Source organism: Eptesicus fuscus, chromosome 9 (genome assembly GCF_027574615.1).
Source record: "Eptesicus fuscus isolate TK198812 chromosome 9, DD_ASM_mEF_20220401, whole genome shotgun sequence".
Classification (NCBI taxonomy): Eukaryota; Metazoa; Chordata; class Mammalia; order Chiroptera; family Vespertilionidae; genus Eptesicus; species Eptesicus fuscus.
In genome coordinates, this window is record NC_072481.1 from 50,444,629 (window position 1) to 50,588,807 (window position 144,179).

At 39.6% G+C, this 144,179-nt stretch overlaps 2 protein-coding genes and 1 pseudogene across 4 annotated transcripts; all 3 read right to left on the reverse strand.

Annotated features, from left to right (window-relative positions):
* Nucleotides 1-3,377: 3,377 nt before the first annotated feature.
* On the reverse strand, nt 3,378-3,902 carry LOC103284252 (tumor necrosis factor alpha-induced protein 8-like protein 2; annotated as a pseudogene).
* A 26,311-nt stretch (nt 3,903-30,213) lies between these two features.
* On the reverse strand, nt 30,214-117,072 carry PTGER3 (prostaglandin E receptor 3). Its single transcript, XM_008139432.3, has 4 exons — nt 115,939-117,072; nt 84,383-84,562; nt 32,966-33,057; nt 30,214-30,255 (listed from the first exon to the last, which is right to left on the reverse strand). The coding sequence occupies exons 1-4, from the start codon at nt 116,830-116,832 to the stop codon at nt 30,249-30,251; spliced, it is 1,173 nt and encodes a 390-aa protein (XP_008137654.2). The 5' UTR covers nt 116,833-117,072; the 3' UTR covers nt 30,214-30,248.
* A 7,301-nt stretch (nt 117,073-124,373) lies between these two features.
* Nucleotides 124,374-141,708, reverse strand: ZRANB2 (zinc finger RANBP2-type containing 2). 3 transcript variants are annotated; one of them, XM_054720977.1, is made up of 11 exons: nt 141,429-141,706; nt 137,816-137,868; nt 137,616-137,724; nt 136,578-136,660; nt 134,153-134,229; nt 133,757-133,891; nt 132,415-132,584; nt 130,817-130,903; nt 128,526-128,681; nt 127,384-127,457; nt 124,798-126,857 (listed from the first exon to the last, which is right to left on the reverse strand). In XM_054720977.1, exons 1-10 carry the CDS (start codon nt 141,482-141,484, stop codon nt 127,424-127,426), a joined length of 960 nt encoding a protein of 319 aa, XP_054576952.1. In that variant the 5' UTR covers nt 141,485-141,706; the 3' UTR covers nt 124,798-126,857; nt 127,384-127,423. The 3 variants fall into 3 exon arrangements, with proteins under 3 accessions (XP_008137656.3, XP_054576952.1, XP_054576953.1); XM_008139434.3 differs by lacking the exon at nt 127,384-127,457 and having other exon boundaries at nt 124,374-126,857; nt 141,429-141,708; XM_054720978.1 differs by lacking the exon at nt 124,798-126,857 and having other exon boundaries at nt 127,388-127,453; nt 141,429-141,707.
* Nucleotides 141,709-144,179: the final 2,471 nt, after the last annotated feature.

The following is a 144,179-nucleotide window of genomic DNA, read 5'->3' on the forward strand; positions in this document are numbered from 1 at the left end:
TACACAGCTATTAGTTCTGAGATTTTGGCAGCCAAGGCAAAACAGAAACATGAATGATTACATAGCTCTCCATATTTGATAATAAAAAGCAAACCTATTTTTCAGAACAGAAGAATTTTCTGGCACTAACTTCTATGAAGAATATTTCCCAGGCCTCCTGGACATTGTTAACAATCCTCTCAAGAACTTTATTAGCCTCTCTTCCCTTCCACCCTTGCCCTTTCTTTCACACTAGTAAACAATTGACTGGGTTGCAAATTATCAACAGTGTTCTGAAAAGAATGCTCTTTCTTTCCCACAGGTTCATGGATACCACTAAGATCTTTCACTGATCAACTCGTGCTCCTGATCAAGTCTTCTTGGCCATCCCTCCTTGATAGATGAAGAGATGCTTCACATGGGAATGTGGTCTATGAAAAATGAGTTTGGGAAATGTTATTAGTCAGAGCATATATTTCACGTGTCTCTTTTGCTTATTACTCATCATGCACATCCTTTTTTTCTAATTAGGAAGTAACAGTCATATCAACAGTGAGCTCTCTGGAGACTTCCTGAAATGTATACCTTCAAGGATGTTGATTAGGAAGAGATTTATTAAACCAGTTAGAGGCCAGTCAGTTGGGAAATGACATTCTGCTATGAAACATAAGAAAAATGACTTGCATCTCAACCTAATAAAAGACTATCATGTCTTTACCCAAAAGTAGATGGCCAGAAATTTATAATCTCTAATGCTCTTTCATGTGCCTGTTAAAGTTCATTTACAAAAGTCATCTCTTGGACACCCACTCCAAGGCACTGAATATACTAGGCAAAATTTCTAAAGTGTTACCCCTCCAATGATGCTCTGCCTTAACCCCTGAGAATATAGAGATCCCATGATTATGTTGCCATACGGCACAGTAAATCATAAGACAGGGAGATTATCTAGGCGGGCCTTATCTAATAACACTATTTAAAGCAAAGAACTTTTAAAAAATGCTTTAAAATATATTTTTATTTCTCGGAGAGGAAGGGAGAGGGAGAGAGAGAAACATCAATGATGAGAGAGAATTCTTGATTGGCTGCCTCCTACACGCCCCCTACTGGGGATTGAGCCCGCAATCCAGGCATGTGCCTTTGACCAGAATCAAACCAGCGATCCTTCAGTCCACAGGCCAACGCTCCATCCACTGAGCCAAACTGGCTAGGGCCATGGTCGGCAAACTGCGGCTCGCGAGCCACATGCAGCTCTTTGGCCCCTTGAGTGTGGCTCTTCCACAAAATACCACGGCCTGGGTGAGTCTATTTTGAAGAAGTGGCGTTAGAAAAAGTTTAAGTTTAAAAAATTTGGCTCTCAAAAGAAATTTCAATCGTTGTACTGTTGATATTTGGCTCTGTGGACTAATGAGTTTGCCGACCACTGGGCTAGGATAAGCACTTTTTCTAACTGGTGGCAGAAGAAATCAGAAAGATGTGAAGTATGAAAAGGATTCAACATGCTATAGTAGGTTTGAAGATGGAGGGGGTCATGTGAGAAGGAATGCAGGTGGTCATAAGGTGCTGAAAGAGGCCCCAGCTGAGAGCCAGCAAAGAAACAGGACCTCAGTCCCACAGTAACAAGAAACTGAATTCTGCCAATAACAGAAACAAACATGGGAAAGGACCTTGAACACAAAATGAGAATGTTGTCAACCGATTCTTGATTTCTGCCTTGTAAGACCCTGAGCAAAAATTCTAGCCACGTTATCCTAGACTTTCAACCTACAGAAATGTGAGAAACCAAATGGTTGTTGCTTGAAGCTCCTGAATTTGTGATAATTTATTACACAGCAATAAAAACTAATGCATTGAGGCTTGTGCTTTTTTTTTTTTTCCCACTGAAGTCTAATCTCATGCCTATGCACTCTGCTATGGAGGGTACATTTATGGAACTGAACAGAGAATAAAATAGAGGGATAAAAGGCTGTGGTTATTAAGGGAAATATATGTGGTGCTTACAAATTTGGAGTTTATTCTGGGACAAGTGAGAAACTCCGAAAACTTCCAATCAACAATGTGCCGAGATTATGTGTGTGCTTTAGAAATAGCTCTCTGGCTGCACCGTGAGAATTGGTGTGGAGGAGAGGTTACTCTGGCTGCACAGGGAATAGATTCTGGTGGGGGAATCTGGGGGGCAACAAGGAAGCATTAGAATAAGCTGCTCAATAGGGCAGCTTGTACTAATTTAGTTGCAATGAGGAAAGAGACAAATAGATTCAAGGACATTAAAGAGGCAGAATTGGTATGTGGATATAATGACAGGAAGGTCTGTTTCAAACTGAGCCTTTCCCCTACCCTGTCCCCTTCATTCACCTCAACACTCCTCCCACCACTCTGTTCTACAGGAGCTATTTCCAGAGACGTGAGCCTACTCTAAAGGTGGAGGGGCCCAGGTTCTTATATAGCCGGGTTTAACCCAGTCGGTATGTCACACTTGGTTGGACTGGGGTGGTCACTAGATCCAAGTTTTACTAATAAGATTCTGTTTCATAAATTTTGAATTGAGAGTAAGAGAAGCTAATCTTGGTCTCTTTTGATTGGTTGAAACTGAGGAAATATAAACTCCAGAACTGTGGGATAGTCATGTGTGTTGAGAAATAGAGACATTGGACTGAAGAGCAAGGTATAGCCAACATACAGAAGATGTGCCGAGAAAAAAAAGGACTAACAGGTGGTGAGAGAGAGAGAGAGAGAGAGAGAGAGAGAGAGAGAGAGAAGAGGAAGAAGAAGAAGAAGAAGAAGAGGAAGAAGGAGGAGGAGGAGGAGAGAGAGGAAGAGAGGAGGAAGGAGGAGGAGGAGGAGGAGGGGGAGAAAGAAATACAGAGGTAACTGTAAGGCCAATTAATTTTCTTTCTTTTTTCCTTTCATGTCTTAGTAGTTTTATTTCCCCTGTGAGCCTCTCCCCTGCCCTAGCCCCTCTTCCTGTACTCTGGAACAGTCTCTGGTGTCTGTCCTGGCTCTGCCTAGAACTGCAGGTCTAGGATGTCTCAAAGCAACCCCTCTCTGCCTCTGTCTTTAGTGTCCCCAGAGGGGTTCCTAGGGGAGAGGGCTTCCCTGTTTCAAACATCCCTTATGGAGGAAATAAGAGATCCAAGTTTCACTTGTCTTTTCAGGCAGCTTTGTTTCCTGCTCTGGGGCTGGAGTGGGAGAGAGGCCTCATTGCTTTTTCTCCATCAGTCATTTGGGGGTGCGGGGGTGTCATAGACAAAAGCAGTCTTGGGGAAGACTGAAGCCTGAGGACTGAAAAGCCTTAGTGCAGATGAGCAGAATTAGAAAGCCCATTCATTCCTTGTCTGCTGCGTTCTGGGCCAGCCGTTTAGTCAAGATCAAGGTGGAATGTGCTGGGTTCAGGGCTCTCAGAGTTTACCCTCATCCAGCAACTTCCGGAGCCCATCACAGATCTTGCCAAGGTGCTGAGTGAAGTCAGGCCCGGAGAGGGCCGTGAGCAGGCCTGGGCCAGAGAAGTGATAGAACACACACAGCGGCTGTGGCTGTGTGACTTGGGCGTGAGGTGGTGCTGACCAGCACCAGCAGTATGTCCCGGCATCGGTGAGCAGGCCAGCCAGCACCGCGGCCTCGAAAGGGAGGTCCACCTCGGAAAGCTGAGCGCAGTCAGGGCGGGCAGCCAGGGCCAGCTCACTGGGGCCCAGGCACCCACTGCGGTGCAGCACGGCCACCTTGACGGCCACCTTGATGAGGTCCTTGATGACCCGCTGGGCCTGGGGCAGGCTTTGCGTGTACTCTTTGGACACACGGTAGAGCTCATCTAGCGCCTCACTGCTTGTCTCGTACATGAAGAGATGAGCCACAGACCGACCTGCCATCTTACTCGGTAGCTTCTCCGCTGGCAGTGCCAGACTCTTTGAGCTGAAGGACTCCATGGTTCCTACTCTCTGCTCAACATCTGGTTCTTCATACAGTCACTGAGAAAGTGTATGGCCCCAGAGCCTTCTAGAAGTATGACATAGGTCAAAAGGAAAAGATTCTTTGAGGTGATAAGGAGGGATTATATAGACCCTGTTCTCAAATTGTCTGTTTCTTTGCTTGCTGCCCAGTTCCTTGAAATCTTGTAAAGTACAAATGGCTGGGGTGTGGGATCAATGGAGAAAGTTCTGAAGATGGAATGAACTGAAAGCTGGAGATGCCAGAGGCAAGCCAGAGACCAACAGACCTGAGTGTGTCCCTGGAGTCTCCAAAGAAGGCTATACGATGGAGCAATGTTACCACGAGCATATGCTTCCACTGCCTAAGCCCCATTCATTTTCATTTCCTCATTTCAATTCCTGGTGAGGTCCTATTGCACTCCCTCCTCTTGGGTTGTATGAGATTCTTATAACAGATCCCACGTTGGTTTAGATTTCTGTTATTTGCAACAAAAGGAGGCCTTGCTAGAATCATTTTGATAGTATCATTGTCATCTTTAATTTTTGATCACTCAATTAATTCTCCCATGATTCTAGCAATAACACTCCAATCATTTTTCTTTTTTTTTGGAGTCACTTGCTTTTATCCTAACCCATAAGGTTCATTGGGGCCAACCCCAAGCCATAGTAATTAGGTCAAGAAGGGAAATATGATCCAAACTCCATCAGCAATATTTTCTAGAACTATTGAGAGGTTGTGAGAAGTTGAAACATCTCCCCCTGCCTCCCCGCTACACACACACACACACACACACACACACACACACACACCAAACACACACACTGAGATCGCTTAACTAGTAAGGATGACAGTCTGGAGCAGCTACTGGTCATCTTGCAACGAGAAAGAGAAAAACTTCCTGAGAATTAAACCAATACAGAAGGCAGAACAAAAGGCAGAAAAAGCAAACATACATTCTTCATACATTATTTGATCACCAAGATCCATGTTTCTAAAGCTCTTCAATTAATTAATTCATCAATAAAAGTCCTTTTTTTTAAAGGTAGTTTGAAGTGAGCTTTTTGTTATTTATAACCAGGATGTTCAGATAAGCATGGATATTATTTCTTTGTATACCTTTGAATTGGTGAAGTTTTATTATGTATACCTAGCACCAAATGCCTAGCACTCTATGCAATCTAGTAGATGCTCAAAGAATATCAGCTGATGCTGAATGAAGACAAATGCTGCCCAGCACGTCATTCTTGGACATGTCTTTTTACAGTCTTATACTTTTTCATTAGAATAGTCTGCCCCGTCAGTGTCCCATCATCAGTGGATTTCAGTAAGAGGGATTAGATGAAAAGGGTTATTATTTAAGTTCTTGATATTTCTTGCCTCCATAGCCAATCAGTTACAGCATTTGTCCTCCAAATGCCAAATCCTAAGTAGTGTTTCTTTCTCCATCTCCCTGGCACCATCTTAATGAGAATTCCCCATCTGAATCAGTGTAATAGCCTCCTGATGGATCTCCATGTTTCCAGAATCTTCTCCAACCCATTTAACACGATGTAATAAGCAACATCTATCTAGTCATGGTTTCTGGCTGTGATCGTTACCCAAATTATTGATTAAAATTAAAATCTCCACATCTGTGAAATCAGCACAGTAATATTATCAGGTACTTACATTTTCTTTAGTACTAGCTTTATACTTGGTGCTTTATCTAATTTAATCTTTTACTTTAAAAATTTGAGATACTTTAATGCTGAATGAAGACAAAGGCCTGGTGCACAAAATTCATGCATGAGACATGGGGGTGGGTCTCTCAGCCCGACCTGCACCCTCTCCAATCTGGGAGCCCTCAGGGGATGTCCTACTGATGGCTTAGGCCCACTCTTCATGATTCTCTGCTCTCTGCGGACCTGCCTGCTTGATGCAGAGGCCCTGCTGTCTGCTCTCTGTGGGGGCCTGCTTGCCCCTCACCGCCGTGGCCAGGGGCAATCAGGGTCTGCTGTCTGCTCTCTGCAGGGGCCTGCTTGCCCCTCACTGCAGCAAGGGCTAAAAGGACTGGGGGACTCCGGTGGGGCTAAGGGGACTGGGTGCCGCCAACTTGTGGCTATGGATGCCACCATCTTTGTGACAGAGTAATGGTAATTTTGCATAATACCTCTTCATTAGATAGGATATTTACTGATTTCAGAGAGAAATGGAGAGGTAGAGGGAGATAGAAACATCAATGATGTGAGAGAATCATTGATGGGCTGCCTCCTGCTCGTCCCATACTGGGAATGGAACCCACAACCTGGGCTTGTGCCCTGACAAGGGGAGGGAAGGGGCAGGGGAGGGAGAGGGGGAATCAAACTGTGACCTCCTGGTTCATAGGTCGACCCTCAACTACTGAACCATGCTGGATGGGCAATAATTTGAGGTACTTTTAAAAGGAAAGAACCTAAAGCTTAGAGAGCTTAAATAACTGAACTAATGTCACATAGTTAGCTGGTGGCTGAGATTATATTCAAACCCGGGTGCCTGCCTTCAAAGTCTTTGTTTAATTTCCTTGCCATTACCTATTGCATCTCTCTACTACATAATTCTTGTATTTTCTGAGCTAGAAAACATACTAAATATGACCCTTTTAACTTGGAGAAATTAATAATAGTGAGTCACAAAAGCTGATTAAAGAAAATGCCCCAACACCCTGCTGCAGATATTCCACATGCTGTTTTCCTCACAGGTTTGAAATTTTGTGAAAAGTAACACATGAGAAAGTTTGCTTTCAGAACTGTGGGATGTGGCCTTTACTACAAAATGCCTGCTTTCAAATTCAGACCGTGTCTCTGCCCACCAGGCATGTGTCTATGCATATGAAATCCAGAGAAGGTTACTCTAATGGACTAAATTGGGATGCTTTCCAAGGACTCAAAGTCATGGGACAACACATCTTAGCCTAATTTGATTTGATTTGGCATAGCTAAAATTTTTTTGTTTTGTTTTTTTACAAAAAGTTTACATTCTCATATATTGGTGAGACTAAGCAGATCTAGCTATGCATTGCCATTATTTGCCTCATGTCCAGTTAAGAAGAAAAAACTCACAAAGCAACAATTCCTTCTTCACAGAAAAAGCTATATTTATCTCTTAAAATACTTGATTTTTGGAAGTGCAGGGAGAAAACCTGTAATGGCCTTTGAAAATCTCATTTCGTGATGTGAGTGTAAGGCATGTTTCTTATCATGGATAAGGCATTGCTGGTGCAGACAAACTCAACAGGATTCTTTATATTATGCCTTAAAAACTCTGGCTAAAGTCTGCCATTATTGATTCCTCAGAAGGCAGAGAGTGCTAAGTACTAGCATTATTAAACTTGGATGGAGATGAATTCAGAAGTGGATACAAAGTCAAAGATTACAAGTTCCCAGCGGACACTGGAAAGGGTCTTGGGCGAAGGAGATTCTGAAATGAGTTTCAAATATGTCATGATTTCCATCAAGGTAGTAGCCAAGATGGGATGAGAGAAAAATAAAAAGGAATCCTGGGATCATGTAGATAGCTGCTTTCCCTGGTCCTCTTGCAGATGAAGTTTCTGAGGTCTCTCACATGCAGAATCAGACACCTCTGTCTGATGGTACCGATCCAAACACCCTCTAAGCTGGGCTGTGAGCGTGGGCTCCGGGCTCATGCCATCTGTACTTGAGTTTCAGCTTCGTTTATTCCTCTAATGAATTCATGCAAGTTGCTCAGTCTCCTGTATTTACCAAACACTTGCCTAGCAATTACCCTGACCCAGGCACTGTTTGAAACTCTTCATACTCTTCTAACAGTCCCCGATGATTGTTATCATTCCCAGTTTACAAATCAACTTGGTCATAGAGAAAGTAAATTTCCCGAGATATAGGGTAACAGGGCTAATGGGAGCCCGCAGTCGGCCCAGGCAGTTTGGTCTGGAGTCAAAGCTCTTTACCACCATGCTAAACTGTGGCACACAGCCGTTCTTCATGGCTGCGTGAGGCTTAATTGTGTTGATGTGCACAAAGCATCCTACAATAATAAGCACACAGCCACAGTCCGTGTGTGGGGTCTGGAATTAGTCTGTTGAGGTAAAGCTACATGTCTGCTAGGCCCAGGTGCTACCGAGCTTTTCCAAACAGCCCATCCAACTGGCCCTGTCCACACACGTGGACTTCTGCTTTGGTTTTCCCATTTGACATTTCTGTTTCCAACGGGACGGCGACCCAGACCTGACCTCCAGTGCATTTGGCTGGGCTTCAGACTGTTTTTGTCCCTGGAACCAGGTGTGCATAGTCACAGGTCTGATGTTCCAGGTTTAGCTACACTTCACTTTCACTTGTTGATTTACCCCTGCATGTCCTTGAGCAGGTTTATATTATTCCAGGTGTAACTACACAGGAAGGTTTTCGGTGACCTGAAGAAGCCCGGTAAATTAGAAAAGAAATAAAATCAAGAGTCCCAGACCTGGCTTTGAATCTCAGCCTCAGCAGTGTGTTTGTTCTTAGGAAAGCCAGTTACCTGCTTTGGGACTTGGTTTTCTCATTGGTAATAACAGGAATAAGAATTTCTATTCTCGGGGTCATTGTTAGGAATTAAACATGATATCGTATGTGGATGGTGGCTATATCTAGCACTGTGACCAACAGATTTCCTTTCTCTCACCTTCTAAAAGTAACGAGGAACTCAAGTCTGGAAAAATAACTCAAGTTAACCTTAGCATCGGACAATACACTCGGGTTCTCATATCGCTATGGACTGGGATTGCTGAGCAATGCTGGGACTCACCAAAGCTGCTGGGGTCATGCATGGCTTACATCACTTTTGAGTACTTGCAACTAAAATAAGCAGCATGATAATGTTTAGAAACCATTATACTCCATATGTTTGTTCATTTACCTATGTATATGTGTTCTCAATGTTTATACTTATAATGCTACTGTGTGTTTTTGTTTTTGTTTTGATAAGATGCCCAGTTGTTTGTGCTTGGGAATCCTAAGAAACAAATTGTTCAAAAGAAGTCCAAGTAAACAAAACATAACATAAATGCCACAGAACACAATCATGGATTTCATCAGGGCTGAGAACATGGTGAGAGTAATGGAATTGTAGGGTTTTCCTGTGATGCCTGAGAAAGAGCCGGGGTCACAATTCACTGCTGGCAGGGGGCAGGGGAGGGAGCATTCAGTAACTGTGGTCATGCAAAACCAACACTCCCTGTAAAACTGAGCAGGAACCTCTGAGCTTTACATGTTGCCATTAATCTGAAAATAGCTACTTACTAATTTACAGTCATTTATTTGTGATATTTAAAGAAAGTGGAGAGACAATCTAATCACTGAGACTGGAGACTGGCACAACTCCATGTGCAATTGGTTTAGTGAGTGTGTCTGATTATTCTTTATGTACTTCGTTCTTTGTACAAGATATTTCTTAATTATGCAGAAACAGATAAACATGCTTTATTGAAGCAGGCCTTGCATGAACTGAGAAGGAAAAATGATCAGTGGCATTTAATCTGAATTGCAAATACAGTAATTCCTCAAGTTGGTCTACATTCTTTTATAACTAAGATTGTGAGTTCTTGGTTCAAGTGCCAAAAAATTGAGGTGAATAGTCTGATCTTGGTCAAATTAGGATCTATTGAATGGAATTTATGAAATCTTTGTTATCGTTACTGCATTTTCAGGATGATTTTGCAACTATAGGTATTGATAAAAAAGTTTTCTGTCCATTTCCTTACCAATTTGAAACATGTGCATCAGGTTCAAATTTCAAGTCTTGAGTGAATGTATCAGGAGGGGTCCTTGTATTTTTATCATAAAGACATTTCCTGCAGAGACTTTTTCAGTCTCTGGACCCAAACAGGGAGACAGGAAGACCAGGGAAAGATAATGAAGCTCATTATGTGATATCCACTCAAATATATTAGTACTAACGTATTTTAGTACTAGGAATTATCTTCTATGAGGGTACCTCAACTCTATGGTATTATTTGCTATAATTCAGCTTTGTCTTTAAAGGCTCCTAAGCAAATTGGGGCCAGGTGTGAATTAAAGCAAGGACCAGAGCCCGGATGGAAGCTGGGCTGCTTCTGACAGTCCTGATCTTGTTGTGGGTGGTTCTCCTTCCCAACTGTTTCTTCTAGATGATCATAAAAAAAAAAAAAAGAAACAATGAATTAGAGGATGTCTCTCAAAGGCTCTGCTAGTATTAAAATACTTTATTAGAGTATTGGAATAGAATCTAATATAGTTTGTATCTTGTCCACAGAGCTCTTCCATTGTCTCTTCATGTTTGGGGTAAAGCCATTGAGACAAGTTCTTAGTGACGGGGAGGAAGTCACACACACACACACACACACACACACACACACACACACACACATACACACACGTGCATATGCATGCCTACCGATAAAGATACAAATGGTTCCTTACAAAACACTTGGACAGTTTAAGTCCCCTGGGTTAATGTCTCTTCCCTTAAGTTTGGTATTTCAACATTTTCTATGTACAAAATACAGTTTCACATTTTCCCTGTGCCCTACATTGCTTTCCAATATTGAATGATATGAAAAGTCAAGCAACAGTCAGTTAACCCACATCTCTAAATTGTCCAAAGGGATTGAGCACCTCCTCTCAAAGTGCCCCACAACACAGAGTATTCTCGAGATGCTGATTGGGAAGGGAAGAATATTGCAGACAAAAGGAATAGCAAGTTTTAAAATTGAGTCAAGAAAGTAAAGCAGTTCAAAAACGTATAGTTCAAGGTAAAGAGGAACGTTGACGTTAGTTAGACAAATGGTACACTAAAGGTCATGATGGATTTTGTAAGCCTTGCAAAAGAGTCTGGAAAGCAATGAAACGCATCATTAACTGAAAAAAATGTCAAGCACATTTGTACTGAGACTTAGTTTACTAGAGTTGTGTAGTCATTGATGCATTCCAATTTGGGCTGTTTTGATCAGGTGGTCATTTGTTGAGAGAGAGGCTGGTGACACAGATCATGAAGATCTGGACACTCCACAGCAGTGCTGTTTGCACACTTCTGTACTGTCAGTAACCATCCATCACATGGCTACTGGGGACTTGAAATTAAGCTCCTGTAAAGAATGGTAATTGCCTTAAGAGCAGTGGATAGTGAAGGAAAAACAGAGATAGCTGTGTTGGGGATTAAGTGCTAGGAAATATGGCAGAACTCCCAAATTCATTGTGCAAAACCAGAGCAATATTAAGAAGTCCAGTGGCCACATGACACACCAAATCTACAAAGTAAATATGTCAAAGTTCAGAGGCATATTCCAGCACAATCTGGCAAGAGTTAAGAAGCAGGGCAGGCTTGTAGAAGAGTCAGAAAAACTCTCTTGGAACTGATTCATTAAAGCAGAGTTGTTTTAGAATCACAAGTTGTACTCCCATAGCTTTATCTTTATTGCTCTTAAAGGAGAAACAGACTGAAGTAAACACCCTTTTACCTATAGAGGAATGAACTAACCAAGAGGAAAACAAACAAGAAGATACCTTGAGTGTCTTTCTTCTTGTGCATCTAGAACTGCTGGCTGTCCACTGGTAAATATTTCCCACCCCAAAATGAGCACCATTAATAAATGAACTAGTGGCCCAGTGCACAAAATTTGTGCATGGGGGTAGGGGGTGTCCCTCAGCCCTGCACCCTCTCCAATCTGGAACCCCTCGGGGGATATCCAACTGCTGGTTTAGGCCCAATCCCTGTGGCAGTCGGACATCCCTCTCACAATCCGGGACTGCTGGCTCCTAACTGCTCACCTGCCTTCCTGCTTGATTGTCCCTAACCACTCTGCCTGCCAGCCTACTCACCCCCAACTACCCCCCCCACAGGCTTTCTTGCCCCCAAATGACCACCCCCCCCTTGCTGGCCTTCTCGTCCTCAACTGCGACCCCTACCGGCCTGATCACCCCCAACTGCCCCCCCTGCTGGCCTGATCACCCCCAACTGTCCTCCTCTCCTGGCCTGATCACCCCTAACCGCCTCTGCCTCTGCCCCACCACCATGGCTTTGTCCGGAAGTACATCCGGAAGGTCTCCCAGAAGGTCTCCTGGTCTAATTAGCATATTACCCTCTTATTAGTATAGATATTAGTCCAGAACTATAAAGGGATTAAATATATATATTATTACAGTTTACATTCAATATTATTTTCAGCATAGTAGTTAAACGACTATATACTCTACAAAGTGTTTCCTTGATATTTCCAGTATCCACCCGACCACCTACATAGGTATTACACTATTATTGATTATATTTCCAATGCTGCACTTTACATCCCTATGACTATTTTGTAACTACTTCTCAACCCCTTCACCTTTTTCACCCAGTCTCCCAACTACCCTGCCCTCTGGCATCCATCAGTCTGTTTTCTGTATTATGAGTCTGTTTATGTTTTATTTGTTTATATATATTTTTAGATTCCACATTTAAGTGAAATAATATGGTATTTGTCTTTCTCGGACTGGCTTATTTCACTTAGCATGATACCCTCTAAATCCATCTGTGCAGTGGCAAGTGATAAAATTTTATTTTTTAAGACCTAGTAATATTTCATTATGTACATGTACCACAGCTTTTTAAATTGCCTTGTCTATTGATGTGCACTTGGGTTGCTTCCAGAGCTTGGCTGTTATAAATAACACTGCAATAAACATAGGAGTGCATATATTCTTTCAAATTAGTGTTCTGGATTTCTTCAGATATATACCCAGAGGTGGAATTGCTGGGTCATAAGGCAGTTCCCTTTTTAATTTTTTGAGGATCCTCCATACTGTTTTCCATAATGGCTGCACCAATCTGCATTCCCAACAACAGTGCACGAGGGTTCCCTTTTCTCCATATCCTTGCCAACATTTGTTGTTTGTGGATTTATTGATAAAAGCCATTCTGATGAGTGTGAGGTGATATCTTAAATTGTGGTTTTAATTTGCATTTCTATGAGGGGTTCCTTTTAAATAAATACTGGTGTTTTTGCCTGTAGACCTAGATTCGGAAATATTTCAGGCAACTGATCAGGAAGAATTGAGGCAGGCCTGTAGAACCAATTCTTTCTCCTCATTGAGTCATAAGTTCTTCATAAGCAAACTATGGGAGTGGGTTTGCTAATCTTTCAGGAGGAAAAAGGAGCACACTCTAGAGTCTAGACAAAATCAGATAAAAACACATCAGAAAGTTAAATCTGCTAGAGATATATTTTAGAGTGGGATTCTGTTTCACAGAGAGCTAAAACTGATATAAACTTCTTAATCATATCATTTTTAGACATAACACCTGATGATAAATTCCAGCATTTCATGCTGTTTTTAAATGTATTCTTTTCAATATAACCATAAAACTAAATGTTAACCATGCTTACTTTCACCTTTGCCCTAATTATAATGTTTCTTATCCTGACTTTTAATCATTGGTTTATGTATTTTATATTTTTATTTTTCACTCATTTATAAATAATAAAAGAAAGTGGTAAAAATATTCAAATAATTTTACAACACCACTGCTCAGAGTAAATTTAGAAATACTGCATGACCTATAAGAAGAGATAGTAGGAAACAAGTGTTTGCCAGTTGAATACAAATCCCTAAATTTGGTCTAGGAAAGGTCATGTTAGGGTGTCAGTGCATAGTTTACAAAACCACAGAGGTGTTAAAAAGCAATATATCAGACTCACCAGCAACCTCTTCTGTTCTCTGTACTTCAATATATTTTAGTTTAGATTTCTAAGATATTTGTACGTGGCAGGAATTAAGAGACAGAGGGTAGCTAAGCAATCAGGAATTGGGACCATGAGGGAGGGAAGAAATAAAACCAGGGAACACAACTAGGTGGAGTAGCTAAGGCTCCTCAACTGGGCGGGGAAGGAAGGGCACATATGAGGGACATGAACTTTAAAATGTATGGATATTGCTAAGACAGGCAGATAACCAATCACAAGGCAGTAAGGCTTATAAACCAATCCCAAGGATGTTGCTAAGGAAAGGTGACCAGACGTTCCGCTTTTGGTGGGACAGTCCTGATTTTTAACAATTTGTCCCGAGTCCCGCTGTGTTTTAAAAAAGTCCCGATTTTTGGAAAGAATGCACGACAAGCTAGGGAACAGCGGGAGAACGGGAAGGGAATATACGGTTTTCAGCGGCCATGTGGCTATTTAGCCAGGATATGAGTTTTATATTATTTTTGTTAATTTTATAATGTTAAACTTTAATAATAACAAATAATTGTTGAGAACTGATTATCGAGAACTGCTTATCAAAGTTCGCATTGTTGATCAGTTGTTAGAATTCGACCACCATTGTTTGGACTTGATGAACAATGGCATTTTTTGGGGATTGGCAACGACGAAAACATTTTGTAACTGTCTCTCAGACGACACACAGCGTACTGCATGCTAGTAAGCTAGTTAAACAAGTGATGTCATTACAAATCAGCTATTCAGATAATTTAGGTAAGTAATTTATGTATTTATTTCATAAATACATAAATTTTCTTGAATTTAGCAGACAGTACTCGTATTATTTATATTTTATAGTGGCGGCAAAAAGTCTAGCGCCAGCCTTGAAAGTGACACTTACGACTTACGTTATGGCAAATTCAGAGGAAAAATAATACAAGTTAGTATTGTTATTATTTAGAAAGAAATATAGGATTAAAATATTTTTTAAAATAGTTACTTTGTAACAATCAAATTAATTTAATTTATAAACTAACAATAAAATATGTTCATGTAATTATGTACCTACTTACTGTGTTTTTAAGCAATATGTATATAATAATTTATAATATAATTTTAAATTATTTTTTTTAGATTTTTAACATAATGAGTAAGAAAAGAGGATGCAAATTCAACGATGATCTAAGAAGTGAATTTCCTTTTATTAAAAAAACCAAAAGCGATTCCAATATAGACCAAATTTTTAATCAAGAACCCGCCCCCCCCCCCCCCCCCCCCCCGGGCCGAAACCGGTTTGGCTCAGTGGATAGAGCGTCGGCCTGCGGACTGAAAGGGTCCCAGGTTCGATTCCGGTCAAGGGCATGTACCTTGGTTGCGGGCACATCCCCAGTAGGGGGTGTGCAAGAGGCAGCTGATCGATGTTTCTCTCTCATCGATGTTTCTAACTCTCTATCCCTCTCTCTTCCTCTCTGTAAAAAATCAATAAAATATATTTAAAAAAAAAAAGAACAAAAAACAATGCGCGCGCCCCCCCCCCCCCCCCGGTCAATGGTGTCCCGCTTTACCAATGTTAAAATCTGGTCACCTTATGCTAAGGCAGAATTCTTTAAAAAGACCAACCAGGAGCTAGCATGACTGTATCCACCCCCTAAATTAAAAAGTGCACACTTCCTCTTCAGCTCTCTCTTCTCCCGGCATGCAATGGGTTCCTGAGGTTACTGTCTCAGGGGAGCACATCCCTGCGCCCACGTGGCTTATGGCCATGTGGGACTCTACACATGGACTAATAAACTTCAATTCGCATGGATGCTCTCAATAAACGTTGGTTCCACTAACCGTTTTTGTCTGTGACTTCATTCTTCGATTTTGAGAGACACCGAACTTGGACTCAACTCCCCACATTTTGGTTTCAGGGAGACAAGCCAGTGGACTTTCAGCAGGGGATGTATGGGTTAAAAGAGGTGGAGATTGATTGGGCAGCACTGGTAAAGGAACAGGGAAGAACAACAAGGATTACTGAACACCACCTGATACTCAAAGATGCACCTAATTACCTCACTTATTCCTCACAGCAGCCCCTTCACTCATCACAGAAATATTCCTTACGCACCTTCATTGTGCCCGGCGCTGTGCTTGGTAGAGACAAGGCTGGACAAGGCCAAACCAGTTTCCACCCTTGTGAAACTCATCTCTAGAATAGACAACAAACAAAGAAGTAAATAGACAAACAAAAACAAATTATAAATTAGGATAGGCACCCTGGAGGAAACAAGTGAGCTGAGGTAGCAAATAATAAGAGGAAACTACTTCCTATAGGAAGATCAAGAAAGACTATTTTTGAGAAAGTAACCAAAGGAAGACAACCAAAGAAATAAATAGAGCTGTCCATGTAGGAAACAGAAAAAGAGCAGAATGGCACGTGCAAAGGCATGAGAAAGACACTATGTCTAGTGAGTGATGAATGGGTTGGGGGCTAGAGTAAAAGTGGAAAAGTCTTTAGGAGGCTGTTGGTGTAGCTGAGAGATGAGATTTGCTAGAATTAGAATAGGAGTATTAGAGATAAAGAGAAGTGAACACTATTATTGAATATATTTTAGAGGTAGAGATATATTTCCTGGTGGTACTTGCCCATATACTTATTAATATCGCCCATATAACAGTTAAGAAACAGCCTAAAAGTTGGGAAATAAACTAAAACTCCTACAGTAAGTAACTTCCTGATGGGTTATGAATGCTGCCTTCCTCATTCCCTGTCCAGTTCATCACACACCCTGGCTTTATTAATTCAAAATCAATGTTGGTTTTATAGAGTTCTAAAAGTGAAAGCTTTTGGCAGTCTAATGATTTTGAATTATAATTTGCTTTATTAACCAGGACAGCTTATCGATTTTCATTTCGTAAATTCCTAACTTCATTCCATCTGAAAGAGGCACTCAATCCTGAAAGCTCTCCAGATACATTTCTTCTGTCCAAAATGTCAACCCGCTTTTGCATTTCTTCCAGAAAAGTGCTGTGTTATCACCAGCAATGAAAAAGTTTGCATTGGCTAAGGCAGGAATCTGTAGCAACTCTGAACCATATGCCGTTCTTACCATGAATCTCAACTGGGTTACTTGAGTGACCAACCTGCTTTGTCAGCTTTGCTAAAATTATACCTGTACCTGCCCATCTTTAAAGTGGCCCCAGTGGCTAGTAATCTTCCCCCTCGCCAAGTAAACCAACACGGAAAAGGCTCACAACAAGCAGGGTTGGAATCAAAAGCTGAGCTGGAAATTACCCTGCCCTTTTCAAACCCAGAATTCTGTAGTTCTTTTCTTCCTTTTCATTCTGTTTACTGTTGAGACTCTGGGGTGTATGCTAGTGATGCTCACCAGGGCTTCCATTTCTCCTTTTTCTCGGCTCATGGCAGGATTGTACTTCCTTGCACCCTGCGATTGGCACGGCACACCACATGTTCCAGAAGTATTTAGGAGCTTCTGGACACCACCCACCCCCAACTAATGAACAACCTGGTCTTCACTGGGACAGGTTTCTTCCCAGCCTTGATCTGAAGGAAAATACAAATTTCCAAATTAGAGGAGCATGACAGTCTGTCATCAGAGAGGGAGGAGGTGTGATTCAAGGGGGCCTGGTTTTAACCATTCTTCGCACCTTACTGGCTCTCTCAGTCTTCTTTTGTCCAGCTGTGAAAGAGACAATAGCAGAGTTTGATATAACAATGTAGTATGTCAAGTGCTGAGCAGAATGCCAAATGATAGATGATGTTCAATGAAAATAGGTGGTTTTGTGATGGATAATGATAAATATACTAAAAGTCTAGAAGGTTATACCATAAGGCAGAATGGAAACTGAAGAGACTACAGAAGTGGGGGGGAAAATGTCATTGATCCCTTCTCACGTCCCTTTTCTTCTCTCCCTGCACGCTTCTTCCTCGGGCAGAGCTGCCCGTCCCTCAGTGTGCCCTGACGCTGTCTCTCCTCTCCCCGCTCCTCTGTCACAGCCGCTCCCAGGAAAGCATGTCACACTCATGAAAGCACTCATTAAAATAGCTGCATTTTAACAGGACTTAAGTGAAAGGACTAAAGCACCAACATAATGCATGTTTAAATACTGTAAACATTCACTGTAAATTTTTAAAAATGTTACTTCTCTTTCCCTTTTGCACCATATACATTCACATTTTTATCTGATTCCTGCACCCAAGTAACACACAATCAAGAGAATTTCATTCACTGAATAAGTATAGGAGGAAAGAGAAACAGAGAAGAAAGGAGGGAGGGAGGCAAGGAGGGAGAGAAGGAAGAAAGGAAGGGAAAGAAAAATTCCTATTAAGAAAAACAATTCTAAAATCAGGTAGAGATACTTATCCTTCTCTGAATGACCTGATACTGTTCTAGCAGCAGGGATTGGAAGGACTTGGAGTTATTCTGTCCTTGTCCTTAAGTACAAGGTGGGGCAAAAGTAGGTTTACAGTTGTAAATTTGCAGAACAAGAGTTTAGTCTTGTATTGCTATTTATTTATTACTTTCCATACAAACAACTGCAAACCTACTTTTGCTCACCTTGTATAGAAGAGATGGAAAAACTTTTTATAACACTTCTTATAACATCACTAGAAATTGGTCATTTATTCCCAAAACAGAACCTCCTGCTTGAAAGACTTTTAGCCCTATTTGATTTTGTCATTTATTCATGGGTAGAATTATTACAGAAACATATTTTAGGACCACTAATATCAACACTAATGGAATTGTACATTTGTTCTTGGAACAACTAACCATATATCTAATCTAAACCAAAGGGACAAAAGAATTTCCTCATACTTAGTCTTGGATTGGTCTTAGCTGAACTTTTGCTGCTTATGCCATGTCAAGTAGCTATTTTCTTTTCTTTTTTAATTTCTTTATTGATTAAGGTATTACATATGTGTCTTTATCCCCCCATTACCCCCCCTATACCCCCCACTTATACCCTACTCCCCTGTTGTCTGTGTCCATTGGTTAGGCTTATATGCATGCATACAAGTCCTTTGGTTGATCTCTCCCCCTTACCCCCACCCCCCCCTACCTTCCTTCTGAGGTTTGATGGTCTGATCGATATTTCTCTGTCTCTGAATCTATTTTTGTTCATCAGGTTAAAATGTTCTTTATTATCCATAAATGAGTGAGATCATGTGGTATTTTTCTTTCACTGCCTGGCTTATTTCACTTAGCATAATGCTCTCCCGTTCCATCCATGCTATTGCAAATGGTAAGAACTCCTTTTTTACTGCAGCATAGTATTCCATTGTGTAGATGTACCACAGTTTTTTAATCCACTCATCTGCTGATGGGCACTTAGGCTGTTTCCAAATCTTAGCTATGGTGAATTGTGCTGCTATGAACACAGGGGTGCATATTTCCTTTCTGATTGGTGTTTCTAGTTTCTTGGGATATATTCTTAGAAGTGGGATCACTGGGTCAAATGGGAGTTCCATTTTTAGTTTTTTGAGGAAACCTCATACTGTTCTCCACTGTGGCTGCAACAGTCTGCATTCCCACCAGCAGTGCACGAGGGTTCCTTTTCCTCCGCATCCTCGCCAGCACTTGTCGTTTGTTGATTTGTTGATGATAGCCATTCTGACAGGTGTGAGATGGTACCGCATTGTCGTTTTGATGTGCATCTCTTGGATGATTAGTGACTTTGAGCATGTTTACATATGTCTCTTGGCCTTACTTCTGTCTTCTTTAGAAAAGTATCTATTTAGGTCTGTTGCCCATTTTTTTATTGGGTTGTTTATCTTCCTTTTGTTACGTGGTATGAGTTCCCTGTAAATGTTGGAGATTAAATCCTTATCAGTGATAACATTGGCAAATATGTTCTCCCATGCAGTGGGCTTCCTTGTTGTTTTGTTGATGGTTTCTTTTGCTGTGCAAAAGCTTTTTATTTAGATGTAGTCCTATTTGTTTATTTTCTCTTTAGTTTCCATTGCCCTAGGAGCAGTAACAGTGAAGAAATTGCTTCGGCATATGTCTGAAATTTTGCTGCATGTGGATTCCTCTAGTATTTTTATGTTTTCCCATCTTATGTTTAAGTCCTTTATCCATTTTGAGCTTATTTTTGTGTATGGTGTAAGCTGGTGGTCTAGTTTCATTTTTTTTTTTTTGCATGTATCTGTCCAGTTTTCCCAACACCACTTATTGAAGAGACTGTCTTGACTCCATTGTATGTTCATGCCTCCTTTGTCAAATATTAATTGGGCATAGTGGTTTGGGTCGATTTCTGGATTCTCTATTCTATTCCATTGATCTATATGTCTGTTCTTGTGCCAGTACCAGGCTGTTTTGAGAACAGTGGCTTTGTAATACAGTCAAGTAGCTATTTTCATCCTCACCTGAGACTAGTAGAACCTCTACTAGTTTGGGCAGCTATCTCCATCATGGGAGAGGGTTAGTTTTTTATACAGTTGCAGAGTCTGAAATGTAAAATGTAAAATTATTAAGTACATAGTGTTATCAAATGGATCATATCAATGCAGTCCCCCTAATTCCTACAATTATTAGTATATAGAGATATACCCTAAGTAATTTTAGGCACTTACAATTAGGTTTCATTGTGAAACAATTTCTAGAAATTGATTTGTTCAACTGTGTACCAGATGAGTAATAAATAACTGGATGCTGGTAAAACCTCCCACCGTGACTGTGAAAATGCAGCAAGAGTGTTGATACAAAAATAACTTTAGAAATATGTTGAAACATTCACTATTTTTCCAAAAACAATTGCATCACTTCCTAGAAACATAAGTACATGGCTTTTCAACTATTGTGTGTGTGTATTTTTTTTATAAAGTATGGGAGGAGTCTTTAAATACAGTGATGAAATGAAAAAGTAGTCAATGGAATTTTACTGGCACAACCTAGAAGTCAGGATCAGATCAACAATATATGCACTAGAAACAAACACTGAACAATGTTCTGTGTGAGCCCTTGGAAGCCACCAAAGCACAAACAGGAATTGGTGTTAACAGTTGGACTGGACATCAGAGGGACTATGGGAAGCAGTTGACCTGAAATCCAAGATGATACTTTTATTAGCAGATAAAGCAGATTTTTATGCCCTTTTATATATTTGGTTTCCAAACTTATTCTTATGCTCTTTTGTAAATTTGTCTTCATACAGGCACATCATCCTAATATATAAAAACCCAGGACCATCATGATCAAAACAACTGGTGTGGGGCCACCAGGCCAGCAGAGGGGTTAGTGAAGGACGACCAAATGACTGAACATCAGGCTGCATGGGGCAACCAGGCCAGCAGGGGGGTTAGTGAGGGATGACCAAACAATTGAACAGCAAGCTGTGTGGGGTGACCAGGTTGGCAGGGGAGTTAGTGAGGGATGACCAAACGACTGAACAGCAGGCTGAATGGGGGTCAATTGGGGGCAACCAGGGCTGGCAAGGGGGCAGTTGGGGGCTACCAGGCAAGCGGGAGGGGGGGCAGTTGGGGGTGACCAGGCTGGTGGGGGGATAGTTGGGGGCAACCAGGAAGGCAGGGGGTCAGTAAGGGGTGACCAAGCTAGCACAGAGGGCAGTTAGGGGCTACCAGGCTGGCAGAGGGGGACAGTTGGGGGTGACCAGGCTGGCGGGGGGGGGGGCAGTTGGGAGTGACCAGGCCGGCAGGGGCAGGCAGTAAGGGGCGACCAGGCCAGTGGGGGGGGGGACATTGGGGGTGATCAGGTCAGCAGAGGGGGCAGTTAGGAGCGATCAGGCAGGCAGCCAGGTAAGCAGTTAGGAGCCAGCAGTCCCGGATTGTGAGAGGGATGTCTGACAGTTGGACATCCCCTGAGGGGTCCCGGATTGGAGAGGGTGCAGGCTGGGCTGAGGGAACCGCCCTCCCGTGCACAAATTTCATGCACTGGGCCACTAGTTGTAAATAAAAGTCCCAAATAAGCAAGTCTGACTCAAGAAGGCAATAGCTGGACCACCACTACCATCTGTGTTCAAGAATAACATCACATACTTGTGTGTATACCCTCTTGTTCAAATAACTTTAAAATCCTTAATGACCCTTTTTCAAATGAGTAGCAACTGGGTCCCTTCAAATTTCAACCATTAGATGAGTTTATTGCTGGGATTTAAAAACTACCAGAAAAGAAATCTGAGTGTTCAAAGCAGTGAAATCAACCTGTGTTCATAATGGAAGTGTAAGAATTCCTAACACCTCTTGCCCAACATAAATAGAGCAATTTGATTTTAGTCAAATTTGGTTATCTTTCCCACCACTTGCTTTATGAAATGTGTACTGTTTGTTTATTTATTTGTAGGAAAAACTTCCAGCTATTTCAGCATTAGAAATCTGACCACTTTCAAGTTATCTTTCTTAATTGGAGCCAAGGGTTGTGTGCATCATTGTGATTTTTTATTCAGTCCATAAACCTGTTAAATTCCAGAAACTATATCATGTTAGATCTTATGATTTTGGAGTTTAGATTTGGCTTCCTCCCTAGATCAACCAACCTTTCTGTAATGGATTGAATTGTGTTCCTCAGCCCAAACCAAATTTATATGTTGAATTCCTAACCCCCAGGACCACACATTATAACTTTATTTGAAAACAGAGTCTTTGCAGGTGCAATGAATTAAGATGAGGTCATACTAGAGTCGAGTGGGCCCCTAAACCATCATGATTGGTGTTCTTATAAAAAAGGAACATTTGGACAGGAAAGAATACTATGTGGGATGATGTGACTTGCCTATAAGCCAATGAATGCCAAAGATTGTGAACCTCTAGAAACTAGGAGAGTCGCTGTCTCCCTCACAGCCCAGGAGAATCACTGGAAGGACCTTACACTGCCAACATCTTGACCTTGGACTTCCAGCCTCCAGAACTGGGAAAAATAAATTTCCATTATTTAAGCCACTCAGTCTGTGGTACTTTGTTATAGCAGCTCTAGCTCACTAACACCCCTTATTTACTGCTATGCCTGCAAATAGTCTCATTGGCTGATTAGTGATTCTCTTTTTATCTCTGCTCTTTTTCATTAAATGGGGATATTTGCATCTTAGCAGCTATCCCAAGAGTTAGCCTTCAACATGATGGTCATTAAAAAAAAAAAAAAAGGACAATATCTTTAAGCATTGATCCTGGCCTTTGAAAAGATGAGACTTGGTAAGCAGAATGAGACCATTTGTCATCTGCTTACACCTCCCTTTAAAAAGTACATTGTAGCAGCTCACTTGATACATGCCAATATTAAACAAAAATTAAAAAAAATATTTTGACATAAATGTGAGCCTCAATCTTAGCTAGAACCACCTGGACATCCCACTGATGTCCTTAAAGTGGGATCTAAGCAACAAGAGGATTTCAAGTAGGAAAATTAATAACAGTATCTTTGCTCTTAGGAAGGAAAAATGGGTATGATTCTGCTAAGTTGGGAAATAAAATGGGATCCACAAACTCAAGCTACTCCTTAGAAAACAGAAATGGAGGTAGTGATGTCAGGGGAAGAACAGCAGTCAGCTACTGGACTGAATGATGTCCTTCCTAGTCCTGGAAAAATAGGAACTAGATGAACTTCCTAAACTGCAGCTATACTCCCAACTTCCAGCTCTCTGGGCCGCATTTGACAAATGTAGTTCTCAAGCTTTAGTGTGTATTACCAGGAGAATATCTAAGACACAGATTTCTGGGCTCCAGTTCCAGTAAGGTCCAGAGTGGGACCAAAGAGTTCGCATTTCAGCCTATTGAAAATTATTCCTAAGTGGTGCTAATGTTGCCAGTGCAGGCATGATACTTTGAGAACCACCAGACTACATAAATGTTGTCAAGCCTCCCTGATGAAACAAATCACCTGGAAGGAACTTGTATTTCTTAAAAATACAAAATCCCAGGTCCCCTGCCAGATTTTTTCTGGCTCGTGACCTCCAGGGAAAAGAACAGGATTTTCTATTTTAACAAACTTTGTGTGATTAATATGATTAGGCAAATTTGGGAAATGCTACATCAAATCTCTATGAGTTTCATTTTAGCATCTGTCATTTTCCCACCTACCCATGGGTAGGTTTTACAATATGGTATAGTTATGTGATAAGTTAAGAGTAGCACAAACCCTGGGTTCTGTAACCCTAATATGCTGGCTCTATAGGCCGACAAAAAAAACCCCACTCTTCATTTCATGAACAGGTTCCCTGGGAGATGGTCTTAATACCAACTGGTCCCATTAGTCCAACTCAGTCCAGAGACCATCCTGAAACAGGCTCAGATGACATAGCCTTTACTGGCAACTCTCCTACTTCTTTTCAGCTCCTTCTTATCTCATAGCCCATTCGTGCTTTGAATATTAATGGGGCTCTAGCCTCAGGCTTTTTCCTCTAACTTTGCAAGCTCTTGCATGTAGGTTATGCTCTAGGAATCTTTATTTCAAAATCACCTTCTCATATTTTGGCAGAAATAGTCTTGCTGCACCTGCAGAGGAAATCCCATTGGTTCAGCAGCTGGCTGATAGTAATGCAAGTTAACCCTTTAAAGGATAGTTGGAGATTTGCAAAGAACTTGTAGTAAAACTGCTTAGGGCTCTATTATACCCAAGTGCTGCTTTGGCATACGCATAATTCCTTTCTCTTAGATCCAAATTCCAACCACTTACTCAAAATTGAGGCGTTCTGTAAATGACTTTTTTGGCATCATATTTTACCTCAGGGAATTTATAGTGGTTTTAAAATAATAGCATCATACATATCATCTTTATCCTTTGCAGCAAATCTACAAGGTAGGCATCACTCTTTTTTTTAAATAAGGACACTGAGGCTAAGTGAGATTAAATATAGAAATTTTCAAGGTTACTCTCAGTAGCCTGTGACACTCTTTCTCAGTTTTGTCTGCTACCTATACCTGTGGGTGTAAGGTTGAAATTCAGCTCCCATGCCAAGATAAGAAATGACATCGCTGACTAAAAGACACATTATTTTATACACAGGCATATATTTATCTCTTTTATTGTTTTTTCTAAGAGCAATCATCCCATAATCAACAAATATTTACAGTTGTTTTCTTCAAGAAATCTAAGAAGACTCTCTTATATACTCAAATTTAAAGGCTGACCAAAATGGCACAACATCAAAGAGGAGAAATAAACAGAAAATCAACTCTTGACCCTTACCTATAGTGTATCCGCCTAGTCGTCTTACACATCACCCACAAAGACTGCAGTTAGGTCACTTACACTTTCCATCAAGTTTTTATTGAGCACATTCTATGTGCTTAGCACTGTGCTGGACTCTACAGGTACAAGGTATATACAAAGCATGGGTCCTGCCCACAAGGAGCTTACAATATGGTTAAGTATTAAAAAAACCATGATGACAAAGTTCTTAAAATACATATTGTACAAATCATTTTTATATAAAAAAGCATTTCAGATAATAAAAACAAAAGAAAGCCTTAGGACAAAAATGAAATGGAAAACACTTTTATCCATCGGATGAGCCTAGAGATATTTTGAATTAACAAAACAATTCAGTAAAAAGCCTGGATTAATGGAAAATATGAGCACAAATGTTTTAAACAGAGCAATTAAACATTTTAGTATTCATAGTACCTGAAAGTATATCAACCAAGCTGTATTTTTTACAAATCTTTAAGGTACCTCGATAATTGCAATCATCTTAATAACAGATTCCTTTGGAATGTGCTTCCAACTACTGAGGATGCTGATAAATTTTGTTCCCTTAAGTAGTACGTATGGTTCCTTATAACCTGGATTTCATCACTTATTTAATTTTTGAAAGTCACTCTTATAGTCAGTAAAACTGTGGATACATTCAACTTCATCTAAATTTTTATATATTTCACGCACCAAAGTCCACTTATAACTATAAGACACACATACGTATTCTATATAATAAAGAGCTAACATGCTAATTAGAACAGATGGTGGAACAACTTTCTGGAACGAACTTCCAGAACGACCAGTGGATGAGGAACAGGGCTATGGGCCTTGAGGCAGCCAGGGCCATGAGGCAGCCAGGGCTGCCACCAACCTCTGCAGGGCGATTGATAGGGGGTTGGGAGGGTGGGAGGAATCCGAGGTTGATTGCCCCACAGAAGGTGGGGGCAGCCGGGGCTGCGAGGGCTGAGCCCCTTGCACGAATTTCATGCTTTGGGCCTCTAGTTTACATATAAAAGATAATGACTGATTTTCTCTTCCTTCTTTGAGAGAATATAGCTTCTGATGGAAGCTCAGTCTTCTAATGCTAACTTTTCCTGTTTTTGTTTGTTTGATTGTTTGTTTGTTTGTTTGTTTGATCTCTCTCTGGCTCTAAGATCTTGGCATAACTTGGCATGCCTCTTCACATTACTCTGGCAAAACCTCTCTTGGGAGCAGCACAGCTGGGATTTGTTTATTTTGTTTCACACTGGGTTGCCGTGGTGCTGAATAAAAGCACTGATTCTGCAATAAGGTGGAGGTGGGAGTAGGCAGGAGTTCATTTCTTCCGATGTAGAAGTCATAGGTCAAAATTACACCTCTATATTTTATGCAGTCAAGAGCCAGGTCTGTACAGTCCACTGATAAAGCATCTTAATACCATATTTTTGTTTTACATATGGATCCCATAGAGCTTTACAATAATTACTAGAACTACAATAAAACTTAGATCAAGCACCATTTCTCACATGTAATTTTTTAAGAGTTCCTAAGAAATGTATTTCATTTTGAGGTTTAATTCTATCCTCACTATAACATCATTACATAGTTATGAGAATCTGTGTTTACTGAAGACAATAAAGAAAACAAAGATGAAAGCATTTGTTAAAAATAAGTAAGTGTGTTACTGAATCATGATTCAGAATATTTGATGTTATAGAGCTTATTATTTTGGGTGAATTAGTATGAAATGAATATTTTTCTGTGGATTAAGAAGTATTGAAACTATTTTATATTGACATATGTTGTCTCTATATCAGGTTTCAAAATTATTGGACAAAGATCATACCTAATTCAGAAATATCTTTACCAAATGTCACTCTTTTTCAAATCTTTCCAATCATTTTGTTTTTTATTACTTTCACATATAGAGCCTCAATAAACATTATTATATCAAACTTCCTGTGATTATCTGCCTGAATGTAGCATTCTTAAATCAGTAAAGTTTCATATGGAAATTCCCAAGTTGGAAACATGGAAACAAAGGGCTTTATATCACATTTTATGAAATTTTCAACGGTGGATCTTGTACATACATTGTTCCTTTTTTTTTGAGAATGTACCAAATAAATAGCATCTTTCTTGGTGTCAAGTACTGCACTAGTGCTAAGAGAGCTATAAAGAAAATCTGAGAAAGGGTCCTGACCATCACTAAATACAATTTTGCCACAGGAAAAAGACATACATAGTGAAAATATTTAGGGAATAAAACAATACTCTTCAAAATAAGCACTATATGACTTCAGAGTTGTGGATAGAGGTAAGAGGAGAACAAAGATAGTCAAATTATTCAAGGCTGAAGGACAAGGTGAGATTTGAACATGTGAGAGATGAGTAGGTTTTGCATGGGCAAAAATAATCATGAGGTATTATAAACAAGAATAAGAGCCAGGGATCTGAAGTTTATTCTGTTCATGACATTTAAACCCACACAGTCAAGAAGCCAGTTTATAGTTGAAACTGAGAACTCATATCAGATAGTTAGAGATAAAGAATTAATCACAGTTAGCAGTTACAGAGTACCTTTTGTGTTACACTCACTTTACATACATTATCACAGTAACCTCATAGGTAGGCATTATTAGCTTTGGTTTATAGATTAAGTCACTGAGACTGCATGAGGTTAATTAACTTTCTCAAGGTCACAGAGCTAGTGAGTGGAACAGCTAGATTTAAATCCAAGTTTGATTCCAAAAACCCATGCTTATATTACTCCATCACATTGTCTTATAAATGGAATGTCATTGTAGCAAGTTTCACATCCTGCTGGGCTATTGGGACAACCTGGAATCAAAATACTTGAACTTGGATTTGGTTTCCTATATTAGTCATGAAATATTGGACAAGCCTTCTGTAAACTTTACTTTCTTTTGTAAAAATAAAATAATAAATAGATGACAGCTAGATAGCCACAAAGATGAGTAATGGACAGATAGATGTAACAGAAGCATGGACATTATCCTATCTAATAAAAGAGTAATATGCAAATTAACCATCACTCCAAGACACAAGATGGCCGCCCCCATGTGGCCAAAGATGGCTGGCAGGGGAGGATAGTTGTGGGCAGTTGGGGGTAACCAGGTTGACAGAGGAGGGCAGTTGGGGGAGACCAGGCCAGCAAGGGAGGGCACTTGGGGGGACCAGGCCTGCAGGTGAGGGCAGTTGGGGGAGACCAGTCCTGCAGGAGAGGACAGTTGGGGGGACCAGGCCTGCAGGTGAGGGCAGTTGGGGGAGACCAGTCCTGCAGGGAAGGGCAGTTAGGGGTGACCAGGCCAGCAGAAGAGGGCAGTTGGGGAAGACCAGGCCTGCAGTGGAGGGCAATTGGGGGGGACCCAGGCCTGCAGGGGAGGGAAATTGGGGGGACCAGGCCTGCAGGGGAGGGCAATTGTGGACAATCAGGCCAGCAAGGGAGGGCAGTTAGGGGAGACCAGGCCTGCAGTGGAGGACAATTGGGGGAGACCAGGTCTGCAGAGGAGGGCAGTTGTGGGAGACCAGGCCAGCAGGGAGGGCAGTTAGGGGTGACCAGGCCTGCAGAAGAGGGAAGTTGGGGGAGACCAGGCCTGCAGTGGAGGGCAGTTGTGGGGGGCCAGGCCTACAGGGGAGGACTGTTGGGGGTGGACCCAGGCCTGCAGGGGAGGGCATTTAGGGGGACCAGGCCTGCAAGAGGAGGGCAGTTAGGGGTGACCAGGCCAGCAGGGGAGGGCATTTAGGGGTGACCGGGCCAGCAGGGGAGTGCAGTTAGGGGCAACCAGACTGGCAGGGGAGGGTAGTTAGGGGCAATCGGGCCGGCCGGGGATCAGTTAGGTGTCATTCAGGCTGGCAGGGGAGTGGTTAGGGGGTGATCAGGCTGGCAGGCAGAAGCGGTTAGGGGAAATCAGGCAGAGGCAGGTGAGCGGTTGGGAGCCAGCAGTTCTGGATTGTGAGAGGGATGTCTGACTGCCCATTTAGGCCCAATCTTAGTGGGATTGTGCCTAAATGGGCGGGCGGACATCCCTCAAGGGGTCCCAGGTTGGAGAGGGTGCAGGCTGGGCTGAGGGACACCCCCCACCCCATGCATGAATTTTGTGCACCAGGCCTCTAGTCATTGGATAATTCCACTTGATCAATAAAATGTGTTGAGTTTAAATCTGAATCAAGGGATTGTGTTCAGCATCTGATTTGTGATAGTTATATAAAGCCATTTCAAATATAGATTTGAATGAAAATAATTGCAGTTTATAACTAATTCACAACTGGTTCTACTATTTAAGAGATATGACTCAACTATTTTGGCTTAATTTAGTTGGCAGAAATGACAATGAAGTCATAATATAGCCTCCCATGACTCCTGATACTATATTATCATCTCTTCCCCAAATGTTCTTGTATGTGAAAGCATGGCCCTTACTTAGCACAGTTCCTAAAGAAGAGCCACAATAAATATGTGTTAAATTAAATAAAAGAGAAGAGGAAAGGAAAGGAGGAAGTGAGGGGAGGGAAGACAAAAGAAAAAAAAGACTGGTTGAATTTATAGGAAGGTAAGATCATATTATATGATACAAAGTATTTTTAAAAATTCTACAATTCAGACAAAATGGGTTTCTTCCCTTCATAAAAAAGTCACAAATTTTGATATGTGATAACTATGTTACTTATTAATATTGCCTTTTTATGCTACCAGAGAATAAATTTTAAGAAATTCTGAATTAATAATGGTGAACCAGAAGGCTGTGCTTGGATCTTTATTGCTTTTATTCAATGGTTCATCACCTAGCCTCATTATTGTTTTCTAGACACTTCAAGAGAGCCCTTCATCACGCCTTTCAGTCTTCAAAGACAGAGAAATGAAAATTAAATTGATTCCAGAGTTACTAAGTGGCAGATAACCAGAATATTGACGTAGGGACTTTGAGTTCCAAGCTTAACCCAGAAGGACACAACTCCAAAACATTAATCACACATTTTGCATAAATAACTTTTGTCATAATATAGTTCTGCCTTCAATTAACATACTTTTCTATCTGATTAAATTTGTCTTACTAATTGAATTCTGCCCTCAATATGTTGATTTTACATTGTCAAAAGTGCACACTGATTTTTCAAACTCATATTGTAAAATTAAAACAACCACAAAATGTAAAGGTGTTTACATGGGTTGAAATTCAGGTAAAGGTTTGAAATTGGGATCAAAATCCTGGAAGATGGGTTTTTCCTTTTTTCACTTTTTCACCATTAATCATCTATGTAATCCTGCCCAATTTCTTAAATACATAGTCAAAATCCAGCTCAAGAAGTAAATTTAATCCTGGAGGCAGGAATAAACCTGTTCTCAGTGGGTATTATTGACAAGAAAAAAAATTAAAGTAAAAAAAAAAGATGAAAACTAAGAAACAATCCAAATCAAAATATAAAATTCTCCTTCTCAGGTGGGAAGAAAAGCACAAATTCAGGGAAGCAGGAATTGTAAGAAAAAGTCCATCTTTGTTCTTTCATGATCTGTTAGAATAGAGAGAGAAAGATGTAATAAGCATAAACAGTTTTGGATTTTTTTACGGTGTGAGGCAGGGGTGGGGAATCTTTTTTCTGTGAGGGCCATTTAGATATTTATAACATCATACAAAATTATCAACTTAAAAATTAGCCTGCTCTATTTGGTCAAACATTTAATTAACTCACCCCTAATGCCTTGGCAGGGCCAGACCAAATGATTTCACAGGCCTTATATGGCCCATAGGCCAGATGTTCCTCACCCCTGGGAAGAGTAAGATATAAGTAAGCAATATAAATGTCTTAGACATCAAAACATTCTGGTTTGCAATGGACACAGACAACAGGGGGGTGAGGGCATGCGTGGGGGGGGGGATGAGGAGGATAATGGCAGAATAAGGACACATATGTAACACCTTAATCAATATAGAAATTTAAAAAAAACATTCTGGTTTGAAGTAATTACATGTGTGTTTTTGAAATAAAAGCTACTTAAATAACTCTGGATTTTGAATCACTTAAGCCTCTGGATCATTTAATTATGCTAAGTATATGCTTTTTCTGAGTAATTTTTCTGGTTTCCAAGTAATCCAGAAAAATAATTAAATCATGAAGCTATATCAATTGTAGACACATGGAATGGTCAAATAATCTTGCTATACAAACAACCCTAACCAAGATATAACTATACTCTTAAAAGGCATAAGGAGGAATGCCAATTGAAATAGACATCATCTGCAATTTTTGTCCTGTCAAACCAACAAAGTAGTGTGTGTGTGTGTGTGTGTGTGTGTGTGTGTGTGTGTGTGTGTTAAGATATTCAGAGCTGTTTAAGGTGGAGCAAAGCATAAACTCATTCATTGCTGAAGAAATTTTAAATCTCTAAAATTCTTTTAGAAAGAAGTCAGACTGTATGCATCTTTAAAGAATATTACAATTTTGCATATCATTTATTCTTTAAAGTAAACTTATGGTAAAAAATCAACAACAACCAAATATATTTTTAAAAACCTCTGCATTTAAATTGTGGGTTATGATAGTCTATTCAACATGGTGCCAATTTGAACACAGATTATGGGTAAGTAAGCTATAGTGTATCCTTTTAATAGACTATTACATGAATATTAAAATTACTTTAAAATAATTTGTAAATAATCTAGGGAATGCTTATTTTATGTTAAATGAAATACAATAGGATGCAATAATGCATATGTAATATTATCAAATGTATGTAAAACAAAATCAAGAAAAGTGCAGAGGAAAAATAAGAGAAAAATATACTAAAATGATGGTGGAGTTTTCTTGAGTAGTGGAAGTAAAGCTTAATAACCTGCTTTTTCTTTATTTTCCAAAGTTTCTATAAATAGCCTAGCTTATTTTTTATGATGAGGGGAAAGTATATTAAGATTTACTCTAAAAAAATAAAAAATGAAGTTAGAGTACATCTATCAATAAAGAGATGGGAGCTGGATATCTCCATTATTTTTTAAAATATATATATTTTTATTCATTTGGCATCATTAGTTGATTGCCTCCTGCATGCCCCATGCTGGGAATCAGGGCTTCAATTGAGGCATATGCCCTGACAGGGAATCAAACCGTGACCTCATAGGTCAATGCTCAATCACTGAGCCATACAAGCCAGGCTAGATATCTCCCTTCTTTTCCCTTCATTTGTTTTCCAGGGGAATCTGTGTTTAGAGCAAAAGGGTGCCTAGGTTATGTGTATTATATGTACACATTTAGGGAAAGGATGTAGGACCATAAAGATGAGTTGAGAAAAAATGTTATTGGCCTTGTGACTTATAAGCTATGTTTCAGGATCAATCATCTTATTCTTATCCTTCAGGCATTGTTATACACTACATCTCTATTGAAAACCACATTTAGATCTTCCCCTGAAGAACAAAAGTGATTGTCTTTCAACTACCTCAACTGTGGGAGAACTAATGGCCAAAGAAACTGAGCTACTTGAATGTCCACATCCACAACAACTTATACTGAGTAGAGGAGTTATGGTACCCAGCCTTAGAAAGGAAATGAATAAAATGAACATGCTAACTTTTCATTAAAATGAAAATTCAATTTATGCAAAAAGTCAAGTATGAAACTTTTCACATTATCTCATTAAAACAAAAACAATCCCACAATGCCAGAAGGCTATTCATGCAATTAACCCTACAGTTAACAACAGAAATATTGAAAAGAGGTGTTTGAGGGAGAAAAGTCAAATGCTCAGGATTTAAAATGAGCAACTGTGTATCATATTAGGCATTATGTTCTGTTGTCTAGACGGTTTATTGAATTACATGCTTTATACAAAACAAATCTAATCAGAAGGGCAAGCAAGAAGAGTGTGCGAACCATGTGGAGAACACACCGATCCTGCTCTAATTAAAACAGGGGTAGCTTAGACTTAAAATACTCTCCAAAACTATTTTTACCATGAAACATCAATGACATGCAGGCTCTTTCAGGGCATGAAAATTAATCAGTCACATGATCAGACTGGACCCAGTTTCAGAAAGTTCTCAGTTGGAGGAAATCTAAGTGAAGTTACAAAAACAACAGCTCTTCTAAGGAATCTAGTCCTCCTTAATCAGATAAGTGTGCTTAACTTCCACTTTATTCTTAGAGATATTCTGCCTTGTAACACAAACTCAGGTCAGAACAAGGAGATGGGGGAAGTCTGTAAATCCAGGCGGTTTCTGAATCTCACCTTTCTAAATTGTCACTCCACATTGATGTTGAGGAGCACTGGTGAGGTAAGGAGGTGGAGCTGGATGCATACTTGTTTTTGTGGTTCCTGATCTGTAAACAGACAGAGATGTCAGTGGACAGATTTCTTGATTATGTCTTCTTTTGTCAGATGACATTCCCTTGAACATTGTCATAGGAAAGCAAAACCAAATTTTGTATACCAGCTCACATTGGTTATGATTCAGTAAATAAAGATGCTTTAGCTATTATCTTCCCAATACTATCTCATCTAAATATATATATATATATATATATATATATATATATATATATAAATTTCCTTTTAAAAATATTTTTATTGATTTTAGAGAGGAAGGGAGAGGGAGAGAGAGATAGAAACATGGCTGCCTCCTGCACGCCCCCTACTGGGGATCCAGCCCACAACCCAGGCACATGCCCTGACCAGGAATCGAACCGTGACCTCCTGGTTCATGGGTTGATGCTCAACCACTGAGCAGAACCGGTTGGGCAAGACTATCTCATTTCTCCCTCCATGCTTTAACCCACACTCTGTTTCTTACCAAACTTCCACACCAGATATTACTTGAGAGCAGAGACCATGTCTAATATGAGTTTTAACTCTCTGAAGCAGTTACAGAGCACTTTTTAAATGCTGAATAAAAACTCACTAACTTCAGATGATGGGTGAAGGTAAATCTAAGTCTACCACTCTCCAGTTTTCAGTGCTTCCCGTTGCTCCTTGGCTCCACACCAGCCAAGACTCCATTCTTAACATGACCTCACAGGTCCTGTTTCATCTGGCCTCTAGCTACAACTCCAGCTTTGTTTTGAACCTTTTGTCCTTTGCTCTTGTGTGTTTAGGCCACACTAGACTTCCATGAACTTCATGATCAGTGTCATCCTCCTTCCTACCTCAGGGCTTTGCACTTGAAGTTCCTCTGCCTAGAGTGCTCCTCCATTCCCTCATCACCTGGCTGACTTTCACTCGTTCTTCAGAGCTCAACTTGAAAATTCACTTTCTCGGAGAATATCCTGTTGACTAGGATTTATACCCCACTATGTAATATCCACTATTTTCTCTTCAGAAACTCATGGCAGTTTGGAATTCATAGTTATTTGTGTGATTATTTGTTTCATATTTGTCATTATCTTCAAGCTACAAGTTTCATGAGAGGAGGAACCATGCCTGGTTTTGTTTACCACTGTGTCTCCATTGGCTACTACAGTGTCTGGCACATGGGTCATGGTCAATAAGTATTTGTGGCATAAATGACCCTGAAGCCAATCCCTCAACAGTATTCTCCAAATATTGGCTTAAATTCATTGGATGCAATAAAATATTAAGAAAAATACATGAAAAATATTTCCTTTTATACATTTCTCAGTAATTCTCTTACAACAAATAGCAGATTGAAATTAAATTTTTACCAAAAAAATTGATACAAGAAAAAGCAGAAATAAATAAAATTCAATGTTTCCTTTGTCAATCTCTTTTATTGGATTCCTAGAGTCATCCTCCCCACCCCCCAAAAGTTGAGTTAACATGATTTTAAACAGCAGCCCCATCCTAAGTGGTATGACATTACATAAGATGTCCAGATAGACATATACAGTAGTTCTCCCATTCTTGACTGTGTTAAGCAAATAAATAATTTCTGTTTTAGAAAGGCAGAGTTATTAAAAGGAAAATAAAATGATATTTCTTCTTTGCAATAAAAATTACACTTCAGCCAATATCCATTTCAGAGCAAACAGAAATATTTCAGTGACACTTTTATAGAAATAATGTGGCTCTGGACATTATTTGAGGACAGGGTAGAAAAAAACAAAGAGGTTTTCCTATTTATTCTCGGAGACTTTCAGTATCCCCTGCAGGCCCTTATATGTGAAGATCAACACTTCTCATGTTAAAGAACAATCTAGCTAGATCCAGTTCCTACAGTAGCTTCTATTCCTGATATTATGCTGCCTTGGTTCTTATTTAGAGGCCTGCTTTAACTAAGTAAATGCACTTGGGATTGCATTGTTGACTCAATTTTAGGAGCAGATACAACTATAGGAATTTGAATATCATGTGTCTGTACATTGTCAAGTAGCAGAAAAAGAAAAAACTGAAAAAATGAGGAACCACAGGTTATATGTGAAGAGCCAGGAGTTCTGAAGTGTGGCACATTCCCATTCCTTCTCTGGTGAGCCCTGTTTTCTTTTTGGATACTCTCCATGAGTGACTACAACATTCTCATGAAAAATCTTTGTTTCACTGTCACACCTAATTTCCTCAACTTACTCTGCCCCTGCATCCCATGGACCATTCATTTTATACCAATTTTCTTCCCTATGTGTCTCTTTAAAAAAGAATTTTTTTTTTTTTTTTAGAGAGAGGAAGGGAGAGGGAGAGAAATATCAATGGGCTGTCTCCTGCACGCCCCCTACTGGGAATTGAGCCTGAAACCCAGGCATGTGCCCTGACCCAGAATCAAACTGGCAACCTGTTGTTGCCTGCAACAACGCCCAACCAACTGAGCCACACCAGCCAAGACTCTATGTGTCTCTTTTATTTTACCCTTTGTCTCCAGTCTTTGTGCCTCATTCTTCTTGGCTAGTGTATTAGTTGAACTGCATTAAATTGTCATTTTTGTTTGATCAAAATGGTTGGATATTGGAAAGAATATATGATTTAACCTAATAACAGCCTTCTAACTAATAAGTGTTTCTGACCTAAGTCTTTCTTCTCTCGAACACATCCTTCATACTGTTTCTTAGGCAAACCTTGACAAATCCTAAATATCTTTGAAGCTTCCCCATTAACTAGAGGATAAAGTTCAAAAGTATCTTAAGTCCCACCATTGAGTGGCTCTAACCCAGACCTCTAGGTTGATCTCCTGCCTCTCCTCTTCATGTAAACTCTGCTGTGATTCACTAACCTACTCACTCTCCTAGAGACCTGCCAACACTCTTTAACACCTAATTCCTGTCGAGCAAGCATGTCAAGCTTGAGACCCTCAGGTTGCATGCGGCCCACAACGAATATTTTTGCGACCCAACCAATGTAATCATATGTAAGAAAAGTTTTAATAAAATTTTATAACTTAATTTTTACAATATCCTGTTATACACAATTATCAATAATGAACTACAATGTTCACTAATGACTGATTACTATAATCGTGTTGCATTCATTTCCCTTACACACCTTATGCGCAGGTGCACCATTTCTCTCCACTAATACTAGCAGCAAATATTTTAGCAGCCGATTGCCACGTCATTAGTCTTGTACTGACTGGTTTGGTGTGCGCAACATGAAATATTTCGCTTTTGGAGAACAAGAAATCTAGGTTTATTTGCGTTATGCTTATTAATTTGTGCAGTTATTCAGGGCCTGGTAAGTTAATGTTCAAGAACAAATATTAATTTTTATTAAATGTTCTATTATTTTATGTTAATGATTACTCATCTATTTCAGCCCTTTGTATTCAGCATGTCTCTATCGAAATAAACCTACGTTTCTATGAAAATTGAAGCTTTTGGTTTTTTGAACTTGACTCTTGGACTGAATTATTTTCCTGTGGCAATTGTGGGGAAAGGATTGAAATATGAGCGGTCACACTGCCGCATCTGAACACAGCCCAGTTGTTTGGTCTACTGCCATGGCTTGGTGGCTGCTGGGCTGTCTGTGGTTTGGCTGAGCATGTCTGATGCCTGTGTTCCTAAAGCCACTGTCCCCTGTCTGGTGGTCACTGTGTTAGTTTAGCTGTGAGGTTTCTTCCAGGATGACCCAGGTGCACCACAGATTGTAGCTACTCATTAGCAGAGTTCCTTCTGCTCACCCCACATCAGCTCACTAATTTCTCCCCATCTACTGAACAGCTGAGGGGTATAGTGGTCTATTCTGAATTTCAATGCCAAATTTGTAACATATTATAAACGCTTGCTGGACTCCTGAGGAATACAGAGAAAACTATTCAATAATTACCTCCTTACACCTCGAATTACCGGTACCCTTATTACAGATCATCCTGCCCCCACAGCTATCCCCTCCCTCTCCTGCCTTTCTGTTAGCTGGCTCCATTCCATTCACCTTCAAATAGTCACACCCCTCCTTATCTTGGGAAATGAAATACACAGAAACACCTGTGCTTGACTGCTTGCTTCTTCCCCTTCCCGCAAGTGTGGCCCAATTCCTCGCCTTCCTTTTCTACCAGCTTCTATACGTGTTGTATCTGCTCTTCCTGTTTCCTCTCCCTCAACTCCCTCCTAAATAATAATCCAAAGTATAAAGCACTTTCTTTTTTCTAGGCACTGTTCTAAGCATTTAACAAATAGTTATTTATTTTATTCTTTCAAGTTGGTACTATGATCATCTCCTCTGGGCAGATGGGAAAACTGAGGCACAGAGAGGTTAAGTAACTTGCCCAGGTCGATCCACTGGTAAGTAGCAGAGCATGGATTCAAATGCAGGCAGTCTGGTTGAGAATGTGTGCCAACAACACTTGACACTTCTTCACTGTCTCCAACTCGCTGCAATTGGATTTTGTCCCCATGACAGTAAAACTAGGCTCTTGGAAACGTTAGGTATTTACTGTCGGCTCTGGTACTGACACTGAGGCTAGATACACCTGCACTGCATGTGAAGGTCTAATGTTTGCAAGATTGTCCCTCTCTTGTTATACAAGATAACAAAACTTCATGAATCTGGAAGGAGCAAATCATTCTGATGAGGGCTGAACTAAATTTTATATTTTTATGATCTACTAGGAGCCCGTTGCACGAAGTTTCGTGCAATAGACTTTTCCTTCACCTGGCTGCCGGCACCAGTTATCCGCCAGCAGCAGTTTTCCTCTGGCCACCCACCGATCAGAGCGCCTCCCGCCAGCACGATCGGCCACCCCGAGAGGAACTCCGATCAGGAGGCGCTCCGATCGGGCGGGTGGCCAGAGGAAAACTGCTGCTGGCGGAAAACTGGTGCCAGCAGCCACGCAATCGGCCACCCCGAGTTCCACCACCAGCGTCTTCTGCAGCGCCGGCCTAAGCAGCACCGGCCGTTTATGATCTGCACCCCCCCCCCCCCCCGCTCCTACCGCCAGCCAATCGGCCACCCTGAGTCCTGCCCCCCACGCCTCCAGCCGGCCCAATCGTGGGCGTAGCGGAGTGATGTAATTTGCATATTACCATTTTATTAGGTATGATGATCTATGAAAAGGGGCTACTTGGTCAAGATAATAAGTAAACCATATGAATCAGCAGAGGCATAATTTGACTTACCCCAGGGGGGACAGGAATAATTTTAGAATGTTTAAATGCAAATTTAGCTTTCTGATGCCAAATGAGTTTTGCCTGCTCCAGACAATAACATATGTTCTGCACTTCTTGATTTCTACCTTGAAGCAATGTGTAATCTAGTAGGAAAATTATTGAGATAACAAGAAAATGGCATAAAATGGCATGTAATCGTGCTCTGGAGTATAAATGGTGACTTTTGCCATCATCTAATATGTTGGAATTTTCAAAGCATGTCCCGAGAGCTGGAGAGTTCTCAGGCACCGTGCCAGCTGTCACCAAGAGGGTGGTGAGCCCTGCAAGAGTAAAACAAAACCTGCACATTGTCAAGCTGAAAGGCGTCTTGGAGATCATGCAATCCACTCTCTCATTTATGGATGAGGCCACGAGGGCAAGGTTATTTTTTATAGTCACAAAGCTAGTTTGCAGCAAATTCTTGTCTGGAATTCAACTTCCTCATATTTTCCTTGTTTGTGTTCCATCACGAGCCCCAATAATTAATCTGTAGACTTGATCCACTTGTAATCACCCCTAGAGTAATGCAGTTATTCAGCAAACATTTATTGAGAGAAAGAGAGAGAGAGAAAGAGAGAGATGGATAAATGAGCAGAGTGAAAAACGAAAATATGTGAATGTGACCTGGCAATTAAACCAGTCCATAAACTCCACGGGGACAGAGATTTTGATCTGTTTTTATTCACAATGCATTGTATCCTTATTGACCAGACCAGGCCTGCCACAATGCAGCTTAATTACTACTTCATATTTTAACGAACAGTTTCCTTGTGTTTTTACCTAGAGTGTCTGTAAGTGGGTTGATGTTATTCCCATTTCATAGGTGAAAAACATTAAGACTTGGCGAAGTTAAGTGATTTGCTCACCTAGACCTAGGACCAGGACTAGAAATTAGGCCTTTGCCTCCTAATTCATTACCTAACTGTAAAAATATTGCTTTCTAATTAAAACAATCAATTGGCTTATTATTCTGTATAAGGGGTAAAGGTAGACATGCAACCTTCAGCAAACTCTAAAGAAATGCATATGGCTGGTGTCATATCTGCCCCGGGTCCTGCTATCTCACACTAGCCACAAGCACTTCTTATGCTTCAGAACATGTCTTCCCTTCTTTGCTTTCTTCTCAGAGAAAGAAGAGTGGTAGTTGAGTGCCTCTTCTAATGAGGGTCTTGATGCCTCTCCATGAGACTCTGAGCCGTTACAACAACAATAAAGGCTCTAATGTCTTACAACCTTCTCCTCAGTAGAACATCATCTTTTACAGCATGACTGTCCAAAGTGATTCCACTGTAACCAGACTGTGGCCTGCCATACTTCTATTTGAATCCTTGTCTTTTTAAGGCAAACTGCCTTTTCCCCCTTCTAAAACATTAAAGTATATTCCAAAGAGAATAAACCTTAAATACAGTTAACACTGATTTCCTCACAATAGAACCGATTGTAGAAAACCTAAGAATTTAGAGCCACAGGAAGGAAAGTGATTAGGGGAGGTGGGGGGATGAGGTTTCATAAAGAGGTACAGGTATGAGAGAACTGGTAGGGAGGAGGCTGAAGCTTGAGCAAAGTCAAAGGGCTGAATGAGCAAGAGTCAGAGAGAGAAACAGAGAGCAAAGATGGAGACCTGAACTGAGACTGGGTAGAGCTGGCCATCAACTGGGGCGGCAGAACTATGACCACACTCAGAGGAGTCTAAGACATTGATGCAATTTGGGGGGATTACAAACTAATGATTAGTAGCCAAAACCCTGATGCAGGAGGAAGGGTTCAATATTAAAAATGCCTTCTGGGAAAGGCATCCTAGACCCCACAGACAGCAGTAGCTGCTCCAGGCTCAGGCTCCCATGGAACACTGTCCACACCTCCACTGCAGCTCTCACCGTTCCTGGCACCTCTGTTCTCATGTGTGGCTCCCAGGAGATTCTCAGAAGCTTGAATATCAACATTAAGATGTACTAAGTCATCCCACGAATTGTCTTCATTTCATCCTATAAACTAAGGGGTGGGGGGATGTTTTCCCTTCAAAATTCTGACCTACATTATATAAATGAAAAAATAGTTTCTCAATACTCTAAAAGTCTCGCTAGTCTTTTGTGGGGAATATACAGAGGCAGGGGTATTTTGTCTTAAAATGTTTCTCTGTAAGAAAGTCTGTAACCGTTTCTTCCTGGCATTTGATAACATGTTTAGATACAATAGCCAAGTAGTCATTTTTGCACTGCTAAGAAATGTTTAATTTCTTCTCCAAATAGTTACCTTTTACTGGGAGGGCACTTACAATATTTTTCACTTGAATCTTTATTTTAAAATCCCTATTTCAACTTATCACCAAATACAGGTGTTTTTTGTTTTCGTATGTATCCGATGAATCCCTTCTTCTCTAACCATCTGCACCTTTCTTAGTTCCTCCTTTAGCATCCACTCCTGGAATCACTGCAACTGCCTTTAGGCCCCTAAGTGACTCTCTGCCTCCAGTTTCTGCTATAACCCATTCCCCATAAAACTCCCCTTTGAGCCACATGACCTAGTAAACAGTGGGATCTACAACATACCCCCTGGAAGAATTCTGGTTCCGCTAGTTATTAGCTCTGTGGCCTTGAGCAAATTACTTGAACTTTCTAGGCTTCAGTTTCCTCCTCAGTTAAGAAGAAAATGGGGTCGCGGAACCAAGATGGCGGCATAGTTAAACAACTAATCTGCTGCCTCACACAACAATTTCAAAAACACAACTAAAAGACAAAAACGTCTACCACCCAGAACCACGGGAAAGCTGGCTGAGTGGAAGATTTACAGCTGAGAAGAGAAAGGAGCACAATCGCTGAAGAGCTGAGGTACGGAGGCACGCGAATCGGGCCGGCGGGCGGCTGGGTGCGCGGCTTTTCTTCAACCCGCAGGGAGACAAGCTCCCGATCACTCTGAAATCCAGTTTCTGGGGACACTCGGGGACTCAGACGCCTATGGGGAGAAGCTGGACTCTCGGCCATCGGGTTGGAAAGTGAGAGTGACTTTTTTGCAGAGGTGCGCCCAGCAATCATTGTTTACTGCGCTGGAGCTCGGGGCGCAGGGACTTGGAAACAGGAAAGGCAGAGACGGCTGACGGCAGCCATTGCCGTTGGCCACGCCCCAGCCTAGTGACGCCCTGAGACCCCGCCTTGAGGCCCCGCCCTGCACATTCTACAAACCCGCCCAGGCTCCACACAGCGGCTTTTGCATATAAATGGCCTTTTCTGTGGCAGCTTAACCAACTACAGCTCCAGACTGCTCCAAAACCGCCCAAGCAAAGGAGGAGAAAACTAGCCCTTGCTGTAGCTCCTGCTGGGGAACACACAGTACACAAGGGTACACCAAGAGTGTCCACCTCAAGTAACTGGGAGGCTGACCCGTTGAACCAATAGGACACCTAGTACACAAAACTACCCTACCAACTCAGGGAAGCAGAGAATATGAGAAGGCAAGGAAACAGAGCACAAACCAAAGAAATGGAGGAGAATAAGCGACTGGACATAGAGTTCAAAACCACGGTTATAAGGTTTTTCAAGAATTTCATGGAAAAGGCCGATAAATTCAATGAGACCCTTGAGGATATGAAAAAGGACCAACTAGAAATTAAACATACACTGACTGAGATAAAAAATATTATACAGAGACCCAAAAGCAGACTAGAGGATTACAAGAATCAACTCAAAGATTTGGAATACAAAGAGGCCAAGGACACTCCTCCAGAGAAGCATGAAGTGAAGAGAATTCAGAAAGTTGAAGATAGTGTAAGAAGTCTCTGGGACAACTTCAAGCGAACCAACATCAGAATTATGGGGGTACCAGAAGAAGAGAGAGAGCAAGATGCTGAAAACCTATTTGAAGAAATAATGAACGAAAACTTCCCCCATCTGATGAAAGAAATAGACTTACGAGTCCAGGAAGCACACAGAACCCCAAACAAAAGGGATCCAAAGAGGACCACACCAAGACACATCATAATTAAAATGCCAAGAGCAAAAGACAAAGAGAGAATCTTACAAGCAGCAAGAGAAAAACAGTTAGTTACCTACAAGGGAGCTCCCATACGATTATCAGCTAATTTCTCAACAGAAACCATGCAGGCCAGACGGGAGTGGCAAGAAATATTCAAAGTGATGAATAGCAGGAACCTACAACCAAGACTACTCTACCCAGCAAAGTTATCATTCAGAATTGAAGGGCAGATAAAGAGCTTCACAGATAAGAAAAAGCTAAAGGAGTTCATCACCACCAAACCAGCATTATATGAAATGCTGAAAGGTATTCTTTAAAAAGAGGAAAAAGAAGAAGAAAGATAAAAATTATGAATAACAAATACATATATATCAAGTGAATCTAAAAGTCAAGTGAATTAAAAATCTGAGGAACAGAATAAACTGGTGAACTTAATAGAATCAGAGGCATAGAATGGGAGTGGATTGATAATTCTCAGGGGGAAAGGGGTGTCTGTGTGGGGAGTATGGGAAGAGACTGGACAAAAATTATACACCTATGGATAAGGACAGCGGGGGGGGAGGTAAGGAAAGAGGCGGGGTAGGAACTGGGTGGTGGGGAGATATGTGGGGAAAAAGGAGAAACAATTGTAATCTGAACAATAAAGATTCATTAAATTAAAAAAAAAAAAAAAGAAAGGTCCCAGGTTCGATTCCGGTCAAGGGCATGTACCTTGGTTGCGGGCACATCCCCAGTAGGAGGTGTGCAGGAGGCAGCTGATCGATGTTTCTCTCTCATTGATGTTTCTAACTTTCTATCCCTCTCCTTTCCTCTCTGTAAAAAAAATCAATAAAATTATTTAAAAAAAAGAAAAAAAAAAAAGAAGAAGAAAATGGGGACAATGGCAATAACTATCCAATAAAGTTGTTGATAGGATTAAAAGGATTAAAATATAGAAAGTCCTTAGACTAGAGCCTGACACAGTGACACAAAGTAAGCTCTTGGGAAGTATTAGTTATTACTATTTAAGCTACATTAGACATTGCCATTCATTATGCCAGGCTCACCTATTCCCCTACGCTCAACCCCTGCTAAAGGGGCATCCATAGGCCACCATATTTTGTACAGGATTCTGTACATCCCAGGTATACCCAATTGGACAAGTTATGTAAACTTAAGCCATAGGCTAGCCACTGATATATGACCTGCCTTGCAAAGGAATGATGAACTGACAAGTCAGAGATTTCCTCTCTTGAAAATCTAAATTTGAAAATGTTGAGAAAATGAGGAACTTAAACAGGTCCAGGGTCATGAAGAAGCAGATACTGTAAGCAAATAAACATTATGATACTAAGAAATGTATTGACAGTAGAGATAAAGAATTAGCAGTTGGTAAATGAAACACAATTAAACAGGTGGAAAATAGCTAGAGCCAATGATGGCGGAGAACTAGCATGATTTTCCATTTATTCCAAATGTTGATTCTCTGAATCCTGATCTACATTCTAACTCCAGCTGAACACACTCCAGGCCATAATAATCCATTAGAGTAAACCTCCCCTCTCTTGCACTAACCTGAGTGATGCTATATACCTTACATGCCAAAGAACCTAAATAACTAAACAATGGCCCTGCAGACAACTTTGATGAGCTGGGAAATACTATGATCTCAACTGTAGAGACTCCCGGTGTCTATCAGTCAATCAACTCTGCCCTCTAATGCACTCTATACCCTGTCCCCAAGCTTTCCTCATCCAGAACAGGCTCCCGTTCCTTTTGGCATATGCACAGCCTAATTTTCTTTCAAGGGCCAGTTCAGATCCTACTTTCTCCATGAATACCTGGGTACCATACCACCTCTTCTTGGATTCTTTTATTTGATAGTAAAGGAAAATAACTCCATATGACTACACTTGGAAATATTTAGATACGGAATCACTTATTGAATATCAATCCCCCTGATTATAAGCTCCATAGAAGCAGGGCTCATATCTATCTTGTTTCTGTTCTATGCCCACATGTCACAGTGCCTGGCACAATGGATGAACTCAATAAATATTTGATGAATGAATGAATGAATGAATGATCTTTTCAACAAGACACTAGCTCTTTAAAATCAGGGACTGTGTTGTCAATGTCCTCTAAGAGCCCAGCATGTCTGGCACAGAGTGGCACTCGTTAGTATTTGCTGGCTGGTTTGCGATGCACTGTATATGTGGAAGGGAGATTTTTTTTTCTTTAGGCTTGGTGATAACGATGCACACCTGGTCAAATTCACATCCTGCCTTATCTTTCATGTGCTCCCTCAAGGTAAACCATGCAAGAGGAAGAACAATTCATTGGTATCAGCAAGACAGTGCACTAGAGACTAACACTTTCCGGCGCCATCCTTGCCGGTAGGTCTCTGACTCATTAAGTTTGATTGGCTTGGCCCTAACCGGTTTGGCTCAGTGGATGGAACGTCGGCCTGCGGACTGAAGGGTCCCAGGTTTGATTCCAGTCAAGGGCATGTACCTTGGTTGCGGGCACATCCCCAGTAGGGGGTGTGCAAGAGGCGGCTGATCGATGTTTCTAACTCTCGATCCCTCTCCCTTCCTTTCTGTAAAAAATCAATAAAATACATTTTTTAAAAATTTGGTTGGCTTGTTCCACATCTGCAGTTTCCTGGCTCTGAGAACCAGGAAGATGAAACCCTAGCCCTGGAAGTAGACTTTAACCAGAGCCTGGTTCCTAAAAGATCCTGGGCTGCACGACTTACTGTGATGGGGAACAAGAGCTGGTCAGGGGCCTATTTATGCCCATAAATTTTAAGCTGAGCTCTGAAAGCTTGTTGTTACTAGACATACAGGACTGTATGGCTTAGCGATTGCAGCTTTCTGTTTTATTGGTAATTGAATTAAAATAACATTATTTAAACTGATTAAAACAACAAAATCATTTTAACTGTTCAAAATTACCCTACTAAAAAAAGAATAAGGGTAGCCTGGAAACTCATATCCTACTTATGAGAAAGAATGAAGTTGTGTTTTTCAGAAAAAATAGGGAATGTATTTTAACGACACAGTAACATTATTCTTTAAATCTTTAAATAACCTCTTAAGTATTTTCTTGGATTGGTAACAGTATTGTGTCCACTCCCCTCCCCTCATCCATGGCAGCCTTTCCATCATTATAACCCCAGGGAACTGGGGGAGCAAAAGCCAACCGGAGGGGGAGAAAACAGCAAGGAGGAGCCTTGAAAACAAAGCTCTTCTGGTGCTAGGAGGGGGCAGCATAGGAAGAGAAGCAGGAGAGGATCCTTACTTCTCCACAGCTGCCTCAGCATGAAACCTCACAAATGAGAGGGTGGAGAACAATTATTAACCCTGAATAGAAAGAATGGCTACCAGCCACTGAGGAGACAGCGCCACAGGGGGTTCTGGCACACATGCATGGGCACTTCTGGAAAAGAGGAATGGCAGAGAGAGGGCCACGATCATCCCCCAAGTGCCTCCCAGCTTCCCCATGTGGAGAAGCACCCTCCCCAACACCAGGGTCTTCCTGAGGTTCACGGAAGAGGGAGACAAGCTGAACACCAGAGACACTGACACATAGAGCTGCTGTGTTTAGGGCCCGGTGACACGCTGGTGGAGACAGCGGTTCCCATGGAGTGGGGAGCTAAAGGCGGGGCACTAAAGGAAGGAAGTGGCAGAGCCTTGAGGGTCTGCTGTGCCAGGGAGAAAACAGTGGGTCAAGTCGGCAAAGTGAAACCACAGGGCTCAAAACGTGCTGAAAAAACAGTTCACAGGTTTCCCCAGCCCTGAGCCAATGTTGGATGCCAGAAGCTGCCCAACACACAGGAAGACCTAAGTGAACTCAAGGGAGGGTGGGGAGGGCCCAACAGGCAGGACCAGGACCTGCATGTGGACGAGCTGCCTCTCCTTATCCCCCCCCCCCCATTATCATCTTGGCTAAGAGGAGGTGCAGCTGAGAAAACCTATGAAGAAAGAACATTTACCTCAAAAAGATTGTTCATGCAACTGCAAAAAAACAGATGGACAAAATACCTTCAACTCTAAGTCTAAAGACCTATCTTCTACTGTCCCACCTCCAAGCCCCTGACCCAGTCAGGAGAGAACTGGGATTTGTGAGGAAGTTTTGTTCTGTATAGAAAAACTTTAAAAGACATTTTTAAAATTCCAAAGTGTTGACTGTACAATTTTCACCCTACCCATTAGCAAAATTATGGCTCTAGGAGCCAAAGAGAGGCCAATGGTGCTAAATAAATATGGCAATCCTCCCTCCCCTTTATAAATCTGTGAATATGAACTGCTTCTCCCTCCACCCCCACCCCCCTCAGCTAAATGCATTATGAAGGTGACCAGAAAGAAAACTGAAAGAGTGCCCAGGATGACCAATAAAATAAGGCCATCCTAATGCCAAAGTTAGGAGTATATTTCTAAAGATAAATTAAATCTGATGATAGGTGAAAGTTTCGTTCTGTTGTCTAACTTGTAATCAGAGGCAGTCGCTAAGGGTATTATGCATTACAATTGTGTCATTACAAGACATGTAGCTCAGATACAAAGAAAATGATCAAGTGTGCTCTTATAGTATACCAAGCCGATATTTGAGAAGGATTAAGTAAGATTAAAGACTGTCATAAATGTGGTAATTGCAATCAGTAATGAATTTTGTGATAGTCCTTATTCTCCAGGTGGGAGCTGATTTGATTGACCTCAGTGCACTTCATTATTCTGAAGGCTTTCCTAGTCCCGGAGGCTGCAGGTGTGGTCACTGTCAGAGGCAACATTTACATACCTAGGAAGTAACCTGATTCCCTGTGGCCTCTTCTATGCATTGCAATAACCCACAACCATCCAATATAATCAAATTAAATCAGAGTCAGTGTAACACTGTCAGGAGACTAATGATTGGGTATTAGCAGAATCTATCTTTTATCTATAAGGCAAATAAATTAAACAGAGTAGTGAAGGTCAATTCAATTTAGCACAAATGAAAACTTCAAAAAACAGATTATAGATTACATATCTATTATGCGGAAGACACTGTGTTAGGCATTGAAAGAAAATCTTGATTCATCACCAATGAAATGTTATAAACTGTGTATCATTAAGTAGTAGTCATTATGTAGTATAAATTGTACATATTTAATGCTTATGATAATTCTAAATCCTGAATGCATTCCCATTTCTCTAAGTGATGAGAGCAAAGAAAAATGACTAAAAGCCCATTAGTCATAATTTGGCCATTTAAAATCTGAATCTTATATAAAAGTAACTTGAAAAGCCAGTTACTTAATGTAAATGCAAAATATTATAGCAAATTATTTATTATTCAGCTTTTCTTGTTCTTAGTAATATAGTAACTATGATCCTTAGGCAGAAACTTAATAGATTCTATGACATAAAAAGTTTTTCCACAGCAAAGACATTTTAGAAGCCATACAATACAGGTGCAATTAAAACACTACATTTCCAATATTCCCAAGTTAGGTATGGCCACGTGAATAAATGCTGGCCACCATATGCAAGAGTTCCTTTCTCTTTGCTGCTCACAAGAGGCAGATTAACGGCTGGAGCTCAATCACTCATATTGGACCATGAGGCAATACTCCTAAGAATGACATAGTATCAATGTCTGATGATCAGCCCTGCACTGCTGTGGAGAAGACACTGTTCCATAGTGTGACCACTGCTTGTCCCACAAGCTGGACCTGGGCCAGAATGGAGGTTGCTTTCTACAACCCTCCCCCACACCCTTAGAGACTATATGATCATAATTGATGTTCATATTGACATAAATCAGCACCCCTCCCTAGGCTTCTGTTATGTGCTGGTTTCTGGAACAGGCTGTTGTCCTGACCTGGTCAAACTGTAAAGTAATTTTCCATACCTGGTAGTTTCATGTACTAGTCCCTGTCCCCCTTTTTACCCAATATAATTCCTTGGCACCTGCCAGGCAGCATGGGGATTTTGTTTTGCAGCTGCCCAAGATATGCCTCATATGTTAAGTACCCTTTAATAAACTCTATTTAATTATCAGACTGAGTGGTCAGCCTCTTCCTTTGGTTGTTACCTGCCCTGCACTTGCAAAGGTAGATTTTCTGTCTTGGAGCTTTATCCACTAATACTTGGTGAACCAGCCAATATACTGAAGAAAGAGACATCCATGGGGGAAATCCCTGGTTGGCCATCAACCTTCCTGGGGGAAGGGTGGCCTGTATGCTAGATGTATGTGGACTATTGCATGAGTATGGGAATCTCCCGAATATGCCAACTGGTTTTATGTATTTGTTTGAGGAACTATGTATTACACATTGTGGCAAGGAAGGAAAAGTTATGGCCACAGCTGTGGACTGGCTGCTCTTATGGGAGGTTTTGCTGGCCACTGACACCCAGCGAGAGGCAGAAGCCAGGGTTAGAAAATCAGAGGAATAACTAACACTAGAAAACTGTATTAGAATGTCTACAACTCTGTTAGCATCAGGACTGGATGATAAAGGTTGGTGGGGATAGGGGAGAAAAGGTCCTTCAAACAGATCCCACTGCTTTTATGGATGACATGAGGTCTCTGTTTGCATCTGTATATACATGTGTCTCTATATATGTACTAGCGTTCCCGTTGCAGGAAAAATCCTGCAATAGGATTTCCTGCTGCACTCTACCCCACCTCCCCTCCGCCCTTGTCACCCGCCCCGCCTTCTCCAGCCTGCCTGCTTTCCCCTTCGCCCCGGCCCTGCCTTCGCTCCTCCCTTCTCCTCTCCCACCCCCTCCCGGCTTGCTTGCTTCTTTGAAGCTTTACTCCCTTCTGCAGCTCTTGGCTTCTTTCGACGCTGTCTTTATATGCAAATTAGCCGCCATCTTTGTTGGGGTAATTTGCATAGTCGTCCTGATTGGCTGGTGGGCGTGGCTTAGGTGTAGCGCAGGTGCGGTCAATTTGCATATTTGTCTATTATTAGATTAGATTGTATTTATGTGGTATTTCTACCACCAATTGGTATTGTTAAGTTGTAAATGAGCTATGTTTACAGGAATTGAGTGCTTTTATAAATTAAAGATAGGGTACTCTAAAATTCTCTCACCTATGGAAACCAACCCAAATGCTTTTCAGGATCAAGTGATCTTGGAAATATTTGATATTAAAGCTAGTTTAAGTTTGTTGGTTTAATTAAAATAGACATGTCTTTAGAGTTATCAGAATTAAAGATAATACCTTCATTTTACCTAGGCTTAAAAATTTATTAGCAAAAATAATAATTTAGAAGGATGGCTGATTTTGTCTAAAGTGTCATAAATTTTGGGGGGTAATATAAACATAATTAAGAACTAATAAATTAAATAGATTTAAGTAGAATAAGAGGTTTTAGGTAAAAGCTTTAGCAATAATTGTAGAGGTATATGAAAAAGGAATCTTTGGGGAAAATTTTAATGTGTGGTCAAACTGCCTATGTACAATTAGAATGGATTTATTAAGTGGATTTAAATATGAAAAGTAAGCTGATGTAAAATTAGAGTTTGATTCTCTTTTTCTCTGTTCAAATGACAAAGTTATCTTGGACTATAGTTCTTTTCCTGATAAAATATTGTGATAAGTTTTCTTCTTAGAAAGCAAAGATTCTATGTTTTATCAAATAATTTTCTGTATGTTAAGTTGTCTCCATCAGGTCTTTACTTAAAAAACTGAATCTTCTCAATAATAAAAGCTAAAGTTATGTATTTGAAATGCCTTAGCTGACTTTTATAAAAAGTCACCAACAACAAAATCTATAGACTGTGGTACATATGAATAAAATCCATTCTGCTTCTGCAAAAATGACCCCTCATTGCCAGACTGTTGCCGTCCAGATGTCCTTATAACATGGCAACAGTTTGCTCCTGAATCAGGGAAATTAAGATGGGAAAACAATGGTTTAAATGAAACAAATAATCAGGGCTATGGGAAACCCAAGATGGCCGTTAGGTTGTTCCAGACTCCTGGGCAAACCCCATTTTTCAGTTTTTGCATTCTTTCATGCATCATAGTGCATTAAAGCTGGGCTTCATTACACTGCCACTTAGTATGAGCTGTTGTTGTGTGTATGTTTTCTAAGTGGGTTGAAGTCTTCCCCTGCTGCAAGGCTGACACTCTCACAGAGACAAAGAAACTCTTAGAAAACGTGTTTTCCACTTGGGGAATAGTTTCCAAATGCTCCCTCAAGGCTATTTCCATGGCCCCACCATGCTCCATGGTACGGTGGCTCAGCATCTGTCACTGTTTTCCTTCCCAGCCTCTGTGAAACTCAATGTATTGATGACATACATTGTGAAGATTAGCCTCTGCTGCAGAAAACCTTGCAGGCCTTGCTGAACCATCTACAACAGAGAAGATGGGCAGTGAATCCACACAAAATTCAAGGACCAGGCACCACAGTAAAACTGTTGGGAGTTGTGGTCGGGTAAGACAAAGACAAAGACAAGCCTACCCCATAACAAACAAAAAAAATGTGAAAAGGATACAGGCCTTTGTGGAAATTTGAGGGTACTGGTGAACATTTATACTCATTTAGCAAATTATCATGCCATAGTTAAAAAGGGCCATATTATGGGACTGGGGAGTTGAACAACAGGGTGCCTTTGAGAAAGCAAAAATATGGAACAAACAGATGAAAGCCCTTGGACTTTCCAAGGTGGGGCTGCCATTGGAATTAGATGGTTTCAGTAACCCCTGAACTGGGCATTATAGTGAAAAACAGGAAAAGGAGAGAGTGCCCTTGGGAGTTTGGTCCCAATTGTAGAAAAGGGCAGAGATCAGATACACCCCAATAGAACAGCAATGATTGGCAGGGTATACACTGCTCCTGCAGGTGGAGCCTCCTACCAAAGAGCATCCATTCACAGTAAGAACTTCCCCATGCATCAAGGGGTGGATAGATAACATGTTCCACCATGTCTATCTGCCTCTGCCAAAACTCAGACTCCTACACGGACGAAATGGCATGCCTACCTAAGCAGAAGAGCACACTGTCAAGTAGGCTATTGTTTTTAGAGATGCAGTCATTATTGGGCTCTGTTGAATATGTAGACCCTCCAAGCGCTCCTGCTCCTATCTCTGTGTCAGCCCCTGCAACTTGAAAAGACAGAACGGGGGAAGTTCTGGCTAGAGCTTGGTATCCTGAACAGTCCTAGCCCAGGAAATCCATCTACCTGGATGGCAGTGCCATCCAACCATCCACTGACACTATGCGGATGGAAACAAGAACAAAACACAGTAGTCAGTGGGCTGAATGAAGAGCTGGCTGGTTGTTAGTCACACAGGATCCTTGGTCACTAATCTTGTATACTAGTAGTTGGGCCCTTTTAAAGAAATTGACATTATGACTTGGACAATGGAAAAGGAGGGGTGGATGATTATGAGCAAAACTTTATAGGGACAAGAGATATGGAAAAATATTTGGGCTCACTTACAAGAGCCTAAGGCAGATCTTATTGTCTTCCATGTCCCTGCTCATAAGGCGTCTACATCTCTAGATAACCAGGAAGCAGGTGCCTGGGTAAAAATGCACACTTTAGCAACTGACTCATCAGTAGACACTGTTGATTAAGTACACAGGAGAGTGGTGCATAGCTAAGGAGGCAGACTGGTCAATGTAGTTATTGGGAGGTTCCATCTCCCATATAACACACAGGGTTGTCTGTGAAATGAAAAAAAAATGGTATCCTTAAACAACAGATAAAGTTGGTTATTTATATGACCAACCCGTGAGGCCTATTGGTCCATATGCCAGGCTGGGAACCTAGGCTGAGGAATCCCATATGGTAAAGGTGTGGAAAACAAATCACACAATAATAATCCTGATGTTGGCCAACAAGCTATGATAATGACAGCACCATGCCTTATTAGAACAGGGACAACTTACTGAAATGTACAATGGGACGTTGCATTGGGGATGGGTCAGTTACTTCATGCCCCTGTGTGGAGAGGAACTGCTCAGTATCTGGCAGGATCATGTCATCAAATGGAATCAGGATCTGTGGAGATACACTTTACGTGGACCTGTATGTGTACCATTGAAAGAGGGAGGATGGTAGGCATCCTTGTCTGACATATTCCTCATCCTACTCACTTCTTTACACCAGAAAACACCATTTACTCCCAGCCAACATGCTAGGTACTAGTATATGATTTATACAAGTCTGTTCAGGTTAATGTGGCCACATTATCATCTAAAGATTAGGCTACAAGTTTAATTCTCATAGACTGAGATCTCTCATCTCAAGTTCCTGCTCAATATTTGTCTTTCTAATCTTATTCTTCTGCTGTTGCTGTGGCATCCAGTTACGGTGGGGAGGGGGGTATGGGCGGGCACCTATGCCATTATCCAAACTAAATGTGTTTTTATATCAGATTAATCTGCTAATATTTCTTCTTTGTTAACACATATGAGAACTCAAGTAAATGCTTTCAACATCCAGCCCCAAGCCTAGGTGACCTTCTAGATCACTGGTTGGTTTTGGGGTTGGGGGATCGCATGAAAAAAGTTATCACTAATACTTAGACTGCTGCTTTTAATTTGTTTCTGTGTGTGTGTGTGTGTGTGTGTGTGTGTGTACTGTTGCTATAGACTGTGTCTCCAATGTGGTCAATTGGCAACTAAGTGAGCTTCTGCCTTGCTACTGAAGCTCCTCACTGACCACTTAAGAAACCTCACAGAAGAGGGGGGCACGTTAGATTGTAAGAGATGCCCATAAAGGGTGGAGTATGGAAGAGAGACTGTTGCATGATGTGACCACTCTCTGTCCCACAAGCTGGACCTGGGCCAGAATGGAGGTTGCTTTCTGCCGACTCCCCATAATTGATGTTCATTCTGACATAAATCAGCACCCCTCCCTTGTCTCCTGTTGATGCTGGTCTGAAATAGGTTGTTGTCCTGATCTGGTCAGCCATGTAATATCCTGTACCTAGGACCCATTACTATTCCCACCCTGTTACCCTATATAATTCTCTGGTGCCAGCCAAATGGTGCATGGATCCATTTTGTCTTGGAACTGCCTAAGTCATTCTTCTATGTAAGCTTCCCTTAATAAATTCTATTAATTACCAAACCTAGTGACCAGCCTTTTTCTTCTATTATGCCCTGCCCTCTGTTTATAAAGGTAGATTTATAGTCTCAGGGCTTTTCCCTGGGTCTGTATGAACTAACAATGGCCTACCTACAGAATTTATATAAGTGGAACAGAAATATGCTTCCATATTCATTTAGCCTTTGTTATTTTGGGTTTTATTACAATCAACTAAAACTTAACGCACTAATAAAGCTATCCCATTTGTCAAAGAAAATTCTGGGCAGTTGTCAAGAGAAAACCTAAAGTAATGCAGAGAGAAGCCATACAAATAAAAGGAAACTAATAATGCTTCCATCATATCTAGCTCAAAATTATTTGATTACCGAAAATGTACAGTCCTCAAAACTTCAGAAGTTGACATAGGAGACTGTTTTTTGAGCTCCCAGATGTTCAATAATGACTTCAAATTGTTAGCATGTAGTTTTCACAATATGTGTACAATATTTCTGCATTTTCAAAGAAGAGAAGTAGCATATAATTATACCACTGTGCAATACAAACCTGCTCCCTCACCATACTGGGTTTAAAACCCAGATGGTGGCATTGAAATGAGCTCAGAAATTGACATCATAAAAGCTTGGCTTAATTCTTAACTCACTCTAAACCTGGACAAGCTTGCTCAAATTTTATAAATCTCCATTTCTCCATCTATGATATAAAGACATTAATAACATAGGCCCCATTTCCCTCATAGGGAATTTGAGACAATCAAATGAAATAAATGTATGTCAAAGTGTGATCATTGTTACTTAAAATCATTTTGTTGTTCATTCAGATTTCACTGGGAGAGGCACTCTAATTTCAACTTTCTGGGACAATTAACTTAAAAAAATTAACTCTTTTTACCTACATTAACCTCCTTTCTCTAATCCACTGTTATGATTCTGTAGAAGAATTTTTTTATTTTTTTAAGATTTTTGATTGATTTTTAGAGAGACAGGAGGGAGAGGGAGAGGGAGAGGGAGAGGGAGAGGGAGAGGGAGAGGGAGGGAGAGAGAGAGAGGGAGAGAGGAGAGAGAGAGAGGAGAGAGAGAGAGAGAGAGAGAGAGAGAAACATCAATATGATACCAGGGACAAGCCCACAACCCAGGCATGTGCCCTGATCAGAAATCAAACTGGCAATTTTTGGTGCATGGGATGATGCCCAACCAACTGAGCCACAAAGACCAGGGCAAGAATTTTGTTTATATGATGTCTGAGTTTTTATGAGCTTCATGTACATAAGTATTTAGATTAAAGAATATTATTGGGAATGAGTATTTGGCTAATTTACAACTGTTTGTTTTGAAACCAGCAAGTAAGAAGCACTTAGAGAGACACTAAAAATAAAAATAAGTTTATTAACTAAATTACAGAATATTTTACAGTTAAACTATTCATTGAAATCTAAACTATGTACAGCAAATTCCCTTTAACCTGGGGGCGGGGGCATTAAATATCCAGAAATTACACATAGTTGAAATTATTTTCACAGTATTGAACAATTATCAAGGATCTTAAAAAGACTTTGGACCTAAAAAATTTGAAGTACATTCTGAACTATCAAGGAAAGATTACCAGTCAATGAAAATAAAGTATTTAATTAACTGAAGTGTACCATGCCACAATCTTATTAACAGGGAGGTTAATAGCAATAAAAACACTAGATTATTGAGAATTTCCAGCCAAGATAGTGCTTGCCTCCTCCCACAACTACATCAAAATTACAACTAAGCTATAGAACAACCATCATTCAGAACCACCTGAAATAGAGCTGAATGAAGTCTTACAACTATGAAATTAAAGAAGCCACATCGAGACAGGTCAGAGAGGTAGAGACTCTGAACTGGCTGGTCCCACAGCCATGTGTGGCAGATAAAAATCAGGAGGGATACCTTGGCTGTGGAGGTCCCTCTGAGGAGCAAGGTGTTTCAGGCCCACACCAGGAACCCTATCTCAGGGTTCTAATCCCAGGAATGGAAGTCCCCTTAAGTTCTGGCTCTAAAAATCAGCAGGGATTGTGGCTGAATGACATGGAGGCTGCTGGAGTCCCAGGCAGTTCCTCTTAAAAGTCCCAAGCATGGACTTACTTGGGCTCACTCTCTCTGAGCTCAGTGCTGGGGCAGCAGCTGAAAAGGCACCAGAGACATCAGGGATGAACTGAATCAGGGTAAGATCTGAAGGGGCAGCTTTCTCCCAGACAGAAGTGCTGGAAGAGGCCATTGTTTCTTTGATGAACCCTCCCCCACAGAGCTGGCAGGTGGTGCCATACTTGAGTCTTCATCAACTTGGCTCACACTGTTTGCCCTACCCTGGTGATTCCCTGAAACCCTGCCCTACCCAACTTTCAGGCCCACTCAAACTGTTTCCAGTGACTTTACTATAGAAATGACCCATGCTTCAGATTTTTCTAAAATCTCTCAAACGAGCAGCATCTGGCCTCAACAAGCCCTGTACCTTTAGCTAAGTGACCTCAGCCATAGCACCACCAGAATATAGCCTTGGTTCAAAGCTTGGCCTTGCCTGGGACCTCCACACCCAGCACAAGAAGCAGCCATCTGCAGACTGTTTTGTAGTTTATGCCTGGTGGCCCTAGGCAGAACACAGACAGTGGCTGACCTTGGCCTGCATCTCTTGGGAGGCCCCAGAGCCAATGTACCCAGTGGAAAGCTTCAGACCATGTATAAGGACCAGCCAGCTACATAAATGACACAGTCAAGGGCAGACTCAGCAGTTACCAGAGCCCTGCTGAAGTAAGTACTGCTCTGTACAGTGGGCCCTGCACAGCCAATCCTCTAAGGTGGTTGGTGGCCAGTGGTCACAGCCAGTCCTTGCTGCTGATTGGCCTGGGTAAACTCCCATTGATGTGCCAACAGCAATCAAGACTCTATACCAGGAGGGTATTAAGCCCACACAGAGGGCACACTTTGAATGTCCAGCTGGGGTGATTGGGGAGGCTGTGCCACTGGACCCTACAGGACACCTACTACATTAGGCCATGCTACCAAACTTGGAGAGGTAGCAGCTCTACCTAATACATAGAAACAAACACAGGGAGGCAGCCAAAATGAGGAGATAAAGAAACATGGCCCAAATGAAAGAACAGAACAAAACTCCAGAAAAATAACTAAACAAAATGGAGATAAGCAATCTACTAGATGCAGAGTTAAAAACACTAGTTATAAGGATGCTCAAGGAATGTAGTGAGGACCTCAACAGCATGAAAAAGAACCAGTCAGAAATGAAGGATACACTAACTGAACTAAAAGGTAATTTACAGGGAATCAGCAGTAGAGTAGATGAAGCTGAGAATCAAATCAGTGATTTGGAATAAAGAAAGCAAAAGACACCCAATCAGAAGAGCAAAAAAGAAAAAAGAATCCAAAGGAGCCTTTGGAACAACTTTGAAGGTACCAACATTCACAGTCATGGGGGTGCTGGAAAGAGAAGAGTGAGCAAGAAATTGAAAACTCATATTAAAATACTAAAGGTTAAAGACAGAGAATCTTAAAAGCAGGAAGAGAAAAGCAGTTCATTATCTACAAGGGACATCCCATAAGACTGTCAGCTGATTTCTCAAGCCAGAAGTGAGTGGCAACAAATATTCAAAGTGATGAAAAGCAAATACCTACAATCAAGATTACTCTACCCAGAAAAGGTATCATTTAAAATCAAAGGACAGATAAAGAACTTCCCAGGTAAGAAAAAGCTAAAGGAGTTCATCACCACCAAACCAGTATTATATGCTATAATATAACAAAATGTTAAAGGGTCTTATTTAAGAAGAAGAAGTAAAGAAAAATTATGAACAATAAAATGGCAATCCTATATAATAAAAAGGTAATACGCAAATTGACTATCACACCATCACAAGATGGCAGTGCCCACAGCAGGAGCAGGGCTGGCTGCTCCAGATGCCTGCTGCCAGAGTCCCCTCAGCCCCGCCGGGGGCCTCATGTCCTCCTGCACCCCCCACTGACTGACAGCTTGCCCAGACTCCTCCAATGAGCTGCCCATCCCTCTCTTCCTCCCTCCCTCGAAGCTGAAGCCTGACTGTGGTGTCCAACAAATTGGAAGTTATAATTCATGTCATTGAGAGTATCCTCCATTCCTCAGCCGGGGCTGGCCACTCTGCATGCCTGTCGCCAGAGTCCCCTCAGCCCCGCCAGGGGCCTCGGGTCCTCCTGCACCCCCCCACTGACTGAGGCTCAGGCAAGCAGGGCCAGCCAAGGCACAGGCAAGCCTCGAATGGCAGCTGCCCAGCCACCCAGGGCCGGCCCGAGGCACAGGCAAGCCTCAGATGGCGGCTGCCCAACTGTCCAGGGCCGACCCAAGGCTCAGGGCCGGCTGAAGCTTGCGCTGCCGGCAGTGGCAGCAGCAGAGGTGTGATGAGAGCGTCGTCTTCCCCTGATCATCTGGGTCACTTCCCACCCCTGAGGGCTCCTGGACTGTGAGAGGGGGCAGGCCAGGCTGAGGGACCCCCACCCCCCACTCCAGTGCATGAATTTTCACGCACCAGGCCTCTAGTAAATACATATCTATCAATAATTGAATCTACAAACAAAATGAACAAGCAGAACAGAAACAGACTCATAGATACAGAGAATTTTTTGTTGTCTGCCAGATGGGAGGGGGTTTGAGGATGAAAAAGAGAGAAGGTATGCAGGAGTGAGCACATGGAGACCCTGGCACCAGTCTTTCTGAGAGCTGTGTGGAGATTCATTCTGTGCCTCAGTCTCCTATGTGGGCACAGAAGAGAACTGTGAAAGGGGCCACATTGTTTCAGACATCTGATTTCTCTTACTGGCACCTTGTCTCCAGACTTGCCCCTCTCCCAGCCTTCGTGCCTTTCCTTCATTTTCCTAAAAAAAAAAATCCTACCCCATTTCATCATTAAAACTTATGGGGTCTATGACTCATTCTTGTAAGGTCCTACTAAGTGGTTAGACCTAATGGAAATAATTGTTTCTGAGACATTAGAGAGTGACAGTGCTTTACTGTGCTATTTTTATACAAATAAAGCATTTACTTTCTTAAAGGGGTTTCCCATGTCATTTCCTTAAAGAAAGGACGATCCCAGAATTTTAGGTTCTATAAGAAAATGTCCAAAAACCCACAACATACACTATATAGCTGCTACATAAATTCTACTCTAGGCAGAATTCTTTGAGATTAATTCTATCAGATACTTGAGAATAGATTCCATTCACCTTACTTATTTCTCCTCTTCAATATAAGTACATATGAAGCCCTTCAATATTAAATCCCTCTCCCTTCTAACACTGAATGTAGATATTAGAGCTGGATGTATTTGCTTCCTTCCCACCCCCAGATAGTCTCCTAAGAACCTCATCCTTTCTTTTCTGCACAGTGCAACACACTCATCGTTTATTCATTGGTTTTTCAGTATGTTATATATTTGTTATGTGTCCTCCCCCAGCGTGGGAGGAATAACAGATGATGCCCCTGTTAAAAGGTAAGATCCTAGAGAGACCATGAAAGATCCCTCTGTCGTTGGCATGCTTTGTATAAAGTGCCTGCCTGCAGGTGGGACCCTGGTGAGCTCACCTCTGTGAAGGGACCTGTGATAGAGGCAGAAGCTTCCACGTGCTATTTTCTTAGATATTGACTCATTTTCTTAGATATTCACTACATATTGAAAAGTGGACTGGTCTTAGGCAGAAATCCACATGTTGTGCAGTTAGGTGAAAACAGCCAGCACATGTTAGATTTTCTTTCCGCTGCAGCGTATTAATAAACCTGGGGTGTGGTTTAGGAGGATTGGGGGAAGCAAGGTCTGAAGACTCTGTCTGAAAAGCCCAGAGGAGTCTTTCAGGAATGACAGAGGGAGGCCGCTCAGGTGTGATTTGGGGTGTTTGAGTCTGAGGTGGGTTGTACCCTCCTAAAGGGCAACTTGTCCCCCTGTGAGGCCCAGCACAGTAACAGGCAGACAGGAGGAGCTGAATACAACTGGCTGAGTGAGTGAATGAAAGACCGAGTGAGCTGCGTAAGTGATAACTAGAATTGATGGGGAAACTGCAGTCTAGTGATAGGAGCCCCTGACAGGAAGCAGAAAACTTGTTTCCAAGTGTTAACCTACCAGAGCCTTGGGGCCATGCTGACATGTCTCAGTTCAGCTTCCTTCATGTCAAAAGGAGGTGGTCTGAATTTGTTTATCTTGAAAGGCTCTCAGTTCTTGGAAAGGAAGTGTCTTTCTCACTGTTTATCAGCCTCTCACTCCCTGGCTATGTGGCTGAAAGGGCTAGGAGCAAGCACACGGGATCAGAGCTCAGACTACACTCCTCATACGATCCTGCTAACCGCAGTGCCCTTCTCTCTGCTAGCCTGGACCTCAGCTCCCAGCCTGCCCATTCCCTAGTGAAGGCCGTTCCATAGACAGAAATCAGCACAGACAAGGTTTTCCCTTCATATTACATGATAAACTTAACATGCGTCTAAGAAGTGCTGCATTCACTGTGGGACTAATAGTTCATCTGATTTCTCATTCTGCCAGTGATGACACCAAGAGATGGCACGTGGGAAGGGATAAGAAGCATTCTGAATAACACCTATGCCAAAAGTTTGGACACCATCATCTCTAATTTCTGTCCCTTATTTGAAGTTAACCACTACCTACTGAAACATGCACTATATATCTAGCATTGTGGTAAATTCTTCAAGCCTTAATTATTTTCAAGTTAAACCTCTTCTTGGACATCCTTGCATGTGTAATTCATACTATTCATATTGTGGTCATTAAAATACTTTCAAAGGTATTTCTATGTAAACTGTGTGTCTACACTTCAGAGACTGCCCTGGCTTTGGAGGCTGAGGGTCTGGGGAAGAGAGGAAATGAGAGGGTCTGTGGCACTAAGATTAAAAACATGTGGTCTCTCATTCAAAGGTCTAACAGTATAGCAGAGGAGCTAGAAGCATGCACAGCTGATTATAACACAAGTCAGCAGTGAGAAAGCAACCAGAGGTGTAAACAAGGTATTTGGATGCCCTAGAGAAGAGCTGTTAATTCCAAATCAGGCATCATGGGAGAATTCGTAAGCAGGTGCCATTTGAGTGGGGCCTTGTTGAATGCGTGGAATTTTCTCAAGAAGAAGATTCAAGCAAAGAAAACAATGGGAACAGAGTCATGAAAGTACATCATGTGTTTGGGGAAAGGACTCCCAAAAGGCTGGCATCAGTTGTCAGATAAGCCTGGAAAGGCGTGATGGGACCAGCTTACTGAGAGCTTTGAATAAGTGAATGCATGTAGGCTTTGTATGGTGGGCACGGGGGAAACGCGAAAGGGTTTTCAGGGTACTGCTATTATCTCCACTCTCCAAATGAGAAAACCAAAGCCCAGAAGGGGTCAGGAACTCACTCCAAGGCAAGTGTGTATGTGATAGCTGAGCTGAAGTTTACCTCTGAAGCCCAAATACCACACCTAGTCTTTTTCTTTTTCTGAGCTATAATTGACATAAAAATATTGCTTCAGGTGTTCAACATAGTAATTTAACATTTGTACTTATCAGGAAATGATCACCACAATAAGCCTAGTAACCATCTGCTAAACACACACACACACACACACACACACACACACACACACACACACACACACACGCCCCAAATGGAGTCGCTTGCTGTAAACCCCACCTCAGCAAACAAAGACCAGTGCAGTTTCAGTTTCTCTCAGGAATGTAACTTTAACCAGTCAATCTGCAGTTATCTGGTTAACCCCAGCGGGGCGGTCTGCCTGATAGAACTTTTGCCTTCCCAGCCTAAAGGAGGGTGACCTTGCCAGAAACCGTTCACTCTTTGGTCGTAACTTCCCATTTATAAAATTCTTCCATTGCAAGCCCCTTGGAACTCCTTTCTATCTGCTAGATAGGATGCTGCCTGATTCATGAATTATCAAATAAATAAAGCCAATAAAACCTTTAAAATTTACTCAGTTGATTTTTGTTTTTAACACATCCATCAACATACATACTTACAATTTTTTCTTGTGATAAGAACTTTTAAGATCTACTCTCTTAGCAAGTTTCAAATATACACTACAGTATTGTTAAGTACAGTCACCATGCTGTACATTGCATCTCCATGACTTATTTATTTTACAACTGGAGGTTTGTACCCACCTGCTCTTAGTCTTAATTTTTTATCTATAAAGTGGAAATAATAACTACTCCTTACCTACCTAAAAGGCTTGATCAAATGAAATAGATGCTAAAATGCCTTAGAAATCTTAAAAGAACTCTATAAGTGTTAATTATCAGTATTATTTTATAGTTATCACAATTACAACTAATATTACACCTGAAGGTAGCATAAATGTATTTTGTAAAGGCAAGTAGTGCTATTCAATATTAATAATGGCTATAAATATTGATTTCCTACTGAGCCTTGTGCCTATATCATTTCCTTTCACCATCTGTGAGACAGGTATCATTATCTCCAATTTACAGGTGAGTAAACAGAGGCAGGAAGAGATTAGCAAACTGCGCAGTCACACTACTAGCACATCAAGAACCAGGCCTCAAATCTGTCTTTAAATCCCCAAATTTTCCAAAAGGTGACTCACTACCTTCCTACTGATAATGTCATAAACCTTTCAGGTTGCAGTGACACACTGATTCAATGCCTTCAGGAAGCAATTATTTCAACACTTCCAACAAAGATGTCAGCGTCAGACTCTGTGTTCCAAAAGCGGTGACTATTTCTAACTGTGTTAAGGACATTGGTCAATAAATAAGTAGTGTACTTCCTTTAGACTTGATTGTCTAAACCCGAAAACATAGCCTATTCTATCCCAGTCTCTGAAGTGAAATAATGTTTCTTTAAGATTAATCCTTCTGTTGATTAAAAACAAAGCCCCCTAAAAACAGACTTCCTATTTATGTAATGGTATTGGTTCCTTATACTTATTTCAAATTTTAAAAGCTTCCCTACACATTTGTTGAATCATTTGTTTCTATATTTTAAAGGCTATTTCTCTTTTCTCCTGATCAGAAAACTTTAAAAAACACGAGATGGGATTGGTAATGTCCAAAAGATTGATGAATATTACTCACGCTGAGTTTATTCCTCTAAAATATATGCTGTATACATAGTAAAAAAAATGACCATAAGCTGAGTTTGATCAAACTTATATTCTTGGCAGCTTTTCATATTCAATGAGGACAATATGATACTCCAGCTAATGAAGTCATTGGTAATAATGGCCACCAAATATTCTGATATAAGTACTGGAAAATAATTGCTATTGCTCTTTGTTATGACCTTTTTTCTCTATTTTTCTGAATAGAGTTTTCAAAAAAAATGTTGTGAACTGATAAGGGTGAACATAGAGACTTTGAAAGGCTGGTCTTGAAATGAAATTCAACAACAATTCAGTTTGTGTCACAGAAGGAAGACGAAACCACGTGTGAAGAGATTTGAAGCAGAGCCCTAAGCTCACAACTAAATTCAGACACACTGATTTCTTTCACCCCATGTCAAATACTGTAGCCATTTCCTGACTAGTTTGATACACAAAATCATAAGATCCTGAGTTGGAAGGAGCCTTGAAGATGTTTGTATTCCTCTTTCTAAAGAAAGCTTCCTAGTGGTTTCCTAGTGTTTGCTTGATTTGTGGTGATTCAAGACTAAATTATTGCTTTATAGGGTAGGCCTTTTCCCCTTAGACCATATAGATTTGGCTGTTCTTTAGATTAAGTAAAAATCTTCCTGTAGCTTTTCCCTGTCAGTCAGGAATTTGAGTAAATCTTTGTTTCATGTCACACTTCTTAAAACATTTGAGAGAATCTCTCCAGGGTTCTTAGATGCATCTAGGTTTGAGGAGAAACTTTCAAAGACAAGTCTTTAAAAAGATATTAATTGAAACATTTAAATGTTTAACTTTGATTGGCAGAGTATAGGGAATTTTTTTTTGGTGTTTGTGTTCTTGCATTGCTTGAATTTTATACATGAATATATATTCTAACTAGAATAAAAAGAAAAAGTGAAGCTATTTACACTTCAGGAAATTATTTAAGTCCTAAAGGTAATGAATGAAAATGGATACTTTACTTTGAAGAATCAGAGAATGTTAAATCCAGAATCTGTGAGTGATAAACCTCAGTCCCCTAGGACCTAGCCCCACATGATAGGGTCTCATTAAAGATGTGTGAATGACTACCTAAATCAAGCAATCATTCATTTAATTGATGATCAAAAGTTATCAAAACCCAACATAAATAGTCATTCTCATTTTTTTCTTGAAGACATAGTTATCACCAGAGAAGTAACAGATCCACTAAGGCACAAGTTGTTATTGCTCTCATTCCAAGTAAATTAAAATAACTTTGATCTTAATTTAAACTGATTTAATGCCATTTTATGTTTTATTTTTATCTTTATTGTTTTTTTCTTTATTGATTAAGGTATTACATATGTGTTCTTATCTCCCTATTGCCCCCTCCCCACTCATGCCCTCACCACCCTGGTGTCTGTGTTCATTGGTTAGGCTTATATGCATGCATACAAGTCCTTTGGTTGATCTCTTCCCTCTACCCCCACCCTCCCTACCTTCCCTCTGAGATTTGACAGCCTGATCGATGCTTCTCTGTCTCTGGATCTGTTTTTGTTCATCAGCTTATGCTGTAATGCTTCTTTTTATTGTGTTTTCCCCAAATGCATCACAGTCCAAAAATTCTCTGATAGTTCTATTTTCTAATGGCTTCACAACTAGCAAAAAATAAATGACTTTAAGGTACCCAGGAATAAATTATTGTTCTGCCTGGGCCCTACTTAATTGTTGAGAATTTTGCACATGAATTGATGATGATGATGGAACTTGGCATGTATACCAAGTGGTTGTGTATACATTATCTCTTCTAATATTTACATATATCCTATAAACTAGAAATTATTATCTCCACAGTCCTTTACCCATTAGAAAATTGAAGTGACAGGTACGTGCTATACCAGTCTACACTAGATAGCAGTGAGAAAGCATTAACCACTTTGATCACATCCTATCTGTTGCTTCTCAGCCAAGAACTGCCATCCTGAGGTACACTTCTCTGCTCATATGTCTTATTATTTTTTTCTTCTGGATTCCACTTGAGGAAGTTATTGCAGGGACTTTTCAAAATACCTCTTCTGGGTTCCTCAAAAATTAAAAGTAGAACCACCATATGATCCAGCAATTCCACTTCTGGGTATATATTTGATGGAAACAAAATCACTATCTCAAAGCAATAGCTGCACTTCCATGTTCATGGCAGCATTACTTACAATAGCCAAGACCTGGAAGCAAACTAAGTGTCCAATGACAGCAGAATGGATAAAGGAAATGAGATGTATATAATTCAGCCATAAAAAATAAAATAATACTGCCATTTGCAACAACATGAACGGACCTTGGGACTCTTATGCTAAGTGAAATAAGTCAGGCAGAGAAAGGCAAATACTGTATAATTTCACTTTTATGTGGAATCTTTAAAAAGCAAACTCATAAAACAGAAAACAAACTGTTGGTTGCTGAAAGAGTTGAGGGGGAGGAGGGAAATAAGTGATGAAGGTGGTGAAAAGGTACAGACTTCCAGTTATAAAATAAATGAGTTCTGAGGCGGGGTGGGTAATGTATAGCATGGTGACTATAGTATTTATACAGTCATGCACCACTTAATGACAGGGATACATTTTGAGAAATGCATTATTAGGTGCTTTCATCATTGTGAGAACACACACAAAGCTAGATGGCACAGTGTACTCCACACCTAGACTATATTATATAGGGATAGCCTATTGTACTTAAGCTACAAACCTATGCACAGCTAGTCACTTACTATATTGTAGGCAATTACAATAATAGTAAGTACTTAGTTAGGTATTTGAACATATCTAAACATATGAAAGGTACAGTAAAAATCCTATCTAATAAAAGAGTACTATGCAGATTGATCATCACTGCAACACACAATATAGCTGCCCCCATGTGGTCAAAGATCCTGCCCCCATGTGGACACAAGATGGCCACCACAAGATGGCCAGCAGGAGAGGGCAGTTGGGAGGCACCCTGCCTGCAAGGGAGGGCAGTTGAGAAGGACCAGGCCTGCAAGGGAGGGCAGTTGGAGGTGATCAACCCTGCAGGAGAGGGCAGTTAGGGGTAACCAGGCCGGCAGAGGAGGGAAGTTGGGGGCAAACAGGCTGGCAGCAGAGTGGTTAGGGGGTGATCAGGCTGGCAGGCAGAAGCGGTTAGGGGCAATCAGGAAGGCAGGCAGGCAAGCAGTTGGGAGCCAGCAGTCCTGGATTGTGAGAGGGATGTCCGACTGCCGTTTAGGATCGGGCCTAAACAGGCAGTCGGACATCCCTTGAGGGGTCCCAGATTGGAGAGGGTACAGGCTGGGCTGAGGGACAACCCCCCTCCGTGCACGAATTTCGTGCACCGGGCCTCTAGTTAAAAATAAAAGAGATAAAATGGTATAACTGTATAGGGCAGTTATAATGAATGGAGCTGGATGTTGCTCTGGTTGAGTCAATGAGTGAGTGGTAAGTCATGTGACAGTGTAGGACATCACTCCACACTACTGTAGACTTTATAAGCACTTAGGCTACACTAAATTTATAAAACAGCATGAGATCAAATCAAGCATAAGAGAAAGTGATTCAATTAAGAGATATGAGAAGTATGAGGTTGCTGCTGGCATGACATGGCATACCATTTTACAGCACTTTTTTTAAGTAGGAAGAGTACACTCTAAAAATAATTAAAACATACAGTAGAGTAAATACATAAACCAGTAACATTGTCATTTATTATCATTACCAAGTATTATGTACTATACATAATTAGTGCTCCACTTCTATACAATATTTACAGTAGGTTGGTTTACATGTAAGTTAACACATGTTGCTACAATGGCTACAATATCACTAGGTGATAGAATTAGCCCCGTTATAATCTTATGGGACCACCATTGTATATGTGGTCCATTATTTACCCAAATGTCATTATGTATTCAAAAGTTGCCAAGACAGTAAGTCTTAAAAGTTCTCATCACAAGGAAAAAAAACTATGTGGGGTAATGGGTGTTAACTAGACTTACAATGGCAATCATTTTTCAGTGTATACATTTATAAAATCATTGTATTTTACAACTTAAACTACTATAATGTCAATCCTATATAATAAAAGCTTAATATGCTAAGTATCCAACTATTAGTTTGACCATTCAACCAATCGCTATGATGCACACTGACCACCAGGGGACAGATGCTCCCACCGGTAGGTTAGCTTGCTGCTGGGGTCTGGCGAGATGGGCCGGACATGCCCTGGAACCCTCCCACAGTCCCTCCCTGGCCGGCCCATGTCGCCCAGTGCACCAGGCCTCTAGTATCTCTATAAGATGGGAAAATAATAAATAAATAAATAAATAAATAAATAAATAAATAAATACAAAATGCCTCCTCTGTACTACTGGAATCATGAAGATATACACTTCAGCCAGAAAAAGAACAATTACATTTCTTTATTTTGCTGTTTCCTATTAGCTCTACTTCCTATGGTGTTGATTCATATCCCTATTTCCTTATCCTAAGTCTTGAGAATGTTTGTAAAATTTGTATGCTTGTGAAGACATTCAGCCTTAGTTAGTAACTGAGCCAACTTAAGTCTTCCTAGCTTGATTTTAATATTAATGATATTAATTTATAATAACACTAGAGGCCCGGTGCACGAAATTCGTGCACGGAGGGGGGTTGTCCCTCAGCCTAGCCTGTTACCCTCTCCAATATGGGACCCTTTGAGGGATGTCCGACTGCCCGTTTAGGCCCGATCCCGGTGGGCAGTCAGATCCCTAAATGGACATCCCTCTCACAATCCAGGACTGCTGGCTCCCAACTGCTTGCCTGCCTGCCTTCCTGATTGCCCCTAACTGCTTCTGCCTGCCAGTCTGTTTGCCCCCAACTTCCCTCCTCTGCCGGCCTGGTTACCCCTAACTGCCCTCTCCTGCAGGGTTGATCACCTCCAACTGCCCTCCCTTGCAGGCTTGGTCCCTCTCAACTGCCCTCCCTTGCAGGCAGGGTGCCTCCCAACTGCCCTCTCCTGCTGGCCATCTTGCGGTGGCCATCTTGTGTCCACATGGGGGCAGGATCTTTGACCACATGGGGGCAGCTATATTGTGTGTTGGAGTGATGGTCAATCTGCATATTACTCTTTTATTAGATAGGATAATAATCATTCATTGAGTGCCTTATTATGTGCCAAGCACTAGGTAAGCATTTGCATGCATTATTTCATTGAATGTTGGCAATACATTTAGATAAAATTATTATCTTCATTTATAGCCAGAGAAACTAAGGTTTAGAAAGATTATTAGCTTAATTAAGATCAGCCTACTAATAAATTAACAGAACTAGGATGGACCGCTACATTTAGTCTAATTTTAGTTCTCATCCTCTCAAACATGATGATATATGTTTGGATCTCCCAAAATAATATCAAGGAATGAATACAGAGGATGGGATGTCTTTTCCACATTACCAATATGGCTTATGGATTCCTCAAGCAATTAATATTGCTATTGTAGCTCCCATTACCACTATTAATACAATACCAATAACAATGCCGCTTGCATATTTATTGTACCCACCCTTCTTCTGAGGTATTTAGATATTTAATCCTCACAACTACCTTATAAAGTAAGTGCAAAAAAATCCAATTCTTCATGTAAGAATACAAAAACCTCAGAGAGTTTAAAGAATTGCTTTCAGGTTCCACAGCTACTCTCCCAAAGTTGCTCACAGATCTGACTCCAAAACACATACCTTCATACACCTGAAGGTAAATGGACCATGGCACTTCTCATCCAAAAAAATCCTCCTAATGTACTTGGCATCCTAGTTGCCTCTTGCCTTTCTCCAAGGATGTCCCTCTCTTTTCTCTTTTTCCAAATGGTGGTCTTGGGCAACAGAGAAAGAGCCCGAAGTTTGAGTGGAACATCCTTCCATCATCTGATGAAATGGAGAATGGTGTCTCCCATAAAGAAACTTCCAGCAATGTAATCATTCATAATCACTGTTATTTTAATCTTTTCCTGACCCACTCTCTTATTAAAACTTACTCTCATGAAATAATGTCCATATTATTTTTAAAAAATATTTTTATTGATTTTTAGAGAGAGAGGAAGGGAGAGGGAGAGAGAAAGAGAAACATCAATGATGAGAGAGAATCACTGATCCTCTGCCTACTGAGGATCGAGCCCGCAACCTGGGCATATGCCCTTAACTGGAATTGAACCTGGGACCTTCCAGTCCATAAGACAACACTCTATACACTGAGCCAAACCAGCCAGGGCCATATTATTTTCTAAATTATATTATTAACAAACCATTATGAAGATCTGAAGGCTCATTTCTAATGCAAAATTACATAAAAGATGACAAGGAGGACTTTGGCTTTCAAACATTTCCCTAAGCAATGACTCATTTAATTTGGTTTCATTAACTCCAAGTTAGTGAAAAAGAAAATTTAATAAAATTTATATATAATTAGGTGCACCCATTCCGAATAAATGTTAACTGACCCCTAAAATATCTGAGAATTGTTGACTTTTGTTGCATTTATATTGAAATATTCAAAAGATAATGTTCAAAATGAGACTAAAGATAGACTCCAAGATGCAACAATTTTTAAACTAATACAGATATGGTGGGTTGTTATTTCAATTTACCATTAAGAATAGAATTTGAGTTTTGAGGATGCCAAGATTTTATTCCTCTGAGCGAAATGTTTTGTACTGTTCTCAGTCTAACCTGTTCTGTGGAAACCAGAGCAGCCAGTTGAAGAGAAAACTGGTGAAAGAATAAAATATCAGATCCACCAAATCAATTTTTCTTGCTAGCAACAAGGGAAGAAAAACTCCAAAACAGGATACAGGAGTTTTTCTCTTTCTTAAATACCAAATATGCTTCATTCTGAAACTGCTTTGTATTTTGCATGAAAACGCTGGAGCAAATTTCAAAATTAAGCAGAGAGAGACAATGAATAAAATGGTTTCACTGATGACAAAGGGCCTGCTCTCTCTCTCTCTCCTCTCTCTCTCTCTCTCTCTCTCTCTCTCTCTCTCCCTTTCTCTTCTGTCCTGTATTTTACCAATTCTCCCACGGGTTTCTCTGTCATTAGGAACAAGAGCCACTTTTTCCTTTCTAGCTTCCCAGTGAACCTGCTCCCCAGTCACCTTACAAGCAGGAGAAGAAGTGTGGAAGGAAAACAAAAAAAGGAAGAGAGAGAGAGAGAGAGAGAGAGAGAGAGAGAGAGAGAGAGAGAGAAACATAGTAACCCAAAACGTGACTAAATTCTTCGCTTTCAAGAAAACCCACAGGCCTGGGCAGGAAATGGAAGATCAGCCCTTCGTGCAGCCCTCTGCCGCGAGATGGCCAATGTTCTCTCCACCGCAGAGCGGGCCTGCATCTGCCAAGGAAGGGTCTGAACGTTTGCCGAAGTGCACACACTCCCGCCCCCAGATTGGACCCAGGGACCTTCACATCTTTGCTGAGAAACTTGCTGGGCCGACCTAATCAGCACTGCTGGAAAAGCTGCTCAAGCTTGTTTCTGGCTGTTGGGAAATGTCATTCAGCCAAACCCTTTCTCTCATGGGGCCGTAGAGCAGCCCTCAAAGACAAATTTGAAGCTTTAGAAAATAATCCAGTAGAAATTTTTTGCTCAGAGATTACACACTGATTATAATCTAATCTAAAATCAGGGGTGAAACCCCAGCTACACTTCTCACTAACTTAGTGGGATTGGCCAAGTGATTTACCCTCCATGAGCCTGTCTTCTCACCTGTGAAGTGGTGATAACACCTACATCTACCTTGTGGCATTGGCATGAGAATCTGATAGCATATGTAAAGTATGATGTGCATAAAATGTATTTGCCACTGTTATTATTATCAGTGTTATTCTGTGTGTTTATTTTTATTTAAAACCTTTCTCTTTCCTTGCCTAGGAGTTTGGTTTGTTACTCTCCCTACCCCTTTATTAAAAAGCCTGTTTTAAAGCAGGTGTGGTCATTCATGACATGGGATCTAGAAACAGGGAATAAAAGGCTGTGCCAATAAAAGGCAGAGAAGTCTAGGAAAATGGTAACCTCTAAAGACAGTAAAAATGATCCGATAGGTTTCGGCAATTGGAAAACTGTTACGATTTAGTCATTGACACAAAGAAAGCAAAGCAAATTTAACTTCTTACCATTAAGTCTAGAAAAAAAAAGAGAAATGTGTCCAAGAAAGGGAATGATCACAGTACTACTGATGCAGCGTGAAGGGTATTTACCAGTCAACCGCCACCACTGAATACTGATCTAATAAAAATTGTGTTATAGCCGAAACCGGTTTGGCTCAGTGGATAGAGTGTCAGTCTGCGGACTAAAGGGTCGCAGGTTCGATTCTGGTCAAGGGCATGTACATTGGTTGCGGGCACATCCCCGGTGCGGGGTGTGCAGGAGGCAGCTGGTCGATGTTTCTAGCTCTCTTTCCCTCTCCCTTCCTCGCTGTAAAAAAAATCAATAAAATATTTTTTTAAAAAAATTGTGTTATAACGATGATGGGTGAGGAGAGAGTTAAATCGGCAAAATAGAAAATTAACATATCGTAATGTTTAAAGTTAATGAAATGAGACAGCAACACAAGTATGTTATTTAGATACTAGAGGCCCAGTGCACAAAATTTGTGCCGGGGCAGGGGGGTCCCCTCAGCCCAGCCTGCACCCTCTCCAGTCTGGGACCCCTGGACATCCCTCTCACAATCCTGGACTGCTGGCTCCTAATCTCTCACCTGCCTGCCAGCCTGCCAGCCTGATGCCCCTCACTGCCTCTGCCTAAAGCCTGATCATCCCTAACTGCCACCCCCCTGCTGGCCTGGTCACCCCTAACTGCCCCCCACTGCCGGCCTAGTCGCCCCTCACTGTCCCCCCCTGCCAGCCTAATCACCCCCAATTGTCCCCCCTGCTGACCAGGTTGCCCCTAACTGCCCCCCACTGGCGGCCTGGTCACCCCTCATGGCCACCCTGCCGGCCTGGTTGCCCCATGCAGCCTGCTGTTCAGTCATTTGATCATCCCTCACTAACCCCCCTGCCAGCCTGGTCATAGGCAGCCATCTTGTGAGGCATGAAGGTTAATTTGCACATTACCTCTTTATTATATAGGATAGGATGGTATTTCATATTTCTAAAAGAAATTTTTGGGAAAAAAAGCTGAAAGTAATACAATCTGTAGAGCAGAGTGGTGGGTATGGGGTAAGAATGAGGAGTGTGGGTTTCATGATTAGCCCTTAGCACTGTTGGACTTTTTAAAAGTACATAATATTGTGATTAAAAATTAAGCTTATTTAAGAAAATAAATGCACATTTAAGATATAACAGATCACACAAATGGATAAGTTCATGTATGAAAATCTATACAGTATAATCTATTTTATGTAATTTCTTGAGAAAAAAATAAGTAAATAAGACCCATCATCTAACTTAAGTGATAGGATTTGGTAGTTTCGATGAGAAGCAAGAAAAAGAAAGCAGAAAAACTTAAATGGAAGGCATGGCCTTTGGATTCAAGGATCTTGCATTTTGGTTGAAAGAAGAGAACAATCTCATAACTGAGGGAGAATGGGAACCTAAAAATTATTTTTAGTGAAAAAAAGGAACAGAAACCTTTTATGTGCCTTGCTAAGTCTCCTAGAAGTTTCCTTGGAGCTGTTTTTAAGATTCTGAAGAAAAAAAACTCGTCTGTGCTTAGTTGACAAGAGGAGCTGCATGACACGCCAGAGAGAAAGGAGAATCGTGTTTTTGCAGTTAGAAGAACTCAGACAGACTCACCCCTGATTGAACAGAAGAGGCAACTAGCCCTGAAGGAAGCTATGTAGCTTTCCCTACGTGGAACCAGAACTAATCTTTTAATATCACTTGCATGTTCTGGTGAATGCCCAGTACTAAGTTAGCAAGACTATCTTATAGTTGTTTGGCTACTTGTGCTGTCCTTTCAAGTGTTCTTATATTCATTGTCATAACCCCAACAAGCCTGTGCTAATGAGAAAATTTAAATTCTGTGAGGTTTACTGAATTGTCAAGGGCAAATAGCCAGTGAATAGAAAGTCAGATAATTGGACATAAGTATTCTGACTCCTTGTTCAATGTTGGAAGTTTTTCTCTTCCATTATGACCCACAAAACTTTAGAGAGCATTTTGGTGAAATGAGTTTGTTTTAAAAAATATTTTAAAATATTTAAAATTACATATATAATCTCTCAGTAGTGGGGAAATAGTAATTAATGAGGTTAATTAATCCAGCCGTCAATGAGAATTCTGCTGAAGGGATAGTAGCAGGAGTATTCAAGATGACAACTGTGAACAGAGAGGAATTGACAGGAGTGCTCCAGCCATGAAGTCAGAAGAGAAACAGTCCAGAGATGGAAGACGCTGACCATGCCTTGCCATACTAGCAGTCAGCAGATGTGCGTCACTGCAGATTGCCCAGGACCAAACCAGAGAGGGTTGGACCTGCATTACCACCATTTGTCCACCATCCAGAACTGAAATATCATTGCTGTTATGAACACATAAACAACTGTTGGACATAGAAATCGGGACTCAAAAGAACTGTTGGCCCAGAAAGAAACTCACTATAGACTGATTCATTTGCCTTTCAGCATAACTATTATTGCTTGTCTCATTTTTGGTTCCTATAAGTGTATTCCTAGTATCACATGAGCTCACTCATCTAGGGGAAAAGATGAACAACATAGACTGAAGAACAAGAACAGCATTGATCTGACTGTCAGACCTCAGAGGGAAGGTAAGGGAGGATGGGGACAAGGGAGATAGATCAACCAAAGGACTTGTGTGCTTGCATATGAGCCTAACCAGTGATCACGGACAACAGGGGGAGGGGGGCATGCATGTGGGGGGGTTTGGGAAGGGAATGGGGGGGGGTTGATGACAAATATGTGATACCTTAATCAATAAAGTAATTTAAAAAAAATGTACCTAAAATAAAATAAAAAAAGATGACAACTGTGGGAGAAAATCTGGGATTAGGATGGGAGCTGTGCTGATCTAATTAAGGCTACACAACATTTAAAGCAGAGTTTGGCAATCAATCAATATTATTTCTCCAAATATTTTCAAGTAAAAATTGTGTCATTGCAATTCTTAAAATAAAGGTGCTAGGCAAAAAAAAATTGTCAAGCAATTATGAAAATAAATAACAAAGTGCAATTGCTTTTCCTCTAAAAAAATTTTGGCTTTTTGTGGATCTTCTACTGCTTCATGAAAATCAAGTTCCAATTTCATTCACACCTGCTCAGCTGTCCAATTTATGTGCACTCGTTCAGAATGGAGGATGCTTTGGTATCAAAGAGTTGTTTCCAATAGGCAAACATTCCAGTGCTCTGAGACTTCATTTCCATCTTCCACAATAAGGCAAGAAAAATGCAAAGACAAATGTCATTAATTGCTCCACACTTTTCCCTCTAGAAAAATAAAAACTGTAAACATCAATACATCGCTCTACTGGTAAGTGTTGGCTTAGAGCATCATTAATTTTACATTTGTAAGCTCTGTAAATGTATGCCTTGCATTCTCACTGAAGGGATCAATCAATAGGGTCATCCTTGCTGCTTTTGACCTAAATAGCAATGCAAAGATGTAGTGCATGTGTAAGTGTAAATATATATGTATCTTCACAGACATAGATAACAACATAAACTACATAACAAAAAGTAATAGGAAATAACAGTTACATTCTAACCACTTAGCTGGTTTGTGTATAGTCCACTGCATTTTTCAGAAGGGTGATTTTTTTTTTATTGACTTCTGAAAAGCTTCATTTTAAATCTCTCTTACTGGGTCAGCATAAGGCCAAACTGAAACAATTCCTTTGTTGTGAGGCAAATGCATCATTGGATAACTTGTATTGTATGTTTTAATGGTCCTTTCACTTTGGACCTGCTTTTGTGAATAGTCTGCTTTGCTCCTCTTCTAGCTGAGAGTGTGTTGTTTTCTTCTTCCATGGGATGGTAATATAAAAAAGTGATTGTTGCTCTAGCATATAGTGAGATGTCAAGGAATTTTGGCATTCACACGGAAGCAATTATGTTGACTCAGCTCCAGTTTTAGATTTTAGCTTTCTAACCAAACATGGACACTTGTGAGGTTCCTTGAATCATAATGACTCTCTCACAGGGAGAATTCTTAACCTGTGTCCATAAACTTCCAAGACTTTTACCGACAGACTTCGGGGCGGGGTGGGGGTAGGGGGTGGTGGCTGTGCAACCCCTGACACTGTATGAAAATTCGTAGAGGGGCCTCTGATCTCAAAGTGATTAAGAACCAGTGTTCTATTGGGTATAAATGACCTCAGTTGGTGGTGGTGGTTTCAGAATTATTTTCTTTCGGTGTTGTTTTCAAAATCAGATTCAAGAAACATTGTGTATTATATTCAAAGTCTTCTTTAAAAACAATTGTGTAAGAAATTATGCATAAACACTGATCATCCAGAGATGTTTCTTACTTGCCTCAGAAATAGGCCAATGAATACTCTCATTCTAATTTTATTTTTTGGGGTCAGATTTGGGATTTAAGTCTTTCAACTTTCCATCCCATACAGTTATAGAGATCATGACTTGAATTCTGTCATCAAAACGTATGATAGTAGCCTTATACTTGAGGTACCACAGACTGGTAAGAACTGAGAAAGGCCCAGGGCCCCAGGCTAATAGAGACATTTGCCTGAAATCTGACTGCTCTTTGCTAAAAACCCTTTCAATTAAATAAAGCTGCTACAGCTCTGTTACACAGATGACATACGCAAAAGTCCCATTAAAGACAGAGTTTGGTAAGTTAGTTCTCGCCTACTAAGGCACCTGTCTGGAAATGTGAACTTAAGTAGAATTATAACAGATTTTTAAAGGTCCTGGGATAAAATGGCTCACTTTCTTTAGCTTTCCCTTTGAGAGATATAAAAGCCTAACATATAAGCCGAGGGCCTCTTCTCAAGAACAAAACAGGGATTGGATGCTTCAATAGAAAGACGATCCTTTCTGAAAAATTGTACCTCTTGGTCTGTGAATAGGTGTTTATGTGATTACAGAGGTGGATCAGGGCCTGGGGTGACCCAGGCATTGTTGTAGTGGGAGTGCCACATTTTTGTGCAGTCAGACACAAACTGGCATTCTAGTGCCTGCTGCCTTGGGAGACGCCAGAACGGTGCCTGTCAGAACTCAGACCCACCGGTGGCCCTGTCCTGGCACATGGCACCCTCTTGGTGGCCACAGCCCTTGCCCTAAGGCAGAGGTTCATCCCTGGGAGCGATTAGGTCTCCCATGGTACATTTGACAATGTTCAGCAATGTTTTTGATTGTCATAACTAGGGAGGTGTCACTAGCATCTGGAGGGTAGATGCCAGAGATGCTGCTCAACAGCCTACATTGCATAGGATTGTCCCCCATAACAAAGAATGATCTGGCCCAATGTGTACTAATGCTGAGGTTTAGAAACCCTACTGTGAGGCCTGCCACTGCTGCCCCCTCCGGGAGGGTATAGACCCATGCTTTCCACAACAGCCACTAGAAGGTAGCCCGTTGGAATGTCTTGGAGAGTGTAATGCTTTCGGCAGAGTAAAATGGAAAAGTACCCTAAAATGCCGTCCTGGTTAACACCTACTCCTTCCTCCAAAAGGCAGATTAAGTGTCACTTCCTACAGGAAACCATTTCCTATTTTAGCATCACCTCCCCCATAGGCACACATAGTACCATGTGCTTAATCACAGCTCTGATCAAAGTGTTTCTTCTTCCCCTACTAGATTATAAATCTGTTGAAGACATTTTTTAAAAAAAAATCCTTATGTCTTAGCACCTACCAGAATGTGTGGCACACATAGGTAGGTATACTGCAAACATATGTCGAAGGAAAGAACAAGCCTGGCTTGGAGGACGGGCTTGGATTCTGTGTACCCACCCTCCTCACTGGACTTACTTGACTGTTTTAGGTGAGCACAGTGGCCCCCAAGAATACCTAAGGATATCTGATCCCACATCCTCCAAGGACATGAAATTGGACAATGTTTCATTTCATGGTATGTGTTATTTTAACGGTACCATTTTCTTTTTAAAATGTATTTCTTTTTATTAATTTCAGAGAAGAAGGGAGAGGGAGAGAGAGAAATATCCATGATGAGAGAGAATCATTGATTTGCTGACCCCTACTGGGGATCGAGCCCACAACCCAGGCATGTGCCCTTGACCAGAATCGAACCCAGGACCCTTCAGTCTGCACGCCGATGCTCTATCCACTGGGCCAAACCAGCTAGGGCCATGGCATGTTTTTTCATGAGCATTGTGGTGGCACATTTTGGCCTACTGAAAGATAGCCTATGACGTTTACTTGAAATGCTCAAGAACACAGACTGTAGAGACTATAATACCTGTTTGGGGACCTAGGACAGAGCTCACCCTAAATTCCTTTTCTTAGGGGGATAGAGAGCAAGTGCAACGTGCTACTTTTAATAAGCTTGGCGTTGTAGTCTACATTATACAGAACTCCCTTCACTGAAGAAGGAAGAGGAGGGTGACCTCAATGAGCACATAACTAGGGTAGTGAGGCAGCCCACCATTTGTCTCCACTAGTAATCAGCTCATACCAATGTCCAGGTATCAGACTGGTAAAGGGTCTGACTGCACCCAAGGACGAATCTGATGTTGGATGCCAGTAGATTACACTAGAATCCATAAGAAAATGAAAGAACTACGTTTAGAATAATTTATAAATGTGCTTTTGTATGAACAACAAAAATTCTTGTATTATAACATGAGTAAGTATCATGTTGAAAATGGGGAAAAAAGCACCTGTCAGATTAATAGCACATAAGTGATCCTTTGTATAGTTGGTGATTATAGAACACAAAATAAAATTATTTCATTGTTCCAGATAGCATGATACTGTTGCATTACCTTGGGCTGTTATTTTGACAAAGCATGTCAAATAGGATTTTGGCAAAATAGTTAATGCAATTATAATATTCCTGACATGAGTTGACATCAGGAAAAAAAGACAGGAACATTTCAGAACATTCAACTTTATTTTTCCATTGACAAACACCACATAAATAACATACATTAATTAAATACACAAACTAGCTATGACTCGAATGCCATCAAAATTCTGATGTACTTTTCATAGTCTCTTTTTATTCTTTATCTCCACAATATTGAATACCAGCCTTTAAAATGTGCTGGAAGATATATTTCAATGCACTTAAGATAACTCCCCGAAAAACCTTACATAGAGGTGATAGAAGTATACTTTCTCACTCAACCAAGTGTATAGGGATGGTTTACTGAGTAGGAGAGGTGGGAAAACATATGCTTTCATCTCCAAAATGCTGAAAAGCCTTTACAGGTTGATTAAAAGCCTTTATAATTATTGATTAAAGTGCCAATGATTTCATTTCTTACTTAGATACACTATGTAAATAGTACTCATTTTCCTTTGTTGTTACCAGATTCAGACAATCAGTGCCTAGTTTTAGCTTGCTTGCTTAAAGAAATGTTCAATTTTCTGCTATGTGTATAAACACAGTTAGACATTGAAATAAAGAAGGAGGAGGTAAATATTTAACACACACATATAAGTTTATGTATAGAAAGCAGAGCATTTAGCAGTCAGTGATAGGACTTGAGTGAACTTAACACCTGCTCTTATGAAAAACAACACCGTGGGCCACACCTTGCTTTGTCCGACTGAGTTCCAGTGTAAAGATAAACGTGGTCCCTTTCTCTCTGTGCTTCTGTGGAATGGGCCTAAAGGGATGACGATTTCTAACAGGGTTGGGTTCATACAGGTTTTCCTCCATATCTTTCTCTGTGCCCCCTACCCCACCCTCCATGCACGCTCCACATAAATAGTATCCTTTCAAAGGTTGAAATAACATTGAAGTAAAGTGTATCAGGAAGTCATGTGCATTTTCTCTGCTTTACATTACTGAAAACTATATAAAGAAACTCATTTCAAATAGCGATTAAAGTTTGGTGATTGGCTAGCTTTTGGCTAGATACCTGATTCACTTTCATTACAAGGCCACAGTATTCGAATTCTAAAACAATTGACAAGAGAATTTAAGAGCTGCGCTTTTGAAAATAACTTCAGAGGTGGAATCATCTCTAAAATGCTGAAAAGCCTGAACAGGTTGTTGGTGGTGATGGTGATCTCTTTCCTTCCTATCTTTATTCCAATAATAAAATTGTGTCATCCCAGCAGACATTAAAGATCTATCTCATATATTAGGACGTTAGCATATTAGAAATATGAAGCCATTCTCTTTCCTCTTCAAACCAATCTCAGCTTTCACCAATAGCAAATATTTCTGTTACTTTCTATTTAAAAAATTAATAAGCAGGTGGGAAGCAAGGGGCCTAGGGGGAACAAGCTTGTTTCTAGTGGAAAAAAAAAAGTAAACCAGGAGATATTTGGGATGCTTATGATATGATACTGATGTATTTCTGAGGATAAAATAATTTTAATTCTCAATAAAGAAAATGTAATATATAAATCAATATAGTATATATCCAATCGAATTGTATTTCTCAAGGATCAAAATGTACTCAGCTGATAGTAATATAATGGTTTACAACTCACCTTGTATAAGTTATAAGCCTTGAAATACAATCCTTTTAGGAGTTATAAAATGGAGAATATATAAAATGAGAACTTTCTGCTTTTTCCTTCCTTAAAAGAGCAGAGAACAGGAGCGAGAATGGAATTAAGTAGCATGTTTTGAAGATATATTTCCATCTGACTTAAAAACTAATTGTTGATCTCTTTTTTTAAAAAATGACTTTATTCTAGACTTGTTGAAGCCTCCATTGATATGTACAGTCTCAGTTTTCCCTTTGTCACTTTGAGGACAGTCCCCTATACTACTCCTTCTTTACTCTCTGCATTTTTATTCAAGGTGGACTCCATCAAAAATGCATCCAGGGAACACAGTACAAGATTGTACTTGATAACCAGAGATACAAAGTCATAATAAAATGAACCCCTTTTCGGTTGGAGTAATTCAGGTGAATATGAATTTTTGCATGAGATCAGTATCTATATAAATCAGGGGTGGGGAACGCCCAGCCCCCTGGCTGCATAAGCCCGAGAAATCATTTGGTTGGCCCTACCAAGGCAACGGCAGGCAGGACTCAAAATTCAATAAATGTAGGAGCTTTTTTCATAGCAACTTAAACTTATATTAAGCAAATGATGTTATAAATATCCAAATGGCCGTTGGCAGGAAAAAGGTCCCCCACATCTGATAAATGATATTAATATAATGGAATTCTATGAAAAAATGTTCCCTAAGTCTCTGTTTCATGCTTCAATGTAATCACTACTTATTAGTTGTCTTAGAATACTGAGCTTCAGCTTCTTCTTCTTTTTTTTTAAATATATTTTATTGATTTTTTACAGAGAGGAAGAGAGAGGGATAGAGAGTCAGAAACATCGATGAGAGAATAACATCAATCAGCTGCCTCCTGCACACCCCCTCCTGGGGATGTGCCCACAACCAAGGTACATGCCCTTGACCGAAATCGAACCTGGGACCCTTGAGTACGCAGGCCGACGCTCTATCCACTGAGCCAAACCGGTTTCGGCCTGAGCTTCAGCTTCTTAACAAATGTGTATGTGAGTTTTAGATTGGTTTTAGGTTTTGTACATTGGTTCTATCACCACCTATGTGATGACACATCACAGATATATGTCACCGCTCATGAGCATTTTATTGCAACTCAGAAAAACAGTCCTATGGACTTAGCCACAGTATTAAAGTCTTCATTTTAAAAACAATGTAATCTCATTCATTAAATAATTCTGTACATTTATTTAGACATCAGTTTTAGAAATTTTGAGACATATACAAGCACAAAACCAGCAATAAACAAGCCGCTGTGAAGATTTGGCATGATTGATGGACTAAACTTTTCATAGAAATTTTAATTATTCCATATAGTTTTAGTAATAAATACTCTGCAGTGTCTCTGTGTCACTCATCTTCCAGTGTTCTGTATATTTCAAGAGCAGCTTTAGGGGTTAAAGTGTGAAAATAAGTAGTAAATATATGTGCCTAAAATTGCAAAGCACAAAATTTTCCTATTTTCTGTCTCTGACTTGCTCCCAATACAAAACAATTATTAAATAATTGTTGTGGAAAAGATTGAAAACCAACCACTAATTTGGGGTCAAAACTAACAAAAATATAAAAAGTATTAAATAAATAAAAAGCCTAATTTGCCGGGCTTCGTGGCTCAGTTGGTTAGAGCAGTGGTTGGCAAACTCATTAGTCAACAGAGCCAAATATCAACAGTACAACGATTGAAATTTCTTTTGAGAGCCAAATTTTTTAAACTTAAACTTCTTCTAACACCACTTCCTCAAAATAGACTTGCCCAGGCCATGGCATTTTTTGGAAGAGCCACACTCAAGGGGTCAAAGAGCTGCATGTGGCTCGCAAGCCGCAGTTTGCTGACCACGGGGTTAGAGCATAATCCCATGTACCAGAAAGGTCAGGGCACATACCAGGTTGCAGGTTTGATCCCAGGTCTCTCTCTCTCTCTCTCACTCTCTCTCTCTCTCTCTCTCTCTCTCTCCCTCTCTGCCCCCCTCCCTCCCTCTCCCTCTCCCCGCTTCCTTCCCTTCAGCATGGTCTCAGGGTATTTTATAGTTCAGTTTTACATGAGCTTCTGCAATTTTATTTTTCTGTAACATGGTCCTTAGATCTTTCGTATAATCAGAAAGTGTTAAGTAGAAATATATGTGCACTTTTTAAATAGTCATTTACATCTGGCATGATTAAGTACTTATGTTTACTTGAAATATCTTGGATATAGCAATAGGTAAATCTGGTAAATTTTGAGGTAACACTTTTTTTTCAACTTAAAATATCTTTAAGAAATCCACCAAACCTAAGTACTTTGATAAGCAAACTGTTCTTATTGTATAGTATGTCATCATTTTCTTCTATGACTCAGCATAGCTGTATAATTCCATGGTTTAGAAAATCAGGACTCCTCTGTAAAATCTATGAAGGCCGATTTCACCTATACTTCCACAGTCTACTCACTCATTTCTTTCCATGTGGTTTCCTAGATATTTATTTATTTATGTGTTTATTTTTACCAATATTGTGAAGTTTAGGAATTGTCATAATTTATGCATGTATTTTTCCCCTGCTCAGATATATGCATAAACTAAGTACATATATGAGAGTGAATTTTAAGGCCAATGAACTTCAACTCAGAAACAGACTCCTCTTGGGCAGTGCCCATAGATGTCCACCTCCTCACCACATCCAGGGCCTCTGCTCAAATTCTCTGAAACCTAACTGCAACTCTCATCCAAAGGCTAAAATTATTTGTGACTTTTAGGTCGTGTCAGGTTTCCCTGGGCTAACAAATGGCTGCCTAGGTAACACACTTATATGCCATTGACATGATTTCTTCCTTTTCCACTTGCCATTTGTCCACGTCTACCAGGTCTCGCTGGACAGGGATTTATTTTGTGGGAATAAGTTTCATGCTTTTTTATCTTTATGTATTTCTATGGTTGGATAAGAAGGGATTTTTCTTTGACAGTAATCTCCGTTACCATTTGGATGTACCAGTCCCTTAAATTATTAATACAAATAAAGCACTTTGCTGTGCAGCAATATGGCACTACACATTGAAGATAAATTCATATTTCTGTAATTAAATAAGCAGGGATCACCCACTTTATCAGCTTGATGAACTGTAGTGGCATAAAGCACTTCAACCGTATGGCGGTGCCTCGCTTATGGCACTGGGGTTTGGCAGGCCTTTATTCATTCATTCACTGAGTAAATATTGAACACTTTCTATATTCCAAGTGCTGTACAAGTTGATGGGAAAAAGTAACCCAATCATGCTCACACCACTCGAATCCACACTGCATGTGTATCTATCTGATTATAACCTAGGGTTAGGGAACCACTCAAGTGGCAAAGCCTTTTTATTACAAGATCATCCTAAATGCACTTTCTTTTTCTAACGTCGGTAGTTTTGCTTATCCCCCATGAGGTGGCCTGTGAGATCATCTGATTTGTGGCATAGAGAGATTTTACCAGGGGGTTTTAGGATAGGTTACTTAACACCGTTTTCCCAGAAACCTAGACTCTTGGAGCTACCATGAATTAACATAAGCACCCCCAGCAGATCTTGTCTTTTCACTCAGTTTTGCATGGGCATTTAAACTGATGATTCCTGATTGAACTGGGCTGGTGTACGGAGTAATCTAATAGAAACACAGTACCTGTTAAAGTTAATTCTTCTTCAAATGCCCACTAAACTCAAAGGAAAATGTTGTTACTATGAAGAAATAGAAATAAATCGTAAGGTGTTTGTTTTTTAACCATGAAAGCAATAGTGTAACCTAAAAATTAAATTCTTCACAAGAAAATGTTAATCTGTTTACAAAATGAATGCTCCTAAGAATACAAAGCACATTTTGTGTAGGCCTAACTTAAAAGATTGGTTGTGTTTGTTGGGAAATTTTTTTTTAAAAGTGCAATTCCCAAAACTTAATGTAGTAATCTACTTGTGCCAAAAAGATATAAAGCTTAGCTATTAAGGTTAGTATAGATGTAGACTGTAAGAAAAACATTTCATAATAAATATTTAGATATGCTACTCTGAGGAGAGGGCAGAGAAATTGCTGTGAGGGAGTCAATATTATTGTTTTCTTGTCCAATAAATAGGTCAAACTATGGAAACTCTTTATGGAACCCTCAACATTTTATTGGTTTTAGAATCTGAGTTAGTGTTTAAATATCCAAAAGAGTGGAGAATACTTTTAGTGAAAATAATCAGAGAAGATAATGAACCAGAGTACCTATATTTAGCACTCAAATCAGTCCTGAAATAGCATTCTGAAAAGTCACTTCACTGACCCTCTAGATCAGTTCCATGAATCTTCTCCAGGCTTGTAGGAATTAACAACGTATGAAAAAAAAAAGGAACTTTTAGCAATTTGAATAGTCACAAGTCCTCCCATATTTAAAATAAATAAAATCAGCTCTTATTCAGATAATAAGTAAACCTAATTCTAACCCAACCAAAACTTAAACTTTGTAATGTTAGCAGCTAATTTACATATTAAACAATACTTAAATAATACCAGTACCAATGAATATTGTGATACTTTTTTTTTTTATTAATCCTCACTCGAGGATATATATATTTTCCCATTGATTTTTAGACAGAGTGGAAGGGAAGGAAGGAAGGAGAGAGACAGAGAGAGAGAGAGAGAGAGAGAGAGAGAGAGAGAGAGAGAGAGAGAGAGAGACATCAATGTGTGAGAGACACATGGTTGAGTTGTCTCCTGCCCTGGGGTGGGGATCCTGCAACTCAGGTAGTATCCTTGACTGAGAATCAAACCCTCGACCCCTTGGTCCAAGGGTGAATGAGCAAAACCAGCCAGAGCTTATGGATACATTTTTAAATCTTAATTCAACTTTTTTTTTTTTTTTAAGTAAAGGGGCAAAAGAGTGACACAGAGAAAAAGAGAGTAAAAGAGAACACAGAAGATCAAGGACTTTGAACAAAAACAAATGGTTGCCTTGTCTTTGATGATCTATGCATTAAATCCCCCATGTGCTCAGTATACGGGAATATTACCTTTCCCCACCCCACCCTCACCACAGACTAAGATCACTTATAAAGAATCACATATTCAGCTACAAATGGCAGAGACTCAAAAACACTAGATTGCTATTAATATATTTCCCTTTGTTTGTGTTTCAATACTTCTGGCACACAGGGGATTATCTATGCTGAGACCATTCAGCCTTATATCAAAAATTCTACTTCAATGCATACACAGTGGCATGCCAGAGATGCCTAAATTCACAGTAAGGTTTAAGGCTATTTGTTGCCGAAAGCTGTGAACATGCATGTTGATTAAGTGTTCTCATTCATGCTCCTGTCTGTATTACTTCATTGGATAATGAGATAGGTTGCCCTTTCTGTCCATCATTAGAGCAGCTGGAGACAGCATTTGCTACCTGGCAAAACTTCCGAAGAAGGATCTTTCTTAGCAGCAGATAGACCCAGGGATCCAAGATCTGGTTCAGGGAAGCCAGGCGCACGGCTATTAAGAAGAAGTTGCATTCCTTCTGCTTTTCTGAGTGCGTCTTGCAGTGTTCAACTGATGTCTGATTGAAGATCATTTTCAACATCATTATCTAAGAAAGAGGGACAAATAATTGTTCCAAAGATTAATAAGGTCATATGCATCTCCTCTAAATAGCACTTTGCACACAGTCAGTTTACAATACATTGGTGGTGGCAGTGAAATGAATTCAAGCAACATTTATGCTCGCAGAACACAGCCCTGAATTATACAAGACATTCCTATGGATGTTCCCACATTTTTGGCTATTTGACAAGATGCAGCTTTTTAAAAAGTGTATGTTCTCAGGCCCTTGATCTTTGGGATTTAAGAAGATTCAAAATAACACATTTCAAAATTAGCTAAAGTTATTTGTCTTGTTGCAGAAAACACAGCATGCTGATACACAAATGAGAGCCAACACTTCTACATAATCAAAACATATTTAATCTTAAACTTCAGAAGTTATAACTAAAAAAAATATTACTGAAGAAAAAGAGAAGCAAGAAAGAAGAAAATAATAATAATAATATTTTCTGAATCCTAACAATTTGCCAACTACTGTGTCAGGAACACATAATACAATATACAGATGATGTATTTTAGAATTGTACACATGAAATAAATCTATATAATTGTATTAACCAATGTCACCACAATAAGTTCAATAAAAAAGAAAAAATATGTAAGATTGATATTCTTGCTGTCTTCTTTTTACAATTTCATAAACTAAGGTTTAATGATACAAAATGGCTGAGCCAGACTTAAACCCAGGTTCACTGACTTCATATGGCACATGGCATTTTACTTTTTTTGTCTCTGCCTCCTCGCCACATATACACATAGACTCCATGAAGGCAGGATTTGGGACCGTTTTTCCCCTACAAATATATTTATAGTACCTAGACCAATATTTAGCAGGTAGTGATCAATAAGTATTTGTGAATGGAAATATTATATGACATGTATGTGAATATGTTATGTGATATATATATACACACACATATACATATATATAACATATAATGTATATATGTAATGTATATATAATGTATACATATGTGTATATATGTAATGTATATATGTGTAATGTATATATATGTATGTAATGTGTGTGTGTGTATATATATGTATATATGTGTGTGTGTGTGTGTGTGTGTATATATATATATGTGTGTGTATATATATATATATAAAACATGTAATGCACATATTTCTATTTGAATGAATCAATATTTGTGATTTGCCCAGAAGGGAAAAATTGAAGGTTCATATGTATCTGAAAACATAATCAAGTTCATTAATCTTGATTATGAAAAAATGAAAAAAAATAATCAAAAAAAATGAAAAAAATAACAAACCTGTTTATACCCAATCGTTTCACAAAAATGAAGAAATGTGACTTTTCCAAATGTCAGTGAGAATGTGGAACAGCGAGGACTCTTCTACACATTACTAGTGAGAGTGTGAGCTGGAGCCACCACCTTGGAAAACAACGGGGCACTATTTCATCTGCTGCCGCCCAGCTGTTCTGCTCCTGGGAATATACTGGGCAAGAACAACCCAAACATAGGTTCACGTTCACAAGCAAAGGAAGGAGCTGACATTACAACTGGTTTCTAAATTCATCTTTCTAGGTGCCTGGCTATTTAAAGTGCTTGAAATGTGACCAGAACAAATCAAGATGTTGGAATATGTAATGATTATATACTAAAATGGTAATATTTTTATATATTGTGTTAAATAAAATTTAGCATTAAAATTAACATCACTTGTTTCTTTTTTACTTTTTCTATTATATTCTATTATATAGCTACTAGAAAATTTAAAATGATATACATAGCTTATATATGTTGTTCAAAGCTCATTTCTATTAAAACCACTGTGACTGGAGGCCCACACTTCCTGGGATGGTCTCTCCTCAGGTCGCACATCCCAAATTGAAGTCAACATCCCTGAGCATCTGAAACACCTGAACCGCAAACCCTCATTCTTACACAGTCGCCTGTCCCCACGTGTCAGAGACATCTTTGAATCCTCCTTTGCTTCATCCTCTGTGCTGTTTTTTTTTGCTCTTATTCCAATCTCATGCTAGTTCATCTCCTTCGAGCATGTGAATTTAGTAATAACAGACACCCAGATTGTGGGGTTAGCACAACACAGATGCAGCAGCCTAAATCCCAGCTCTGATCAATCAGCTATAAAAACTTCAACTTGGTCTTATGGGACTGAGTTGAGTCACAGGTAATTCTTAAATCAATTATTGGCAAAGGAAATAGAAAAAGCCAGGTTTGGTTTATCAGACACATTTATTCCCTGGGGCTTAACCTGTGGTCTTTGACCAAATTAGCACCTAATACCTAAACAAAATCATGGTCCTATAAATAAGAAGAGGGGAATGGGTAGGCAATCAGTAATTAGACAACATATCTTCTGAGTCCATAATTTCTTTCAAATGATTTTTTCCAAGGGATTTATTCAATAAAAGCAAAAAACAGCTGCACAAATAATTGAATGTTCAGTGAAGCATTATCTACACCATAAGAAACTGTGAACTCATGAATCTCTAACATCAGGAGTACAGCTTGATAAAATACAAATATTTCCTTCCTTCTGTATGGGTCTCAAAGCTCCCTTGACCAGTTGGTTATGAGGCTGATCAGAAGGCGTGACCGAGCAGCGTATCCATGCACCGGCTAAAGGGAGGCTCTGGCTAGCCAAGCATCCTGTTTTTTGTTTGTCCTTCTCCCTTGCGTAAGGAGTAGAATAGCATGTTTAGCTCACATAATAGTGCATATAAGAATTAAGTGAAGAGAACAGATTATAAGGTAGTATTATGTATATAAACATTATTCCCTTCATTAATAAATATGAATTTATTATTCTCATTTATTCAAATGTGTTTAAAATTGATATATCTACATGGTATCTTCTAATGCTGGTTCATAGTCCTGTGAACTGAACACTACCTCCCACTGTGGTATGCAGATGACCCAAAGATATCCAGGTCTCGTCCCGGGAACCTGTGAATATATTACCACACATGGCAAAAAGGGACATAGCCGCCCTGGCCGGGTGGCTCAGTTGGTTGGAGCATCGTCCCAATATGCCAAGGTTGTGGGTTGATTCTGATCAGGGCACATACAATGAATGCATTGATAAGGGAAACAACTGATCAATGTTTCTCTCTCTCTCTCTCTCTCTCTCTCTCTCTCTCTCTCTCTCTCTCTCTTTCTCTGTCTCCCTCCCTTCCTCCCTCCCTCCCTTCCTCTCTCTCTAAAAGTAAAAATAAAATAAAAATTTTAAAAGGACATAGTAGATGTGATTAGCATTAAGGGCCTTGAGGTGGGGAGATTGTCCTGGATTATCCGGGTGGGTTCAATGTATCATCACATGGGTCCTCAATATCTGAGAACCTTTTCCAGCTGTGGGGAGGAAGATGTGACTACAAAAGAATGGTCAGAGCAATATAATGTTGCTGGTTTTGAAGATGAAGGAAAGAAGCCATGAGTTAAGGAATATGGATGGATGGCCTCTAAAAATGGGAAAAAAGCAAAAAAGTCAGTCTCAGATTCTCTTTCAGAGCTTCCAGAAAAAAAAATAAAAAAAATGCAGCTCTATGGACACTTTGATATTAGCCCAGTGAGACGATGTCAGGCTTCTAACCAACAAAACTGGAAGAGAAATTTGTGTTGTGTTGTTTCAAGCCACTGAGTTTGTGGTAATTTGCTAAAGAGCTACCATAGGAAACTAATAGACCCACAGAGTGAGCGCTCAGCAACTGTTGAGAGGGGATGGGGAGGAATGAGCTTGAAAATGACTTATTCCCTCTCATAGATAACACATCCTAGCAAGCTTATTCACTTTCTTAGGAAACTTTAACATAAATAAAGTAAAAGTAAACTTCATCCTCACCCCTGTCTAAATTATCTCAATTTCTAAATTTGCAACATGTAAAAATGAATTCTTGTTATTCTAGTGACATCAGTTAGATTTCAGTGTATTTAACTAAAAGGTATAAAACTGTATTTTCAATTCAGTTTTATTTATATAAAAAAATATGTGGCTAGTGCCCTGCCAGTGTGGCTCAGTTGGTTGAGTGTCGTCCCATGCACTGAGTTTCACGGATTGATTCCCGGTCAGGGCACATGCCCAAGGTTGCAGGCTCGATCCCCAGCAGGGGGCATGCAGGAGACAACCAGTAGATGGTTCTCAATCATCAATGTTTGTCTCCCTTCCCCTCTCCCTTCCTTCTCTCTCTCAAAAATAATTGCTAGCTCTCTCTCAAATCATTTGGGAGAGAGCTAGCAAGTATTTTTTCTTCTTTTTATAAACAATTGGAAAGATTTTATCTAGTTCTTTCAGCCCTTCATCTTGTCTAATAATTAAATACATTTCACCATTAACCATTTTCTTGAAAGTGTTCTGAGCCTGGTCTAGAATGATCATTTAAATTACATTTCCATTTTCCCTTATATAATAAAGTATTGAATTTCTCCAAGTTTTTATAATCAGGAAAATTTACAAAAAAATCACTTATTAAAATGAGATTTAAGTCACTTTATACAGTTCTCCTTGATTATTATAAAATTAATTTTTATGAGACTAATAATACTAAATAATTTTTATTGGGCTAATATAGGTTTCATATGCCTTACATGGATTAGTCAATGGTAATTTCCAGTAATTTCCTATTGACAATGCAGTGATTATGGCATTATGAAGCCAAGCTCTGTAAGCAAGAGCTAGCACGTGGGGAGAGACATTCCAGCTTTCCCCAGAAATAATGAGATGTGCACTAGGAAGATAATTTGAATTAGAGGCAGTGAGTATGATATTGCCATTTCCAAATGGCAGCAAGGATGGAAGTAGGACCCCAATTTCTTCATCTAATTCTGAACATAAATGCAAGTTAGCATCCATCTGTTGGTGTGCTCCTATGTTCAAGGAGCTAACCAGTCATTAGGATTTTTACAAATATCTTTTAGATGGTCAGACTTTGGGAGGAAAAACTTTGGTGTGAATATGCAGATTTCTGGTAGAATTAATTATTCCTGTTAAGTCCAATTTTACTCCTTCTAAAGGGAGGACAAACAAAAAACAGGATGCTGGGACAGCACAGAGGCTAATTTTTATTTTAGCAAACACGTGTGTACGCTGTACGACTGCTCCTTCCAATCAGCCTCCTATGATGAACTAGCTGTCGTGGGAGCCGTGGGACCAATTCTGGCTGCTCAGAGGGGGCCGCTCTTCCACCAGCATTTCCCCAGGGTCCACGTGACTCTGCCAGACCTCACGCCTCTCCCCTGGTTATCAGCAGGAAGAGAGAGCTCTTTTTTTGTACCTGTGATAACCAGGAACACAGCTCTATCAGTGACTGCTAAATTCGCTATCGCTGGCTAGTGTCAAGGGCAATTGCCTTGCTCCATCCTCAATGAAAAATAATGATTTGCCCCTTTGCCAGTGATAAGGGTCTTTTTAAATGTGCAAAGCACAAACCAGGGAGACTTTTCCATAGTCTGCATTTGGGTTTTATTTCCTGCAGCAGGGTCTGTACCTACACATTCAAAAATCTTCAGTACTTCACTTCTTGGTTCAAAAGTACCTTGGCTTCTAGGCCATAAATACCTATTGAAGATGATAAATGAGTGAACCCAGAAAAATGAATGTGGGGGAAGGAAAATAAAATTGGTCACTTGCCCTTAGGCTCCATTATGTGGCATTTATGCATTCTCAGGTTCTATCTAATGTAAGTGTATAAGAGAACTTTGCTCCACGGCCAATTTTGATTAATGTGTTTTGTTTTCCATAACGTTCTGTGGTTAGGCCTGGGAAAATAACCTGCTTTACTGGAAATTCCCTCTCTAGTTTGACAAGTGGACTTGATATTATAATGCACTGGAACCAGTCTGGGCCCTTTAAAGTACTTAATTACATAATTTGAAGGATTGTCCTGGGACTAAGTTTCATTATAGAGTCGAGTCAAAGAATAGTTGTTGTCTTTCCAGTCTGGTCACCACTCTGTTTTCCAGTTGCCGAATTGTCTCGGCATTCAGGACTACTGCTTCAGAGGCTGCTCCTGCATTATCTAATCCCAGAACTTCGGAAATGAAGAGTTCATAGACATTTTAAAAATTACTAGAAGTTGTGTAATCTCATCTTTATTAATATGTAATTTGATTTAAAAAATTTCAAAACAACAATGAACTAAAAATTGGAAGTAAATCCTACTAATGGCTCTGCCACCATTTATGGCTTTAAGGCAGATCATTTGTTCTGTTTTAATAAGCTCACTAGTAAACAGCTCTTGGACTGCATGGCCTCTTACCTATCCTTCTGTGGTTAAGTTTTGTCTGATAAATTCTGGGGCAAAGATGGAAATGGAATAAGGACTGAATTTGAAAAAGAAAAGAAACCGAAGGTAAAAGGTGTGGAACAAAAGTCAATATTCCTCTTCAGGAAAACGCCAAGGGTGTGCTTTGGTGAATAGAGGAGAGAGGAAAATTGCAAAGTTAAGAAGTGGACCATGGAAGGGACAAGATGCTGGAGTCAGAAAGCTTCAGGGGAGATTATTTTAGAAGTAACAGAAAGGCAAACACACTGACCAGGAGTTAAAGACCTGCCACAAATCTGACGGCTTTGCTTCTAGTCTGGGGACCAGTTACCTAACTTAGAATCTTAATTTCTCCCTTCTCCAAAACATGATTAATAACGCTTACCGGATATCTCCTCCATCCAGTAGTGCAGTTGCAGAAGTGAAATGAGATAAGAATAATTAACGTCTTCCATTTACATAGCACACCTCTTCCCAAGCCCCAGGCTATCGCCCTTTTGCAGATGCTTCCAGAACACAATGCTGTGACATTCAGAGACAACAAGTGGATGCTCTGGGGAAATAGTGCAAGGAAGTGAATGTCTTATCTATGTCTGATTTCCTTAAATCTCTACCTAATAGGGTCCTTCAAGAGAAAACCCCCTGCCATCACAGCATTTAGAAAGGAAGAATTACTCTCTCCTTTCAATTAGTATGAATTGTAAATTCTGTGTGATTCGGTACAAATGTTATATTTAGATAAATATTCATCTTTCTATTAGAATGGTCAAAAATATGTCAGTAGCTAATAAGTATTCAAATTCTGGCTGAAGGGGAGAAGGCAAAATCTACTCTATAGAAGTATTCATTCCTTGGATTATAAATGAAGGATTCACTTTGTGATACACATTTCACAAGAGGTATCTACTATATTTCAAACCTTTATATCTCAGGTGTCAAGAGAAAGTCTACAGAATGTGTCTTTGCAAGGCTCAGTGAACATTAATTCTTGAAAATGTTTATAGTTTAAAAAGCATTGTTGTTTTTTCCTGCCAAAATATAGTTTCATTTAAGCCCAAAATGCCACAGTGTTAGTGACAATTAAGCACAGCAAAATGATTAAAGAAGAAATCAGAGGTATGAACTAAGTAAGGTGTTCAGGAATATAAACCTCAATATAAAAGAGAAATAGAAAAACTTAAATAGCCAACAGTAGAGGACTGTTTAAATGATGGAATATCCATCGATCTGCATAACATACTAGTATATGTGACGTACATACTCTAAATGTATCCTAATGATGCTATTTAAAATCATGTTTCTGAAGAACATTTAATAGCATGAAAAATGTTTAGGATGTTAAAATAAGTATTTATGACTTAGTATAATCCAATTAACAAAAGAATGACTCTGTGTGTATGTACAGAAAAACACTAGAAGCAATGATCTCTGGGTGGGAATTAGGATGATCTCTATTTTCTTCTCTATATTTTTCTTTGTTTCCCAAATTCCACAATAAACATGCTGTTTTCACACTGAGGAAGGATGCACTAAATTTAGAGTAGTTGGAAGCTTTGATATAAACAATTACCTACTAAGTAATTTATTGATAAAATGTTAGTCTCACACTTCATTCTAAAAACCATCATGTGGTCATTTTAGCTCAAATTCTTAGGTAGTTGATGTGCGCATAACTTAACAGCTAAGAGGTAAATAGTTGGACACTATAGGTGATCAAAACATTTAACTTTAGAAATTAGTTATGGCTTATTAAAGGGACGGTGATGTTTAGCAGTAAACTATGGTTCATGGACAGTACAGCCATGACATGCAGAAGAACTCCATCCTGTGCCACAGCCATATACAATGCAGGCTAATGACTGTAGCTCTAGCTGATATAATTCTCATTTAACTTGGTCTCATGTCAAAATGACTCTCTCTTTTGGATCTATGCCATGGAAGGACTTCACCTTATAAGAGGAAACAAATAGACACATCTTGTACTTGGAACTGGCTGAATGTGGCAGATTGGGATCTCTTTTGTTTTTTGTTTGTTGCTTTTGTTAATCCTTACCCGAGGATATTTTTCCATTGATTTTTAGAGAGAGTGGAAGGGAAGGAGAGAGACACAAAGAGTGAAATATTGATGTGAGAGAAACACATCGACTGGAACCGAGGTACATGCCCTTGACTGGAATCGAACTCTTGGCCCTTTAGTCCACAGGCCATGCTCTATCCACTGAGCCAAACCGGCTACAGTGGGATCTCTTTGAATTCAAGGTCCCCAACTGGTCTCATTCCCTAGTATGATATCTCTCTTTCATTTACCACAGCAGCTATTTCATACAGTTGTATTTTTGCCATAAGCATTTTTACCATAAATATCTTTACTGCAAGAACTGCACAACTAATTGGCTGTAAGACAATTTCACCAGAAAAAAAAAAAATAAAATAAAAAAGGGATATTAAAAAGGACATACTGAAACATGAAAAATTAACAAAATTCCAAAGGCTAATGAGAAAAATGAAAATACATTGTCTTCAAGGTCTTTCCTTTAGAGTATTACATATTCTTTTTTTGCTTGTTGATTCCTCTTCCTCTTTGGCATCACACTTTTTTCTCTTTTGCTACAATTTCCTCCTTCTTTAAGAAAAGCGTCAATTTGCACCTAAAGAATTGATCACTAATGCTCTTCAAGACTGTTGTAAATTAATAGCCACCTCTTGAATACTTGCCATAGCTTGGTAAACTTTTGGTTTCGATGGTGGGAGGGATGACTGTGCTCACTGAAGAATTTGCCAACTGGTATGTTAACATTTTCTAGCATTGCATGCAATCTGGCTTTACACACAGCTCTGCCATCTGACTTTAAATATAGTCATTATCATTCACTATCTTAAGACCACCACATCTGCTTGTCACTGTGCAGACCATTATGAGAGCTAAGATTTATACAATATAAAAATGGGAGTACTTTGAGAACTTTGTCAATGGAGAAATGAAGCCATATTAATGAGAAGCTTAAATATATCAAGTCTGCCCAATGAAAATCACACTGTCAAGTGACTTAATCATTTATGGCAAAACTGCCTTATAGCCAATTAGTTGTGTAGCAAAAATGTATACTGCTAACATTCTTATGGTGAAAATACCAAACCCATTTTCACACATTCTCCACTGTCCTAATTCACCTTACAGAGGAAACAGCTTCTTTATACGGCCTCTTGCTTACCACCAAGTTCAGAACCTGCAGCTGTCCATTCCTCCTTTCCTCTTGTTCAACAGCAGAAGTATCCTGGCTCCTGGCTCAGACTAACTCTCTGTCTGTGCCCCAGATCCCATCCAGCATGAAATTCAGAGGCATTATTTTCTCATTGATCTCCTTCTTTTACCTCTAAGTTTTTGCTTTTTTTACATGATCATTTTAGCATATCTAAATTTATCCTACCTTGAGAAAATAAAATGTTCTTCAGATTTCTTAGTTCCCTACAAATACGGCTCCACAAGTTACTGTTGACTTCTCATAAGAGCTGTCTACCTTCCTTACCTTCAAATTTATTCCTAAACCTCCTATGGCCTGGCCTCTGTGTCCACAAAGCCTCAGGATGGTCTGTTCCCAAAGCTACCAACTGGTTTTAAAATCCACTGGACACCTACTTAACTTGATGTTTGGAACATCAGATCTAGTTGACTATCCCTTTCAGGAAATATGCTCTTCCCTAATATTCAATTCTCTTTCCTAATACTCAGGTTGCCATTTGTTCTGGTTTTATTACTAATTTTCCTGCTGCTTCTCTGGGTACTCCTCTGCAGTCTCTTTTAAGGTCTCCTGTTTCTTTATGTATCTATTCATCATGAAAATGTTAGTATTTTTGAGTCCTACTTACTTTAGGTAGCTAACTCTTCTTGCTGTGCATAAACTCATTTGGTGACCTCTTCCACTCCAATGACTTCAAAACCTATCTATATGCTATAGGCTATCCCTCTGCTCTGAGCTCAAACTAATCAATTCAGCTGTCTATAGCACAACTCTTTCTAGATATCTCACATCACAATTATCAGATCCAAAAGTAAAATCATTATCTCCTTCCTCAAAGATGATTCTCGATAATCTTTCCTATCACTGTGCATCAAGTCCCTAAAACAAGATTAAGACTTACCCTTGATTCATTTTTCTCTGTGTGTTTCTCTCCCTCTGTCTCTCTCCCCTTTTCACATCATGAGCCATATTCCTCACAATCAATTAATCACAAAGTTTCCAATCGACTTCCTAATATTTTATTAATCTGTCACTTCCCTTATCTTCACTTCCATTGTCTCTAAACCCAGACCACCAGCATCCTCTGTCTGAACTACCACAATTGTCTATTACATGATTTCTTAGCCTCTACTCTGGGCCCCTCTATGCTGTTTACAAAGGATGCTCTTAAAATAAAAATTTGTTGTATTTCACTTGAAAAATTGTTCAATAACTTCTCATTTCCCTGAGTATAGTCTAAACGCTTTAAATGGACAGTCAAGACTCATCACCACTTGGCCCCCATTGAGCTCTCTAGCCTAAGTTCTCACTGTTCCTTAGTCTCACATTTATATCACCTTGAACTTCTATTAGTTCTTTAAAAGTGGCGGTTCTTTTTGCCTCTGGATTTTTATAAATGTGGATCCCTAGGTCTTATAATTATCATTCCCCTCTTCTTTATTTGACTAATGTAACTTTATTTTTTTGTGTAGACCTAAAACATCAATTTATCTGGTATTTCCCTTGCTAAAAGCCTAGTAGGTAAGTATTAGTATGAACTCCCCAAATTCTCGACTTTATCATCCCTAAATATTTTAATTATTACCTACTAGAGGCCCGGTGCACAAATTTGTGCACAGATGGGATCCATCCAGCCCACTGGCCAAGGGGAGGGGCTGCTGGTGGTTGGCCAGCTGGCCCCGCCCCCTGGTCAAACTCCTGCTTGAGGGGATAATTTGCATATTAGGCTTTTATTGTATAGGATTTTTAATTATCAGTCTCTCTCAACAGATAAAAATTGTTATGAGTAGTGATCATTTCTATCATTTTAGGTATAACACAGGAAAGCCCTAGACCAGAATATGTAGCCTACCCATTTAGGGGTAACAGATCCTAATTACCTAATAGACAAATCTACCAGTATTCATCCTATTCAAGACTCTGGCCTTTTTATTTCCTTCTATTATTATAATTAGCCAGAATGACAGTTTCAATTTAGGTACTATTCACACATCTTCTTTCACTTGTAATTTTAAAAAGAATGTCCATAGGTAGGGCAGTAATCCTGAACCTGGTAAATTAGGCTGTAGAATCAACAGAAGCAAACTGAATCTGGAAAAACATATTGCATCTATAAGAAAGGAAGAATTCCTGTTGCATATTTATTTAATATTTTTCAAAAATACTGGTATAGCTCCAGACAAATACAAAAGAAAACGTGCATATCAACACAGTCTTTAATAAGGATATTACTATCAGATTTATAATACATATTAAGTCAAAAGTCCTTTTATTGCTTTGTGTTACATATGATTTGAGAGCTCCTTGCTTATAGAATTCTTACCCACAAATATGAGACTATATCTTCTACCTATATTACCATAAATATTTTTTAAAAACCTCCCAGTCTAACAGCTAATAGACGAATAACCATTAAATTTACTTGCAAAATCCCATGCCAATGTTAGGCTTCTAGGCAGTATTAGCATAGGAACTTCTTAACATTATATTAATTAAATGTCTTTTCCCCAACACAAAACACATCCACATAAAATTCATCAGCTTTATTTATAGTTAACTCTTGCTCTGTTGACTATCAACAGGGGCTAAGTAATTGTGTGTTGCCAGATCCATAACTTGAGGGGCTTGGGTGTCACACAAAGGCATCAGTTTTTCTTTGACATTGAGAACATTCTGTGACTTCGGGGCTATGATAGGAAGTTCAGTCTCCCATGTCTCAGCCTTTCTAAAGGGGCTTGAGGCTTGTGTCAAGGTAGAAAGCTGTAACCAAACTTTTCTGGTGGCTCTCTCTCCTTTCGTGCATACCAAAAAGGAGTATTGAAGACTGATTCCTACAACCCACTCAGCTCGCTGGTTTGCTGTGTTGATAGGTATGATGGTGTATAGTAATGTGTAAAATACTCAAGAGTCCCTACCTTTCAGTAAGTACTATGTAACCATAATTGTTCTTCCCTTCCTCCTCCTCCTCCTCCAGATGTTAAGTATAGTAAAAGGAAGAACGGTCACCTCCTAGGTATATGAATTCCAATTAAGAAGATTGTGGCTATGACATACCACAAAACAGCAACTCGCTATGTCTAGTAGGAGCACTTTAACCCCATCATCATCCATTAAGGCTTTTGCAGCAGCTTTATACTACATCTGCGCAGTCACGCTTTCCTTTCATGCACTATATAGAGGGCAGGTGAAAATCAAGTGCCATGTGATATTTACATCACAAATGATAAACTGTGTTTTCAAAAGGCTCATCTGAAAAGATCTTGCTTTCCTTTTTCAGGAAATTAGACTTTACAAAATCACTTACATTATGGTTAGCACTTACAATTTATACTAGGTTTAAGGAAAGTTTGAAGGAGATTAAATTCATATTATATGTTATGCAGAGAAAAGGAAGCTTATAACCTATTAATCTTCGAAGTTTCCCCCTTCTTAGTGTTATTTTGTCTCATCTGTTGATTTGTTTAGATTCTTACTATTTGATCCAACCGCGGAGTATTTCACAGGGCTCCGAAGGAAGCAAACACGAAGAAGAAACCTATTCTTGTCTCAATGCCTTACTCCCATGAGGATTAGAGGCTCCTATGAGATGATGCACTGATCCCAACACTTCAATTCATTAGCACCCTCTTTATTGATTTTAGAAAGAGAGGAAAATAAGAGGGATGTAGATAGAGAAATATCCACCAGCTGTCTCCTGCATGCCTCCTGGTAGGGATCGAGCCTCACAACCTGGGCATGTGCCCTGACCAGGAATATCGAACTGGCAACCTTTTGGCGCATGGACGACACTCAACCGAGTCACACCGGCCAGGACCATTAGCAGCCTCTTAACATGTGAGTCCACTGAAAGCAGTTGTACTCACTATTTAGCTTCCTAGAGAAGACTTTAAATGAGTAATATAAAAGTATTCCTGGAGAGTATTATGTTTAGTGAAATTAGCCAGTTAGGGAAAGGTAAGTATCACATGATCTCACTCATATGTAGAATGTAATGAACCAAATAAACTGATGATCAAAAATAGGCCCAGAGACATAGAAGCATGAACAGATTGTTGAACATCAGAGGGAAGGCAGGGGAGGATGGGTGGGAAGAGATCAACCAATGAACTTGTATGTACATATGCATAACCCGTGGACAGACAATGGGGTGGTGAGGGCTTCAAGGGGAGGTGGTATGGGACAGGAGCAGGCTGGAAGAAGTTAATAGGGGGACAAGCAGGGGTTATGTAATCTTTCAACAATAAATATTTTTTAAGTATTCCTATTATTATCTTAGAAAAAATGATTTTGGTGATTTCATTTTAAAACCTGTATTTGATGTTAAATATTTTCAAGAATAGTTTTGCAAGAATTGGTGAATAGATGTTATTGAGACTTGGAAATATCCAGTTCCCTACCCTGTTGAATCAGAACAGCTCTGTTTTTGTCTGTTTCTCTAAAAAGATTTATTTAAAAAGTTTCTCCAGCTAAAACGATTGGAAAATCATTGGTCTAATGCAGCTCTATCCAAAAGAAACGTAATTCAAACCATAAATGTGAGGCACACATATACTTTAAAGCTTTATAGTAACCACATTATAAAAAAAGTAAAAAGAAACATGTTAAATTGATTTTAATAATATACTTTAGTTTACCTAATATATCTGAAATCATATTTCAACATGAGCTATTTTACATTATTTGTGTACTTAATCTTCAAAATCTGATGTATATTTTATACTTATACTATATTTCAATTTGGAGTAATCATATTTCAAGTATCCAATAACCACCTGTGACTAGTGGTTACCTGAACCACGTCCAGGGCGGGAGCAGTGAAGAATTAAAGAAAACAGACAAGAGAATACAGCTGGGGCCAGGTGGGACACTGTTCTCAGATGGAGAGACAGTGCCACAGCCTATAACAGTGATGGTGAACCTATGACATGCATGTCAGCACTGACACGCGTAGCCATTTCTGATGACACGCAGCCGCTAAGGCGGCCGCATGCCGAGGATGAAACATTTGCTGCTCCTGAGGATGAAACATTTGCGAAATAATGTTTTTTCCTCAAAGTGACACACTATCAGAGTTATGCTCAGTTTTTTGGCGAAGTTTGACACACCAAGCTCAAAAGGTTGCCCATCACTGGCCTATAAGCTGAGTCTTTATTTTATAGTCAGATTCCATGAGGCAAAGCAAGGGCTTGGTCAAGATGTTTACAATGTTCCCGTGAGTTTCGAATCTACTTGATTACATGCACCTGAGAACTCTACCGAGCTTTGTTTGGCAGCACTTGCTGCACCTCCTGCAGCCTACATCGCTCAGCCACCTGGGACCACAGGTTCAGACCATAAGGTCAAGCTTACAAACATAACCTTTGGCTATAATTGTGCTGGGAGGGCTTTGCTCTCCAAGCTGGGACCTGCACATGGCTTTGCCACTAGAGGATCATGCCCTCTCATTAGTCTGAGGCTTAAGCCTGTCCAAACACTGTAGCTGCTCTCCACAGCTACCACATTGGGCAATGCAGATCTAGTGCTTTATACTTTTTGAGATCCTTCCACATTTATATTCTCTCGATTAAATTGCATAGGTATTGTCACTGTATTGTTCACTATTCATTGCCTATCCAGCACCCATTCTCCCATCTCCCCTTCCCATTAGCACACTTATTTTCCTTGGAACCTAAGGGCTTCAGGGCTGACCTCATCCCTAGCTACCGGAATGGGCTTCAATCAGATTTAATGTAGTGACCCCATACTAGGAAATGAGATCCTAGAGAAAGTTCCCTAAGTCATCTGGGGAAAAGTTTCTTTATCTTTAGTAGAGATCCGTAGAAAAACACCTCTTCTCTCTCCTGCTAGAGGTGAACTAAGAAGTTGTACCAACAACCATCCCACCAACTGAAGGGAACAAGCCATAAATAGGATGAGACCAATGCCATTGACTGCAAAAGATGGAACCAGCCTTGGTCCTTGATGACAATGCTGAGCTTCTGGATCAGCCAGCAGTGAAGGCTGCTCTAACTCTAGATGTGCAGTTATGTTTTTTATTCCATAGCTGCTATATTATGCCATCTCTAATAATGACTACAGCCAACATAAATATACTGAAATCTGTGAGCATCTTTTGAAGCATTGTTTTTCCTTTTCTTTGGTATTTTTATTGTTTCCCTATTGCTACTAAAATTCCTCACTGTTTGATTATTATTCCCAGGCCACCTTCCCAAACATTCTTGTTGGTTTTTCTTCTTTGAACATCAGGCATTAGAGCAGCTATTTCTAGTGCTTCTGTCCACTGCTTCTAATTTAACTTCCCTCTTCATTACAAAAACAATGTTGTGTCTCCCATCCTTGTCTATCTGGAAATTAGTTTTTAATCTTTCTAAGAATTTTTATTACTATCAACAACAATAAAAGTAGCAAATAAAGCAAAAGATATAATGTTTTTAGAAACATTCACAAGTTTTACTGTATGAATAGTACCCATTAGTCATTAGTTACAAGGCGAATGGGTAGTTTGGGAATAAAAAACACCTGGGTTCATTTTTCTCAGTACCATTTACCAACTGTGAGCCTTAAAACAAGTTGCTTACCCAGAAAATAAAAAAAAAATAAGATAAAATTTTAAAAAAGAGATAAATACCATGTACTGTGAAGATTTTTGTCAAGACTAAAAACCAGTTAAAATATATGTAAAACTCTTAAGGACAGGATTTATACCTCAATTTTCTGATTCCAATTCTAGTGTCCTTTCCACTTTATTATAACTTTACAACTTCCTTTCTTCAATCACAATAATTTATTGAATAGTTGCTATGGTCCAGGAAGATTTATCAACAAATATGGCAGTTTACAGTGAATTAGACAAATAAATGGCTATTAACAAGAGGGAGGCCATTTACTTTAGTGGTTCATCATGTAGGCTATAAAATCAGACAAATCTATATTTGAAAGTCAACTCTGCTTTTTGTTAACTTTCTTACCTTGGAAAAGCTACTTAACATCTCAAAACCAACTTCTTCATCAGAACAAGGTGATAACAATGTCCCCTCAAAGTGTTGTTGACAGAAAAAAAATGTGATTATGTCTGTGAAATGATTAGCTCAGTGCCTGGAGTAAAGTAAACAATTGTCCACTGTGGGCAATAATCCCCATTGCCATAATAAATATTATGACAATTGTAAATATAATTGTGCATAATTAAGTGCAAAAAAAGTACGCACAGGAACTATGGAGTATAGAGGAGGGGGCTTTTGAATCAGTCTCCAGATGTAGGGGGGTAGGGGGACACTGTCCCCTAAAAAAGCAGATACTTCTGGAGAGTTTTGAAAGACAAAGAGTTCATACTTCTAAGTGTGAAACTGTGAATCATTCTAGGAACTGCAAATAGATCTTTATGACTGAAGGTAAGGATCCTGGGGGAGAAATTGAATATGAGTGGTAAATGTGGACAAATCCAAGATTTTAAGGATTAAATTAAGGACTCTGAAGCCTTTTAATCCAGGTGAGAGGGTGCTAGACAGTAACATGCCTGAGTTCCATGTTAGCGAGGCACTGTGAACACACCGGGTTTTGCTGAGGCTCTTTCTCTCCTCTATAATTTTAAGAGAAAAAGATGAAAGCAGGTTTGCAAGGATGCACTGTCCTCGTGCTGAAAGTTTTTAAACCATCAAAACACATTTTCTAATTTTGACTATAGTCAAACACTTTCCCACTAAGGAAAGGGAACTCAATAAACAGTTTTATCTCTCTCTCTCTCTCTCTCTCTCTCTCTCTCTCTATATATATATATATATATATATATATATATATATATATATATATAAAAGCCTAAGTGAACATTACGACCAGTCGACCACCACTTGACCAGTCAACTGGTTGCTATGACACGCACTGACCACCAGGTGGCAGACACTCAATGTGGAAGCTGTCCCCTGGTGGTCAGTGCACTCCCACAGCCAACCCCCACCCCGTGGCTGGCCAACCTCCCATGGCCTCCCCCGGCTGGCTGGCCTCTATTGGCCCCAATCGGGACTGGGCAAGATGGCCCCGATCGGCCTCTATAGCCAGCTAGGCCAAGGGACCCCACCCATGCAGAAATTCATGCACCAGGGCTCTAGTTTGTTTTATAAATAGTTTAGTAAAAAAAGAATAATATTTGTGAATCATACTAGCTAAAAAATGTTTGCCTAGTAAAACTTGACCACTGTGTGTAAATATTCTAAGCCTGGACAGACAGAACCGCATGAAATTGATGCCACACCTTTACAGAAAACACGAAATTATACTATCACAGTGAATGAGATCACAGGGTTTTGTAGGACAAGCAAAAATTCTTATCACCTTCTATAGAGATATTCATAATATGATCTGTAGAAACCCAAGCTCCTAAAAAATCCAGTCAATTCCTGAATCAACAGAGATTCTTCAAAAAATCTTTAATCACCTTGACTATCTAACCCTGCCAGTTTCTGTGGTTATTGACTATTTTCAATCAATCTGTTGGGTTTTTTTGTACATTTTCAATGACATAATTTGAAAATGTTTTAATAAACTAATAAAAAAGAGACAGAGCATTATAGCATTAAATGATTAGGGAAAACAGTCTAATTATTTGAATCTTAGTAGGTACAACTGAAAGATGGAGATAAAAAATATCCAACTGATCAATAATTGTGAAGATTAAATAAGATAATATACGTAAAGGGCTTACCCTGGCCAGGTGGCTCAGTTGGTTAGAGCATCATCCCGATAGGCCAAAATTGTGAGTTCGATCTTCGGTCAGGGCATGTACAAGAAGCAACCAATGAATCTAATGAACGCATAAGGAGAACAACAAATACATGTTTCTCTCTCTCTCTCTCTCTCTCTCTCTCTCTCTCTCTCTCACACACACACACACACATCTTCTCTCTCTCTCAAAAAAAAAATCCTATGTGAGAGATAAATGTGGACAAATCAAAGATTTGTCCCTAAGTAAAGGACTTAGTATAATTCTCAAGTACTTGCATAGGGTAGGCATCCTGTTGCTTTGTGAGTCTCCAGCTTCTTCTCCTTCAGTCTCACTGCCACTCCAACGCCCCTGTAAGTGACATGAACACACACACACACACACACACACACACACACACACACGCTATATTACTGTTACAATGCTTCTAAAAATTAATTATATGGTAATAATGAACCCCCACCTTTTATATTAACACGTTAATTTTGAAATACTCCTTCTATGTATTCTAGGTGGGAGAGAAATCCCAGCATTTACTTCACACTATCACCTCTTAGTTCAAAAACAAGATGCTGCCAAAACCGGTTTGGCTCAGTGGATAGAGCATCGGCCTGCGGGCTCAAGGGTCCCAGGTTCGATTCCGGTCCAGGGCATGTACCTTGGTTGTGGGCACATCTCCAGTAGGGGGTGTGCAAGAGGCAGCTGATCGATGTTTCTCTCTCATCGATGTTTCTAACTCTCTATCCCTCTCTCTTCCTCTCTGTAAAAAATCAATAAAAAAAAAACAAGATGCTGCAGGTGCTTGATCCTTCTAGTGACCACTTGGCATTAGCCCGGGGGTAAAAAATCCCAAGCTAAAGCAGCCAGGTTTGCACCCAGGACTTTGACTGTTAAGAGACTGAGAGTGACCCCAAGGAGAGGCAGCTCTTAGATGTCAGATTCACCCAGCAGCATGCAGCAACTGACGCTCAGCATCCAGAGAGCCTGGGTCCCACCTGCCTTCCAAACTGGCCCGCCAGCTTTCTGTGGCCCCCGAGCCCCCAGTATCCTTTCCTCATGTGCCCTTTGTGCTTGGATTCTGGTGTTTGTGACCAAGGACCAAGTTTAGGGAGGAGACGAGCTCTGAAGTCAGGAGATATTCCCATACTTCCTAAAACTGACCTACAGCAATATTTAATTAGAAATAGATGCTAGGGAAAAAAACAAAACAAACAAACACCCACATTTCAAAATGTTTCCTAATGCCTTTTATAGAACAAAAGCTAACATTAAGAAATTTATTTCTGAATCCAGGCAAATCCTTAGTCTATTCTTGGAGGAAATTGCTACCATTAAATAAATTTAAACGTCTGCCACCCAGTATGTTGGCTGTTACCACATCTACTGAGAAAGCTGCCAGATTACCATCAAACCCAGACTATAACTCACCCTTTATGGAAAAAGAAAGAAAGAATTTTTTCTTCTCTGGTTTCCTCACTATGGTTCTAACATAGTGTGAGCTTTCAGAGCCTTATACAGCTACCTCTGTTTCATTGTAAAACTAACATTACACCCTCAACTCACTTCTGGACAATTCTCTGAGCCTAAATCTTTCATTGTAGCTTAACAAAATGCGCATTCATCTTTGCAGATGAAGCAGGATCCTGATAAACAAAACAAAGAAAATGAGAGAGAGAGAGAGAGAGAGAGAGAGAGAGAGAGAGAGAGAGAAGGAAAGAAAGATCTATGTTGAAACAGTGCTTCAAAATGACGTATTGACTGAAATATTGTACTGCCATAAAAGCAAAATTAAAACTCCACATGTAGACTGGAAATATAAACCTATTAGCCAAAGGCTTTGAAATAAAGACCACAGTACTGGGCCAATGAACTGAAAAGCTACGTCCTTAGAAACAGAACCTGAACTGGGGACCTGGCACAGGGCAAGGAGTCAAAGTGAGAGAAACAAAAGGAGTCTTGGCTTCAGCCTCCCACAGGGCCACCTCCACTCCTGGCAATCCCTTCGATTTAGGTGAGTCCAGTGACCCCATTCCTCTTTCTTCTTTTTTCCTTAAGCTAGCTTCCTTCAGCTTGGTCTGGATCTCCTTCTGGGGGATCATGATTCTTGTGGCATCCTATTATGCTGTGAGCAAACTTTGCTTATTTCTTTTTCTCTGTGTGACTGCTCTGATTCATGTCTCAGAAAGAAAAAAAACAAATTCGAGAAATGTCAGAATGCCTTATAACTCTGTCTCCAAAACACATCCACTTCTCCGCCCTAATTCCAGCTGCTATCCTGTCACCAGGACAACTTTAATACCTTCTACCTGCTCTCCCCAATCCCACTCTTGCCTTTCTGCAATCTAGACTTCACACAGCTTCCAGAAGGAGCTTTTAAAAACATGAACCCAGCCAGGCCAGTGTGGCTCAGTGCTTGAGCATCGATCCAGGAACCAAGAGGTCACTGGTTTGATTCCCTGTCAGGGCACATGCCCAGTTTGTGGGCTCGATCCCCAATGTGCAGGAGGCAGTTGATCGATGTTTCTATCTCTCTATTCATCTCCCTCCCTCTCTTTCTAAAATCAATAAAAACATATTTTTAAAATATACACACATAAAGTATAAATCCATTAATGTTATTCCCCTGCTTCAAACCTTCCAGTGCTCTCTTAAAATAATGTTGAAACTCCTTAGTATAAACTTGCATGCCTCAACACCGTCTTTGACCTTAATCTAGAGAGCTCCACTCCCTCCTCTCTCATTTCACTCAACTACTGGCCTTCTTTCTATCCCTTGAAGGCACCAGGTGAGGGCCTTTGCTGTTCCCTTTGCATAGAATACTCTTTCTGTAGATTGTTCATTGGCTCCTCCCTTTCATTCAGGACTCAGTTTAAATGCCACCTCCCAGAGGCATCGTTCCCTGAAACCCCATATACAAAAGTTTCTTAGGCTCCCTCTATCCCATCATGCTATTTTATTTTCTTAACAGCTTTTATCACAATCTAACTTCTAGTTTATACATCTGTTGTTTGATTTTTTTTCCTTCCACTAGAATTCATGTTCCTTGAGAGCAGGAAACTCTTCTATTTCACTATATTTCTAGCACCCAGAACTGTGCCTGACACTTAGTAGGTACTCACGAAACAATCATTGAGTGAATGAGTGGATAAGTGAATTATAAATGGCACTCAGCTTTGTTCTTAAATTCAACATTGACAATGAAAAATAACATTGCCTTTTTTGATTCACAACCTCAAGTTTCTCCAGGCAATCATTCAGGAGAGAACACATTTATTGAGGACAAGGGCCATGTAGCACAGCGGCATTCACACAAAGCGTTGGTTAAATGAATTAATACATCATAGCTCCTGTTCCTCATACTGTAAAGATTATTTCATGTTATTTTGCTGCTCAAAAACTTAGTGGAAATTCTTAATAGCTAATCTAGAAGTACAGTATCATATAATTTTATAACTAAAACCTATACAAACAAAGGACTAGAATTAGTACCACTAGAATTCAATCAAAATAAGGAAAAGGAAAATTGTCTAATGGAAAGAACAGCTTAAGGTGAATTGGACTACTCTGAGGTATCATGGCTTAGAGGAAAGAGCTTGGCTTTGGAATGCTGTCCTGACCATTTACTAGCTGTGTTACATTGAACAAATTGTTCAACCTCTTTCAGCTTTAATTTCTTCATTATCTGCACATTGGAGCTAATAATACCTGCCTCATAGGGTTGTAAGAAATAAAGAAAATTATCTGTGAGAAGGAGCCTGGCACAATGCGTGGCCTTTAGAAAATTCTTTGTGCCCCTTAAAAAGCAACACATTTCCTGTAAGTAAAGGTGTTCAAAGCTTAGACAAACTCACCAAGAATATCCTAGAAAGAGATCAAACATTAGAGGGGTTATTTCATTAAAGGACCTTTATGAACTAAGGGATGTTATCATGGGAACCCTCTTATTGCACAAATATGGAACACAAGTATAGAAAAAAATACAACTTGTCCAAGATGAAATAAAAATTCCTATTTGTAATCTACAAGGCAATCTACCAATGCACTCCTCCCTCCTTCTCCTTCCATCCCCATTTGACTCATAATATTTCTTGACATTCTCAAATATACTTCCACAAAAACAGATTTGCTTACCATTCCCAGCACACCTGGCTCAATTTTTTCTTCTGCGCTTCTTCACAGACTTCCTCCTTCCACCAATTCTATGCTAAATGATGTCCCTCCCTTCTTTTAAAGCAACACTTACGGAATAAATGTTTTTCGTTATTAATGGCTCTACATCTCTATCTGACCTCAGTACACAGGGCTCTAATCCCCCACTTTTCTAATTCATAAGAAAACCTGAGTGATCTTTTTAATACATAAAGCAGGTCAAATCATACCATCATTCAAAGCTTTTAGTTGCTTTCCATCATACTTAAGATAAAAATCTAAACTTCCAAACAAAAATGACAAGGTGCTGCATGGTTTGGCCCTGCCTACCTCCCTAGCTTCACCTTGAAGGCACTCTCTCTTATTCACACTAACCCATCCACCTTGCCTTCCTTCAGTTCTTCCCATCTTTCCTACATTGATGCCTTCATAGGCTGCTTTCTTCCTCAAAGTGCCACCTTTCAAGATTCAGGGAGAGGGGTGGAAGGGACTAGATAAAAGAAGGTGAAGAGATTAGTCAAAGAACATATATGCATGGTCACAGACAACAGTGTGTGAAAGCCGGGGGGGAGGGGTGTCTGGGAGGAGGTGGGCAAATATGGGGGGGGGGCATGAGGGCTTCTGTAATAGTGTCAACAATTAAAATAAATTTTTAAAAATGATTCATCATAAATGATATTTTCTCAGCAAGACCCTCCATAACCACGTCACTTCTTACCACTACATCAAGAAGGGGACCTCTGTGACACTCTCCCAGAACACCTTCTTCTTGCCTTCCTAACATACTCACTGTTTCGGTGATGTATGCCAGGGAATGCCAGCAGCTGCCCCCACTTCTCTGTTCAGGAGGTCAGAGCAAGTCATCTTGGAGCAGATGTTACAGAAGCAAGAATCATTTACTTTGGTAAATGTAGAATGAGTCAATTCACAGAAGTTTATGTGGAAAATCTTCATAATATTCCTGGTATATATTGCTGGTCACTTTAAGAGAGGTAGACCATCATGCTTAGGGGTCTGAGGGTCTTCTGGGGGAATAAGAGGCCAAGACCTACCCTTTTCTCCCAAGATCTGAAGCCAAGAAACTCGGAGAAGAGTGCCTTTGGCTCTATTCTCTAGAGGGAGAAGACATGGAAAGTCTTAAAAGACAATTCATTGGAAGGGAAAGGCAAACATGTGAGAAGGTGATCTGAGTACAACCCAGACCCTAAGAGCCCCAAAGGGAGGGCTGACTCTAGACAGTGTGTGGCCTGAGGCCAGCTGCCCTCTGGGTCCATACTCTCCAGCACCTAGGCTGTCCTCCAGGGAATGACTGCTGGGCTTTATGCTGGGAGTCCTGGGTGTGAATCCAAGCACAGACCCACTACAGCCTGGACAAAGACACACTCCAGCATCAGTGGAATAGCCCTTCTGCCCAGGCAAGTCCAATCTGAAATAGCGGAACCAAGTAGCCACAAGAAACCTCAGGAATGACCCATCAGACTAGTTACGTTGGTTTCTTGGCAAGATTGTTTATTGACTGTCTGTCTAGTATATTGAAAGCTTTTTGAAAGAGGATAGCATGTTTGCTTGGCTTACCATTGGGGCTACCAAAGAGGGCACAGGTTGCACATTGCTCAATTAGGAGCAGCGTTCGCATAGGATACAGCGTAAATAGGGCCTCCTAGAATTACGTAATTCTCAGTACGTATAACCGTATAATTCAGCCCTGGTCACCAGTGTATAACCACAGTGAGCAGAGTGGCAGGCATTTAGCAACACTCAATAAATAGTTCTACAATGATTGTATAAAAGAACTCAAGATCTACTCTGTCGTACACATTTCTATGCTTCTTCCTACGAAGTCTTTGGCTATTTCCCCCCATGCAGGGATGATTTTATCTGCTTAGAGCTACAGGAAGTCAGAACTGGAGAGAAGGTTAGAGTTGATAATTGTTTTATCTCACTGACAAGGAGAAGAAAAGCCAGAAAGATAAAGTGACTTCCATCATGTGGTGGAAAAGCCAAGACCAGAATCCAGGTCTCTTGCCTTCCGGTGCCTTCATCTCTCTGTGGCCCTCACCTGCTTCTTCGGTCATTAGATTTTGTTCTTCTCACAAAACAGGAGTGCTCACTAGTCAGCGATCACTCAATCACTACCTTCGCTGCTGCCTTGGGACTGTTGAAGATGCTCATTGAATTGGGGAAATCGAAAGTGCATGCTCTATCTGACTCAAGCAAGGTGGTTGTTAGCAGGATATTACCAGGAAAATTTCCTACAAGACTGCAATAAACTTTGCTGTGTGGTGAATTGCCCAAAATGCATCTAGTTTTTCACAATTTCGCTTTCATTATTTTCAACATTAACGACATGCTTCTTTTTCCAAATTTTTATGACTTACACCAACAGCAGCATATTCACAACCACAGAAAATGACACTTATTACATATTCAGAAAGAGGAACAAAGGGATAGATCAAATCTACTTTCAGGAAATAGCCAAGGATTAGTGAAAAGTATATATTTAAAATTACACTTGATTTGTTTGGAATCAATAATTGCTTAAAAAAATAGGCCTCCAGCTCCAAATTGACCTTTTGTTTTTTCATTACCAAGCTTTGTAAAAATAGTAATGATGTTTGTTATAGAATTTGTCCTGTACTTCTATTACATGACTCTTACCTAAATTAATAACTTTTTTATTTTTAACAAAATTAAGGTGTGAAAGATCAAGCCCTTCTCTTCCATCTCTGCCACCATCTTTCATTTTTAGATTTATGATCCTTAAACACTAATCATAAAAATCAGTACTGGTGAAATAATATGTAGATTTTGAATAAGTGCCAAGATCAGCCACTGAAATCTCCTCCTTATGAATGTTACCCAAGAGAATGTCTGGGTGGGCCATTTGATGGTAAATTTATAGGCTGTGTTATTTGTAGGCTGCAAATAATATTAATGCCTCGCCAGGATCTGGCCAATCTGTGAAGTAGTTTACAACTGTGTGATTCTCATGCTGTGGTCTGAGTTAAGACTCTTGCAAACTCAATTCTGAGCTGTGAGTCAGTGGTAACAATTTTGTTCAGCCCCAACATTTCTGAGCACCTGTGAAAATGAGGGAAACTAAGGCACAGGCTATACCCTTACGTTTGCAGAACGATCTGACCTAGGACAACAACTAGAATCACAATTCATTTGACTCAAGCATTTGCATGAGGACACATCTGAGCATATCAAGAAGTACAGGGAGAAGGGCCACGCTGGAGAGACAGGTGACATATTTTAGATCTGTGGCGGAGGTCTTCAGAGCACAAGGTAGTGGTTACTCCTCAGGTTTAAGAAGGAGGGGAGATGGGACCCAGCACTTGTTAGATGTAGAGAGTTCCCTGGCAGCTGTGAGGGGAAAGGATTCCAGAGCTGAGAGAATGCAGGAGAGCAAGAGTGATGGTGGCAGGGGAGAGAAGGAGGGAGGAATTACAATACCTTGTAAAAGTTTAAGCACATGTGGTTTACCATTTTTCTTATTTTATTTTATTTTCTGAAAAGTCATATCCTCCACCACATCCCCTCCCCCCACAATGAACACTAAATAATTAAGCTGTAAAACATCACTTGTCTCTTTTCTCCGGGTTCCTGGGGGAAAGATCTATCTGAACACAAGTCAACATTACCATCCAGTAAAACACCAGAGTAGTATTCCTAATATGGGGGGGACAGTCCGCATTATTCTCATATACATTTATCTTGGTTTTCATTATAGTCCTGTGAAATGCACTGCGTAGGTGTTTTTATTACTATTTTACAGAAGAGAATAGATCACAAAAATATCAAGTGAATTATCTAAGGTCACACAATTAATTGCTTATGTAACCGGGACCAGACCCTGTCTTCTGATTTGGGTGCATAGATATTCAGTTAATAAGCATGTATTGGGCATACCTGTATGGCAGGCAATTGTAGTTCCTAAAGGGGGTGGGGAACAATCATTGCACAAGACAGATACTTTACCTAACCTCAGGAGGTCCCTTAAACAACACGTCAGTGAAGTGTAACTCAGTCTACGACAGGGAAATGCAAGGTCGGTGCTGTGTGGACTAAGGGCTGGAGTACCCAACCCAGCCTAGAGAGGATCCCAGAAAAATGAACCTGTGGAAACTTTCATAATTGAGTCACTGACCTTCCCAGCTTTTTCAAAAGAGAAAGGCCAATGAGTCACAATTATGCTACAATTCTATACCATCCGAATTTTTTCAAATCTAATGGCTTAAGGACTGTTTAATTCTTGGCTCTCTGATAAACTCAAAATAAAAAATCTGCACTTTTTTTTTTTAGCTCTGATTTATCAGTCTTCAAGTTATATTGGCTTCCTGGCTATATCATTCAGATAATCCACTATCTTATATACTGTGTCCAAAAGCCATAGTCACTCAGAATCCCCCATTCTTACAAAAATAAAACAAAATCCTAAGTTTCTCATTCTGGTTCACTGAACCATGATCCTCCCAAATAAGGAAACCTGAGAATAACATAAATAGGAAAAGACCTTGGATATTTATTAGTCCTACTGCTGCACTTACAGACGGAAGGATATATAACTTACTCAGTGCCATGATTATCAATAGAATGCACGGCCTCCATCTAAGCTAAGCAAGCACATACACAACAACAAAAATGAAAATAAACTCAGAGCCAGATATCCAAAATTATTCTAATTCTAATATACTTTATACTTGAGTTATTCATCTGAATGATAGAGAAAACAGTGGCACTTTTACAGGACGAAGTTAAATTAGGTAATTTACCACAGTAAATAGGACATAGTAGATGTGTAAGAAATGCTTGTCGAATCACTCACTCCTTAAATCGACCATTTCTAATAGCATTAGTTCCCTCTTACCTTTCCTTCTCTGACTCATCTCTTCCCGCTGTCTCTGACCTAAAGCCTTAACCAGCCTGCAAAAGCAAGCCATGCCTGATCTTGCTTTCCCTTTTCCAACCCAAATCCACTGCACTGCCAAACTTTTAAAAGTCCTCTCCCCTCAACGGGGGAAAAGGAGACATACGTAATACTTTAAACAAAAAAGAATTAAAGAAAATAAAAATAAAAATCCTCTCCCCTATTTTTTAAAAAAAATAAAAAGAGGTTGTACTGCCTACTGGCAAAAGAACACAAATTTCATCCTGTGTTCATCTTAACTACCTCAGTTTGGCCCCATAAGCCTTTTCAAACCATTTTCCCCGCGTTTCCAGTGTGCACACTCTATTTCTCTGGCTGGCTTCTTGGGCCACTCGCTGTCAGCCCTGAGTTCAAGGTATGCCATCCCACCACCTCCCAGGAGCCTACCCTGGCAAGTTTAAGTGGGCTTTTTTCTCTGAGTCAAAGGCATTAATGGCATTCTATCTTGTATTGTTCTCTAATTGTTTTACTCATAAATGTGGCAACTCTGGTTCTGTGAACAGATTATAACTCTGACCAAGTTTTCAAAAGTCTTATGCTTAACATCCCTTCCACAGTGCCTAAAATGTATTGTAGTACAATAAAAAATGTAAAGAATGCTAAATAATGTCAATTCTTATAAAAGCAAGTTATAGAAGATTTTTCCCTATAAGGCCAATTCACACAGTTAATCATTTCCCTAGAAACTACATTCTGAAATTTATAGGAAGTGAAAATTAGCAATTGAACAGAACATTTTAATACTATAACAGGATTATTTCTGTAAAATAATCTAGCACATGTAGTATATTTCAGGCAAATTTCATTTGTCAAAATATATCAGGGATTCCTTTAATTAAAGTTACATCTACACTGTGAACTCTCTTCTTGAACCGAAGCATTGCTGTCTGCATCTGTGGAGACTGAGCAGGGAGTGTGCTGGTTCAGGGTGAAAGGCAAACATTTCTAAGGCTGCTTTTATCCAGTTCCAAAGTTGCAAATGAGAAATTCTGTTCCTCAGACCTCACTTTTCACAATGTTGAGAGTTATTTTATTTTTACTGTTTTTAAGAGAGCTACAGTATTTGCCACACTCTACCTGTTGGGGGAATGCCTTGGTTTACAAAAGCACAAAATGTACTCATACAACACCCTAAGGGTATTCCTGCTTCTGGAATCTTGGCTATCATGTCAAATAACTAAACTATTAGGCGACTGTGGTTCATACAAAAATAAGATAATAATAATAATAATAATAACAACAACAACAACACCACATCAAACGGATTGCATGCGGAGTCAACTGGCTAATTCTGAATGATGGCAAATAAAACATAAACGGGGCGAAGGCTGATGACATGGTTTCCCAGTGTATTTTCAATTTCACATCTTGCTTTTGTGAAGTTTCTGGGAAAAATAAAAAATAAAAAAGCTCTTATTTGCACCACAGATAACCTAAATTGAAGTATTTATGTGGTAGGAACTTGTAGCAGTTGAGATACTTTCTTACTCTCTTCTCTCCTAAGTTTTCTAGCAGTAACAATAGAATGTTATTATAATCATGATAAACTTCCAAGAGAAGATATACTCAGGGTCCTTTTAAGGAGGGAGTTTAGATCATTAGATTAATAAAACTAACAGGGCATCTATATTTTACCCAGAGTTAAGAAAAAAAAGTTCAGAATATGATCTCTCACTTGAACACTGAAAATTCAATTCACTAAGTTCTAGTGTTTTTATTCTTATAATTCCCTCACTTATTAAGAAAGCAGTTTTGCCAGTTTCTTTCCTTTGAAATAATTCCACCTTTTTATTTACTGATATTTGGAGAGTTAATTTCAACAGGGCATAAAGCAGATGATAGACCCATTTGCTTTAGTTTAAGAAGTACCTATTTTGCAAATCTTGAATTTCTCCTCTTCGATATAATCAATCACGTTAAAATTTTTTAAGTTCAATGTTTTTATGAGAACCAAATTAATAAAATGCCTGATAAAATAATGCAAAGCAATAGATATTGTTTGAATGCAGATATTAACTGAAATTAAATAAGACTTCCCAAATACCATCTGTCTTAAGAAAGTAAGTTTGGACATTCTAGGCTACGATTCTCAGAACTGATCTAAATTCTTCCTAAGGTCACCAAGCTCATGGTATTAGATAAAAGTTTTCAGATAAAAGACACACTACTGTACATAGTATCACATCTACTTAAAAAAACCAAAAACTATAAATTCGGTTAACTGTATGAATAAGCATTTTATTCATATGACTTAACTGCATTTTTTTCCAGGAAATAGTGTGATAGAGCAAACTCAAGAACCTGGGACTCAAATGACAGTTGGGAAAAATTCAGAATCTTGGTTGCCTTTAAAGTTATGTTAATGATCATAGTAAAGTGTTCATTATTTAGAACTCCTTTCCCCCTCTGTTTGGCCACCTACACACTCCATTCCTCAACCATAGAAGTAAATATGTCTAAAATTGGCGTTGGTTTTGATAAGCCATGGTGATGACATCAGCCTGAATTCTGTGGCTGATGCAGCAACTTGTGGGCAGTGAGGTCTCAACAGAGCTCTCCTTGTCACTATCTTGATTTGTAGCCAAGATTTGTGCTCTAAATACCAGTTAAACACAGGTATTCTGGAATATCTGCTTTGTCAAATGAAGGGCATGTTGGGAGGGAGAAGGAACTAGTGGGTCTATTTTTAAATACAAGAGATTGAAAACAATAAGTGGTACACAACAATTTTCTTTAAACATTTTTTTAAAAATTGATTTTAGAGAAATAGGAGGCAGAGGGCAAGAGAAACATTGATTGGCTGCCTACCGCATGCAACCCAGGCATGTGCTCTGACCAGGAATCAAATTAGTGAACTCTAGGTGCATGGGATGACACTCAACCAACTGAGCCACACTGGCCAGGGCCATGCCAATGTATTTAATATCACTGAACTGGACACTTAACATGGTAAATTTTGCTACAATTTAAAAATGTATATTTTACCACAATTGAAAAGGAAAAACTACATGTGTGTGGGTTCTGAAAACCATATCCATGGGTTTCAGAAGTTTTTCACAACTGTCTAATACATTTCCAGGTCCAATATAAAATTTGTGAAAACTCGGCCAGGTTGCTCTTTCTGCAACATAGCTCCTATTAAGCCAGTCAGCTTGAGGCCTCAATAATCCTCCATTCACCAGGAATTCGTAAACAGCACTTACCCCCCACAGAAATCTCCAGCTAAAAGTAACACAGAGGAAAGTATGATGTAAGAGTGGCTGTTAGACAAGGAGCCTGTGGCAACATCATTTGCTCCCAAACTGGGCGCCCCTGTGCGGAGCTGGGAAGCGCAGAAACCTCTACCTCCTCCCCCAGGACCGGCCTTACTCCCCGTCCTGAATAGTTGCCGTCAGGGCAAGCAAAGGCTGGTGGGCAGGAGTTACAAGGCCTCCGGGTCCATGGACTCACTGACAGTTCAAGCACTTCCAGAGGGTCCAGCACCATTCCGAAGAGCTGGGGCTGGCTGCAGCCACCGGGCCCTTCACTCTCCTGCCTCTAATCTAAAGTGAGCCTATTAGGAAGGCGAGTGGGGGGCTGGGCTGGGCTGAGAGAGCGCTCAGAGGCTCCAAAGCTGCAAGAGCTGTGCCTGCCCGAGGACGCAGGTAGAGGACTTTTGCAGACTGAAAATCGCTTCAACGTGCCAGAGGTATTTGGAATAAGGGGAAAACCCAGAGCCACGGGCTACAGCTGTCATTGCCATTCTGTTTATAATGCACCCAAGAGAAAACTTTATCTCTGCACACGCACTGAACTCAGACCTGGGTTTCCTCTGTCTCTCTCCGATTACAATGTGAGCGCCCTTGTGGTCTCCACGTGTGTACAACCAGAACCTAATGCGGTGTATGGTACTTGGAAGGCGCTCGGCAAGTTAAGTGAGGAACTCAACTATGAAGCCTCAACCAAGAAAGCACGGGCAGAAAGATCTCCCCAATGTTCTGTAGATGCAAACACACCTCTGCAGGTGCTGTCACTTTGAGACGTCTCCGAAGTCTGCAGGTGCCCCACCCAGACTTCCGCACACCCAGGAACTACCTACCAGCAATGGTGACCAACAGACCGACAGCACGCACATGATCCCCATCAGCTGGATGGCCGTCTCAGTGGTGATCCTACCCCACTGGGCGCTGGACTGCGATGCCATGGCCTTGGCCCGGCAGCGGGATACCAAGGCCTTAATGGTGGCCAGGTTGCAGGCGAATGTGATGGTCAGCGCAGAGAGCCCCAGGAAGGCAAAGGTGGAGGCGAAGAAAAGGTTGCCCCAGTTGTGCGGGGAGCTAGTCCCGTTGCCTCCGCCCCCGGTGCTAATGAAGCACCACGTCCCGGGCCACTGGACGGTGTAATGGCCCACGCCCAGCACGGGCAACAGGGCGAAGGCGAGCACCGCCAGCCACACGCCGAGCAGCACCGAGCGGGTGGCGCGCGTCTTCATGTGGCTCGCGTACCAGTGCGGCGCCCGGATGGCCAGCGCCCGCTCGATGGCCATAGCGCTAGCGACGAAGAGCGAGGAGAGGCCAAAGACAGTCATGGTCAGACCAAAGAAAGTGCACAGCCTCCCCGAAGGGTCCAGGTGCTCCCAGCGCTCCTCGGACAGGTACACGACGATGACCACGGGGCTGGTGAGCAGCTGCCCAACCATGTCGGTGAGCGCCAGCCAGCCTATGCACAGCAGGAACGACTTCTTGCGCTTGCTCTCCCGGCGCCGGTAGCTCCGGGACACCAGCAGCATGGCCAGCGCGTTGCCCACGAAGCCGGTGATCAGCATGGTAATGGGGTACACCACGGACACCGAGCGGCAGTCCTCGCCGGCCTCCGGGGAGCGCGTGAGGTTGCCCCGCGCTTCCTGGGAGCGCTCGGGCGCCCACATGCCCGGGTAGGAGTGGTTGAGGCGGGTGCAGAAAGGGGCGCTCCCGTCGCCCCGGGCTTCCTTCATGTCAGCTTCGAGGTGAGGGTCCGACGGCGCCCAGCGAAAAGCAGCGGTAGCTGGCAGGCGGGGCGCGGGAGGCGGCGGAGGTCTGGAGCGACCCGGGCTGGTGCTGGGGTGGGGCTGTCTTCCATGGTGCGGGCGCAGCCGCCGCCTCACTTGGCTACATTGGCCGCGGCGGCGCCTGGGCTTTCTGGCCGAGCAGCAGCCGCGCCGTCGGCTCCGGGAAGCCTGTAGCTCCCAGGCGCGCCGAGGTGCCTCGCCCCTTCTATAAGGACGAGGCGGGCGGGGCGCCCGTGGGTGTGGGCTTAAGTGCGGTGGGAGGAGCAGGGACAACCCACTGAACGCGGCTCTCCGCTGCGGACTGAGGGCGACCCTGGCCGCGTGAGATGGGAAACAAAACCTCCAAGGGGGATCCTGTCGAAATGCCCGGCTTCTGGCCGACGCCCTGCCTGCTCTGCGTTTCCTCCTGTCTCTGCCAGAGGAGCGTCCATGGGTGGCGGGGGCTGAAATGTCTCCCTGGACTTCCCAGCCCCAGGCTAGTTGCCAAGGCGCGCCGAAAGCGCCCGCCCTCCTTTTCCACCCACAAGGACTGGATCCTCCCCCTGAAGATCTCTTGTATCCCTGGCAAGTGTAACTCACCTGTCCCCAAGTATTCTAGGCAAACCACACTCCTTTGCAAAGTTGATTGTGAACTTTTTCCCCTTCCTACTTCAGGACTCTGGAATGATCGCGAGCAGGCGAGGCTGCTCTGCCTCCCTGAGGTGCACTGAAACTTCTAAAACTAGTAGTGCCTTGGGACTCAAGGAGATAGGTACAGGGAAACAAAATAAAATCTGCTGGTCGAATTAAAAAATGAAGATATCCCAGCTCCCACCTCCCACCTCAATTCCCCCTCCCCTTATAAACAAGCCAGATAAGACAGCCGAAGTGGTTAGAGGCAGGTGGGAGGTGGGATATCTTGCATACCCGAGATCCTGCGGCTAGCTGTGGGAAATGGGGGCGGCAGAGAGGGGGCGGGGGGGCGCGCAGGAGAGAGGCATGCTCTCACAGAGCCTGCAACCATTCTTCTAACTGTATTTGGATGTTTGGAAGGCCTTCGCTTTTAGTGAAATGGGCTTGATTGCCTAGTAATGTTTTATTAAGATAATACTTTGTTTTCACAAGTATTCTCTCATTTTGTCAGAGATCCTCCAAGGTCCCCTTGCTATTATTCCCTTTTATGGAAACTGAGGCTCCATAAAGTTAAAATATATGCCCGACGTCTTTCAGCAATTCAATTCCCGTCTCTTCTCATAGCACAGATGGATACCATCACATGGATACCATCAACACCCTCAGCAGATGAAAATCAATGGTAAGACCAGTTGTTGCCAAATCTAGAAAGGGCTTTGTCCATGAAAAGATTGTAAAAATTATGAACAAACTTCATTTTTCCTCATATTTAATACATTAGACCTAATCAGATAGAACTATGACCATGATTCAGACTTCAGATCGACTTTTAGAGTTGATCATATCAGTTTGTCTTTTCTAGTTGGTATCCTTGGAGAATGTAAAGTGGTAGATGATGAGAATGGAATATGTTCTCCTGAATTCTTTTTTCTCAATGTTATTCTAAAAGGACAAATTTTTAAAAATATATTTCATTGCTTTTTTACAGAGAGAGGGATAATTAGAAACATCAATGAGAGAGAAACATCGATCAGCTGCCTCCTGCACACACCCTACTGGGTATGTGCCCATAACCAAGGTACGTGCCCTTGACTGGAATCAAACCTGGGACCCCTTCAGTCCGCAGGCCGACGCTCTACCCACTGAGTTCTCCTGCATTTTTTTCTATGCTATTTTCATACTAAGAGTTTGAAAAAATATCGTTGTAAGATGCTATATTTCTTGAAGAAAAGCCAAAATATAACTTAAAACACCATTTTAACATGAGTTAATCCCATTACTAATTTTGTGATTTGCTATCATATGAAAAATTTCTTAAATTTTCCAATTTTCTTTTTAAATGTCACATTTCTAATGAGAATAGCAAGGAAAAAAATAGTGAAGTGGTTTGCTTTTCAAATGTTCACTAAACTTTTGTCTTACTACTTTGAATTATTCTTAACCCCAAAATTGGGAAGTATTTTTCTAGAATGTCAGTTGAAAAGTAAAATGTCTTGATGGCATTCTTAGATATACACTTTATCCAAAGAAAGTACACATTAAATTTTTTCGGCAATAAATTTCTAGTGTAATTATATATTTAAAAAATGTAAGATCTTTTCACGATTTATATAGCTAAGAAAACAAAGCTGAATTATTCTCATTTTATTTATGAATGTGACTTTAAAATTTTACTTTCTCAACAAACAAAATTGAGAAAGACATAGCCACAGAAAATAGACTTATGGTTGTCAGAGGGAACGGAAGTTGGGGGGCAGAGATAAAGGGATTAGAAGTGCAATCCCTCTACAAATTGATAGTTAAAAAATAATGGCAGGGATGTAAAGTTCAGCATAGGGAATAAAGTCAATAATATTGCACTATGTATGGTGACAGGTGGGCACTAGAACTATTAGAGGGAATACATTGTAAAGTTTATGATTGTCTAACCACTATGCTATACACCTGAAACTATTACAAAATAATATTGAATAAAAACCATAATTGAAAAATAAAATCTAAATTTCTTTAAAAATATAAAAATAAAAATGTGAAATCGTTAACTTTAAAAAAATTTTCTCCATTGCAATGCATACTGTAGCCAATTGGACTTCATATAATAGGAACAAACATCAGGCCATGGAGTATCCAAGAATTAATGTTAACCCCTTTACTCATCTCTACACTAATGCACCATTAGATCTCTTGTGTAACACTTTCCTTCTTTCAATTTTTGTCTGTTTTGTAGCTATTCACATTGCAAAACAGTGATTTGGGGGATCTGAGGATTCACACAAATAGTACATTGGCAGTTACTTGGATTGTCTGACATCTTTAAAAAAAAACCACAAAAACTGATTTTAGAGACAGACAGACAGAAACATCTGTGTGTAAGAGAAACATCCATAGGCTGCTGCTGCTTCTCACTTTGGGAACCAACCAGGGACTGAACCTGCAACCTGAATTTGTGCCTGGACCCACAACCTAGCTACCAGGCCAGGTGCCTGTTTGGTACTTTCTCATGTTAGAGCAGAAAAAGTATGAATTTCTGAATTTTGGTCACCAGCACCCTCTAGTGACCAAAGTTCTAATAACAATTTTGCTTAAGACATATTTTGCTTAAGAAACCTGATAGCTTTCCTAGGGGTCTACTGATTTAACTCTGGTTCTTTTGTTTTCCTTTGAGTGCACAAACTGGCATGTCTGCTTAATCAATAAACCAGTGGAGGATTAAAATTATAGAGTCAGATAATTAAAATACCACATGTTCAAATATTTTTTAAAGATTTAAAGTATATATTCACACTAGAGGCCCAGTGCACAAAATTCGTGCACTTGGAAGAGGGTGGGTCCCTCAGCCCAGCCTTCACCCTCTCCAACCTGGGACGCCCCCGGGGATATCCAACTAGCAGTCGGACATCCCTCTCATAATCTGGGACTGCTGGCTCCCAACTGCTTGCCTGCATGCCTGGCTGATTACCCCTAACCCCTTCTGCCTGCCAACCTGATCACTCCCAACCACTCCCGTCAGCCTGATCGACGCCTAACTGCTCCCCTGCCAACCCGATCACCCCCAACTGCCCTCCCCTGCCAGCCCGGTTGCTCCCAACTGCCCTCCCCTGCCAGCTCAGTTGCCCCCAACTTCCCTCCTCTGCTGTCCTGATCACCATAAACTGCCCTTCCCTGCCAGACATCTTGTGACCACATGGGGGTGGCCATCTTGTGTGAGGGTGTGATGGTCAACTTGCATATTGCCTCTTTATTATATAGAATATATATTTTAACTATATTTTTACCCTAGAAAGGATTTTAATCCAAATTTAATTGTATTACTCTTGCATCTTACATTTTAAACTTCACAATTAATATTGAGCTATTTACTTCTACTGAACTATTAACCCTTTGCACTCGCTTTTTTCTCGAGCTGCTACCAATGCTAACAGTGTCGAGTCACACTCGACATCAGAGTGCAAAAGGTTAAGAAATGTTAACATAGCCCTAGCTGGTCTGGCTCAGTGGATAGACCATCAGCCTGTGGACTGAAGGGTCCCAGGCCCAATTCCAATCAAGGGCACATGCTGGGGTTGTGGGCTCGATCCCCAGTAGGAGTGCAGGAGGCAGATCAATGACTCTCTCTCATCACTGATGTTTCTATCTCTCTCTCCTCCTCCCTTCCTCTCTGATATCAATAAAAATGTATTTAAAAAATATATTAAAAAAAAAAAAAAGAAATATAGCAGATATTAACTGACTCCCTTGTCAAACACTATGATTTCCTGACAGGCTGTTCGAAGGGCTAGGACTACTAGGTAAAGACATGGTCTATCAAGAAATTCACCTAATTCCTATGATAACTCAGAAGTACCAGGGATGGCATCTTAGTATTCTCAGTTGAGTTACGAAGGCCAAGTGTGAAAGGGATGACAGTGGAGTGTGTGCAGGGCATTCAATTCATAGGAAACTTGTACAACAATGAAAGTCTATCTCAAGTAGTTCATGTGCGCCCAGGTATACTAGATTTGGAGTTTGGGAGGATGAGGTGGTGAGATGTCAGTACTTAAAAAAATAAACATGACCTTTTTATGACATATAAAAAGATTGTAGTTTAATCCTGAAAGCCATGGAAAGACACTGAAAGAAATGACAAACAGAATTGATAGTTAAAAAGACCATTTTGGTATCACTGTTCGGTGAAACAAATTAATTCAGCAAATACTATGGAAAACCTTCTATTTGCAAGACAAAACTGGAGGCCAGATGACCATTTAGGAGGCAACTGTAATATCTTCGCTTACAAACCAAACTAGTGGCAGTAGTAATGGAGCAGTGTGGTTTTGAGGCTTTGAGGTAGAACTATTAATTCTAAGTAAATCAGATTTGGTTTAGAGTAGGGAAGCAAAAGAGAATAAGGATTCCTTCCTATTGACCAATGTCACCCCAATTTAATTAGAAAGACAAAGAGTAAAGAAAATAAAAAATTCCCGTTACTGATAATGCTGTTTATTGATATGAAATATAATACTGGTTTTGGTGGACACTGGGGGAATTTAGATATGGTGAAACTGACATTTATTTAAAGGGAGACAGATACACAGTGGGTAGAGATACGGATTTGGTGCTGTAGAAAGGAATAAGTAGGAAATAAAATTTGAGTGTTGGTATTTTATGAAACATCTGAAGACATGAGCAGAGGGTAAAATAACAGCCAATATTTGTTATATACTTATGTGCCAAACATAAAGAACATGGCCGGGGTCATAGAGCTACCATGAAAAATTCAAAGCAGGTACTTTAAATCTAGGGGGAAATATAGAAATCAATTATCACTGCCAATTCTAAACTGGATCACACCCATTAAAGCAAACATTACTAGTACTTCATGTTACATTCAGGTTGGAGGTACTCAGCCTTTGTGATGACTCCACTAATAGGCTACAGATGTTTCATTTTGGAGGTAATGTAAAGGTCTTTACCTCATCAGTTTCAATCAGTGTTCAATGTGGTACAATTTAATTCAGACAATATTACAAATTCCTCTCATTTTCCAAAGTTTCCCATAGCCAGTTATTTTTGGTCCCCTAAAGATGTGATCAAACCTTGAACCCTCACAAATTAGCTTACCTTATTAATCTGTAAGATTTCATTCAGGCAAAACTGATTCTTCCTATTTTACCAGTTTTTTTTCCTACCATGAAAAATTCTATGGAATGTTCCTCCACTGGATTGAAGTAATAGGAAAGAGGTTGTCTTATACATTTTTAGCTTTAAATCCAGGTGTTTTACTTGAGTAATGTTAAATAGCTTTCTTCATAATCTTCTTCTTAGATTTATTTTAATAATTCATCAGTTTTTGTGAATTTACCTGGTTATTATGTTTTCCTTATACTAGTACCTTTTATTTTGATAAATACAGACATTTAGGAACTATTACTTATTACATGTTTATCTTCTGTGTTTAATGCTACAACACCCCATATCCTGGGTAAGCACCCATGTGCTACAGTGTGGCTGGGAAAAAATCGTAATGTGTTTACTGGTCACTCTCAGTGACTACGAACTTAGCTCTAATACTACATGGATCCATTCCTCCTGTTACTCTAATTAACTGTCAAGGCCCCTATTTAAGGTTGACGCCACTGCCACCACATTGCTAGATCCCATTCCCTTAAGTATTTGATGGAGTATGGAGGCATGTCAAAGACACAGGAGCCAACCTGAAAAAATTCCCAATGGCTAAAGATGGAACAATTTGAACCATAAACTAAACACTGCACTGGACTATGACCTAAAGTCTAAAATAAATATGCATGAGTCCATGTTGATATAAAGAAGCAGACAAAACTTTCTTACAGAAGAATCGAAATTATGAAGAGACAGCCTTCCCCCACAGGAGACGGCATTTAATACTGCCACTCCCATCCGTACGCTGAAAGGTGGGCTATACTTAATGATTTGCTACCAAAAAAGTGGGAGTAGGTTAAGAAGGAAGAAACTAACTACAATAGTGTATTAGAGCAATTCCTACCTTAACCAAGTGACAAAAATTAATGTCTCCAGTGATACCATGTAACCCTGGTATGATGTGGTAAGAGCACTTTTCCTCTATAGTTTTCATATTTCAAAAACCCATATCCTCAGTCTAATAACAAGGAAAAATATAGACAACCTTAAAATGAGGACATTTACAGGATACCCGGCCACTATTCCTCAAAATTGTCAGTCATCAAAAGCAAAAAAAAAAGTCAGACCAGAGAGGAAATGTGGTACCTGGATTGGATCTAAGAACAAAGTAATGAAAAATGGTAAAATTCAAATAAAATCTGAACTGTAATAATATACCAATGCTGCTTTCTTAGTTTTGACAAAAATATGTGGTAATATCTTAACGATGGTAGAAACTGGATGGGGAGTTTATGAAAACTCTCTCTATAATCTTCACAACTTTTCTGTAAATTTAAGGTATTCCACAAAATGAACATGTCTACCTATCTTCCCATACATGACTGATATTATCACCTTATAAAATCACTAGATTACAAAAACAACTGACCATTTTAGCTTAACATTATCTTCTCAAAAAGGTTATTTGGTTACCAGAGGTAATACTGAATTTCGCATCAGATTTGGGGGTTAATCCCCATTCAGCCACACCTGTGGCTCCCTTGAGTAAGTTTTTAATTTCCTTAAGCTGTATGTTAAATGGGACATATTATGTAAGGGTGACAGAGAAAATTAAATACCTGTAAACCACTTATTACATACCTTAAACTGACTTTTAATTACCTATCTTCTTACCAACATCTATAAGACAGGCTATGAATGCCACATAGCAGAAAGAGATGAGACAGGAAACTTTTTTGAGACAAGACTTGTTTTATCTTGATAAATGTGCCTAGAGATGGTCTTACATTTAGGACTTACTTTGAACTTGGTGAAAGGACTGCAAATAGAAAGTTAAGATAACTTAGCAGTTAAAAAGAACAGTTATTGAGTGCAATAAAGTGAGTTTTAAGAGTAATTCAGAACCTGACCAGCATGGCTCAGTTGTTGAGCATTGATCTAAGAGCCAGGAGGTCACAGGCTCTGTTCCCAGTCAGGCCATATGCCTGGGTTGTGGGCTCGATTACCAGTGTGGGGCATGCAGGAAGCAGCTGATGGGTGATTCTCTCTCATCATTGATGTTTCTATCTCTCTCTCTCCATCTCTGAAAAAAAAAAAAGTAATTCAGGAAGCATGCTATGGTGTGCTATGAAATAGATATGTAGTGTTCTGGTAGAAAGTATTAAACTAATTTAAAATCTACATTAAAAAGTCTCAAAAATTTTTGAGTACCCAAGGTGTTAGTGATAATGCTTTGTAATGTTTTAAATCAAGCACTCCTATATGAAAATATGACGTTATATACAGGGTAAGTGAATATAAAGAGTTTAAAATGCACACTAAGAAGTAACAAACAAGACTGCAAATAGCTTTAAAAATGAACATTAAATCAGCATTTAAAAATTCTAATTTATTTCTAACAAACACCACTTAATGCTTGACTCACAAGCTTTATTTACATTTGTCTACAGCATCATTTCCTTATGGACTACTACAGCTTAGATAAACCAAATGAAATCATAATCATCTGAATTGTCTGTAAACAACTATTAGCTAAATTTATAATCTTGCATTTACTTAGTACAGCCAAAGTTTAAATACAGAAAGCACAAGAATAAACCAATAGTAACATGTAGAATCTAAAAGATCATCTGGGCATTTTAGGAAGTGGACTTTCAAGAAGTCTGAGGCACAATTATAAGAGAGAAAAGTTCTTGTGCAAACTACAATAAATGTAGGAAAGGAAATTAAGACAAAAAAATAAGGGGCAAGTTCATTGTAAAAATATTATCAAAATATTTCTACATAAGATATTTTGATTTCATCTTTAGATCAAGAGAAAAAATCACTCATTTTAAAATAAAGAAACAAATATAATTTTGTTTGGTCTGTCTACAAAATACCTTAAAGCATTTTAGTTTTTAATTGCAGCAGACATTACTGTTCAAACCCCCCCCCCCAAAACAGAACAAGAATAATGGGTATTAATCCCCATGACAAAAAGTCCTCAAGCACAACTGCTGATTTTCCTTAACATACTTACCTTGCATTGTCACTGAAGATACTGTTAAGAGAAACCTTTTGTTTTTAAACCAAAAGACATAATAAAGCTCGACCAGATTTTAATTTTGAGAAATAAAACAAACTCAAAAGTATTTTAAGCCATAAGTAATTTCAAGTGAACAGGAACAATTATTTCTGCTTGTGTCGTGCAGAAATAAATATTCATTTATTACTCAAGAAAATTTTATGAAATGTTTAAAGTTAAACATCTCACAGCAAAGGTTTGTTTAAATTAACCATGTCTTTGTTGGTCTTTCACCCAAAGAGAACTATATTTCAGAAGCTTTCTTCATTAACTATAATTTAGCTTTGTCTACCCTATCATGTATGATAACTGGATTTTTAAAAGACATCACACAAAGCTTCTTAAAATATTAAGATAAACATTTTGAAATAAGATGTTTTTCTCATCAGACAACCATCAGATTAGAAATGACTATTAGATATTCTTGCTCAAAATTGTGTGTCAGAGAGTGAGAAATATGGAACACCTTTCTCCTTCTACAATTCACAAGATTTTTCTGCATTAAATGTGGTGCAAAAAACAAAACTGAGTAACAGACAGACAATGATTCTAAGGCACCCTTAGCATAGGGAATTTAAGAATGAAGTTTCTAGTTGGCTGTTTTACAATTAGTTTAATTTTTTCTGAGAAGAATCACTTTGACACAGGTTAACATAAAGAGGCTGACTCCTTTTCTCAGATTAACATAAACACACTGTTTCCAACTACTTCACCACAGTCTTGCCTCTATGCCCAAAGTTCAGGCAAGCCTAAGGTAACCTTAAGTCACTAAATAATTCCTATTTGGAAATGAGAAAAACATGAGTTCAAATTAGGAAACAAAGTAAAAACAAAAACAAAAACCAAAAGAAACAAAGTACTTTGTTATAGATGAGATGGTTTAAAAAAAAAAAAGGCTGTAAATAAAGAATGATAAATAGAGCAACTATTTTGGGACATTATGGCTTAAAATACTATTTACTTTTAATTTCACAAATAAACACAGCTGTATTGTTCTGAAAAGCAATGAAAGGCATGCACCTCTACTAGAAGACTTAGCACTTTTGACCAAGTAAGACACCAACTTCTTAAAAAATATGCTTCATGCACTGTACTGGATTTTTTTTTTAAGATGTAAATTTTAATACATTATTTCTTTTTTGAACTTGAACGGGAACCAGAATGGGATGATCCAGAAGATGACCTGTGGTGCCTGTAAGATATAATGGAAAAGCAGGTAGTCTTAATAAGCTTGAGTTGGATATCATCATTCACTCATAAGACTTTGAGAATATAAAAAAATCAAACCTAATTATACTAGAAAAAAAATAATTAAAATCTAAGACATAAACTTATACACATAAAATTAGTGTTTAGACTTTGGATGTGAACCCAGTTAACAGTATAATTTAAAATTCTCTATAATTAAAAAAATCTCTCAATATATAGCCACCTCTCAATTATTTAAGGTAAGGAAGAAAAGCCTTGCAAAAACATGTAAAATTACAGATAATATTCAACAAAGGCATATAAACTTGTTAATGGAAGAGTAATCTCTGTGATAACATTGTAGATAGTGTGGTAAGTCTATATGTAAAACAGATACAGCAAGGCTTCTGTGTAGAGAACATATATTCATAAATAACTACATTTTGGAAATCTAGGTCTCACAAGATGATTGTACAATTAGTTAAATGGTTATATTCATGCAGCTAATATGAATAAGTCAATATATCCACCTGGGTAAAGTAGTGGTGTTCCGAGGGGTTGGCCCTGGGCTCAGGGTTGTTTAGTGTTTTCACCAATCACCTGGCTTATGGAATAGAGAACATGTTCATTAAGTTTAGATGACAACAAACTAAGGGGATTTTATGTGGCTAAAATAAAAATTTGCAGAAGTATCAAGAAATCAACAGAATGAATTTCACTCAAGTATGGAGTTATTTTCTTACAAAAAACCGCCCCCCAAAAAACCAAAAACAAAATAAAACCAAACGCAGAGAAAGAAGACTAGTTGTGTGTAACCTTAATATCTAAACTTCAAAATGTGAAGAAGCAAAACAAATAGGAATCATGAAGCATCCTACCACTAAACCCAGCAATCAGATTTTACCTAATCACTACTTTCACAAGCAGAAAGGTAAGAAAAATTTTGCCCAGGATACAAAGGAAGCCATTAAACTGACTGTATAATTAGACGTTGAGAATCAAGAGTAAAGTTAATTAATTAATTAGCCTGTTGTAGGAAAGGCTGACAGATGACATGCTCTCCAAACTAAAAAATGTCCACATAGATAACGTAATCAAGTAACGGTCTTTCTCAAAAAGAAAAAAAATTGGATTTGTACTGCAAGATGAAAAATGTATTAGCTACAAGAACAATTTCATTATAAAGAGTATGAAACAATAATTTGCTGTGAAAATGCATTTATACATATTTAAATGAGGACAGATTTCCAATGATCTAGAATAATTATTTTTTCTAGATGCCCTAAAATACTAATTTCTAATATTTAATGTAAAATTTATAATATCAATTAAATACATATAAAATCAACTAAATTACTTCAACACAAAGCTTTTAAATTAAAATCTTAAAAGAAAGAAATAACCGAGAGTTGGCTATAATTATATATCAAAATAAGTATTTAAGTAATAAAATGAACAGATAGAAGAGTGGCTTGATCTACAACTTTTACTAAACAACCTGATCAAAGCACGAAGGATAAACAAAGTAATTAATGTTTTTTGAAGTTTAAAGTTGAAAAGTATCATTTAAAGTTGGACTAAAGGAGATTATAAAAATCTAATGCTTGACTAGAAGTTTAATCTATTAAACACACTTAAGAACACCCATTCTTATTTCTACAGAAACCCAAACCTTTCGGGTGACCGTGATCTTGTTCGTCTTTTTTTTCGATCACCAGATGAAGATCTAGAACGACTTCTCTTTCTGTTCCTCTCAGGAGAAGATGATGAACTTGAATAAGATCTTTTTCGTGGGGAAGAAGAGCCCCTGTGGGATCTGGAGCTGGATCTTCATTGATTGAGAAACAAATCAAACATTTCATTAAAAGAAGAAATGAGGCAGATCATTTAGTTAAAAGCTCCAAAAACAAAAAGGATTTATGACTGAAAATTTTATGAGAAGAAATACTTACTGCTTACTCAACAGAAGACTTCTGGTTCAACCATAAAAATAATTCTATTTAAATACATTTACTTTAATCTCATCTCTTTATAAAATTGTAAGGTAAGTATTTACTACTTATGATTAACAACCAGCCCAATATATTAAAGTAGAATTTTATATTATTTTTTTAAAACTTAAGGCTTTCATTTTAAAGTATACATAAATAGCAAAACCAACAGGTAAACTGTGCATTTACACATTTTGTCTAGAAAATACATCTTTCCATTTGGAGAAAAATATGTATCATATATACACAACCTCCTGAGAAAAGTAAACAAAACAATTCCTTGTGGAATTATAAAACTTATTAGTTAAGTTGCTATAAAAAAAGCAGGGAAAGGGGACAGAAATGAGAAAAACAGCAACTATTAAACTGCTAAATATTCAAAGAAAAATAAAATGAATAACTTTAAAACGTTATATCAGCAATATTTATTTTTATGAAGGCCCACTATTCATGAAGTATGAAGTGTTGACATTCACATGTTTTAGGTAGCAGTAAACATGCAAATGTTTAAATGCAATTTTTTCTTCATTTACATATTTTGGTTGAAGTAATTTAGCTCAAACTTCCCAAAAAATTCACCTTTGGGCTTAAAATAAACTTAGAAAGCCCAAAAGGAGAATTCTTTGGAAAGTTATAAGCAATGAAAAAATGTTTGGAAAGAATATAAAGGCTGTTCTGTAAACCTTATTACAGTGCTTCCCAAAGGGAACTAGGGCTGATCTTCACCTACGAAGCACTCAAAAGACTAAAACAATGATAAATATACATCATCACCACAGTAACAACAATAAACTCATTTGCTCTCTTTTTGTATTGGAGTAATACAAATGTGCATATCATTCTTTTCTTAATGTTGTTAAACTGTTGTTGCCCTCTAATGCTATAAACTTGGCTCTAATAAGCTATTATGCCATTATTTTACCAAAGAAGCTACCACTAAACTTCAGTGTAAAGTTCCACACAAGTGGAATTTTTTGTTTTCCTTATTAATATTAGATGCATTTACTAGATCAATAAATTAACTTAAAAAGAGATGCAGTATATTTTGACAATGTTTAGAAAAACTAGTGTCTCGTGCTTTTTTAGAAATTGCATAACTAAATGCAAACTAGAGTTAATAATAATATTACTTAAGACCACACACTACTTAGACTAACCAACCAACTTCTTGATTTAGTTTGTGGAATTTAAGAGTGTCTGCTCTCACATACTGCTTATAATAGTCTATGTAATATTACAGAGAAATGAAAATATGTGTAAGACCCTCACCCCAGAAACTTTATCTGATATAAATAACAAAATCATTTCAGAAACATTGAAACAATTGCCTTGTAAAACAAAATCTGTTTTGGGGCGAACTTATTTATCTTCCTTTTAAAAATGAGAAAAAAGCCCTGGCCAGTGTTCCTGCGTACCGGAAGGGTCACAGGTTTGAGTCTGGTCAAGGGCACATACCTGGGCTGCAGGTTCCTGCCCCATTCAGGGTGAATGTGGGAAGCAATGTGTGTGTGTCTCTCTCCTTCCCCCTTCTCCCTCCCTTCCAATCTCTAAAAATCAAAGGTGAAAATATCCTCCAGTGAGGATTAACAAAAAACAAAAAGAATAAACATTTCCTTTTTATTTGCATATCTCTAATTTTATTTGAACTACTACTGCAAATATAACTAATGTATGAGATATTTGGTAATAAGACTTGGCTCTATCTTCCTACTTCCTCACATTTTAGCACAAATAACAAACCTTGCATAATGCAAAATAACCTTAATTCAATCATGGGAATGTCTTGGCACACTGCAGGCAATGGAAACATCTTATGGTGAGAAAATTAAGCCAAGGCAAGTGCATTAGTTTTCTAATGCTAAAATAAAATTGACAAGTAGAAGCAAAATAAGAGAAAAAAAGCAGCAACACCTTCTGCGGCCTTTAAATACTTTTTTCTCTCTGATTTACAGAGAGATGCTACCTCATTCACCTTGATTTCGACCCACGAGATCTCGAATGTTCTCTGGAACTGGAACGAGATCTTGACTGCGAACTGGAAGAACTTCTTGAACGGGACCTGGAACAACATGGAAGAATTTTTTTTTCCAGGACCACTTAACTGAACTTTGTGATATGAACACTGAAAGGAAGATATGCATTAGAATTCATTTTCATGTAAAAGGACAACTATTTGATATGTTTTCATAACACAATTATTTTAATGTAACTTTTTGTTTTGACATTTATGCAAAAACTTAAAAGATATAGGTAATTTTTTGAAAATGATCAACTATCACTTTTCAAGTATGACAAAATTACTCTAAATACTCAAGATTGTACAAATTAAAGCATTTTATTAACACTGAATACTTTACATTTACAATATTTAAAAGTAACTTAACAGGACTTAACATATCCAAGAATTCGAATATTGCAGTTTATGTTTAATTAATTCTCTGGAATATCTATTAATTTTCCTTATAAAATTCCTTCCATTTACTCGTTCACTATTTAGTATGAAGCTTTAAATGTTGACATGTGTATGCTTGTTTAACCCTATTTTTCTTCCTGCTCAGATGTTAGAGAATTAAAGGGAAAATACATTAACAACCCTGTCATTGTTTTAGGTAATTATATTATTGAAAAATGACACAGGTCCATTTAAATTTCAGAAGTCACAGCAGAAGTAAAATTTAAATTTTATGGTCCATTTAAATTTCAGAAGTCACAGCAGAAGTAAAATTCAGTACTAATCTTACACCTTTAATTTGTTCCTTAAAATAGTCTGCAGCAAAAGAATGTAACATTTTCATCTTAAAATTATATTTAGAATCAATCACTTTTAAGCTTTAACTAACTGTTAAGTACTCAATTAGCTAATAATTTTTCCTAAATACATTAAACATTGCGTGTTGATTAACTTAAACTGTGAATAAGAATTCTTCCAGGGAACAGTTTATACAAAGCACTGATTTTTCTCACATAAAATTTTATTTTTATTGTCGACTACTCAATCAGGAAATATTTACTAAAATTTTACATTACTAACAAAACAATATTCAAGTACACCACCAATTGACTCCTCTTATTTATTCTTGAACATCTCAAAATTATACGCATTAAGCCAATAGAACTTAAGTGACTGAATTTTCTCCTTTATTCAGAATACCTATAACAAAGTAAATTATCTAAGCACTATGTAAAATAAGCAAAAACTTAATTTAAGGCCTAGAAAATTTCTATATTAGCCTTTACCAGTGAAAACAAATATTCACTTAAAAATTTCTAAATGTAAACTGTATACGTAGTAATACACTTTATGTAATGATTTAATTAGATCTTTAACGTCTATTTTAATAAAAGGTCTGGAGATAAATGGACTGAGGAAGTTTCATATTAAAATTTGCATTTCTGAAAATACTGGACAGTAACTTCAAGGCACTAAAAAAATATCTTTCACAAGGTGACTTGAATGAAATCTCTAAAATAAAAGGAAAGCTTATTCAGTCAATAAAAACAAAATTTATAAATAAAGAAGTTAGATACTGACATTTTGACTGGTGTTACCCTTGACCTGTACCCGTTTACCTGGACCTAGACCTTGAACTTGAGGGGGAGGATGAGCGTGATGAAGATCGTGAATGTGAAGATCGAGACTTTGAGCGACTTCGTCTATTAGATTTCTTTTTATTACTATCTTCTTCTTCACTGGCATCAAGATTATATTTTGAGAGATCAGCATCATCTTCATCCTCATCCTAACAAAAATTCAGTCAATTATACTTGATATTTAAATATTAATGCTATCTAATAGGGATGATGAACAGTTCTAGGTATTGGACATCACCATATGGATATACATCACAAATATCTCAGCAAATTCACTCTCAAGCTAAGCAGACTTAACAACTATCTCAAATATTTCAAAGAAGTAAACCTCATAGTACTTATTCCTCTTTTTCTGTCATAAAGTAGTACCAAATAAGCTGTCAAGAATTTTCAATTTTACTCCCATTAACGTCATTGAATCCATATACCTTACTCTTCATTCTCTACTAGATATTACAGTAACCTTTTATGTGATCTAATTCAGAAAATCCATTCTGCCTCCCCAATTATCTCAATGTTCAAGTTGACCCTTGAACAATGCAGAGGTTAGAGGCACCCGTGCATAATTTTTGACTCCCCTAAAACCTAAGCAGTAACAGCCTATTAACCAACAGCCTTGCCGAAAACACAGTTAACACATTTTATACAGTATATGTATTATATACTGTATTCTTACAATAAATAAAGCTAGAGAAAAAAGGTTAAAAACATCACAAGAAAAAGAAATACATTATAATACATGTATAAAACAAGTAACACAGAAAAACAAATCTGTGTATAAGTAGACTTGCACCATTCAAACCCATGTTGTTCAACAGTCACTTGTGTATATTGACACTCATCACTCTGAAATACAGGTCAGATACCTTATTTGTTTCTTAAAAACTTTGTTTAGTTGCATTCAAGGGCCTCTTATGATCTTAATCTAGACCTATACATCCAACCATAAAACTTTACACTCAGGCCCACAGAACAAACACCAGACCTGATGTGGTCACTGCCCTCCCACATTCTTCCCTTTGCTCTAGTCACACTAGCCTATGTTGATTTTTTAAAAATGTAACTGGCTTGTTTCCTATTCAGGGAATCTTTATTTACTTAAGTTCCATTAAAATAAGGGTGTTTCTGTCTCAGTCATTATTGTACTTCCAGAGCCAGAATAGTGCTTGGCGGAGTGAAAGCTCAAAACCTTTGTGAGAACAAATGCGTACACAGCCAGAACATATCTTCGCCACAGGCCAAAGGCCATAGGCCATCAAAAACATTCATATATTATGTCATAGCTGAAATAACACCAAGGAGAAAAAAGGAAATAATTTACCTCATCCAATTTATATTTAGAAAGATCTTCATCCTCATCCTCTTCTTCTCCCTCAGATTCTTTATCTTCAACTTCCTTTAAAATAGATGCTGGACCAACTGCCTTCCCTCTGTATTTTTTCTTTTTACGTCCAAACTAGAGAAAAGTTTCATAATATTTCTGTCAGCTAAAAATGTATTAACACTTTTTTTCTAAAAAAAATTTGTACGTATTTAAATTATTATGTATTTTAGGTCCATTATGCCAATTAATAAAGTCAATTATGATTTCCTACAATGTAAGTTTTTGTAAGACTCAAAGTGTACTTACAAAAATAAGATAATTTATATTTTTACTTTGCACTTAAGATACTTTCTAATTTGTATTCAAACTGCACACTAATGCATAGCTTATTACCTCATCATATTCGCCATCAGATTCTTCTCTTTCTATATATTCAACATTTTCTCTTTCATTAAAACCACCACCATATCCTAAAATAAGAAGGGCATAAATTGTTATCCTCTGACAATTCATTAAAATAGGAAAACAAAAAAAACTCCTCAAAATCATCTCCAAGCAACAGAAAAAAGAAAAATCTTACCAATGAGATTTGCCTGTGCATATAATACTTACTAGTATTTTAAAAAGCATTATTTAAAAACACACACACCATTACAGAGAAAAGTCTCATTGTGAGATACTTAAAGGTTAGAAAGTCCTGTCACTACACTTCCATCTCCTCAAACCTCTGGTATAACTAAGTTTAAAAAGTAAAAAGGACTTTTCTCTGTAGTTTATCATAATTCTTCGGGTGAATTGGCCTAAACAAGAACCAAGAATCAAATTTCACTGTTTACCAATCGCAGATAGTCTGCAGTTTTGATATACTGAAATTTTGCTGGGCTAAAATTACAAATTACACCAGGCAAAATGATAATGGAGATCCAAACTGCTTTTAATCAATACAGAGGTAAAAGTTACTGAAGGTTCTCTGAAGCAGCCAATTAACTTTTAAACTGAAAATATTCTATTAAAAAGTAATCAAGATCAGCAAGCAAACCATTATTCTTTGATGTCACAATTAACACCTACAATTAGACTGTCTCCCCCCAGGAACCAGAAAAATGTTAAACTTGCAAACAAATACTTTTAATTTGGAATTTGTAACTTTAAATTTATCAAACATGGGCATTAAAAGAATGATCATTATCCTATTATCATTTCATTAACAGCCACAAATAGTTAGGGCCGTGACAATGGAAATGAACAGAGAAAAGAGGATGAATATAACATGTACTTCAAAGGAAGAACTAAGGCACTAACTTGAAAATTCTGTGATTCAATATTTTGAACAACTTAATTAATCCAACTTCTGAGAATTTATTCTAATGAAATCAAAAGTATGAAGATCAGTGTATTAAAATTGTTTGTACTGCAGTTATCCTTAACTAGGGGCCCAGTGCATGAAATTTGTGCACTGTGCACGGGGGGGGGGGGGGGGGGGGGGGGGAGGAGATGTCCGACTGACATCCTTAGTGCTGTCACGGAGGCGGGAGAGGCTCCTGCCACTGCCACTGCGATCGCCAGCCATGAGCCCAGCTTCTGGCTGAGCAGTGCTCCCCCTGTGGGAGCGCACTGACCACCAGGGGGCAGCTACTGCATTGAGCATCTGCCCCTGGTGGTCAGTGTGTGTCATAGTGACCGGTCATTCTGCCATTCGGTTGATTTGCATATTAGCCTTTTATTATCTACTAGTGGCCTGGTGCATGAAATTCATGCACATTAAAAGGGAATTAATTAGAGGAAATATTTTAATATTGCTATGTGCCCTTTCTCTATAATAGAAGTGTCAGAGATGAAAGAAAATTAGTAAAATGTATATGAAAATCTCCCTCCTGTCAGAGTCTGGGGCGTGCCACAGGACCCAGAGTCAAGTCCCCGCCCACCCATGCGCGCCTCAAAATCAAGCGAGACCCAGACCTGGCCGGCCCCACCCCCATCAAGCCCCGCAGGGCTGGGGGGTGCAGCCTCAGGTCCTCTGGCCCAGCAACTGGGCAGGGGGCGCGACCTCAGGTCCCCTGGCCCGGCCTCAGGGCCCCGAGCCATAGCACCAGGGCAGGGAGCATGGCTTCAGGTCCCCTGGCCCCCGTGCGAGAGCGCGATGACCATTTGCATATTAGCTCTTTATTATATAGGATACTAATAAAAGGGTAATATGCTAATTAGACCGGGTTGACTGGCCATCTTCTGGATGTCCGACTTCCTTCCCGACAAAGCCATGGTAGTGGGGGCCGAGGCAGAGGCAGTTAGGGGCAATCAGGCTAGCAGGGGAGGGCAGTAGGCAGGCAGGCAGGTGAGTGGTTAGGAGCTAGTGGTCTTGGGTTGCAAGAGGGAATCTCCGACTGCTGGGACTGGGCCTAAACCAGCAGTTGGACATCCCCCGAGGGGTCCCGGATTGGAGAGGGTGCAGGCCAGGCTGAGGGACACACTCCCCGCCCATGCACAATTTCGTGCACCGGGTCTCTAGTATAGGATAATAAACATTTAGATGAGTGGGGGAAAAGCAAGTAAATAGAGCATTTCTAAAAGTATCGTAATGTCATTGTATGTTAGGCTACAGCTTCCTAATGCTGTACTTTGTAAATTGTAAAATTCAAAAATTATGCTATTCTATTAAAACACTGATTTTTATGAGTATGAGGGAAAAAAATCAAGGAAAAAAAAACCATAAAAGTAGAACAGAAAGAATCCTCAATCACTGTGCTCTTCAGATGATATAACTTGTCAATTCAACTTTTAGGTCTTTTGAAATCATTGTTAGAATGTGTTTTTATCTTACCTGTTCTTTCTTCTAACTTAGCATACTTTGGAGTATTACACATGTTACACTCTGATCTTCTTGCCCAATTCACATTACTGCAACTTTAGAAGTTAAAAATACCAAGTTAGTAGATAACTACAATAAAAACAGTAAATTTTTAAACATTCTAAAATTTTAAAGTAAAAACTAGGATGAAATCACTACCATAATTTACTAAGAATATTGCAAACAAGGAAAATGTACCATTGTACTTTTTTTCTGAAGAGAGAATGTGGGTTCTAACTATTTAAGCAGAGAAGCAAAAGCAATATAGTATGGTGCCTTTCTCATTTTATGAAAAAGAAATGACAAATTATATTCAGAGATTCTGATGCCTTATGGGAAAAACATTTTAAGTCAAAGATTCTACTAATTTCTGCCTCTGACTTCACCTCAAAGGGTAATTTTTTTTCCTAATTCAGTTCAAGTACTGAATTCCAAACCCAGTCTTAATCTGTTGCTAGAAAATTCTTCAGCACAAATTAATATCTACAGGATCAGAAATTTATATAAGACCCCCTTCTGATGAAATCCTCTTTTATATATTTGATTCATGTGCACAACACAAAAAAATGGAAATTGGAAAAATCAATATAGAATATATTGAAAATATTAAGAAATATTAAGAAATCTATCTAAGTAGGAATAATTATTATGGCACACATGATTCTAAAATTACTTCGAAAACAGGCAAAACAAATTTTGATGCATTTCACATTAATAATAATTTTTGAGATTTTTCAGTAATAGAAGTAGACTTTTTTGGAATGTCAGCTCACCTTAAGCATGTTTATTGGTATACATACCCTTATCCTTGTAACAACTAATATTACCATTAAAAAATAGAACTTAATAGTTCTTTACACTTATATATAAGATATAGACTGAATAACAATCAACAGACCTTTGATTTAAAGGTGATCTTGGCTTGTTAATGTGACTAATAAGAGGTGGTAACATTAACAAGTAATGAGGTATACTTTTATGGAAGAAGAGTGGATGATAATAAACACATACGTTTTACACTGCCAGTCATTAGCACTAAATAGACCTCGGCTCTTTTCTGCAAGTGTCTTTCCTATTTCAGTGCCCCCTGCTTTCATCATCTTAGCCTCAGTTGTTTTCTCTGAAAATAGAAAAATTATGCAATATGAATCTGGAGAAATAATGCAGTTATCTGTATATACTGTCCTAATAGAAGCTTCCTTAATGCTTACCCCGACCACATCTATTACAGCTGGTTCTTCTGGCAAAGTTTACATTTCCACATCTGAAAAATAAAGTGAAAAATATTTAGATAATTTTAAATCAATATAATTTTTTAAATCCTATATACACCACTTTCAAACATGTCCTCTCTCACAATATACCTGGATCCAGAAATTCTAATGCCATCTAAGTTCATTCTAAAGCCATGTAATTAATATTTAAAAAAAAAAAAGTCTTCACAATTTAGTGGGAAAATGTACGATTTAAAGTCACAAGTGCAGGATAAGAAACTCAATATCTCACTTTCTACTTATGTGATCCTGGTAAGTCACTTAGGATCTCTATGACTCAGTGTCCTGTTAGTGCATGTCATTACAGTTTGGCGCCAAATAACATTTTGGTCAGCAATGAACAGCACATACAACAATGGTTCCATAAGATTATAATGGAGTTGAAAAATTTCTATTGCCTAGTGACTTCTTACTGCAACCCAAGTGGTGATGCTGGTGTAAACAAAACTACTACGCTGCCAGTAGTATAAAAGTTTAGCACATACAGTCATGTATAGTACGTAATACTTGATAATGACAATAAATGACTATGTTACTGGTTGATTAAATCTTGTGTTGTTTTGTGCACTAACATGCTATATATAGGCTTGTAGCCCAAGAGCAATGGGCTATATATCATATAGCCTAGGTGTGTAGTAAGTAGCCTATACCACCTAGGTTTGTGTACATGAACTCTGTATTTGCACAATGACAAAATGGCCTAATGACATTTCTCTGAACATTTCCCTGTGATTAAGCTGCGTATAACTGAATTTTTTAAAATTGATTTTTAAAGAGGGAGGATGAGAGGGGGAGGGGGAAAAGCATTGATTTGAGGGAGATACATCTACCGGTTGCCTCCCCTACATGCCCGACCCTGGGGATCAGACCTAAAACTTAGGTATGGCAGAGTTCTGACCTGGAAGCAAACTGTGAACAGGATGAAGCACCAACCTACTGAGCCAGGCAATATAACTGTAATTTTAATAAAATCTCCTTGCAAAGCTGAGGTAAGATATGACTCCACTTACAATTACTAACAAGGTACCTGGGAGTTCCAAAAAACTTTAAAGTAATTCCCAGTATAGAAAATAAGATATACACACACAAACGTATTAAGTATTATAAGAAATACAAAATCCTAAGGGCGGACCAATGGAGAGAAAATAAATAAATCATAGAGGGCTTCATGGATCTTGATAAAACACTCTTTTTACAAGTAGGAGGTGGGACAGTAAGAAAAGGAAGATAGATGGATTCTACTGACTAAAAACTATACATAGGTTCAATAATTCTAAGGAAATGGAGTTTTTTGGATTATCAAACCTCTGAAAGCTAACTTAAAAATATTATAATCATAACCAATAACCTCAACACATGGATTAACAGTATCACTTTACACTTATCTATAATAATAAAAGGGTAATATGCTAATTAGACAGGATGTCCTTCCTGAGGAAGCCAGGGCCCGAGGGAAGCCAGCCCTGCTCCCAGGTGCCGGAGGGAAGCTGGTGCCAGCAGCCTGGGGGAAGGCCTAATCTTGCACGAATTTTCGTGCATTGGGCCTCTAGTAGTCTATAAACTCAAATAAAAACAAAAAAAAATATTGGATTCACTAACATGGTCTGAATAGTGCATGTGCATATCAGTAACAGAATGTTAAATGGTCTGACATGTAAAACTTAATTTTAAAAACTGTTTACTTTTTTTTTTGCTATTATACTGGAATAAAATAAAGATGTAAAGTATGGAATCACCACTAAACCAAAGCATTTTAAATAACTTTTTGGTTCCCCCCCAACGCCCAAGAATATCTGTTCTGACCCAAACGCATTCTGAAGTGTTCCCTGGATTTATATAGATTGTAGAAATAATATTCTATCCACATGTCTGTAACTGAGAGACCTCCTTAAATATTTGGGTGTGTTGCATTAATGAGGCTATCAAAAGCACGTTATTCTACAAGTGACCAACACCACAAGAGAGACATTGTTGAATACCCTTTGAACGTTTTCAAATAGTCTTATCTCTAGGAGCAATGCTATTCATAACACATCACTCCTGTTCTTGTTTGAGATTGTCAAACAGACTTGAAATCCTTCAGGTTATCTTAATTTTTATGCAATTGCCTTTTTAAAAATACTTTTTCATCTTATTCAATTTGTTCAACATTTTGCTTGGAGATCCACTGATGATTTTTCACGTAAATTTAAATCCTCTACTTACACAGTGTAATATTCCACTGTATAAATATACCAATATTTATTTCAATTACAGATTAACCTTTGGATTATTTATAGATTGTGGCCAGCATAAATGGTATAGCTATGAATACTATGCAATTGAGAACCATCAATTTATTATGTAAAAACCATAATGTTTCACTAAAACTGCTTAAAGTATGGACAGAAAACAAATGCTGAGGAAATAAGGCCTTCATCTCCTTGAGTGACATCAGGTGACTTAATTTTCTGAAACTACTACCAATAGCTAGCTGTCAATCAGTATTTGGTACGTGTCACTGCTCTCCACACACTATGCTATTTCACGTCTTTATTTAAAGTTCAGGAAGCCATTCCATTCCAGTTTTTACTTTTAAGCAAAGTTAAATAACCTACTAGAGGTTACATGGTTAACGAGCAATAGGGCTGAAATCAAACCCAGGTCCGTTTGCTTCAAAGTTTTTCCTCTGTACCACCATGAACTCTGCCTGTGGCACAAGAAATCGAAGGTTTTTATCTGGACATGAGTTGTGCGTTCAATACTTTTGACCATTCCTTCCCATAGTAATCTCCATATATTTACAAACAGATACACCTATTGGGGCGCCCTAGGAGGAAAACCACCATCCCATGGAGCACAATGACTTCAGCAACAACGTCAAAGGCAGAGCCATCGTAACACGTGCTTCTCTGCGGCAGGCCTTCCACGGGGCAGAAACACAGGCCTCAAGCCTTTTGGCTCGAACGAGGCGAAAGGTTTAATTCTTGTGGGGGAAATAAAAGGGAAAAAAGTCAGAATTTCCCACACCAAAGAAGGGTAGTGCTGTTAATGTGTATTTTTTTTTTTTTGCGGGGGGGTGTATATATGCGCTACGAAGAAACGTTTAATTAAAAAAAAATATATATATATATATCCAGAAAGGGGAACTGTGAGAAGCCAAAGAGCGAGACGCTTTCCTGGAACAAGATAAAAGTTCTGCGGGGAAAAGTCACGTGAGGGAGACCCAACACCAAGCGGGCCTCACCGAGGAGGATTTCCTGATCGCTGAAACCTGGCCGGGGCGGGACGGGGGTGTGGGGGTAACGGGGAGGCCAATCTCGCTCTCCAAAAAGAGGGGCTGACTTGGAGACATTAAGAGCGAGGAAAGGCTGGAGAGATGACCACGAAAGCCCTCCCCGTGAGGAAGACTGGGAGCCTCCTTCCCGCCCCGGAGCCCGCGATTCGCCGCCTCATCCCGGCTGAAGGCAACGGGGATCGTAAAAAAAAAAAAAAGGGAAAACGCCGAACCGATCTGAGAAGGACGTCACCGATCAGCCGCGCTCCGACTCGGGGCCCTTGCTGAACTCACTTTTTGTCAGGGCAAATCCAGTCGCCGTCACTGACTCGGAAATTCTTGGTCGACATCTTGAACGCCGCCACCACCACAGCCACCCGCAGCTACGTCTTCACCGGAGGAAAGCGGGCTGGGGCCTTTCGGCACTCCGGGGCTGTCCTCGTGCCGCCTGACTCCTTCCCACCACTGCGTCAGGGTTTGATGACGTGGGCGCTCAGCCGGGGTTGAGTTTAAACGTTATTGCCCAGAGTCAGATGCCTGTGCGATTTTTTTCCCCTGGCCCCAAAGAGTTACAACGCAAATGGAGTCTCTCGAGCTAAACTAACAGGCGCCGCAGGGACACCCCAGGCGGGAGGCCTCTAGGCCCTAGAAGCCTTGGAGAGCCCCCTACCGGCGGGAGGACCCAAAAGGGAAGGGCGTAGCTCAGATGGGCGGAGCCACGTCGGCCTAGGGCAGAAGTGATTGTATTCAGCCTGGGTCTTGGAATAGCTGGTCTATTCCTAGCTCTGTCTACTGTTAAAGGGTTAGGAACAGTGGCTTACCCAAGTTTTTGGAACACTTACTTTAATAAAGGTTGAAAATGTTGTTCTATTATGCACACATCATGTCGTTTAGAAAATTATTGTTTTTTGATACATACATACAGATAAGCAGCGTACACATGGAAACGGACCATTAATTTTTGAACAAGCATATTGCCAAAATTAAAAAAATCTTATTTTTTTATTGAATTTGTTGGGGTGACTTTGGTTCACAAAACTATTCAGGTTTCATGTATACTACTCAATAACGCCATCTGCACACTGCATTGTGCGCCCATAGCCCCAAGCAGTCTCTTTCCTCTCATTCTCCCCACCTCCACCTAACCTTTGCCCACCTCCACCTAACCCGAGCCCCCACTTCTCTCTATCATCACACTGTTGTCTGTGTCTATGTGTGTGTATATATAGACAGACAGATAGATGATAGATGATAGATAGATTGCGTGAGATCATATGGCATTTGTCTTTCTCTGCTTGGCTTATTCTTTTCCATCCCCTTCTTTTCCTCCAGAGGTAACACTCTTCTGTATTTTGACTTTATTCTTTTGCTTTTGGAAGTTTAGTTTATGCACATGTATGTTTAATCTGATAAACGATTGAGCTTTACAAGGATAGTTATGTAATCAGATGTTAATTTTTTTTCTCTCAACAATATGATCCTAAATTCATCCCAGATTGTTGCATATACTTGCATGTAGCAGTAGTTTCTTTGCTGTATGCTGGTAATATTTCTTTGTGTGACAGTTCAGCCCTTTTATTTCTCAGGTTTTGTTATTACAAACAATGCTGGTGTAAACATTCTTATGCATAGATTAGGATACAAAAATGCAAAAACTTTTTTAGAGCACAGCGTATGCCTGAAAGAGAATGTTTTCAACTATTTTATAGTTATAATTGCTTTAAAGTCTATTTCTGATCATTGTAACATTTTGGCCATCTAGGAGTTGACAGCTTTTGATTTTATTTTTCTTTTAGAATCGATCATATTTTTAAATTCTATGTAGATTGCATAATTGAGGTTTTTATCCTGGACAACTTGAATATTACGTTGCATCAGCTCTGAGTCCTGTTAAAAGCCTTTGGGGAATGCTGGTTTGTTTTATTTTATTTTAGGAGGCAATCAATCCAATTTGATTCAGATTAGAAGTTCAGTCTCACCTTCTGTGGGTGCCGGTTCAGTGTCAGGTCAGTTTTCAGAGGCTTTGCTTTGTTTTGAGTCTGTCCTGTATATACTAGTACAACACTCAGGCATTATTTTGGAACTTAAACAGTAGTTGGAATTGTAGTTTAGTTCACATATCTTTTGCTATGCATCTTTATGTCCTGCAGGTGTTCAGTTTAGGGTGAACACAGAGCTTATGTGGTTTCACACACAGAATTATGAGTCCCCTTTTCCTGGCCCTCTTGCCAGGAAAATTAGAGGTTTCTCTTGGAGTTTCAGCTGCCTGCATAGCTACAGCAGCTGACTAAGGTCCACACTTGGCAAAGAGGTGAGAAAAGGGAGGAAAAACAATTGTATTACCTCTATACGCTTCAGTCCACAGGGGCCCACTTTCCCGTCTCTCTTGTCTGGAAAGATAGGGTTTCTTTTGGTGTTGGAACTGTCCAATCCCAGGCCTTAACTCCCAGGTAAAAGCCTAGAGGGGAAAAAGATGGAGAAAAAGCCAGGAATTTCCCACAAACTTTGGCTCACAGGAGCCCCCTTCCACCATTCAACTGGCTAGAAATATGTTGTTTTTTTTGTTTGTTTCTCAGATTTTCTGCCTGTGCTGCCATCAGTTTCAGTAGGTGCCAGGGCTCAGGTCAAAGCTGTAAGAGAAAACAGGAAAAAAAACATGGGGCATTTCTCTCCAGTTTTGATTCTCCCCAATCTGTCTGTTTTTGTATTCTCTTCAGAGTCTCCAGGTATTTGCTTTTAGTATTTTGTTCTGAGCTTTCAGTTGTAATCAATAGGAAAGCTAGGCTGCAGTAGTCTTACTGCATTTTGGTGGGAGTTACTTACCAATACATATCCATCAGCATGATTAAATGAAAAGCTGAGACAATACCAAGTGTTGGAGAGAGTATGGAGAAACTAGAATTCTAACACACTGCTAGTGGAAGTGTCAACTGATACATATGTTTTGGAAAATATTTGCCAGAATTTTTTAAATTTGAATATATGCAAACCTGAAATTCCACTCCTAAGTACACTCCCAAGAGAAAAGCACATAAGTTCAACAAA

Excerpts from the sequence above, each read along its gene's own strand:
- ZRANB2 (XM_008139434.3), bottom strand. The coding sequence starts at position 141,484 with ATGTCGACCAAGAATTTCCGAGTCAGTGACGGCGACTGGATTTGCCCT. Across the intron at positions 137,725-137,815 it reads CTGTAATAGATGTGGTCGGG|AGAAAACAACTGAGGCTAAG; the intron begins GTAAGCATTAAG and ends TTCTATTTTCAG. Across the intron at positions 133,892-134,152 it reads CTGATGGCGAATATGATGAG|TTTGGACGTAAAAAGAAAAA; the intron begins GTAATAAGCTAT and ends ACTTTTCTCTAG.
- PTGER3 (XM_008139432.3), bottom strand. The coding sequence starts at position 116,832 with ATGAAGGAAGCCCGGGGCGACGGGAGCGCCCCTTTCTGCACCCGCCTC. Across the intron at positions 84,563-115,938 it reads TCTGTTGGTCACCATTGCTG|ATAATGATGTTGAAAATGAT; the intron begins GTAGGTAGTTCC and ends CCTCTTTCTTAG. Across the intron at positions 33,058-84,382 it reads TTCTTCGGAAGTTTTGCCAG|ATCAGGAACCACAAAAACAA; the intron begins GTAGCAAATGCT and ends GTCTGTTTACAG.